This window comes from Gastrolobium bilobum, unplaced genomic scaffold (assembly GCF_033153095.1).
Source record: "Gastrolobium bilobum isolate Gb01-03AN ecotype WA unplaced genomic scaffold, APGP_CSIRO_Gbil_v1 utg10441, whole genome shotgun sequence".
NCBI classification, from domain to species: Eukaryota; Viridiplantae; Streptophyta; class Magnoliopsida; order Fabales; family Fabaceae; genus Gastrolobium; species Gastrolobium bilobum.
Window position 1 is genome coordinate 1 of NW_026897207.1, and position 144179 is coordinate 144179.

Genomic DNA, 144179 nt, shown 5'->3' on the forward strand with positions numbered 1-144179 from the left:
AAAGCGACAAGTCGATGAAATATTAAAAAAATAAAAATTATGTAAGGATTTTGGAAACTTAGGAAGGGGGAGGGGGCGTGAAACAGTGCGCCACCGTTACTTATTGTTTTCGCGAAATCTTTTTATTATGTTGTTGGAGATGAGTTATCTTATGTTAGTAAAATAAAATTATAAGATGGATCCACAAATGATTGGATAGAAAAAAAATAGAGGTGAGACCCACCTTTGTTATGTGCGTATAGAAAAATGGATTATCTTATATTGAATGAGATAAATATAACTCATTGTTTTTATTGGATTAATTTAGTATTGTAAGAGTAGATAAGAATTTTTCAATGTACGCGGAATGCATAATCACCTAAACGGCTAAACCTATAGTCGTGTTAAGGAAATAGTTTAGAGCTTAAGTCTAAGCTAACAGAACAACAAAAATTTAAGTTTAGCATAAAGTAAACATGCTTGACATAGAAAAGGCCATGAGTATTGAACCTGGTAGAAGGGTACACAAGCCAGCTAAAATTTATTACTTGAATTAACGGTGAATCTCCCAGAAGCAATTCTTCCATATCTTTCCTTCGATTGATTCATGTTGTTTTATAGAACCAAAGTTTAGTCGGCTACATAAAAACAGAATTGCTTTTTGACCCGTTCGCCCCCTTCCTTACATGATCACTGCGGATACATTATTAAAATTTTTACTCTGATTCACTTTTTCTTCATCTTATAAAGATACAGTTGGCAGCTGTCCTACTCGACCTCCATCAAGTGGGAATGCTTTTTGACTTCAAAATCTTCAACCAATGGGAATTTTGTAACGTGGTCCAAGATCATGGTCCTTCCACTAAAATATTGACAGTTAAATTAATTTTTTTTCTCTTTCATCTCTCCTCAACCTTTTCTTCCTTTCCTCACCGTAGTCCCACCAAATAATTTTTGGTCCGGGACCTTAGAAACTTTGCTCCAACCAATGTTAGTATTCGGATACAAGACATCACACTTCTACACATTAATTTTAAAAAATATTATATTTTGATATGTTAGGACACATTTTGATATTAAATAATATTTTTTATTTATATAGTGTATATTATATTTAATATTCAATAATTTAAAATAAAATAAAACTAACATTATAATACCCCTCAATTTTGCAAAAATAATAAAATATCTCAAATATTTGGAATAGGTTATTCTGCCTACTCTTATTTTGCCTACCTTTGCCTACCCCTTTCAATACCGTTGGACTATAATATTATCCAATGATGGGGATTTACTATATAAAATAAAATCTTTTACCCCTTTCTCTTTCTCAATGCCTCTCATTCTTTCTCTCTCTTTAATGGCGCTTCAGCATCAAAAGAAGGTGCAAGCTTTTTTCTCAATTCATCCAACTCAGCTATTGTTATGAGCATTTACATAAAAAATTGAAAAGGGGTGTCAAGAAGAAACAAATCCAGATGTCATATAGGTATGCATGTTGTTGGGCGTAACATAGAAAGAACAGAGATCCTTTCCCCACTTCAAGGTGAAAAAAAAAGATAAGAAAAAGAAGGAGATAAGTTGATTCGATTTCAAATTTCAATAGCAAAATAGAAACGTTAGGGTAATCGTGGATTAATTCAAAGGAAGGGATTCTTCGTGGTTTTCATTTTTTTGTATTTTTGTGGTTTCTGTCGTGTTCAATTATATCAGATTCAAGGAATTTTGAAAATTATATCCATCCAGCAGAATTATCATGTCATTAATCATTGATTGGATTTAGATTCAAATATAAATTCAGATTGTAAATTACGCAAATCGAAAGAGAGAAAGGGGAGGAGAGAGAAAGAGTGTGGGAGGTAGTAAGAAGAAAAATTATTTTATTCTGCAAATCTCCACCATTAGATGATATTATAATCTAATGGTGTTAAGAGAGATAGGCAAAATAAGAGTAGGCAGAATAACCTATACCCAAATATTTATACTAAACTCATTAAAAGAATAATTATAATCCAACGAATTTAATAGTTGAAACTAAAAACATAATGTAACGCAACCTTCAAACCGTTTTTTGAATCTTTACAACTCGAGTTGGAATGTCGAAAAATATCGGAGTATCCAAATTTGTTAAAGTGTCGGTGTATTATATATAGCCTTCAACAATAGTTTTTTTTTTATTTTTTTTATTTTTTTTATTTTTATTTTTAAGCCCTCTCTGACCAAAACCAGGAACGAAAGTCTTGATGCAATGTAGTGAGGGAATAGGTATGGTTGGTAACCTACTTTTTTTTCCAGGATAATAGTCTAATCTTCTTCAACTAGAGTTGTCATCTTTTGGTTTAGCATTATATGCTTAGCTTTACTTATATTTTAATTTTGCGTGATAGAGCATATGCTATGACCATTGAAAATAATAGCAACCTTGGATTATACTAAGAGTTGTTTTAGAATGCTCCAGCTATGTCTGTCCGATCTTATTCTAACTTGTATCATATAGCTCGAGCTACAAAGAAATGAGTGTTTTAAATGAAAAAGTGGGATATGAACTAGAGTTAATATGCCATCTTCTATGATGTACTCTAGCGTGCGTGCAATACACTTGGTAAATGCATTACGTCAGAAATAACATGTGGATTTGGAAGATCATAAATACATATCAAAACCTATCAGAAGGCTTGCTTGGTGTAAGAACCTAAACCTCTACCCCTTAAAAGTCACTCTTCCAAAGTTTTATAATGAGAATGACAATTATTTTTTCCTTTTGTAAATCTACAAAGTGCTTTTTTCTTAAGCTAAAATTTATTAAAGAATAAATATCTTTTTTGGTCCTCAGCAAATTTGATGCCCGCTTTAGTCCCTAGCAAATAAAAAGGTTATTCATGGTCCCTAAGAAATTCAAAATGGACCCATTTAGTTAAAATCGTGGTCCCTCACATTCAAAAAAGACCTATATTAGTCCCTCAAAAAGACTAAAATTGATCCACTTTAAATTTCCTAAAGACTACGAATAGCCTTTTTATTTGTTAGGGACTAAAGCGGACATCGTAAAATTTGTTGAGGATCGAAAAAAGTATTTAATATTTATTAAACTTATGCTAGGCAAAACAAGTAAAATAAGGTCTTCCACTCATACCGCCGATTTCATCGGCAATCAATTTGTTTCCATCATTATCATAATTGCTACTAATTTGAAGCAACTCATATTTCTATTAGTTCGACCAATAAGATTAACTCATCACAACAAAAACATCAACCACAATTAAGCTCATGCATTATCCCACAAAATGGTAAAAAAAAAAAAAAAAAAAAAATGGACTAACTTACATCGATCAAACAACACAACTGAACTATATCAAAAGTCAAAATTTCAATAAGATCCGTTGAATGCAATTCAGCAGCTAGATTCATGCTATAACTACCTCTTCTTTACTTCTAGCTGTGAATTTTGTTAACAAAGAAATACATGATGACTGAGGCTTCAAAATCCCATAATATGAATTGATCCAAATGACATTCTTGGCAGAAGAAATTCCAAAGAATTAGATAAAATGTTAACGTACTGTCAGTAAATAAAGCAAAAAGAAAAAAGTGAGTGCACATTCAAATGGCGCCATATTGTCTTTCTCTTGGTTTCCATGCACCTTGAGAAGGACCAGGAGGGCGCTCCCAAGTGGTTTCGCTGGCAAAGGCACTTTTAACATCTTCTGGCCGTGAGTAGCCTTGCCCAACTCCATTAACCTATTTTCATGAGGCATTCAACAAATGTTAGATAAACATGACTTGAAAAGGGAAAATATGGAAATATTATTCATACTCAGAGAAATATTTACAAGGTTACAATATTTACAAAAAAACTAATGGGCCTAAAATGGTAACCCCAAATCCTAAACATAATCTGTCTAAATCCTAAACAAATCTGGCTAATAAAGGAAACAAATAATTACATATATTTTTTCAATATTTACAACACTACTTCTCAATCTGAGGAATGAGTGTTTATCATTCACAGCTTGTCAGTAAGTTCTTGAAATCTGTCTGTGGGAAATCCCTTGTTCAAGACACCTGGTAGTTAACGACCAGAGGGAATATAAGGTGTATTAATTAGTTCGCTGTCAAATTTTTCTTTGATAAAGTGACGATCAATCTCAATATGCTTGGTTATGTCGTATTGAACGAGATTGTGAGCTATACAGATGGCTGATTTATTATCACAGAAATACTTCATAGGTCCTTCACATCTTATTTTGAGATCATCTAGGATAATTTTTAGCCATAATAATTCACAAATGCTTTGGGCCATGACTCGAAACTTTGCCTCAGCACTTGATCTAGCAACCACATTGTGCTTTTTACTTCTCTAGGTTTTTAAATTTCCTTATAGAAACATTCAGTAGCCCGAGGTTGACCGTCGATCCATTACGGACCCAGCATAATCAGCGTTAGTATATACTTCCAAGGATAGATTTTTCCCTCCTGAAGTAGTAGTCCTTTGTCTGGAGTGACCTTTAGATACAGGAGAATTCTGTCTACTGCATGCATGTGTTTCTCCCTTAGGTCATGCATGAAATGACTGACAATGCTAACTCCATAAGCCAAATCAGGTCTAGTATAAGCAAGATAGATCACTCTTCCCACTAGTCGTTGATATAATAACCCTCACTAGTAGTTGTGGATTTAATATTGAAGAAAAATTATAAGGAAAGTAGAAAAAAGAAAAGAAATAAAGTCACATTTGGTTAGAAAGGAGTTAAAATGACAGTTAAGAGGTAAAAATGTAGGTAGACAAAATTACCCAAAAATTGAAAGTGATGTTAGAAACATGAGTAGAAAAATATTGTAGTCTACTAGGTAATGTTTGGTAATGAATGGAGGTGTGTAGATAGATAAGCTTATACCCACTGGTAAAGTAAACTCACTTAAGCTTATACCCACTGGTAGATAGATAAGCTTCTTGTGTTTATCACTCTGCATTTTCATACGGTTTCTAGCTTGCAGTAGCTGAGATTTTAGCCGTGAGAGGATTTCATCTCTTTGCACCACCAAGGCCTCAATTGCCTCCACCTTTATTAATCCTCTAGGACAAGGAGGAATATGCATAGGTTGTTTACCAAAGACAGCAGTGTATGGAGCCATACCAATGCTTGAATGCACACTTGAATTGTAATGGAATTGTGCCCATCCTAGAAATTCTGACCAGCAATTCGGTTTTTCGTGACAGAAAGAACGCAAATACTGTTCAAGATAACGATTAGTTACCTCAGTTTGCCCGTCCGATTGCGGATGATATATGCGGAACTAGTGTGCAATGAAGTTCCACTTAACTTGAATAGCTGTGACCAAAACTGACTCACGAATATAGGATCTCAGTCAGTCACTATTGATCTAGGAAAGCCATGATTGTAAACTACTAACTCGCAAAAGAGTTTGGCCACTGTTGTTGCAGTAAAGGATTGAGGCAATCTGCCAAAATAGGCAAATTTTGAGAGCCTATCAACTATAACTAGAATAGTTGACTATCCTCGAGACATAGGTAATCCCACAATAAAATCCATAGACAAGTCTTCAAACACCCCTTCTGGTACAGTTAAAGGTTGCAGTAGTCCACTCGGTTTGCTCGTTTCATATTTAACTTGCTGACAAACCAGACATTGAGCCACAAAATTTCTCACATCTTCTCTCATGGAACTCCAATAAAAAATGGCAGAGAGCCGAAGAAACGTGCGCAAAACCCTTGCATGCCCTCCCACTAGTGTAGCATGATATTCATGAATCAGAATTGGAATCAAAGAATTGGAGCTTAATAAAAAACGGTTACTATGGAATAGGATACCATCCTTAATTGACAATGAACTATCCGCTCCAGGATCAGTTTTAAATTTTTCATGACATTGTAACAGATAAGGATCCTGTGAGTTTTGCTTCCTTACTTCCTCAAGAACATTAAAGACCGGTTCTGAAATCAAGGTGTGCAGCCCCCATCATCATGCACTCTTGATAACGCATCTGCTACCACATTACTACTGCCCCTTTTGTACTCAATTGTGAATGAGTACCCAAGCAATTTACAGAGGTATTTTTGTTGCTCTGTTGTCTGGATGGTCTGATTCAGTAGCTCCTTTATACTCTTATGGTCAGTCCTAATCACGAAATTGGAGCCCAGCAAGAATTGTCTCCACCGTTTAACAGCAGCCGTAATAGCATACAATTCCCGTACGTAAGTGGAAGAGTTAGCCATCCTCATTCCCAACTTTTTACTGAAGAAAGCTAGAGGTCTTTCCTGCTGCAAGAGTACTGCTCCTACTCCACTGCTTGAAGCATCTGTTTCAATGACAAAAGGAAGAGAAAAATTTGGTAAAATTAATATTGGAGTCTTACTCATGGTTTCCTTCAAATGATGGAATGCTGAAGTTGCTGCCTCGGTCCACACAAATTCTTCTGAAACCTTGAGCAGATTTGTTAGTGGGGCCGCGAGCATGGCATAATTCCTTACGAAACGACGGTAAATAACCCGTAAGGCCCAAGAATCCTCTCAATTGTTTCAGATTACAAGGCAAGGGCCACTCCATCATGGCTTGAATTTTCTTCGGGTCGGCATGAACTCCTTGGCTGGATACAACATGACCCAAATATTCTATGGACACAGCCCCAAATGAGCATTTAGACACCTTCACGAAAAATTTATGTACCTGCAAACAACTCAAAGCAGTAGCCAAATGCTCAACATGTTCTTCCATAGATTTACTAAAGACCAATATATCATCGAAGAATACAATTATAAATCTGCGTAAATGAGGCTTGAACAGCTGATTCATCACGGCTTGGAATGTAGCTGGAGCATTAGTCAAACCGAATGGCATCACTAGGAACTCATAGTGGCCCTCATGGGTTCTAAAAGCTGTTTTTTCCACATCTTGAGGCAGTACCCTAATTTGATGGTACCCTGCTCTCAAGTCAAATTTGCTAAAAATTCTAGCTCCCCCTAACTCATCTAGGAGCTCATCAATGGTTGGAATGGGAAACCTGTCCTGCACTGTGATGGCATTCAATGCCCTATAATCTATACACATTCTCCAAGTGTCATCCTTCTTACGCACTAAGAGAATAGGAGATGAAAAAGGGCTCTGGGAGTGCTGTATTAAACCAGCTGCCAGCAATTCAGTCACTTGTCGCTCTATCTCTGCCTTCTGATGGTGGCCATATCGATATGGTTTAACATTCACAGCCCTTGATCCTTCTACTAGATGTATAGTGTGATCCCTGCCCCTAAAAGGAGGAAGCTCATGTGGAATCTGGAATACTTCTTGATACTGCCACAAAACATCCCACAATTTATCAGGAATCACCTCCTTAATAGCCTTCAGTTCACTTCCCGAACCACTAGGACTGTTTTCTGTATGCTGCAACAATGCCAAGCAACTCAGCTTCCTGCCATTCATGTAATTCACCATGTCGTCGGATTCATTACTTCCCTTATTTCCCTCCAACAAAACATGTCGTCCTTGCCACTGAAATTCCATTGAAGAGCTAACATAGTCATGGGTGACCTTGCCAAGGGCCGCCAACCAAGGCATTCCTAAGACAATGCTAAGGTCACAAAGCTCCAACACCCAGAAATCAATGGTGAACTCATGACCTTGTAAGTTGATTAGTACCTTAAGGCATTTCTTATCAGTGGACAAAAATTCCCCATTACCTAAGAATACTCTTATTCTTTTGGAACGAGTCATAGGTAAGCACAAGTCAAGGGCTACCTGTCGGTCAAGGAAATTATGTGTACTTCCAGAATCTATCAACACATGAAACACACGGTCCTCAATAATTGTTGTGAACACCAAAGAACGTGTGCCTGAATGATCAGCCAGGGCATGAAGAGCACCATCCTGTGAGTTTTTATTGCTGCTGGTCGAATGCCATACAATCTCTTCTTCCTCCTCTAAACCTTCGTGTACTTCATCAACATCTCCCACCATTAAAAACAACTTGATTTTACACTTGTGCTTAGCATGCCACTTTTCCTCACAGTAATAACAAAGTCCCAACTCACGCCTCTTATGCAATTCTGCATGACAAAACTTCTTCATATTGGTAGGAGCAGGTAATGCCAATAACGGATTAGGTGCAGGTAATTGAGGCACAGTGGGCTTTGGAAGGTTTATTGGAGGTACTGAAGTCGATCCAATAGAAGAACCCCCAGCGTCATGAGAAGAAAAATTCTTAAAGCCAAATTTCTTACCACCCGCAGAAAAGGAAGCACGAAGTTCGGTATGATGATCATCATAAGCCAATGCTTGTTGCATTGCTTGATGCAAATTCATCGGTGATCTGAGTTGCACTGTGCTTCGGAGTTCAGGTTGAAGACCGGAGACAAAAAACTCAAGATATAAATCATCACCCAACCCTGGTACCTGGTTAAGCAACATCTCAAATTGCTGTATATACTCACGAAGGGTACCCAATTGAGTCAATTTGGACAATACACCCTTAAGATTCGTATAAGCAGAGGCTCCAAACCGCTCACGCAGCAACCTTGTCAAATCTGGCCACAAACCAATCAAGCCACTATTATACATCCACTGGTACCACCCTGATGCCATACCTTCCATGCGCAACCCAGCCATAGGAACCTTGAACTCTTTCGGAATTTGTTGAAGAACAAAGAACAATTCAGTTCGAAAAATCCAATTATTAGGGTCCACACCACTAAACACAGGAATCTCCAAGCGAATTGCCTTGGATACGTTGCGGCCATCCACTTGTGGATGAATTGGTGGAGTGCGAAAAGGAGGATCTCGATGACGTGCATCCATGGCCATCACCGTTGTATTGAGTTGCTGTAATTGAGAAACTATCAACGCTATTTGATTCTAATAATCATCCAAGCGAGTTTCCACACGGGAAAGGTGCGATTGATTGTCAGTCAACCGAGTATCTACACGTTGTTGGAACGTGTTGAATTCCTCCGCAAGATCCTGAACGCGCATTTCGTTGAACAGGTGGAGTTCAAGTGAAAGCACCAGTTGTTAGGAATTGACCTAACAAGAGAAGAACAGAGAAAACAAGAGAAAGAAAAATAACTGATTGTATATTCTGAGTAGTAATTCCAATGCTACAATGTGTTTCTTATATGAATCCATCTGTACTTATCCTATGACCACGTATTACGGTTAACACAGCCAATACATAAAGTGTTATTACTAAAGGCATATGTGTGCCACACACACAATACATCATCTATTTCTATGACACGTTTCACATGCACCCACTTAAGCTAAGCCACGTAATCTTTCAATCTCACCGAAGGCTGCTTTTCTCTCCTAGAGCTTCTTCTTGTAACAATCCTCCTTTTCTAACAAACTTGGTAAACCTTTCAAACCAAGCCCTTGAAGAAAACTTTAGTCTCTAAAGTGATTTCTTCAACTTAGAAACCTTCCCTCCAAACTTCTCTTCAAAACTAAGGGGCGCATTCTATAGAATTCCTCTTCCAACTCTCAATTGAGAACAAAAAAAAAAACCGAATGAAAATAGAGAAGAAAAAGAACAAAATTAGATACCGGCTAGGCTTGATTACGCCATAGCTCTAAAGCCACGAGCACAGTCACGAAAAATAAAGGAAATAAGAAACCCCTTTTTTATATATATATTTCTGATTAATAATTAATTGTTACAAAGGGTTAGGTTGTATAGGCTCACACAACAAATATATCTCACTCAGTCTTAGGAGCTATACAATTTTACAGTAGCTATCCCTAGAAATTTGTTAAGTCAACTATCTAAATAAATCTTTTTATTTTCTATACCATCACTGAAAAGGATAAGGAAAATGAGCAATTTTCCAATGATATTATCAAATAAGAGAGGAAATTAAGCCCCAAAAACAGAAAGAACGAAAGAATCATCAAGGAAAAAGGAAAATACTTAGTCATTCCTTCGAGCCACTTTAAGAAATTTTAGAACATTTTCATAAACAATAAAAGTTATTGAAGAAGCAGGAGCATTTTTCAAAAGGTTTGGGGTAATTCCCTTGTAAAAACCTCGGACACCTTCAAATCTGCAAGAACAAAACAAAATCTATAATACACAAAATAATTAACTGAATTCAAAACGACCAAGAGCATATTAATTTGGATAGATGCAAAATTAACAAAATAGAGTATTCATAATTTGTTGGCAGTGTTGCACCAAGAGTCAACCTATTGTGTTGCCAAGGCCTAAGGAATGCAATGATCTTTAATCACCAATAATATTTATGAGTCCTAATCCAGTTTCACCTTCGTCCTTTGTCAATGAAAAGATGCAAACTAAATCTGGATGGGTTTTAATGCGTACCGTGCAGTTTCTTTCACAACATGCCAACTGTCCATATATCTCGGAACCCCATCACCACTAGGTCGTTGCTGCATTGAGAAAGAAATTTCAGTCCAGCTCTGAAAACGATGCACAGTTAAAAGAAAAGCAGTATGTAATATCCCTATCTTCGTAATTACACTCTTGTACCTGCAATCGAGCCCGTATAACCTGAAAAAAAAAAAAAAAAAAGGAGGAAAAAAAAACAGTGTCTCATCAGAAAGCAACTTCTTCAAAGATTGATTTATCATAGTCAAGGACTCTAGAGTCTAAAATCCATCTCGTCCAAAAGAGAGGGGAACAGACAGTGGTACCTGAAATGGATAAGTTAGAAGTATTGCAGCAATTTTTGATGTTGCTCCAAGAACGGCATAATCAACCGAATTCTGGGGAAAAGAATAAGTCATGAAAACACTCCAACCGTAAGTCTTGGAAAAAAAGCCTTGATATAACACAGATTAAATTGGAATCATTTGTAAGCATCACATAGCAGGAAGCTGAGAGTACTAGACTCAAACCCGTCTTAAAAAGACATAAGCTTGTAAAAATGAAATGTAGGATACGCATAACTACATTTCCTCTCATTTAACATGTCCCTGAATTCAACACAGTCATTTGAACAACTTAATAAAGCCTTAAAATCTGAAGGAAGGGTGGTATAATATTGCAATGCATTAATTTGAACTAATTAAGCAATTTTGACAAATGGTTCCATGCATGAATGGAAGAGCCAATATGTTATGCACTAGTTTATGTTATATTCTACTTAAAAAAAATTAACATAACTCCACAGTTTGGACTGCGTTAACCCATGTCAAACAATCATTTAGGCACCAAGACAGTGGTTGATATCAGCTTATATACCATGACCAAGACAGTTTACGATCTAGTCAAAACTATAGTCATCCTATCCACATATATGCATCAACCTTAGAGTTATTCATGAAATGCATCACTTTGCTTTACCAACCTGGAGCAATGATTTATAGGAGCAAGATCTCAAAGAGCCTTAACAGTGGCCAAAAAGGTCAATTATCAAACAATCATTTAAGAAGTGTAAATGGTCCAGTACATGTATATTTTCAGAGTTAAATGGATCCAAGGTCCATTGACTTACCAACAATTTATCAGGGTTTTGATGGTGTATTTTACATCCCTTACTCTTCAAATCGACAATAAATTTACGAAGCTCCTCATATGCTGTGAACTGAATAGCACCATGAGATACCTGCTGAAGCACAAAAATAAAGTAAGATCTCAATAAACCATAGAAAGACAATAATATGTATGATTTTGTGAATACTTAATAGTTAATATAGCCAATCCGAATTTTAAAATTGCCCTTCCACATCCTAGAAAAAGCAGCAACCTAATAATGGCTTTAGTAAATACAAAATAAACTAAAAAAGCTTGATAAATAACTAAAACACTTGAAGAAAAATTATCATATTAAGGTATAGGTTTAAATACAATTAAATTTTCAGCCATAAATTCAGGGAACCTTATTAATATCCTGGCAACGAAAGAATTACCAAATTTAAATAAATATGCAATCCACCCAATGAATCAGATTAAATGACAAGCAGATTCTTCCTTTATTTTCCAGCCATGTTTTCTGGAAGTTATTTCTACTGCCACTTCATCCCATGTAATGAATTGAAATTTGTTTATATTTAAAATTTAGAAATTTTATGGAAAAATATTTCCAATTTGAAAAAAATATATAACTTAAGTGGTTAATTAAGCTAACATGTTTCTTATGTTCCAAATGGCTCTTTTTAGTCCTTTTTCCCTACATTTATTTATTTTTCTTTTCCTCCGTCTTTTCTTGCTTTCATTTGGGTTCATTGACCACCAACCCCAACTAATTTGGGATAAAGTTGTTATTGATGATGAAGGTAGTTAACACAAGATTTCTCTTAGGATATTGTTAAACACTCCAATAGTTAAATGTTCCTAAATTATCAATATTTTGGACAATGATTCCTAAACTGTAATTTTCCCAAATCTTTTTTATGATGATAATAGAGGGTGAGCCTTGACCAAGGTTACAGGTTCAAGTTTGGGAGACAGTCTCTTTACGAAAATACAAGGGTACGGCTACGTACCATTGACCCTCATCCCAACCCTCGCAAGTCGAGGAGAGCCTCGTGCATCAGAGTTTTCCCTTTACAAGCATGTTTCTGTGCTTTACTAAATATCACTAATGATCATAGTGACATAATATAAAGTTTGAGAAAAATGTATACGCACTACTTGAAAATCCGGGCAGTTGCAACTAACCCATCTTAAACTTTTTTTTTTGGTAGAACCATCTCAAACTTTTAAGCTATCAGAAAAATCAGGACAGAGACAGATCCCTCCATCGAATTGTCATTTACATAACATGATCACTATATTTAAACATATCAAGCATATACTCCACTGTCATTCAAAACAAAATCTGCAAATCATTTTAATACCCTTTTTTTTATATCATACTTTTGGTCTCAGATGAAAAGTTTGAAAATTTATTAATCGCATTTGTTATAACAGTCCCACACCAATTACATTTGTAAAAATAGTAAATTATTTTGTTACTAGGATAGTTCATTAGTTAATTGAGCCTTATTTTAGGGAAGTAATTATTTAGTTTAGCCTATATATTGTAATGCATTGTACAGTTCATTTATCAATTCAAAATTAATATTCAGTCCCTAATCATTGAAGTTGATATCAAATCAAAGCTCTTGATTTGGGAAACTCTACTTCTGCAAAATTAACCCTAGCCTGCTTGTAAAAAACCAATTAACCCCAAAAGTTAGATGAAGACACTTATATTATTTTATTATATTATTCCTTAATATACCCCCTCACACCAAGAGCCTTGTAAGATTGAAGCGTGGACAATTTATAGCCCTACCACACCAAGAGCCATTTTTTAGGGTTTGAAACATGGAAATTAAACATTATCAGAAAAATGGGGACAACAAGAATTGAACTCTAGACCCTTAAATTGTAAAACTTTGATACCATATAAAGAACCAATAGTTAAGTTGGGTGGTTGACATGGTATCATTGCAAGCACCTTGGTGCCTTCATTGAACCCATTCCTTTCCCAATTACAAAGCCTGCCATAGCTATCGCCAGCTACCACCTCTTCTCTAATTGGACCCCACCAGAAGAACTGCCAACTACCATCTGGCCAACCATCAAAGACCCAGCTTTGACGACAAACCCAATGATGGATCAGCTTTGATAATAAGTCTACGACGCCAGGTTCTTCTTCTTCTTCCAAACCCAACAAAGAACGATTTGAGTTGATAAGGAACAAAGTTCTATTATCTCCTTTCCATGCATGAAGAAGTTAGTCCCAGTCAAGTCTACGACGCCAGGTTCTTCTTCTTCTTCCAAACCCAACAAAGAACGATTTGAGTTGATAAGGAACAAAGTTCTATTATCTCCTTTCCATGCATGAAGAAGTTAGTCCCAGTCAGAAGCTGCTACTTTATTGTCCTCAATCCAACTTCGAAATTCCTACTTCTCAAATTTGGCTTCAACATAAGCATCTTGGACACCCTCCTTTCTCTTTGTTATAGTCTGTCTATATTTTTGTCTTCATTTTCAAAAGAGTGTAATCTTTTCACCCGTTCCCTCAAGAAAAGGAAAAATGTCTTATACCAATTATCCTATTTCCTAATTTGTCTCTTCTAAAAACCTTTCTATGCAGCACAAGAGTTTCATTTTAGTCTTTGGTTCTATCATAATCCCAGCAATGGTGCAAGAAGGGATGAAGGATAAGAACTGGGTTCAAGCCACAAATGAGGAGGTCAGGGAATTGGATAAGAATGGAACATGGGAGATTGTTGAATGACTAGGGGAAAAAGACTAGTCAATTGCATATGAATATATACCTTGAAATATCAGTCTAATGATACAATGGATCGATATAAGGTAAGGTTAGTTGCAAAAGGATACACTCCCACTTATGGAATCGACTATCGGAAGACATTTTCTCCAGTAGCAAAGATGAATACTATAAAAGTTTTACTCTTTATCTATGTTGCGCCGACACTGACACGGGACATGGGATACGACACGACACGGCACTCCGACACGTTAATTCTAAAAATGTTAAATTTCGACACGTTAGGACACGTTTTGATATTATAAATATTTTTAATTTATGTAATGTATATTATATTTAGTATTCAATAATTTAACAAAAAAATAAAGCTAAACTTATAATACCCATTTATTTTGCAAAGAAACATAAGATACCCAAATGTTTATATTAAACTTAATAAAATCGTAATCGTAATCTAACGAATCTAATAGTTGAAACTCAAAATGCAACGCAACGTAACCTTTGAACCTTTTTTGAGTCTTTGCAACGAGTATTGGAGTGTCGGGAAGTGTCGAACACGACACGTCATGATTTTTGAAGTGTCGGTGCTTCATAGCTCTTTATTGCTGCTCATCGTGGGTAGGAATAGATGTTAAAAATGCCTTCATCATGAGATTTGGTGAAGGAAATCTACATGGAAATTTCACCCGGATATGATAATCCTTGAAGAGAAAATAAGGTATGCAAGTTAAAAAAAATCTGTCTATGGACTAAAGCAATCTTCCCGTGCATGGTTTGGAAGATTCACAAAGGCATTGGTGTCTTTGGAATACAGATAGAGTCAGGTTGATCACACTCTTATCTTAAAGCATTCAAAGAAGTTAAAGAAGATTCCACTTTCAGGCTATCATGGGCAGAAGAAAAAAAAAAAAGAGGTTATGCTTTTTGAAGAATCGATCTCAGCCAATGGATGGGGAGACACGGCTTCTCTACCTCAAACCTAGCATAAAAGGAAAAAGAAAGGACAACAAGAGAAGCAGGTACAATCTTTTGATCGTTCAAGAGAAGGAGAATGGACAAGGGCTTGCTACATCATGGGGAATTTTAAGCATAAGAGGACAAAAAGCTTGCTGATGCTGGATGATTGTCTCCATTGGACATTGAGCTGACTTCACCTTTCTTTTTCTTCTTATTTTGATTTGTATTAGTTGTATTTCAATTATGACATAATGTAGTCATTTCTAGTACTTTGTTTTGTAACCATGAGCTAAACTCACTTGATTGGGTGGATAAAGCACTTAACTTGAACCTTTTGTTAGCAATTTAAATCAGTTTTCTTAATATTGTTTTTCTTATAAAACTTTGTTATTTACTAGCAATTTATAAGCAAAGATATGTGGTTTTGATTTGCCGGAAAGTAATTAAAATTAGACTTACATTAAGCAATGTGAGTTGGTTGAGTTGTGTTAAAACTTAATCAATTTAGTAAATTTCAGGAATGCATAATCATATGGGCTTGACTTGATTTCTGGTTTCATGTCTTGCATAGGAATGTGTAAAAAATGAAATCAGGGATATTAATTGAGTCTGTTGCAAAACACTTGCAAATATTCGAGTTCTGGTTAACTGATTGAATTGGCGTATCAATTTTTATAGCAATTCTGGTGACAGTAGCAGTAATGAGAAAATTGATACCCAGTCCCTTCCATATCTGATCTTTTGATCAAATCTTGCCTTGCTTACTAATTTACATCTTCATCCTTTCACCAATTGACTTATATGACTTGTTTTTATTTTAACTCCTCAAGCAACCACTGGTTAGTCACTTGCATTCATCACACTTTGTTAGTTTCTATGTGGGACGATACTCTTACTCATTCTATATTACTTGCATGAGTATATTGTTGTAAATTTCTAGCTGCCACACGCACAATATTCATTATAGATTGGAAAAGAAAGACCTTTATCTTCTTCTTTTTCCCCTCTTTTTTCTTTTTTCTTTTGGGTGAATAAGGCTTTTATCTTTATTTAAGCACAATTTCACACATTATATTTGATGTTTAATTAATTTTTTTAAGTGCCAAGATCGACAGGCAAAATAACAAGAGCCAGCAACATACCAGAAATAGACCAGGAACTATCCCTCTGTAAAGTGCACTAAATCCTTCTTCCCTCATTATGGTCCTAAATGCATCTGATATTTGATTTTTGCAGATAAAAAAGTTTCATGACTGGTTAGCAATTCACATACTGATGAATATAACCACAATAAACCAAATATACAGCGACTATCATTTTTTAGGTAGTTGAAAGAAACATATCCATCTGACCCCCATTAAAATAGAAAAAATAAAGTCAACTTATGTACCTGACTCTTATATCTTAATTGATCATTCCTTTCTCAAAACAAGTGAAATCATCTATATAAAAAGTAAAGTTTAAACTATGTTTTTTTTCCTAATATTTAAACTACGGTCTGAAAATCAACATCATCCAAAATAATGCCATGGAATAAATGGGATGAATAAGTATGCTTAATACCGGTTAGTATTAAATGACTGAATATTTATATTTTTACACATATAGTGGTGATATAGAAACTGCCATGACCATTTTTATGTCAAAAGGATAAATGCTCCACAAAATACTCTGACTCAAATAAAATCAATGGGTGAAAATGATCTATCTTTCAACTTCTGGATACTAATTTCAAAACCAACTTGGGGTAAGGTAACTAAGATTAAGAAAGATTGTGTAAAAGTAAAAGATAATAAGTAAGCTATAAATTTATAGCTAAAGTCTGGAGCTGAAGTAGAAATGACATGAATACTATGAAAGTAAAACCCCAAAGTGAACAGTTCAGAATAAAGTTAATGTAAGATGGGGAGCAGACCGTAAAGCCCAGCGTATGGCCGTGTCTGATGAAGAGGAGTCTGAAGCTGCAATCTTGTTTTTACTAGCCAAACAGGATTGGTGCACAAGCAAACCTGACAATCGGCAATGAAACCAAAATAACTAAAGGTTCAGTTTTGACCCCATTCAGGAATGTGCGAAAATATGTTTGGCAGACTTTGGAATCCCAAGCATCCAAAAGTGAAAGATAAGCATTATCTCGAAGATATGCACACAGATAAGGAAGTAGTAAACTTAAGTATATAAGCTTTCTCACACACTCTACATACAATAATTTTCATTGGCAAATCCATCTATACAGTTTAGCAAAAGTATTTCATTATATCACTTCTTGGGCCCAACAGAAACAAGATTTAACTTATAAATACAAAACCTCAGGAGATGCAGGAACTCAACTCTATCAACAAATGAAAACAAAATCCAGCAGGGTTGAACAACATATTAGCTATCCAAATATCTTACAAACAATTATATATGTGGCCATCCATTCATAATATTGGAATTTTGCACACTCACCAAAGCACCTGCTTCAGCAGCCGAGGCAAGATGAAGACCTGCGTTCAACTTCTCCTCCCTGTTCCTAGCATATCTTTGTTTGGCTTTGTCATAGCTATAATTGAAAAAAAAAAAAAAAAAGGAGTTTGGTGTCACCTAGGAAAGCAATCAGATGGACCAGGGACCACTCAAACAAAAATAACAAATCATTCAAGTCTGGGAGATAAAAAAATAAAGAACTCCAGTGTGGTGAATAGAGAGGGGAGGGATGGGGGGGAAGAATCCTTTGACATGTTAAAGAACAAGCAATGCGATTTCTCAAAAGTTGTTTGATGTTAAATACAACTACCAGGTCCTATACAACAGTCCTATCATACAAGTACATAGATGCTGAAACCACTCCTTAATTACTAAGGAATAGTGACGGTAATACATGTTTTACATAGAGAACAAAATAATTCTTCCATAAACATGTAGTGTAGACTAGGAGATATTGGCATATTGATTTGGCCCTGACTATGAATAAAGAGTTAGATGTGTGTGCGTGTGTTTGTGTTTGAGTATGAGTGTGTGTGTGTTTGTGTTTGAGTATGAGTGTGTGTGTGTGTGTGAGAAAGAGAGAGAGAGAGAGAGAAAAGATTTTCAAACTCACTGAAACAAGTTACAATTAAACTGGAGAGGATACATACTACATGCACAAACATCAAAGAGTGTGCCACAAAATAAAATATCATTCTCTCCTAGTGAGCGTCAGATATAAAAATGATAGTTTAAAGATGACCTAATACAATCAAATTCTCACTGATGGAAGTTGGTACTTACAAAAAGAAATATAAACCCCATGAAATAGTTGACCCAAGAACCCCAGGAAGAAAGCCTGCATATAACCCTCTTAACCCCTGCAAAATAAAGCTTGGCACATAAGTAGAACATTCATAGTATGACATACACGAAGTTCCTAAAGCAAAAGTTTCTCTCCTATAATTGCAATTGCAACAGATGACAAGTTGTCAACACCAAACCCATCAATTATAAGTGGAAAGAAAGGATATTGAGCCTTATTTCTATGATCCTAGCTGCAGAGATCCTAACATTTGTGGAAGAAGGACCATGCACATGTAGAAAAATGAAGTCTAATGACTTAAGCCTTGACACTTGTGAAATACTGACACTCAAAAATGGTTGCAGTACCGGTGTTGGAAACGTATGATATTGGATACTTCTGGCCTACGTATTTTAATTATTTTTTGAATATGAGTACCAACATAAGTGGGATACCACAATGATCAGATAAAAGATAGTATTTTATTGTGTCTGCAATGACTAATGCTAACTTATGACATCTTCAATTTAAGGCTTGTTGTATCTAAGCCATTTCATGTTTAATAATTTTTAGAATGTGTCATATCCCCATATGGACGTGGTACAGATCCATGTCCACGTATGTATCCGTGCTTCCTAGCTTGACACAATTAGTCACCAAAGATCTGTTCGCGTTGATCTCATTGTGAATAACACACCACAATATCTCTATTCCTGGTATTAATCTTATTCAGTTTCTCTACAATCTTCACAAAAACCAGAAACAATAGTGCTAACTTTATCAAACTCGTCAAGATATGTGACATTAATCCTGAACATCAGCTATACTATCAAGGGAGTAAAGGTGTCAAGCAATTCTATATATTCTAACAAGCTCTATGGCCACTAGGTTCACCAATCGAGGTAATTTCCTTTCTTAACATTAAAATCCTAATATGTAGTAAACCATAGCCAAAAGCCGAGAACCTAAACAAAACGACAAACCTCCAAGCGAGCAATGGTGAAAACGGCGTGAGCAGTGTTCTTATAACTGGGAAGATGAGAGACTCGACCATCGTTAACTGCAAAGTCAAAGAGTTCTTTAAAAAAAAAATTGAACGCACGACGAATCTGAAATCTTCATTTAATATGAGAAAAGAGAGAAACCTTGGAACCTAGTTCTGACAACGTCGAGGGGATGCACAACGGCGACGGTGGCGAATCCTGCGGCGGCGCCGGCGGTGGCGTTCTCCCACTGCCATTGGTCGTGCTTGGTCGCTCCCATTGAAGGAAGAAGAGCGGGATATTATTGAATTGAAAAATGGAGAGTGGGACAAGCGAAGTGTGATTCTGTTTTATTGGGAGCCTTTCTCTCAAGTAATTGTCTCAAAACCTTGCCTTCATGAGACAGAGAAGTTTGGATACTTTCTAAACGTTCCTCTGGAAGTTTGGAAGAGTGTTTGTCAAGGACAACTTTTGTGTCAATTTTAAGTGAAACACCACCTTTTGTCAAGGACACAGAATCAACGACACTATGTGTTTGATACTGTTCAATATTATTAGTGTTATTTTTAGAAGGAGTTTAATGTCTTAATTCTGTATTTGTTTCAAATCGAATTAGTCACGAAACAAAATTGATTCGAAAATTAAAAAAAAAAAAAACAATACGTTAGATTTTTGTTGGCTTTTAACATTTATAAAAGAGAAAGAATTATGAAGGACGGGAGATATAAATTATTTATAAATCTGGATTAAAATATAATTATTTTACTTAAAACAACATAACGGGTCATGTTTAAACTGAATTAGTTAAATAGTCAATGAAATCGTGAATATATCAAATATATATATATATATATATATATATGGGTTAGGATCATTTTACACCAGTGTAAGTTATACTCTTAATCTTGTCCACTGATCCCATTTATATCTAAGGGCTCAAATTTTTTAATAATGTGAGCCATTTTTTATGTAAAATAACAAATGCTTCTCCCCGTACATGTATATATTGACACCTCATCTATTAAAATATTTGAGATTTTTTTAATGCTTGCTTCATAGTCGACATATGCCAATTATTTTCCTTGATGCTATTGTGATTTTGTTTAGCTCTTTGAATTTCGGCCTTAACGTAATTTTCGTATTCTGTTTTAAAGTTTGTTTTGGGGCTAGGGAACAGGCGAGTGTGCCTTGAGTTCCTTTGTAAACTTGCCCATGATCTGTTTGGTTAAATGCTTGAAGCATTTACTTGTTTGTTCATTAATTTGCAATTTCTGCTTGGTCTTTTTCATCTTGTTTATGGTTTGTTGACCTTTCAACTCTCTATTGTTTTTTAATCTATGATGCTATAACCAAGGAATAGAGATTAAATCAAGTGTTCCGAGGTTTTGGTAGCTGGCAGCTACTTTTGTTACCTGATTCATTCCTTGTGATTATGATTTAAATATGTGATGGTAAGGCTACATACATATAGCAACGCATAAACACTTTGGTGGTGCGGCATAATTCGCGATACAGATATGTCATCACGGCATATCCCCAGTTATATTCTTCATATTCATCTAAATCCCCTAAAATAAGTACCAAAAAACTTAGAGTTTTATATATATAATGTTACAGAAAAGTAAAACGCGGTCCTGCAAGTGATAACGACATCGTTTTATGTACTTGCTTCTTTTTATTTACTTGCTTCCCTTTTTATTTGTTTCTGAAAAGAGTTAAAAGGCGAATGCAGAGTGGAATTTGGTGGGAATGGAAGGAAGTGAGAGTGAATCATTTTTTGATTCGCATAATCTGATACCGCAACTCTTCCTTAATGAAGTTCCCAACACCTTCGACGATGTCGTCACTTTTACCTGTAACACTAATCACCCCCTTTCGCCTCTTCTTTTTCTTCTTTTTAAATTCCATTACTTAGTGTTCGTATTTTTCAGGGATCGTTTTCACTCTCCTTTCTTCTTCTTTTTATTTACTTGCTTGCCTTTATTTTTTTTTCCTTTCTTATTTACGCAGGAAGACAAGCCACAGTTTCTCGCGCTCCACCGTGTAGCACCACCACTCCCCCACAACTAGAAAATCTTATAATCTTGCAAAGTCTCAATGTAAGTTCATCACTGAATCTCATTTTTTTCTTTGGTGTCCTGCATTTAGTGAGTTGATGCTGAAATAAATTTTGTAATCACCACATAAGGGTCATGGAAGCGAAACCAGATTAAGAGCTTGCTGATGAAGAGGTGGAGAGCTTAAACAAACTGTAAGATTTATTGTGCCCTCTTCATGTGAAACCAATCAACTTCTTGATATATTTTTTAAACCATGGTAGTTATTCATTGCTGATTAGCCTGGTTACAATGAAGTTGTTATACCATTTTATTTTATTTTACCTTGAAATTATTTTTCGTTTTTTTTCTTTCTTTTTGAAACCTATAATTTTCAAAGTCCTTAACTTATGGTGATTCTTGATATTTCATTTTGTTCTCTCATTTTCGTTTTTTTTTTTCACAATTCAATCAAAATCTGTGTGTGTAATGTTTTTAATGTTTTATCTTTGGGCTAACGAAAAAAAATTCAGTTCCTTTTTTCTATGATATGCTCTCTAGTGGTCCTTGCTTATCTATACCATAGTGAATAATAGGTCAAATGGACAGCTGAGTTGTTGAACTTGGATGAATTACTCTAACATTATACCATCCTTCCTTGCTTGTTCTCTTACTTGTTCTTATTGTTTTTTGTCTTTTGGAAACATAGCTGATTTCAAATTTTAGATAATTTAGTAGTCAAATTAGATACTTTAGTGTCTGTCAATTACATGTTATGCATACCTACAACAAAAGTATAGAATTTACAATTTTTCATGCATCAAATTCAAGGTAACTCTTGATCTATAATTCTTTGCATATTTAAAATTTTTCTTCATGATGGATCACTCTCAAATTGTAACTATTGAAGATATTGACATGAGTGAAAGTTTAGTATGTGTAGATGATATTGTTGATTTGGAAAAAGACGCGGATGAATTTGGAGAAGATGATCTTAGTGAAATCATGGCAAACAAAGATGGTGAATGTGGGGAAGACAATGCACATGCAATTACGGGAGATGTTGATACCGAATTAAGCAAGGCCCCTATTTTAACTAGAGTTTTTGAGACATCAGAAGAAGCTTATGCATTTTATAATGCTTACGCAAAAGGCAAGGGGTTTGAAATACGCAAGCAATACCATAATAAGAGGTTAATTACAAAACAAATATATAGGTGGAATTATGTGTGCTCGAAGCAAGGTGTCAAGAGACAACATGATAAAAGAGCTGATGTTGACAATGTCAAAAGGCAAAGGGATACAAGGATTAATTGTATGGCAATGTTACAAGTAAAGTTGGTGGATGGCCTATGGAAAGTGGAGAAGTTCAATGATATACACAATCATCCATTGATTAACACTCCAACAAAGGTGAAGAAGTTTCTTTCTCAGAATGAATTGAGACGCTCAGACTTGACAAAATCTGTTGTTTCTAAGCTTTATCAAGAGGGTTTAACATCTTCGAAAATCTCAAAGGTTGTGAGCGCTATGAACAAAGAGGTTAATCTTACTTCCGTTCAAATCAATAGTATTATATATAGCCAGCGAAAGAATAATGTGGGGCGAGAATGTCAGGGCATCATCAAACACTTTCAAAAGAAGTCCATGGTTGATGGAGCTTTTTATTTTGATATGGATTTGGAAGAAGATGGAACTTTAAGAAGCGTATTATGGGCAAATGGTAGGTCAAGAGCTGCATATGCTCATTTGAAGTCCTTGTCTTTGATGTGACTTACAGAACAAACAAGTTCAAGTTTCCTTTTGCTCCTTTTGTGGGGGTTAATCACCATGGGCAGACTATTTTATTTGTTGCCGCTTTGTTAGAAGATGAAACGGAGGAAACATTTATGTGGTTATTTGAACAATTTTAGACGTGTATGTTTGACAAGTCTCCTGTTGCTATTATCGCTGATCAAGATAAAGCTATGGGAAAAGCAATTGCCAAGATATTTCCAGGAGCACGACATCGTTTTTGTGCTTGGCATATAAAGAAACATGTTATGGAGCATAGTCAAGCACTACGTGCACAATTTAAGGATAGTTTTGATGTTGACTTCTGTGCGTGGTATAAAAGTCGAAACATTGATGAGTTTGAAGGCAAATGGGAAGTATTGAATTCTAAATATGATATTAAAACAAATAGTTGGTTGGCTAACATGTATGTTTCACGTCATCATTGGGCAAAGCCATACTTGAAAGATACATTTTTTGCGAGAATGACCACAAGTGGCCAAAGTGAGAGCATCAATGCATTTTTTAATGGATATGTTAACTCTAACACAATGTTAAATGATTCTGTTATTCAATATGACAAAGAAATCAAATCTAGGAGGGATGCGGAGGAAGATGAGGATTTCCAAAACTAGAAATACAAAAGCAGTTTTGGAGATCAATCATCCTATTGAAGCAATAGCTGGAGAACGGTACACAAGAAAATTGTTTGAAATTTTCAAAAAAGAGTGGAAGGCTGCCATACTTGATTATTTTCATGAAAAAATTGCAACATAGGAAAACCTTATCATATATCGGGTGGGGTCTCCTGAAGTTGATAAAGAATGGTGGGAAATTGTCAAGTTCCATTTGACAGAAAGCTTCACAGCTCAATGTTCGTGTGCAAAGTTTGAGACTATGGGGATTTTGTGTAAACATATTCTATACATTATGAAGAAGAAACAAGTAATGACCCTTCCCGAAAAATATATCTTGTCTAGATGGACCATGAATGCAAGCTATAAGGCTGGAAACCTTGTATTCATTCATGAGGAAACAAATCCTAATGAAATTAGTGCATTGTCTTTTTGGTCGATTCATTCAAAGTGCACTATGGCTATTTCTGAGGCAAGAGATTCTATTTTTGAGATTAAAAGGTTTGATGCTATAGTTGCTGAATTTCTGCAACAACAGTTGGAAAGAAAATGAAAAAGAGGTGAAGATGAACTAATTACCCAAATGATTCCACAAGCTTCACTGATTAATGATGTTCATGATCCCACTCAACCAGTCAAAACCAAAGGGCGTCCAAAGCTTGCTTCACGAATAAAATCAAGCATGGAGTTGTTGACAAAACAACAAAAAAACCTGCAGTTATTGTCAAGGGAAGGGTCATAATAAAACAGGTTGTCAGATGCTAAAGGTACTCATTTTTTAAATCGCTATTTATGTTTAAGATTTTCTCTTTAAACTTGATGAAAAATTTGTGAAGTTTCATTTGTAGATGGAAGTTGCAAGAGAGAAGCAAAAAGAATAGTAACGATTGCACATATTTTCATGGTTTTATTTTGGTAAGAAGTTGTTTTTAGTGAAGGGTTTTCATGATTATATTTTTAACTTTAACATTTCAATCTATTTTTCAGGAAATTTTTTGGGGCATTACTGGTTTCATTTGTATGTGGACAAGTTAATACCAGAATTTCGCAATCTTTTTGTAGAGCACTGTTGGTTGGCGAAGTAAATACTAGAAGCACTGTGGGTTTCATATGTATATGGAAAAAAAATTTGTGATCATCAATCACTGTGATCAAGTGTAAAGGATTATGCTTTTTTTGGGACTTTGATCAAATGTAAAGTAACCTGCTGATTTTTGATTTGTACAAAAAACTTCAATGCATTCAGCAAGTGTAATATATCAAAGTTAGAAATGAATGGAGTTGCTCAAATTGTAATTACTCAAACTGAAATTGCTATCAATTATGCTCAAAATGAGTAACAGCGTAATACAATTACAAAAGTCATTATACATATCAAGTAACAATTGGCTTCATCTATTTGTTTACCCCAAAAAAGGCATCAAATAATTACAAGTTTTTAAATCATCTATGAAAACTTTGGTTGATGATCCAAAATTGACAATCATCATCCACTACTCTATAATCAAGTAAAACCATGTTGTCTTCATAACTGGTTCCTCAGTATGTGTGTTTTGTCAATTGTACCGCAATAATTAGAAACTCCCTCGCATCTCATCATCAGAGTATTTCTGGTCCTTCATCTTCTTTGCTTTCTTCAAAACTGGTTGCTCAGTGGACTTAATAGTGTCTGATCTCCATCAATCTGTAAATCAAGGTCAAAAGCAACTTTGTTATTTAAAAGGCACTAAGATTTAGCATACAGATGCTATATAAAAACTCATTCATATGCTTAATGCATGGATTTTCTCCATCAGTCCAAAAACCAAGGTCAAACAAGCAACTTTAAAACTTAAAATGAACAAAGATTAATCACATAGATGCTAGGTAAAACAACCCATACTCTTAATGCAGTACGCACATAGATTTCTTGCAGTACATTTTTTTGTGTGGTGAAATACCCTCACAATTTGTATTCGAGAAGTACATCTCAAGTTTCTCAAATTATGATGTCCACAATTTTTTTGTTTCTTTATCTTAGAATCTTCTCTTTCCAGTGACTTATTCCTGCAAGCGCTTGCTACGAATTTTAAACAATAAAAAATCATAATACAAGTTAGGAGAGACCCATTGAAAAACACAAATCAATACAACCTGTAAAGATCCATGTTTATAACAATTCCAGACCATAGACCATAGATATCCACCTAGTACATGCATAGCCATGTTGAATTTGGGGGGAGTTTTGACACCGTCAACTTCTGTAGTGCCATTTTCTCCATTAGCAGCAAAGATTCCACTCCCAATGATCTCCTTCATTTTATGCTCTTAACAAGGCTTTCTGGAAATTTCATAGCTAGACAATTTCAGATGTCACATATAAAATCACAAAGTAAATTGATCTAATTATATAAGATAAACAGGTAGGATAAAGCTTTAGTTCATAACAAAACTCAAAGTTTAATTTTGAATTCATATCCTATTTGTTTGGAATCACACGTAAGGCAAATAGTTATAGGATATTGCACATGACACCAAAAACCACAAGGTAACATATAATTGAGGAAAACAGCTTTACAAATATTCTACCCCTTTACTTAGAGTGATACTTTATTTTATATTTTTTTCATGCTCACAAATAGAAATCCTTCCTTCCCTAGAGAACAGGTGTTTCTGTATTGACAGATATAACATAACAGATGGCAGTGATATGCCATTTATACAAAAGCTAAAAGATTGTTTAAAAAAAAAAAAAGCTAAAAGATATACTGATAGCAAAAAATGAGAGAATACACATGCATAAGCAGAAACCTACATGCTAAGAAGGTGTTGTAGGTATGCATAACATGTAATTGACATACACTAAAGTATCTAAATTTAGTCCTTAACATGTAATTTAGACAAATTCGAATTTTTTTCCTATATAAAATTTAGTCCTTAATTAATTAATGAAGGAGAGAGAAAGTATTATTTTTTTCCCCAAATTTGAAGCAGAAGTAGTTTCTAAGGAGGCATTTGTTTCACGGTGCGTCACCAAAAACCATAATCAAGAGATTACCAAAAAAAAAAAACCATAATCAAGAACCAATTCGAATTTGGCATATGAAAAACTTGTGGAACAGCAAAAAAGGGATGAAGTGAGTACTTTTCCCAAACAATTATGCAGAGCAGTTAACGCAAATTATCAACTTCAATTATTATAATTACTCCCCCTAACCCTAATTATTTAGTAGAGAAAACGTGTTGAATACAAAAAAAAAATAGATTAACCTTTCTCAGATCTTCGAACCTTTGTGTGCCTTCGGAGTTCACCTCGGTCGATGTACGAACACTAAGTAATGGAATTTAAAAAGAAGAAAAAGAAGAGGCGAAAGGGGGTGATTAGTTTTACAGGTAGAAGAAATCGAGCTTCGTTGACGACATCGTCGAAGGTGTTAGGAACTTCGTTAAGGAAGAGTTGCGGTCTTAGATTATGCGAATCGAAAAATGCTTCACTCTCACTTTCTTCCATTCCCACCAAATTCCACTCTGCATTCGTCTTTTAACTCTTTTCAGAAACAAATAAAAAGGGAAGCAAGTAAATAAAAAGAAGCAAGTAAATAAAACGATGTCGTTATCACTTCCAGGACCGCGTTTTACTTTTTTGTAACATTATATATATAAAGCCCCAAAACTTATATATATGGAAAAGATATTGTAACAACCAATTAGTGTTACTACCAATCAATTTTACCGTTAGATCGATTATGTTGATCTAACGGTTATATTCATTTTTATCTATGTATGATTATGATTCCTCACATTTAATATTTAATATTTATTTTTAACTTGGTTATGATTTCTCATATTTAATGTTTTCACATTAAATATGGAAAATCATAATCATACAAAGATGAAAATAAATATTATGTTGATCTAACGGTTAAATTGATTAGTAGTAACATTGGTAGTAACACTAATTGGTTGTTACAATATATTTTCCCTATATATATAAGTTTTTTGGTACTTACGTCTTTTACATTTTTGCAGCTATTGCACATACAACAATCAAATATTTGCCATATATATACTTGAAAGCATTAAATGCGGGGAATCATAATCATACAAAGTATGAAAGCATTAAATATGAGGAATCATAACCAATACACCTGTCGTTGTTGTACGTAAAGCGACCGCAGAAATGATATATATATATATATATATATATATATATATATATATATATATATATATATATATGACATAATTATATATTTTTATGTTTATTTAATGTGATGTAAAAAGTATATCCTCTACAGTACCCGAAATCCAGAGAGATGAGCAAAAAATCATAATGCATCGTGGCCGCAGCTATGATTTTTTGCAATAAACAGCTAAGCCAAGAAATCAAAATGCAATGCTCCTATACTTTTAATTATTTTTTTTCAAATATATAAAAACTGATTTTAAGAATAAAAGAACAAAAATAAAATCTGTTTGATAAACTTATTTTAAAAAGATTTTTGAAAGTTAAAAAATAAAAATAAAAATTACTTGATAATTTTGTGCTATGAGTATGTTTTTAAAATAAAATAAAAAACTCGTTTGGTTGTTAATTTTTTTCTTGTTAACTTTCTTTAATCATATGTAAAAAATTTATAAAGTTTTTTGAAGACCAAAATAAATTATATTATGTTTACCAATAGATTGAGAGTGTAACTTACTACAATATCCTAATATGTAGAGGATATACTTTTCACCACATTAAATAAACATAAAAATATATAATTATTGTCTAAATAATTAAATAATAACTTACTTTGATTTTGGAATTTTTTAAATGTCATTTACGTGATTTAGATGCATCTCACTTGGCATTGCATGATCAAGTGAGTGTACAGAATAATCCAATGGCTCCTACTTAATCAAAATCTCATATGCTTGGACTGGAAACAAATTACGTTGATATGAGAACATGATTTGTTTCAACGAGGTGAAGAATATGATTAAGTTCCTCAACAAAGCCGTGTATTTGATATTTTCCATTAATATGCTTGACTTCAATTCTTGTTTTACAGTCAGTTCTAGTCTACACGAAGTCATCGTTTGGTTAAGACTTCACTCAATGTCAATGAGCAATTTCGCACCTAACGGCCATGGGACATAAGGACGTGTTTCTGACAATTAGTGTTCATATTATGGTTTGAAATTTTTTCAAATAAACAAAGACTACTATAAAAACATTGGTTATTTTATCGAGACCATATTTTATTTAACCTTATTTCTTCCTTCCCTTCCCACAGTGCTTTACTTCCATCTAAATGCAAAATCCGGAATTTAAAATATTTAAATGGATGCTTAAAATTAAGATTAGTAAAGGCCAAATGCAAAAAATCATATTGGTAAACCAAGATCTGCAACCGCACTTGATCACGCTTTATCAGGAAATGATTTGCAACATGAAGAAAGAAAAACTCCCAATATTTCTGGAGGAAGTTTCCTTCAAGAGTATATCTCGTGAATCGTGATCCACGGCACATGAATACATTTGCACCAGAGGAAACCGCTGGAAGGGATATATCAAGACCATAAACAATGATAAGAAAGTAAAGGCAAATACAACAAACTGTACACAGCCAAAAGAAGGTAGAGAGGAGTCAGCAATCGAGGGTGTAACTACAATTCTAGTTGTCCATGACACATGATTGCTTGGTCATGGTAGTTCGATTGACAACTAGTTGGGTCTAAAACTTTACCAGCAAATATAGCATGTGAACGTCAGTTCAAAATTTATTACACCGTCATCATCCAATTCTACAACATTGGTTAAGAAATGATCAAGAAAATTCAAAGTCAAAAAGAGCCTGATACAAGGGAGAAATAACTATGAAAAAGGCAGGGAGGTAAAAGCATAATGTACTCAGCAAAGTTTTCAAATACAATAACGTATAAAACCTTTGCCTTATGACAAGACCTTCATTGACTTCCATCACCTGGCGATGAGAACTTGAGTGTGAGGCACTAGCTGTTACACTTGATCCCAATGAAAAAACTTTACACCATGTCTTGCTCTTCATCCTCTCCTTTCCCTGGACAAGTTCAAATATTAAAATACTAATTACTAATAAGAAATTTAGATTGCCAAAAACCTTTATAGTGGCTTTACATTACATGTACATAGTATAGCTCTATTCCCCATTATCAGGACATGCATATGCACACATAAAGCATGAGATGCTTTTGTCTGTCATGTGGTAACTTGACATCTAACTTTATGGTGTCACAGTTTTCCACATAGAACTCATTGCTAGCAAATAATAACTGTCAATTAACAATTTTAATGAAGAACTCCAACTATCCAACACTTCAACCTTATCTCTAGTCTAAAGTAAAATCCCCACCATTTGTTCAACATTAAAAAAAAATATACAGAAATAAAAAAAATAGACAATGGTTAGGATTTGCTCACCCACAGTAATTTGTCTAAAGGAAGGATAATTTAATCCAACCGAACCTAAGAGCTTCAAACTTGGGTTGTCGTTAGGAAAGTGCTGCACCCAAAACTTCTTTTCCTTTCCTCCCCTACAAATGGCCATGTGTATAACTCACTACATTAAAAAGCAGCCACAATCCTCATCCAAGGAATAACGAGCACAATTCTTCATGTTACTTTCAAATTATTTATTCCTATACAGATAGAAATTGAGTATCCTAAACCTCGGTCAATGGATGTATGTAACTGACAAAACTTGAGTAAGATCTCCCTTCTGAGACTCCTATTGTTCAATTAAACACGTCTACTTGGGGCTAACAAGGGTAAGTGACAAATACCTAAGAAGACAACTCAGTTAACACAAGCAACAATTTCACCAACTAACTGTTGATTTAATTTAAAATAATAGTTTGCAGCCAGCTTATATGATATCGTTGCTATGGTATTAATACCAAAAATTCTTCCTTAATTTTACAAGCTAAATACTTCCTAATTCCTTATTACATATTGCTCTTGCAATGCAACCCCTTTTTCCTTTAGATCAAATGTTGAAGCACGGTAGAAAGAATTGAGTGACGCGGACTCTTTTATGCCATGAAAAACAGATAAAACACACTCTTAAGCACATTCTATACAAAGCATAGCATCTCACATTACCAAAGTGAATAACTCAGTAACCAGCAACGTTCTGTACCTTATTCCATTGAGGCTTTCCCGCCAACCTCCTTCATCTTGGCAATAATAGTCTCTGCCTCCTCCTTGGTCACACCTTTCTTCAAAAGGGTGGGCACTTTCTCAACCAAATCCTTGGCCTCCTTCAACCCCAAGCTGGTAAACGTTCTCACTTCCTTGATGACCTTGATCTTCGATGCAGCATCAAAAGCATCAAGCTTCACATCAAACGCCGTCTTCTCAGCCTTCTTCTCTTCTTCTCCGCCACCGACTCCGCCCTTCGGAACACCCTTCGGCAAACCCCTCAACCCTGCAACCCCCATTCCTGGCACCATCAGCATCATGATCGGAAGCTCATTGATGCCCTTCTTCTCGCGCATCACTTCGACGAGATCCATCACTTCCAGCAGCGTCAAGCCCATGAGCTCGTCGACAATCGCAGCAACCTTCGAATCTTGCTGCGAATCACTGCTGTAATCATGCGCGAAAACATAACGAGATATGGTTTTTGAGTTTGACCAATGATTGGGTAAGACGTAGGGTCTTGAAATCGGTGGAGAAGTGAAGTTAGGGTTTTGGGTTAGGGTTTTACGGAGATGTGACAGGTGAATCAACCGCAAATACCTCATTGCTGACGGTGATGGTGGTGGAAGAAACGAAGCTACTCGTGATTTCTGTTTTTCATCATTGCATTGAATTGAATCAAAAATGCAGAAATTAGTTAGAGTGTAAAATTTTCAGAGACTGAGTGTCGGAATCTGGTGTTTCGGCCATAAACCCTACACGAAGATGACGCTGATTAATTTTACGCTTTTGCCCCTCCGTTCATGCTGAAATGAAACTAATGGAAGAAGTTCCCAGTGGTGTGGGCCGATTTGGTTCCATTGGGCCAGCCTTTCAGGCCTGCTTGTGTATACAATTACAATGTGTAGTACCTATCCTAATTAAACATTAACCATCTACCCTGTTAAAATATATTTATTAAAAACAAAATTACACAATTATTATTATTGAATAAGGAATTTTATTGAGATGCATAAAATAATTTTCAGTGTTACCAAACTTTTTCATTCATTATTACATGATTTGAAATCTAAAACATATTCCTTTCTTTATTCTATTTATGTTGCATTTTTTTTAATCAATGTAAACTAATTTTGAAATCATTTTGTAAAACTTCAAGAAGCAGCATTATTAGTCGATGCAACTCAATGTACTATTTGGTATTATGTGAAACAAAATACTCTTAAGCCTTTAGTGAGGCAACATGCCCATAAAAGGTGGTCTGATTATGATTAGTATAAGAAAAATACATATTATTATGCATTCTGAAATATAACATAATTCTTACTGAATAGAAAGGTGTTGTGTGGTAGAACTCTGTCTCTATTTATTGTGCTAAACAATGAGACAATGGCTATGGTTAAACTGTATAATGATAAGTAAATTTAAAAAGATATCTTATGCAAATGTATATAAGTTAGGGTTTAATGTTTGTGCTGCAGAAAAAAAAATTCCGCCACACTTACATAAAAGTGAGTGATCTCGTTGCAAAAAGAAAAGAGAGAAAAGATTAGTGAGACCCACTTATTTTTATGTGAGTGTGACAGAGAAATTTTTTCTGCAATAAAAGCAGTAATATTTTTCCTTTTTGAGAATTTTGGGTCATATAACATAAAATCAATAAAAAAGTTGACAATATAATTATGGGATATAGATTTCTCCTGTTACAAGAGGAAAAAAAATTCTCCCGCAGACACACTACAAAGGTGGGGTCCACTGAAAAGAGAAGAGAAAAAAAAATAAAAATGGAACCCACACTTTTATTTTGTGTCTGGAAGAGAAAAAAAGTAGAGAATGTAACTAAAAATAATGGGGAAGATTATTCTTACATTCATTATTGGTCATTGATGCATTTGTATCCAATGATTTATATAACTAAAAAAATTAGAGAATGTAACTTACACTTATTATATAAAATAGAGGAGGGATATTCTCACTACCAAAATTTTACACCACCAACTTACTACCTATCTAATCACTATTAGATTAATATTTTCTCTCTCTTCAAAAACTTTTTAACATTCTCTCTCTTTGATCCAATGGTAATGTGATGGGTAGTAAGTTAGTAGTAAGAATTTTTGGTAGTTAGAATATCCTTACTCTACAAAATAATCCTCACCTTGTAATAATATATATTTTTTAAAATATTATTTTTAATAAAAAGATTATATGCCTGGTTGGGTTAGTTTGATTATAATGTGGTAGTTTCATTTTGTTTCTCAAAATGTGGAGTGACGACAAATAATCATTTTTTTATAAGTATATGGGAACTTACATAAATTTCATGAAAAACACACAATAATGTTATCTAAAGCCTAAACGCCACCAGTGGACACACTGTTACACTGGCAATGGCTTCATTATCAACTCATCATAGAAAAGAACAGATTTTTTATTTTGGGGATAAACAAAAGAAACATAAATAAAATGCAGGTGCAACTTTTACAGATGGCTTTATATATATGGCAATGATATTGCTTCATCAAGTGTTAATCTTGCGGCAGTTCTTTCTGATCTCTCCCATTGAACCAGTCAAAGGAGATATGTTTCCCATCTTGATCATGGACTTGGCGAATTGTTCAAAGAAAATATCGTTTCTTTCAGCATACAACTTCACTAATTCTGCTGATTCTGGATTCTTTGTGAAGAGAACTTCATCAGAGTTTAACAGACCCTTATAAGCCAAAAGGTTCTTGAAGTAGCTATTGTCAAATATTGTTGGGGTGGCAAAGTCTAGAAAAAACAGATTCTGATCTCCTCCAGATCTTGGACACCGAGTGCGCAATTCAGTAGCATAGTATTGATCAAGAGTGTAGTCTCCAATGCCATTCCCAGATTGGTTGTAGAGTCTTTGCCTGAAGCTGGTGCACCTTGAATCTCCTACAGTGTGGCTCCCTATAGTAAAAACAAAAATTGTTTAGGATTCAGCTATGAAATACTAAAATGCAAATGGTACTCAAAAATTTATAAAAAGAAAGAAATTGGGATAACTTTGACTCAAGTTGGTGCATTACAAAAAGGGGTAAAGGATAAACCTCGATGCACGAGGCTTCTCGACTAACAAAGGTAAAGGTGAAGGTTCATTATATGCATCATTAACCTTATATTTTTGAAAAGAGGCCGTAAAGAATCAATTCAATCCAAAAGTTTAAATTGTTGGATGATGGTTTTTTTAATGGTTTATACTATTCTCTAACACGCCCCCTCACACGAGAGCTCACTGGACTTGAATGGTGAACAATGCACAGATCCACCTATCTATGCTAAGAAACACCCACAAGACTTAATTAATTATGAATTAAATGAGGGTGATGAGAATCGAATTCGTGACATCGAGGCTCTGATAACATATAAAGAACCAATTCAATCCAAAAGTTTAAGCTGTTGGGTGAGGGCCTTTTTAATGATTTATATTATTCTTTAACAAAGACTATCTCCTAGACTCAAATATGTGACCTTCCGATAAAAAGGAGCAACCTTATTGGTGTTTCAAGACTCGCTTCGGTGACAATATGAGTTTGATATATAATGGATGAACAAGCCAATAAAATTCTGCCCATAAATCAATTATGTTTCTGAATACAAAAGACTAGAAACAGATAAGTTTATGAAGTCTACCAGATAGAGCAACTAGATCAACAATGTCAAGCCCTTGAAGATTGAATTTAGTTAGGATTGTCTGGAATGTGTTGTTTGGGGCAGGAATGTTGTTGTTGGAGCCACTTAAGCTTGCACCTAGAGAGTCCCTTCTGCCTAAAGGTACTTCCCAGTTTGGTCCCCCAGTCTGTGCATAAAAGGGATAGTAAATTAGGCTTGGTAAATGACAATGTAAATCTTGGTAGTGACTAGTGAAAGATTAAGGGTATAGGAGTTCAAAGAAAAAGGAAATACTTACAAGAACAGTTGAATCTCTGGCAGCTAGAGCCAAAATGTCAGCACAAGACACAGTATAAGGGCATTCTTTCTCTAATGCAGATTTAATTTCATCAATGACTTCAAATCCTCGAGCTGAATTTCGGTTGGGATTTGACCCCTTCTCACTGATAATGTTTCCACTACTATCTAAGAACAATGAAGCATCACAACCCTGCAACATCAATTTGGAATTATGCATTTAAAAAAGAAATAAGGTATAATAATACTTTGTTTAGTTATTTACCAATAAGACTAATATCATATAGTCATGAAAATACTAATAACTAGTTTGTTTTTGTTTACTTAGATCACTAAGTTAATGAGCTTGTTATCATGACATAGAAAGATAGATACCTTGACAAAACAATCATGGAAATGAAGTCTCAGAATTGAAGCAGCCATGCGGGGTTCCTTTTCAACAGCCTTGGCAAGGATGGACTTGACAATCTCCTGAGCTTGTGGGCATGAATAGTCATAAAATTGTGGATAAAGGTAACCCCCAAATTTCTTGCTACAAAGACAGAAGGGAGCAAAGGCTAGTAAAGAAAGAAGCAAGAGAAAGCTAATAGAATTGGCCATTGTTTTTTCTTTCAATATCACTTCAAAGAACAAGAAATATTGAAGAGTAGATGAAGATGAGTATTCAAACTCGATTGCATGAGTGGTGATATGGGGAATTGTATTTATAGTGAAGAATTTGGCGGAAAAAAGTTATTGCATGAGAGAGAAGGAGCATGGAGAAGGAATAAAAAAAGTTGGAGTTGGTAGCTATCTAATTTTCAAATCCATATAAAAGAGGAAGAGAAGAATGGAGTTAGTAGCTTTCTTATAAAAATATTTACCTAGTTTGAATGGTTCAGATATTATCTAAATTTATATAATATAAATTTAGGAGAAGGTTATATTTACAAATTTTTTGTTTAAAAAATATTTAGTGTAATTTATAAAAAAAAACTTGTAAACGGATGCTTAACCATAAATTTAAGGGATAAATGAATATAATGTTACAGCAAAACAAAAACTTGTCCAGCTGAAAGATCGATTTCCGTGTTTTCTATTTTAATTCTAATTTTTTTATAAAAATGTAGGTCCCGTGATTGTTTTGTTTCAGCAGGAAAATTTTGTTTTTTTCATGTTACACAACGTTAGCTTAACCCTAAATTTAATATGATGCTATGCATTTATGTTTAATGACATGATAAAGAACAAATTATGATCAACAAGACTTCCCAATTTGCGAGGTAGTAACGTGGGTTAATTGTTTACGACTTTAAACTTATATTTTTTACAAAGAGATTGTTTTTCAAATTTGAATTTGTGACCTCCTAATCACATTGTCCTCTTTTGTGGCATGTTATAATGAAAAATATCTTTAAATACTATCATATTATAGAAGATTTGGTACATTATTTTATGAACGGTGATAAAAAAAAAAGTAGCAAGATTAAATAGGTAGGCAATATAACCATACCCTCTCTAAGTAACTAAAAAATAAAATAAATAAATCATATGTTCAATCCTCCCCAATATCACTTTTGGAAGAGATTTAAAGCCTTAATCCTGAACCCGTCCCGAATTGAATTAGTCGTAAAGCGACAAGTCGATGAAATATTAAAAAAATAAAAATTATGTAAGGATTTTGGAAACTTAGGAAGGGGGAGGGGGCGTGAAACAGTGCGCCACCGTTACTTATTGTTTTCGCGAAATCTTTTTATTATGTTGTTGGAGATGAGTTATCTTATGTTAGTAAAATAAAATTATAAGATGGATCCACAAATGATTGGATAGAAAAAAAATAGAGGTGAGACCCACCTTTGTTATGTGCGTATAGAAAAATGGATTATCTTATATTGAATGAGATAAATATAACTCATTGTTTTTATTGGATTAATTTAGTATTGTAAGAGTAGATAAGAATTTTTCAATGTACGCGGAATGCATAATCACCTAAACGGCTAAACCTATAGTCGTGTTAAGGAAATAGTTTAGAGCTTAAGTCTAAGCTAACAGAACAACAAAAATTTAAGTTTAGCATAAAGTAAACATGCTTGACATAGAAAAGGCCATGAGTATTGAACCTGGTTGCTTCAGCATTGTTACCGTATTCTTGCAGTAAGAGTTTTATACGAGTATATCTTACCCTTGGTATCTTATTATTTCAAGACCTGTATGAATTTCCTTTCTTTGTCATTTCTTATTCACAATCATTTGCTTTTCGTTAGACAAGTACTTGGCTTGTACATTTTATTTAGTACAACTTAAGGCCAAAGACTAATTGCTTTTCAATCAGCCAACCCAATTACAGTTTTGATGTTTCACTTGTCCTAAGCTTGAGGCTTGAGAGTCCATAATGCTTCCAGATAATTATTACAATATGAAACGCCAGCTCGGTCAATCTGCAGGTATTGTTCTGTGTCTTATTAGACAGTGTCCCAAAAAGTTAAGGTGGACTCACCTGCTTAGTTGACTTCAACATTCAGCTTATCAAATTATTGACTTAATTTCTTAGCAAAATGGTTATGTGAGAAGGGTACACAAGCCAGCTAAAATTTATTACTTGAATTAACGGTGAATCTCCCAGAAGCAATTCTTCCATATCTTTCCTTCGATTGATTCATGTTGTTTTATAGAACCAAAGTTTAGTCGGCTACATAAAAACAGAATTGCTTTTTGACCCGTTCGCCCCCTTCCTTACATGATCACTGCGGATACATTATTAAAATTTTTACTCTGATTCACTTTTTCTTCATCTTATAAAGATACAGTTGGCAGCTGTCCTACTCGACCTCCATCAAGTGGGAATGCTTTTTGACTTCAAAATCTTCAACCAATGGGAATTTTGTAACGTGGTCCAAGATCATGGTCCTTCCACTAAAATATTGACAGTTAAATTAATTTTTTTTCTCTTTCATCTCTCCTCAACCTTTTCTTCCTTTCCTCACCGTAGTCCCACCAAATAATTTTTGGTCCGGGACCTTAGAAACTTTGCTCCAACCAATGTTAGTATTCGGATACAAGACATCACACTTCTACACATTAATTTTAAAAAATATTATATTTTGATATGTTAGGACACATTTTGATATTAAATAATATTTTTTATTTATATAGTGTATATTATATTTAATATTCAATAATTTAAAATAAAATAAAACTAACATTATAATACCCCTCAATTTTGCAAAAATAATAAAATATCTCAAATATTTGGAATAGGTTATTCTGCCTACTCTTATTTTGCCTACCTTTGCCTACCCCTTTCAATACCGTTGGACTATAATATTATCCAATGATGGGGATTTACTATATAAAATAAAATCTTTTACCCCTTTCTCTTTCTCAATGCCTCTCATTCTTTCTCTCTCTCTTTAATGGCGCTTCAGCATCAAAAGAAGGTGCAAGCTTTTTTCTCAATTCATCCAACTCAGCTATTGTTATGAGCATTTACATAAAAAATTGAAAAGGGGTGTCAAGAAGAAACAAATCCAGATGTCATATAGGTATGCATGTTGTTGGGCGTAACATAGAAAGAACAGAGATCCTTTCCCCACTTCAAGGTGAAAAAAAAAAGATAAGAAAAAGAAGGAGATAAGTTGATTCGATTTCAAATTTCAATAGCAAAATAGAAACGTTAGGGTAATCGTGGATTAATTCAAAGGAAGGGATTCTTCGTGGTTTTCATTTTTTTGTATTTTTGTGGTTTCTGTCGTGTTCAATTATATCAGATTCAAGGAATTTTGAAAATTATATCCATCCAGCAGAATTATCATGTCATTAATCATTGATTGGATTTAGATTCAAATATAAATTCAGATTGTAAATTACGCAAATCGAAAGAGAGAAAGGGGAGGAGAGAGAAAGAGTGTGGGAGGTAGTAAGAAGAAAAATTATTTTATTCTGCAAATCTCCACCATTAGATGATATTATAATCTAATGGTGTTAAGAGAGATAGGCAAAATAAGAGTAGGCAGAATAACCTATACCCAAATATTTATACTAAACTCATTAAAAGAATAATTATAATCCAACGAATTTAATAGTTGAAACTAAAAACATAATGTAACGCAACCTTCAAACCGTTTTTTGAATCTTTACAACTCGAGTTGGAATGTCGAAAAATATCGGAGTATCCAAATTTGTTAAAGTGTCGGTGTATTATATATAGCCTTCAACAATAGTTTTTTTTTTATTTTTTTTATTTTTTTTATTTTTATTTTTAAGCCCTCTCTGACCAAAACCAGGAACGAAAGTCTTGATGCAATGTAGTGAGGGAATAGGTATGGTTGGTAACCTACTTTTTTTTCCAGGATAATAGTCTAATCTTCTTCAACTAGAGTTGTCATCTTTTGGTTTAGCATTATGCTTAGCTTTACTTATATTTTAATTTTGCGTGATAGAGCATATGCTATGACCATTGAAAATAATAGCAACCTTGGATTATACTAAGAGTTGTTTTAGAATGCTCCAGCTATGTCTGTCCGATCTTATTCTAACTTGTATCATATAGCTCGAGCTACAAAGAAATGAGTGTTTTAAATGAAAAAGTGGGATATGAACTAGAGTTAATATGCCATCTTCTATGATGTACTCTAGCGTGCGTGCAATACACTTGGTAAATGCATTACGTCAGAAATAACATGTGGATTTGGAAGATCATAAATACATATCAAAACCTATCAGAAGGCTTGCTTGGTGTAAGAACCTAAACCTCTACCCCTTAAAAGTCACTCTTCCAAAGTTTTATAATGAGAATGACAATTATTTTTTCCTTTTGTAAATCTACAAAGTGCTTTTTTCTTAAGCTAAAATTTATTAAAGAATAAATATCTTTTTTGGTCCTCAGCAAATTTGATGCCCGCTTTAGTCCCTAGCAAATAAAAAGGTTATTCATGGTCCCTAAGAAATTCAAAATGGACCCATTTAGTTAAAATCGTGGTCCCTCACATTCAAAAAAGACCTATATTAGTCCCTCAAAAAGACTAAAATTGATCCACTTTAAATTTCCTAAAGACTACGAATAGCCTTTTTATTTGTTAGGGACTAAAGCGGACATCGTAAAATTTGTTGAGGATCGAAAAAAGTATTTAATATTTATTAAACTTATGCTAGGCAAAACAAGTAAAATAAGGTCTTCCACTCATACCGCCGATTTCATCGGCAATCAATTTGTTTCCATCATTATCATAATTGCTACTAATTTGAAGCAACTCATATTTCTATTAGTTCGACCAATAAGATTAACTCATCACAACAAAAACATCAACCACAATTAAGCTCATGCATTATCCCACAAAATGGTAAAAAAAAAAAAAAAAAAAAAAAATGGACTAACTTACATCGATCAAACAACACAACTGAACTATATCAAAAGTCAAAATTTCAATAAGATCCGTTGAATGCAATTCAGCAGCTAGATTCATGCTATAACTACCTCTTCTTTACTTCTAGCTGTGAATTTTGTTAACAAAGAAATACATGATGACTGAGGCTTCAAAATCCCATAATATGAATTGATCCAAATGACATTCTTGGCAGAAGAAATTCCAAAGAATTAGATAAAATGTTAACGTACTGTCAGTAAATAAAGCAAAAAGAAAAAAGTGAGTGCACATTCAAATGGCGCCATATTGTCTTTCTCTTGGTTTCCATGCACCTTGAGAAGGACCAGGAGGGCGCTCCCAAGTGGTTTCGCTGGCAAAGGCACTTTTAACATCTTCTGGCCGTGAGTAGCCTTGCCCAACTCCATTAACCTATTTTCATGAGGCATTCAACAAATGTTAGATAAACATGACTTGAAAAGGGAAAATATGGAAATATTATTCATACTCAGAGAAATATTTACAAGGTTACAATATTTACAAAAAAACTAATGGGCCTAAAATGGTAACCCCAAATCCTAAACATAATCTGTCTAAATCCTAAACAAATCTGGCTAATAAAGGAAACAAATAATTACATATATTTTTTCAATATTTACAACACTACTTCTCAATCTGAGGAATGAGTGTTTATCATTCACAGCTTGTCAGTAAGTTCTTGAAATCTGTCTGTGGGAAATCCCTTGTTCAAGACACCTGGTAGTTAACGACCAGAGGGAATATAAGGTGTATTAATTAGTTCGCTGTCAAATTTTTCTTTGATAAAGTGACGATCAATCTCAATATGCTTGGTTATGTCGTATTGAACGAGATTGTGAGCTATACAGATGGCTGATTTATTATCACAGAAATACTTCATAGGTCCTTCACATCTTATTTTGAGATCATCTAGGATAATTTTTAGCCATAATAATTCACAAATGCTTTGGGCCATGACTCGAAACTTTGCCTCAGCACTTGATCTAGCAACCACATTGTGCTTTTTACTTCTCTAGGTTTTTAAATTTCCTTATAGAAACATTCAGTAGCCCGAGGTTGACCGTCGATCCATTACGGACCCAGCATAATCAGCGTTAGTATATACTTCCAAGGATAGATTTTTCCCTCCTGAAGTAGTAGTCCTTTGTCTGGAGTGACCTTTAGATACAGGAGAATTCTGTCTACTGCATGCATGTGTTTCTCCCTTAGGTCATGCATGAAATGACTGACAATGCTAACTCCATAAGCCAAATCAGGTCTAGTATAAGCAAGATAGATCACTCTTCCCACTAGTCGTTGATATAATAACCCTCACTAGTAGTTGTGGATTTAATATTGAAGAAAAATTATAAGGAAAGTAGAAAAAAGAAAAGAAATAAAGTCACATTTGGTTAGAAAGGAGTTAAAATGACAGTTAAGAGGTAAAAATGTAGGTAGACAAAATTACCCAAAAATTGAAAGTGATGTTAGAAACATGAGTAGAAAAATATTGTAGTCTACTAGGTAATGTTTGGTAATGAATGGAGGTGTGTAGATAGATAAGCTTATACCCACTGGTAAAGTAAACTCACTTAAGTGACTAAGTGAGTCATTATTCCCTATTCTTCTTCGCGTCTTCGTCCCACGATCGACAGATGGAAAAATGGAAAGTAAAATAGAGATTTTGATTTCAAATCTTCCAAAATTCATAACTTAAGCTAGAGACCTCCAAATCACTCCGTTCCAAAGTTAAACTTGTGAGAGATTTCGAGAGGAATCCGTTGGTACCAGTATTTTTGGGTGGGGTTCACTGTAGAGAGAGTTCTTCCTCCCTAAGATTTCGAATTTCATGAAAAAGATGGGTTTTGATGGAGTTTGAAGCCATGGGAGCTTAGAAATTCATCTCTCCTTTGTTCTAGAGTGTATTGTGATAAGAAATTCTCCTCCTATTCATGTTGTTATGGAGATTGAACTTAGGTTTTCATTTTGAAAGTTTGGCTTGTTTGAGCATGTTAGAGCTTGATTGAGGCTTAGCTCATGTTGAGAAAAATGTTTAGATGAGGATTTTAACGGTGAAAATGTATTTGGAAAATTTAAGATACCGTATTTTTGAATAGTGTCGTATACGTGAATAGTGACGTATACATGAATAGTACTGTAGAGATGAACAGTACCGTATGTATGCATTGATGATGGATAATAATGGAAATATGTTCCTTGGTTATAGTGCGAGACCAAATGGACTTATGGAGCAAGAGCATGGACTAGAGCAAGATATGGACTTTGAGCAAAGCTCTTGATTATTTGAGATTGAGGTAAGTATCAAACAATGGTTTGATGTGAAACTTATATGAAATGAATATATGTTTAATTGTGATAAATTCACCATGGATAGGTGTGTTGGTCATTTGTTGAGCATTTTATTGGCTTGTGGACCCTTTGACTTGGAAGAGGCTAGAAAAAGAGCTATTCCAGGTAAGCTTTCGATCCTTGGGGTTAATCCCCCGTTTGTTCCACCAAACTCTGAGGGAGTGTGATAGTTTGATATGGTATGTTGAAAATAATTTATTATATGTTGCATGTATATGTATGTATGTTTGTGTGCCACACAAGATGGTGTTTCCTCGTGTGAGGCATAAGACAGTGTTTCCTTATGCGTAGTATGAGACGGTGTTTCCTCACACGGTATGTTGCAAGACAGTGTTTCCTTGCGTAATGCATACTTGTTATATTCTCTGGCCAGTAGGATTACATTATTCCACACTGCATTGTCATACATATTCTGATGCATGCATGGATATTTTATGTACTGTGATTATACCAGAAGTAAGCTTAGGGGTGGAGGAGCCCTCCAAGGGTCCCTAGCTTACTGAGGTAACTATATTATCTCACCCCGCGTTATGGGAATTACCATTTCAGGTACATGAGCTGATGGTGTTGAGGCATCGCGTGGCGAGAGGCCAGATGAGAGATACTATCTGACATGATAGTATGATTTGATTGATATGCTGATGAGTATTTGGCATGAATTTATTTTGGATATGTATCTATATGCCATGTCATTATTTTGAGAGCATAGGAGATATCTATGCCATGTTGATAGTTTATCTATTTTGTTAGTTATGTCTGTATATATATAGGTTACTTATTTGATTACATCTTTTTTGGTTGGTTGATGTAATCATGTAAGTAACTCTATAGATATTATTTTGAGACCTGATATGATTATGAGATAGCCTACGCCATGGATGGCTGGATAATATGGTTTATGCTTGGATTGTATTAAACTGCCAATCAGGTTGAAATTGTCTAGGTGGGAATTATCCCCAGTGGTCCAAAATACAGAGGAAATGCCGTCCGTTTTATTTTGGCCATTAAAGTGAAAAGGTTTGCAATACATAAAGAAAAAGAGAAAATTTATTCAGTTAGCTTCCGCATTAATTAAGTTGAACATGTTGTGCTTACTATCATATGAATGTTAATTAACCGGCTACAGACGGAGCGTCACAGTTGGTATTGCCATTTGCCAACTGGAGGACTCTCCTCTTCATTCCGCAGCTTGTGATTTTGCTCAACTGGGTACTGGAAGGTTAACATCCAAGCTTTTCCGCTTCTTTATAAAAGGTCAAGGATGTACTTTCTTTGTCGGATAAAGATACCTTCTCGTGAATGGGCAATCTCAATTCCAAGGAAATATCTCAGTTTTCCAAGATCTTTAACTTCAAATTCACAAGTCAATTTCTCTTGCAGGACAGGTTTCTCAACTATATCATCTCTTGTGATAATATCTGTAAAGAACCAATTCAACCCAAAAACTTAAGCTGTTAGGTGAGGCTACATTAATGGTTTTATATATCTCTAATGCGCCCCCTCACAAGATAGCTCATTGGGCTTGAAAGGTGGATGATGTATCAGGCTCAGCCTACCTAAGCTAAGAAATTCCACAATACTTAATTATTTATTAATAGAATGAGGGGCAGTGAGGATCGAACCCTTGACACCGAGGCTCTGATACCATGTAAAGAACCAATTCAATCCAAAAGCTTAAGCTGTTAGGTGAGACTACATTAATGGTTTTATATATCTCTAACGATATCATCAACATAAACTAGGAGAATAGTGATCTTACTTCCTTGGGAGTATTTAAAGAAGAGTGTGTGATCTCCTTGACTCTGCTTGTATCTCAATGATACCATAACCTTGGTAAATCTCCCAAACCAAGCACATGGTGATTGCTTTAAGCCATACAGAGCTTTCTTCAATCTACAAACTTTATTTTCTCCATTTGTGGAGTCAAATCCCTGTGGGATCTCCATTTTATCTTCCTCTTCTAGCTTGCCATTGAGGAAGACATTTTTCACATCAAATTGATTTAAGTCCCAATTATAGTGAGCAAGGGACAATAAAGCTCTCACAACGTTCATTTTAGCCACCGGAGCAAATGTTACCTCATAATCAAATGTCATATGTCTGTGGGTAACCTTTAGCTACTAATAGTGCGTTATACCTCTCAAGAGTATCTCAAGAGTACCGTCAAAGTTATATTTCAAAGTATAGACCCATCTGCATCACACTGTTCTCTTCCTATTTGGCTTGTCAACAATTTCCCATGTTCTACTCTTCTCCAAGGCATTCATCTCATCATGCATGGCTTGAACCCAATTTTCATTTTTTAATGCTTCATGCACTGATGTTGGGGTTGAAATAGAAGACTAAATTACAAGAAACCAACTTCTACTTTTAATTGATACAATTAACTCTCATGTACTATAAAATTAAAACAATTAAACATATTTAAAAATTTTAAGACACAAATACGCTCAGTATCAATTCACCACCTGTTTGCCACTTCAGCCATGGTCTGGATTTAATTTACCAAATGAAATCCCCATTTGATGTCATCCTTCGCTTTCTTGAGGTATCTTCTCCATCGGGGAGTGCCGGCAACGAAGTAGGAATCATAAGTGTGATGTCAACATACATGATGGTAACTGGTAGTGTTGTGGTGCATGTGGCTTCTATCACTGCTTGTTCAGTGTGCTCAAGCAAGTGAGAAACCCTCGAATTGTCTCTCCGTTGAATTTGTGGCCCACCTTTCGGGTCAGCGGGAAGATCCTAGCGATGCATATCACGCACATCGCTATTCTCCACAGGCATCCCTTCACCTTATGGTGGGGCTCCTTCAAATTCTTTGCCGCCATTGATGTCGTCAATAACATCAGAATAACGAAGGTACTCGTACTGGTTTTGTTGTGTCCATAAGGAAACTTATTTCAGTTGAATCACCATCAGCTCTGGCTGGATCACCATTGGCGTCGTCATCTTGGAGATATCAAAAATGTGTCGTCTTCTTCGTTGAAATCACTGTCGTATATAGAGTTCACATATATTATTGTAAATATTAGAATTATTTTATTATTATTTTGTAATAGATAGAATACTCTAGAAGCTTATTTGGGCTTAGCCCATTAGGACTTTTTAATCTCTTTAAATAGAGATTCTTCTATAGATATACTTACAATTCAATTATATACAAATCTTTCTTTACATTTCAATTTGATATCAAAGCTCTCGATTCTGAGGACTCTGCTTCTGCAAACCGCCGCCTGAAAAGATGGAACCCTATTTGCCTCTTGCCGCCACCGGAAAAAATTTTCGGGAACCTTTTGGACCAAGAGGACTACTATTTCATTCCATTTTCTCAGATCTATCATTCTACGAAAGTTTTTCTTTCACCAGACGACCAAAACAACTTTAAAAGACGCCAAACAACACTATTCCGACAACTTTTTGACTCCGACCAGCCACAGACACGTTCGCGCTCGCCAGAGGACCTCGCCGTGAAATGTCAAGCTCGGGCGGACCTCGCACGCGCTCTCACGCGCCACCAGTCCTTCTTTGTTGGATCTAAAAAAGGAAAAGAAGCTCTGGTGAGGTGGCTTCGCTGAGATCATAACAGACCCATCAGATGGCTCTGAATTAGAATTAGACGAGTGAGAAGAAGTGTGTTTAGATGAGACCATAATAGATTCATCTGGCAACTTAACATCCAACATGACCACTATGCAACTCTCTTCTCCCCTGAAAGTTTGAAACACTTCACAAAGAGAGGGTAACTTTTCTTCACCGAGAATCTAAACTTGGATATGGTCTTATTTAGAGTTGAGGCCTGCAAGAAAATCAAAGATCTGATCCCTTTCAACCGATGTTTCCAAGGCAATGGCATCCTCAATGCATTTCATCTTCAAGCTTCGATATTGATCAAGCTCAGTCCAAAGCTATCTGTTACAGAGAGGGAGCCTTGTCTAGTAGAAAATATCTTATTCCTCAATTCATAGCATGTGGAAACATCTTGTTTCATAAAGTACGTTGATTGAAGAACCTCCCAAATCTCAAGGGCGATAGGTAGAACATGCAATGCTGACTCACTTTAACGGTCATAGAGTTTCACAGCCATGTCATAATAAGGGAGTCTTCAACATCCCTTTTAGCAAACTTAGGGTCTCTTTTGGCAGGAACAGGCCTTTAAGATGAGAAACCTTACGTCATCCTCTGAGAATAGTACAAACAAGATGAGACCACTATGATATGAACCTTGGAAGAACTCCACCCCAAAAGCTAGTTCGTAAGGTAGGAGAGCCTAAAGTCCATATAAACCCCACACCATAACCTTATGTTTCTGATATGGGACTCCAAATCTCATACCTTGCAATTGGATCGTAACATTCCACCATGATTCACAGCCTTGGCACCCACGCGGCCTGGCTTTGCACTAGTCTTTTACTGGCCTGGGACGAACACTGCAATGCAGCATCACCAGCCGCACAACTCGATTGCAACTAGAAGACATAGTGGAAGGCTCTAATACCAACTGATACGAACCTTGGGAGAGCCTCACCCCAAAAGCTAGCTCATAAGGTAGGAGAGCCCAAAGTCCATATAAATCCCACACCAGAACCTTATGTTTTCGATGTGGGGCTTTAAGTCTCATATCTTGCAATTGGATCGTAACACACTGTAAATAATTCTTACCATTGAGTCGATAATTCTGATGTAAAGCGGGGAGATAATTTGGATTAAGAGAAACAGTTGGCTGAATAGCAGACAATGTGGAGTGTTTGTAGCGCTCTCAACATCCGACAAAATGCTAAATGGGCCAAGAAAAAGCTTTTAGTCACACAAAATAGTGTGGGAAATACCAATGAAATCTCCGTCGACTCCAAACAGTGATAAGAAGATCAGATCTAAGCAATGGAGGTTCAAGCAACTCAAATATGAAAGAAAAAAATCAGATCTTTGCCACAAAATTGGATCTTGATGCCTGAGATCACAAACCAACAACCCAAATGATGTCCGATGACCAAAGTGAGGGCATATCAGAAGAGGAGGTGAGTGGGGGACCATGTTTGCCCGTGGTAGACGGCGAGAGGCCACCGAAAAATGTCTCACGCTCCAGCAGAAGGTGGCGCATGACTACCATGCGCAGAGGAAATTTGAGCGAGTGAGCGTGTGATGGCTCTTCATTCGAGGTAGGTCTTGGGGCGTTGGATAGATCAACTCCTAATTCTGTTGAGGTAGGTTTTTGCTGGAACGATTGCCATAAAAATTTTCTGGTGGGGCCTGACAATGGCTAATGGCGGCTGTCAAAGGTTGGTTGCTATGGCGAAGACTGGAAAAGGTTTTAGGGAAGATGTATTTGAAGAATGGTTACTAAAAAACCGCACTAACGGCGAAGAACGAACCAGCACATGAGGCAGGACTTGCGACTAAAGGCAGACAGCTACACTAGAGGCAGGCTTAGGGTTTAGCAGAAGCAAAGGCTCCAAGATCTGAGCTTTGATGCCACTTCAAAGGGGAAAATATGGATATATTATTCAAACTCATAGAAATATGTATAAGGTTACAATATTTATAGAAAAACTAATGAGCCTAAAAGTATAAACCCAAATCCTAAACATAATCTGTTTGAATCCTAAACAAATCTGGCTAAACAAATAATTACATATATTTTTTCAATATTTACAACAATATGCAAATGAGGTAGCAGGCCATCCACAAAACAAACTTATAAACTTCAATTCAATTGTTTTTTCTGTGCAAGGTCCCATTGACATTTTCATTTCTTTTTACTATTTTGAAAAAAATAAAGTACAAAATTTCAGAACTTACACATGGTGCATTTAAAATTATATCAGTAAAGAGCAAGCCATTTACATCAAATGCCATTGGTGATGTTTATAATACTGCACTTCTGCATATTTAAATATTTTCAATATAAACAATTTCACATTTGTACTTTCAATTTAACCACAACACTTCCATTAATGAAGACAACTGGGGAGTATTTTTCATATTCACATTTTGTCTATAAATCTGCAAAAAAAGCTCCTCACGTGTTTTCCCAGGTAGCACAATAAAATATATAGGGTGATGAATGAATATGCAAATATTAAAACTAATTAAAAAATAAAAAAACAATATTCGCTCTCCACCAATCTTATTTCTCTACACAAGTTTTTTCTCTCATCCAATTTTCTTTTTGCCTATTTGGATAAATATAAAAATGAAAAATATTATTATAATAAATAGTATCTCATGCTTAGCATGTGTTTAAGATTTCTCAAATCCATGGCATAATGTTTTAGTAGTGTCATGTCCAATATTAAGTTTAATCAAACTCAGACTGAATAAGACTAATTTGTTGATGATTAGCATAGACCTAATACATCATAAATTTCAGAATTAACCCATTATTAATTAATTTCATGTCAACAGTTCCAATAAAACAATAAACATTAGTAGGAGCTCTAAACTCACTGTCTCTAAGCAGGCAGATAGGATTGTCATGCCAGGCAATGCATCAATTCCACGCTGCAAAAGGATAACATAACAGATATTTAAGATGTATGTGTTTTAGCCTATGACTAAGCGGAAATTTAGCAACTATCTTATGCTAGCAATTTGCAAGTGAAAGAGAAAAATCCTGACCTGGCGTTCCACTTTTGTCTTGTATATGAACCCTCCACAACAAAAAAGTGTAGAAGAGACAAAGAATCTGCCCAATAACAAGTTCCCATATATTGAAAATATGTGAGGAAAAAGAATAAGGCAACACTGACGCGTGACAAGACAATGAGAAGTCTGTTTTATGAGCTACATATAGTATTGAACCCCTAAATCTAGGTTTTATTTTTTATTTTTTTAACTTGGCATAACCACAACACAAATATAAAATATAAGAGAGAGTTTTTATTACATGCAGGATAGCACTCCAAATATTGCCCATCCTCTTGTGGTACCTCCACCTCGATCCTGCTTATAGTCTGCAACAATGAATAAATAGGGCTAGCCATTCATTTAACTCAAATGTAAGAAAGTTAAAAAATAAAATAAAATGTAATACCATTGGCATAAGGCCCATAACTGTCCTGTCTTCCAATCCCAGAAATTAAATACATATAAAGCACAAGAGGAATACTCGAATAGTAGTTGAGTCTATAATTTTCTGGGTAAGTTAGTATCACTCACCACACATTTTTGTAAGCACAAATTGAATTGGCTCATAACCCTCAACTGGAATTGTGATATTAACTTCATATGGGGTATCACGGGCCACCTCACCTGGAAAAGAGTTGAAACATAAAAGTTTAACACGGACAACTCTACACGAAATTGATGCTCCTAAAATACGTGGTACCATACATCTCCAATCAACAATCAACATTGTAGGTGACAAAGTAGTAGGAGGCCTTCCATAGGCGGCAGATCCAGACAATTTAACTTCCAAGCCCTTATTTGGAATGACCTGATATGCAGCAATCAACAATGGTCATATTCCCAGTACCTTGAGGAAAGACGATAACGGTTTCCCAGAGACTAAACCACTAAAAAAAGTACCTGTAAACTAGGTTTTTGAACCAAGGAGGAGAGTGAAGAAATTGCGGTCATAAACAGGACTACCTGAGCTTGCCCTGTCTGAATGCTGTAAAAAGATAGCAAAACACATTATTTGTAACAATTGAAGGAAAGTTTGGGTAAGTGAAGCACACATACATACTACAGCTGATAACAGATGAATAAAATGTCAATGATCAACAAGAAGAAGTGGCAGCGGCAGGAGCAGCAATCCTGACCTAAAATCACGATTGAGTTTCTCAAAACCAAATTGAGTCATGCCATTATAAACCTACAATTTCACGAAAAGTGAATTCATTAAGTATTATAATTTAATTGACTAAACCCCCATTCCAGTCCTGAAAAACTCCGGGAACAAAATTTTGGTCCTGAAATTACATCAAAATAATCTAAAAGTTTTTCACAAAAAAAAAAGTAGTCTAAAAGTTACTGTTTTCTGGGACCAAACTGAAGTTATTCAAGGACCAATTTGATGTCATTGATTTTTCGAGGTCCAAATTGATATTTTGATAATCTTTTGAGGACCAAATTGGGGGTTTACTCTAATTTACTTACTAGAATTATGCGTACTCTTTTCAAGTAAACAAATATATACACATAAATTAGAAAGGTAGAGCTGCTCACAAGTTCCCATGATCGTGGATGAAAACCAACAGTAAAGCCTTGAAATACTTGTGGGCCCGGTTTATCACATGGAATTGCAAGTTCAACTAAAACTCTGAGAGACAACAAGATCGAAATAATTTTTACATATACAAAGTTCATGAAAGTACTTTAAGAAACAAGCACCAGAAAATCATCATGATATCGATTTTAATCTGTTCTGAACAATCAAAGGCTACCCAAAGTATATCTCTATTCACATTATACATTCTTCCCCTTTTAAATATTGGAAGAACTGAAGGAAATTGTTGGTCAATTACACACAAGTAATCTGGTATTTATAAACAGTAACAGTATAAATCATGAGCACCTAAACAGTATAATTATAGATACTAATTGCTTATAATAAGCTCTATATTGTAAATATGTGACAAGCTCAGCGCATTATGATATACATGCACCAACTTGAAGGCGGGTTTTAGAATATCTGATAAGAGGGTTGTTAGAATATCTTAACAAATATGTAAATAATAGGAAATCATGTATATTATTAGAGAATCATGTAAAAAAGGAAGGAAATCACGTAATTATACTCTTATATATAGAACTACGTGTGGTCTGATTGATACACACAATTCACTCAATATTCAAGTAAAACTATAAGAGCTAAATACTTATTTAAATTTGAAAGTTAAATTCAAAAGGGAAAGGGGAAAGGGGGAGAAGGGGAGCCTTCAAATCTAGAGTATAATTGCCTCCAAATCCAACTTAAAGTAAAGCAGCAGACTCTTTGGTTTGACTCACAAATTAACATTGAAAAATGATAAATTGATAATGAACAAATAAAGGTTTTTGACATTTGCATTTTACAATAAAAAATGACAGCTGAGAACGGGATAAAGTATCAAAGACCTGCAGTTTGATTCATACGTGACATTACATATGCATCCAGGATGACCTGCAAGTAGAAAAAACTAAAAAGCATATGTGATATGCTACTTTGAAACAGGATTTAGAATAAAAAAGTCCATTAAAATGTGGCACTAAGAAGATTTATGAGCAAAACCATGGAGATATTCTGCTGTACATACACACCATTCAATGATTTATTATCAGCCCCCTCAAAGAAAAAAAAAATTCCTCGATTTTCAGAATTTTTATAATCCTGCAGATTCCAATAAATTATGCCTCTAAACGACCCATATTGCTGGTCCACAAAAGAAAAAGACAATCAAGAATGGGAAGGAATCAGGGTTGGGGCATTGTGCACATTTCAAGTAGCCAAGATAGATAGTCATACCTTTACATTGTCCATTCAAACAACTCCCACATATGATATTTACCTGAAAGACATGAATGTAACATGAGAAAGGTGCATCTATCACATAATGATAAAGCATTGTACTAAAGAAGCCTGAACTTTTTACAGCCAAAAAATTAAGCATTGGACCAAAAACGTTTAGCCTAGTGGGCACCTATTGTGTATCTATGCATGGCAGTTAACAAAGTCTGGGTTCTATTACAGTCACACAGTTCCTTCCCAGGAACTTGAGCCTGGTCATACCTCCTTTCTTCATGAGATAACCCCCATTCCCATTTCCCCTATCCATTTTCTGGAGTCTTGGATCTAGTACATAAAGAAATAAATAAATAGAAGTTTCAGAGTAGCACCAACCTTGGCTGTTCGTCCCATTTTGTCATAACTTTGTTCACAACCCATCAGGTCACCATTATAAAACTCCTACACATTGAGAAAATGGCTTAGAAAGCAGGAGAAAAGGTATTAAGAAAGAGAAAGGAAGAGAATTGGAATTGAAATATAAAATCAAGTTTGAAACACATAATATTTTTTAGTCTAAGTGTCACTAGACTCTACTTGTGCACATGTAATGCCTGCTACTCTCTCCAAGAGGCCCATGCAGTCTTACATTGGCCACAAAGGAGATTGCAACATCTTTGAAAGTTCCTTCTTTAATATTAATTATTTTTGCAACTTGGAATTTTTTTCTTAGAATTACAATACTGCTTCTGTGACTCGGAAAAGATGAATGTGCTCCTTGCACCATTTATGCTTTAAATCTTTGATTATTATTTCCACAAATTTAACATCTTGCTGATGTGTTTGACACTGCTAGGTATTCTTACTAGCAAAAGATCAAATAGAAACCAGTGGAAAAAAAACAATATAAATTATAATAATATCCTTCCAAAAGGAATTTATGTCTAAGCAGTACCATTACTCACGATTTTTATTTTGTTTTCACAAAATATAGAAAACACAGAAGGAACTTACTTGTACAAAGTCAGATTGGCCAGAACCAGCAACAAAGTAGTTGAACCTATCAAATCGGCCAAAATCAACATATCCCTAAATAGTTTGGGGCATCAGCTAATGAAGTAAAAAACATGTTACATCAAAGAAAATTAACATGCCTTAATAGATAAAGTTTGTAACAAAAGATAAGAAACAAGAAAACCCAAGTACCCAGCAATAATTATTCATCACACACACATGACATCTATGACCTGATTGGAATTCAAATTTAAGTAAATCTAGGACAGATGTAAGATCCTCAATTACTGTAGCCTGTAGCTTAACCTAATTTAAGTGTTTGAAAGTCATTATATATTCAGATAGTTATTAGAGGAACACTTCTGTGTATCAACCTTTTAATAACTAATGAAAGACACGAATAAATAACCAATAGTCTTCCTAAAACCCTTTTTTTAAAAAAAAAAAAATAGGGGATGGAGAAAAAGGAACTAGAAACAAAAATACATCAGTTCAAATGCGTTACTATCCCTCTGCAAATCTCCTTCAATATAACGATGAGCAGAAATCCAAGCAGAACTAAAACTAATCTATTCAGTCCCCAGTGACATAAGAGAAGGAATGATAAATAAGCAGAACTCAGATGCCTATTCAGCATTACATATTTGCAATTGGTGTAAGTTAACCATTAAGCAAATGAATGAATCAAACAACCGATTGCTATAGCAATCTTTTTAAGATTTATAATAATTCAGGCCAAGTTGAATATGGTTTACATTTTACAGAGATGGTGCCTTAGGTTCTTGAGGCAGAATATACCAAGAGGATTAAAAAAAATGCAAACCTAAGTATATTCTTCATCAGATAACATAATCACTACTCTACCCACAAGCCCAAAAGAGGAGAAAGTTTAAGAATTAAAGCACATAATGAACGAAGTACTTGAAAGCATGGTGACATGGACTACCGTTTGTGATCTAATCTCCACATCTTTGCAGAATCGTACCACCAAGTCAGAACCTTGCTGCATCAATGCAAAGTGAATAACTTAGCAGCATGCCTAGAACCAAAACTGAAAACTTATATTAAAAAAATATAAAATAAAAATTCATATATTATAACAACACCCGCAGATATCAATAAACATGATAAGTGTCTAAGAGCATTACCTTCACATCATACTCAAAAAGGTAACCAATCCAGCTACTCTAATTAACCGGTTAAGTAAAAACAAGCATAGAAATAAAAAATAAAAAAAACATAATTAACAATATCATCAATTAATAACTATGAACAATCCATATTATATTAAAATCCAAATCCATGGCAATGCCCAATAAAGATGCATAACTTAAAGCGTGTGTTGGAATGAAGGATACGAAATCAACAACGCGACTTGAATTATCGAAAGCATAGCAATTGGAAGTCGGCATCGAAATTGAAGCCACCCATGATATCTGCAAAAGAACACCTGAAAAAAAAAATCACAAATCAATGTGTTTTAACTAATCAAATGTTTAAGCAACTGAAACCAAAGACCAGACAAAGAGAATAACACGACGAAATCACGAAACGACAGACACACCTAGGCATAAAACGGTTAACGTTGTCGAATGGCGCATTTTGGGAGCGACCGTTGCTTGAGATTTTGAGGGACACGACACGATACGATGTCAGTGAAACACTACGTCTAGCAGTGGGCACTAGCAGGAAGAGTCGGAAACTATGTGAAGCGACGAACAAAACGGCATGAAGAGTCTGTTCCAGCTTGTTTGTAAAAACGTCGTTTATTTGGCGTCCCGAAACGCAGTCAGCTTAATAAAATGTTGTCGTCGAACCAGGAACTTGGCTTGATAATGCTAATCAAACAAAACTAAATCCAGGAAAGAGGGTTGGCTTGGCAAAGATTCCGTTTTCTGTGGGTAGACTTAGCAATTTCACTCAGTTTGGCCAATATCTAAACCATTCTACTTTGCACATTACTCAGCTTGGCTTGATAAGGGCTTTAAAACTTGATTTGCTTAGATTTATTAACAATTACTCAATTATAGTGAAAAAATAAAAAGGATTCCGGAAGGAGAGAGAAATAGAATTATTAACAAATTATAACCGATCTAGCTAAATCACTCAAATGTTATAAAATAATCATATCCCAATAAATTAATTTTAGTTTTGTAATTGATTGCTATATAATTTTAATTTAAAGACTAAAGTTAGTTTTGATATTTTTAAATAATCATAAGTTCCTTTGAGTTGTTTTTGGGCCACTCTATACTATTTGATCAATCAAATAAGGTGCAATTTTTTTGTGATGGTCTTCCCTTTTTAGCAAATTTGATAAGTTCGAGAATAATTGAATCTTATCACACGTGGTTGAGTCTGATTCAAGTGATATTTAAAGTGACATTGCAATGGATCTGATGGGTTATGGTGTGGGATGATTTCGGTGGATGATTGTGCTAAAGCTAGAGATCTTTACTTGATTGGGACATACGAGAAATACTTACAAAACATTCTGACGCTCAAATTAGCGTTTGATTAATGAGGTTAAGTAATAATGGAGAATATGATCATAATTGAGCTTTTGAGCCGTTCATATATAGCAATGGCATGACCTACTCGACTGCCTTAGTATGGTAGCATTCATTCTCGCGGGTTGAGGAGGCCTCAACATTCTACTCCATTTGCGGGAAGCTCTTTAGGAGGCTATACTATGTAGGCTTAGTTGGAATTAAGTGTGTGTCCTTCAATCATTGGCTCTTGAGAAGGCCTATGAACTTTATGTTGATGTGAATCCGGTTATATATTTGCGAGATTGTGTGTATGCAGGATGAAGTCTCTTTCTTACTCCTTAACTCTTTATTATAGGACTTCTTGGATTGTTATTTTATTAAACCCTTCATCCCGCTCAATATAAGTCAAGATCAATATTTAATGTGTTGTGTAGGCCCAAATTTTTAACAAATTTAACAAACCCTTGTAGACAACACCAAAAAAAATAAAAAATAAAAAATAATAACTTCTTCCCTTTCTTTATTTCAATATACTACACCCAAAGTAATGCACAAAATTATTATAATAAATATTGTGTTAGTCTATTTATGAATATCCTAAATTTTTAAATCTTATACATTATCATTAAACCGCTAATAACACAAAAAAGTTAGTATGTAACTCAACAACTCTATTGTTCATAGTAACATTTAATAAATGATCCAAAGTCTAAAGAAGCTAAATATACTATTTTTCTTGATAAAGGAGCAGGACACTTATTGTTGTTGAAATTCATTTATTCATTAATTAATTACCACACCACATCTCAAAATAAATTCATGATGAACCTCAAGCAATTTCTAGCAAATCCTAAATAAAAAATTACAAAATCTTTGATATAATTTATTTATATTTTAGTATAAGTGAAGGGCTTAAGTTCGATATAATTTTTTGGAAAAAAAAATTTCATGTTGCAGGAGATTTATTTCGCTTACTATAAACACAAGATGTTGTGACTCCCACCATCCATTAAGAAAAAAAAAAAAAAACAAGTGGCACACAATTTCATGTCTCATTAGTATAAAAAAAATTCTCTACGATATGAGAAAAAAAAAGACCTAATTTTTTTGGATGAAAAGATTAGATAACTAGTTCGTTCAGCTGCAAAACTATGATTGATAAAAATATATATTCTCTCATGTTTCAAACAAATCAGTTATTAATAGATAGTGACAAAAGAGAGAACACGTTAAAATAGAGAGTGAAAAGACAAAAATTGTTAATTTATTTATAGACAGCTTCTCATCGCTGATTATATTAAATAAGAAATGAGAATATCTTCCTCTTTGGTAACTAACTTTTTTTATTCTGGACGAAAAGTTGGATGTCAACCAATAAAAGGGCGGTGGATAGCGCTATTATTACATGAGAGCCCAGTAGCCCAAAAATTTTAGCAGCCCTATGGCAAGCTGAAAATATGATACGATCAAAATTAGAGAGCAAAATCCAGCATTGAAAAGTGAGTAATTAAACTAGGGTAAAATAATTCTTATATTGCAGGACAAGAAAATCAATTTCCTATACACCTTTGAATTTTTGCACCCCTCTTTTTTTTAATAAAAGTTGTGAACCTCATTAAAACATGAGTATGCAGGAAAATTTGATTTTCTCCAACAACGTGAAAAAAAGTAACACCTATTAAACTATGAGTAGGGCCGGCAAAATGGGCTGAGCCCGCCGGGCTGGCCCGCCCCGCCTGCCAAATGGGGCGGGCTGGGTTGAGTCTTTCAACCCACCAGCCCGCCAAACCCGCCCCGCCAAACCCGCCAGCCCATATGGGTCAGCCCGCCACGGGGCGGGTTAGCCCGCCAAGTCATTTTTTTTTTTTTTTTTAGGTTACCCAATTGTTATGTAGCTCCGTATCTTAGATTTCTCTGCTTGCAAGTGGCTTTTTTGAATTGTTGTGGACTGCTCATACAACACTTTGTTACTTGTTTTGTTATTCTATTTTATCCTGATATGATTTTATTTTTTTATTATTATTTTTGGATTGAAAGATGCATATTTATATGCAGATTATTAAACACTGATCTTCTTGGTTTCATAAGCACATTAGGATTTTATACAGATTTTTGTATGCTTTTATGCAGATTTTTTTATGTGATTTTATGCAGAATTTAATTTTTTGTATTTTATTTTTTTTATTTTAGGCGGGCTGGCCCGTAGCCCGCCAGCCCACTCATAAAACGGGCCGGGTTACTCAATTCAACCCATTTTGTCAAAACGGGCCGGGGCGGGCCAGCCCATTTTTGGCGGGCCGGGGCGGGCTGGCCCATATTGCCAGCCCTAACTATGAGTAATGTATCTGTCTTGTTATAGGACAAGAAATTGATGTTCTACTCACACTTTGAGTTTCGAGCTTTTCTTTTTTTCTTTTTTAAAAAAAAAATTGTGAGCCCCACAAAACAAGTTTTTGCACGTAAAATGAATAGTGGTCGTGTAACAGGATTAGAGGTGACAAAGTGAGCGGCCCGCTCCACCCTGCCATCAATTCGTCAAAAAATGAGTCAACCCGCTACGCTTTTAAAAGTGGGCTGAAAAACTCGGCTCGCCCCGCCCCGTTTGGCGGGCTGGCCTGCTAGCACGAACTTATTTTACACTGACTCGCATTGCCTATACCCGCCATCAACCCATCAAAAACTAAGTCCACCCCACTTTTGATATGGATTGTAAAACTCAGCCCTCTCCACCTCATTTAACGGGTGGGGAGGGTTGGCCCACCGAGTCTGGCCGATTTTGTTGGCCTTAAACACGATAAACTAAAAACCTTTAAACTATAGGAAAAATATTTGTCATTTTAAATGACACACCTTACATCATTTCCCTCTCACAAAGAGGTGGAACCCATACATTTAAAAAAATTTCCTCTCATTCTCTCTCACGTGATTTATCTCTTATCTCATCTAAAATGACACAACTTTATATCCTTTGAAATCATACACACTTTTCCCTTAAACTATAGGACTATGTTTTTCGGCAGTAGGAGATATACATAGTTTCTTACTAACCCATAAAAAGATGTGCTGTATTTATTTTGATTTTTTTAGATGTTGATGGGGCCCACAATTTTTGCATCTATATCATAAGATAATAGATTTGCTGTTGCATGAGACTGATTTATCCCTTAAACCAATATTATTAGCTTCCAAGTTTAAATTTGATCTCCCAAAATCATAGTCTTTGGTCTGGGTTAATTTAATCTCATTAGTTTTCGGCAAACATAGAGCAATACGAGAATGATTGATTGACATGGATATAGTAACAGAATCAGATCCACTTCTCTCGTGTTCTATTAAAAATTAAAAATTAAAAAAAAAAAAAAAATCGAACATTATACATTCCTCGGGCTGAGAATAATTTACTACAAATTTTGAAGAGAATACAAAGTCTTGGTTTTAATTTTCTTGAGTTGTTGAACAGCTCCTACGCTATCCAAAATTGGTTTGGCCACATTAGTAGTAGTGATACACAGCCCGAAAATTTTGACAAAAGTTAACCAGAATTTACGCTAATTTATGGGCGATGGTTGGATAAGACAAACTGATATCCAAAAGTCAATTTCAATATCATTCTTGGTTCCTATTCTGTCAAGTTAATTCTAGCTATGTAACGCTTTCCTTTCATACAATACAGAAAATTGATCATTCATCCATTGCTCAGCACTAAAAATCAACTTTCATTACCAAATGAGTTGTTTAGTATATTACTACAGTTGCACAGACGACAAGATTAAACCTTGAATGCAAGCACATGAAGGTGGATATATGTCTTTTGCTGACATCAACGACCCCACCAATTCTTGTATTTGACGAGTCAACATAAAAATGTTTTCAGCGGAATTCTTTGTAGCCCATTCCTCTATCATCCTGCACAAATTGTTTAAAATCGTAGGAAGCAAGTAGTACAATAGATATATTATACATGAACTTATATATGAATCCATTGATTATCCAAAGTTAATGATTCCTATCCCTTCATATTAAATAGAAAAAAAAATTTGTTATTTACTTATTGTCTCCTTTTTGAGCTTATTTGATAAATCTCTAGGTAGAACTGTAGCAGACAAAATGCATTCAAGTTCCAAGAGTAATAAAGGAAAAGGCGTCCGAACATCTAGTAAACAAAAGCCAGCCACAGAAAACATAAAGAGAAACAAAAACAGAGTATAGATGCTCCTAATTCTAAAGCTCAAACCAAAACAGAAAAAGGTAAGAATTTTTTTTACATATTATATGGATTTTTCCAATTAATACATTAATCATGATAACAGAGACAACTTGATAACTGACCTTAATTGAGAATCTGTTGCAGTGTTGCAATCAGAAAAAAGCACCTTGATGACGGGCCCTAACTGTAATTTAGGAACTGGGTCTTTGTCCTCTGTACTAGAACAATTGCGAGAACATGACCAAGTATCTGGATTTAAAAGAATGATTTGCAGGACAGGGGATTTTGTTGTCAGATCTCTGATAACAAACCGAAACAATGATTCATCATTTGCACACTCCATCAACTGATTTGCAAACATTTTGTCCATGGTGTATTTGCTGGTGACAAATATAATGCATTAGAATTTATTCAGAATATCTGTATTTAACAATCTAACTTCAAAATAAATTAATCTTTATCTCACTTAATTTTAAACTAAAAAATGAAAATTCTGTAAGGCCTATTTCACCAAATCTGCGAAAAGAAAGTAATAGCCTGAATATGAAGGTGGATGCAGTCATGCGTGCACACAGATAATTTTCTTTTTCGCCTTCAGCCTATAAATATATTCAATGATTTACCAACCATGAATTTTCAACAATTCTAAGACCATGTATTCAACTGTTAACTCTTTCCAAATTTCCAATGCATGAAACTGGTTGGTAAAATCTTAACATACACCATTATGGAAGAACCAAAAATATTGTTCCTAGGAATAGAGATAAAACAGAGGGAATTAATTTTTTGAGCCATACTTAATTTCACTTCCCTAAAATCATTCACAGCACACACACACAAAATACCTAGAGTTGGCAATTTACGGTCACTGCCACTTCTTTCCCACCAAGTTTTGTATGAAAGAAAGAATTAATAGATTTTTTTCCCTATGTTACGTTTCTATTACCCAATTATTATTTATCAACCAACTAACCTGCAATTGAATTGTCAAACAATTATTATTTCCCAATTACATTCCTAACAGTCAGCTGCAATTGAATTATAAGGGTACACAACTAAGTCACCTTTTTTCTTTTTGATAAAGAATTATTAAGAGAAAGAGAGTGAATTTAGTTATTCTTTGCTAACCTGAATGTGTCCCCTGATCCTCCAACTGGCACACAGGTTGAAATATAACATTTGAACAATCGTACTCCTCCATCTACTGGTGTAAAGCCCTCACAACATGGGTAGGCTCCAAGGAGAGACGAGCATTGAGGGCATGTAAATTCATGCCAACTAATATCCTTTGAAAGGTTTGATGATCTAGCCATGAATACATCTTCAAGAAAACCATTGAGGAAAGATTTCTGATTTCCCAGAATTTCCATGGTTTCTGTTGGCAACCGTTCCTTTCCAGCAATTTCAGATAAATGATGTCCATTGTCTTCATCCCCAAGAATGCTTGTCATATGACCACAACAACTAGGAGGTTTGACCACATCTTCATTAACATCTGAATCTGGATGTGAACAAGAGAATTCACCATGATCAGGTTTATTCTTACTGACTTCATATCTGACATTCACCAAAGGCTTTTTTTCATGCTCAACATGAGCAAACCTTGAATTCTCATCAAAAGCATAGGTTACTTCACCAGCATCACTGCCGGTTGAAGTTCTTTCCTTGTTCAATCCAGAATTTCTTGTGGTTTTGCTAACACCATCATCTCCTGGGTTACCTGCTACAGAATTACACTCTTGTTCTCCACACCCTTCAGGAAAATTACATTCCACAAGATCATCCTTGCAAAGAGTGATAGATGTAGAGCTCAATAGACACAAACCCTGCACGCAAGCATAAGAACTTACATACCTCATCACCATTTTCTCACTTATACCTCCAAATGAACAACAACAAGCTCCAAACCAGTTGTCAGCCACCTCTCTCCAATTCGCTGATGGCATTTCAACAAAATTCCTAAATAAGTAACGTGAAACAAAATGAGAAAACAAAAATCTCAAAAACTAAATGTTCAATAAAACACTAGCCCCTGCTACTATTAGTCTGTTATTTTCTATTCTATTTGAACCTCAGACCAGAGAATTGTTGGTTAGTTAGAATAGTTACGTTTGTGTGGTTAAAGTTGTTAGAGGTAAAAAATTAGCTTAAATAAGAAAAGAGGGGCCATTCTGATTTATTATCATTTGAGAACTGAGCATTAGCAAAAAGGGGACTTCCTTTATAAAGAAAAAATCTTGGGAAAGGTCTCTGTTAGTAATTCAATGAACACTTGAGAAGCATTTTTTTCCCTGTTTTCTGTTTTTCTCATCTCTCTCTGAAGAATAATACTCTCTTTATGGGTTCCTAACACTAGTCTAGATAACTAAAAACTCTCAAATGATACTAAATAAATAATAAGCAAACACTGACATCTAACCTGAGAGGATTTTTGGTCAACTTGAATGAGCAACTTCTGCAGTAAAAGTCAACTTCTCCTTCAGAAGACAAAACTTTCACGTCTGAACCAAACAAAGAACCAGAAAAATAAATACAATAAAAAACTGAAGTTGCAAGAGTTTAAAAAATGGGTATTTGGAGATTACCAGATTCCAATAGGAGAGTGTTGGAAACGTCGTCGTCTGGGGAACTGTGGGGTTGATTGAGGGATTTGACGATGGGGTGATCGACGGGGAGGAGGAGGAGGAGCTTGACCTCAATGTGGTCGTGGTGTGCTCGGAATGTCACCGGAGACTCGGCGTCGATCAAAACCGTGGGAAGCGGAACCCTAAGGGAGACGGCGGAGCAAGTGAGAGTGAGAAAAGAGTGTGAGGAATGAAGGTGAACGCTGATATTGTGACATTGAAGAGAGGGATTGAGGTTGTTTTTGGGTAATAAGAATAATCGAAGCGTTGGGATGTGAGACTGTGCTTCCCACGTAAACCGCCATCCATATTCAGAGTCCTCAACCATTCTAATCGCTCTTTGCTCCTCCAACTTGGCCTATGGATTGAGACGAAAATGTTTATTGTTCAAAAAAATCTGAGTTTGATTTGAATACCGCGGCACTGAAATATATATATACACAAAGGTAAAAAGACAGAAAATGTGGCTGCTGGGATTCGAGCCCAGGTCTCCACGGCCACAACGTGGAATTCTTACCACTAAACTACAGCCACGAGTTTCGAGCTTGTTGCGTAGTTATAAATTAATTCTTACATTTAATCATGTTTACTTTCAAACAAGAATGTATAATCCTCTAGGAGGTGAAAACATTTTTTATTTTTAATTTTTTTTGCTTGCGTAACAAATAAGATTCCAACTGTCTTCTTCTAATTCATGATCCATGTCATGATATTACGGTTATTACATATATTCTTATTAAATGTCATTTTCTTGTGCTTTGATTAAGTGATTGTCAATGTTATTGGCTTGTTATCTACCGTTGGTATTAGGTAAATTCACATATATTCAACCCAAAAGTTTAAGTTGATGTGTGAGATTATATTAATAATTTTATATTTTTCTAATATTCTCTCTTATTCGAGAGCTCATTGAACTTTAAGGGTGAATGATATATCAAGCTCAACCTACTTGTGTTAAAAAAATTCACAATACATAATTATTTGTTAACTGAATGGAGGCGATAAAGATCAAACTCGTGACGAGGGCTCTAAGGATGACAATAAAGATCTCTATATGGTTGCATGAAATGCAATAATTTATCATTCAACATTTGATTATATCATATAAAAGTTCTATGTGGTGCAATTGATAAACATTTTCAATGATCGTTGGACTTTAAAATGTTGTTTTCCCTAACCTAAAAATTTTCATATCACTCTTCACAAGAAAGAAAAGTTAGAAAAAATTAAAGAGTTCTTAGAGGATGAGAATCAAGATCTCTATACGGTTCCATAAAATATAACAATTTGTCATTCATCATTCGATTATATCATATAAAAGTCCTACGTGGTGCAACTGATAAAAAAATTTCAAAGATCGTTGACCTTTTAAATTATGTTTTCCCCAAGCTAAATATTTTCATATAACTATTCACAAGTAAAGAAAAATTAGAAAAATTAAAGAGTTGTTAAAGGATGACAAGAAAGATCTCAACATCGTTGCATGAAATACAACAATTTGCCATTCATCATTTTATTGTATCATATAAAAGTGGTATGTGGTGCAACTGATAAATATTTTCAACGATCGTTGACCTTTTAAAAGATATTTTCCCCAACCTCAATGAGGTCGTGTACTTGTTCTCGATTTTTGAAATATATGTAATAAGTATATGAAATTTAATAAATAGATGAAAAGACAAATAGTTTTTTAGGGAATTAATTTTTAAAAAAAAGGTTTATCAAGTATTTGATGGGACAATTATGTTTTTGTTTTGAATTATTGTATAAATGAATGTTTTTTCTTTCTGTCTACCAAACTTTAGATTTCATGTTGTTTCTTTAAAATAAGAACGTAAGAGACAAAAGACGAGATCAGAATTTCTATTATTGAAATAATATTTATGCATTCTGTCATGAACTCTCAATATCTTTACTTGTGTACTGTCGTTGTATGAATATCCAAGTTCTAATAAGGCGTCACACAATACTAAGTAAGGAAAACTTGTTTTGTTGTGACTCTTAGATTTTGGGGGTGACTAGTTATATGAAAAATTTTAGGTTGACGAAAATATCATTTAAAAGGTCAACGATCATTGAAAATATTTTATCAATTGCTCAACATAAGACTTTTATGTGATACAATCGAATGATGAATGATATATTGTTGTATTTCATGCAACCATATAGAGATCTTGATTCTTATCCCTTAATAACTCTTTAATTTTTTCTAACATTTTTTTTTTACTTGTGAAGGGTTATATGAAAATGTTAAGGTGACACATAACCAAGTGCAATTTTTTGTCTCAAACTTTTTAAGCACAAGGAAGCTAAGGTTCAACTCTTGTGAGTTACTAGTCAAGTTTCTGGTAAATTTAATTTCAGACTGCATGAATATTAGGTATGGAATGGAAACAAACGAGGGAACTCTAACAACACAATTGCTCATTTTCAACTAATTCTTTAAAGGACTTGCAATTGAAAAGGGAATCAAAGGAGAGGGAGGGTTTTTTAGTTGAAAAATAGAAATCCTTTTGACTCCCTAGTCTAAGATAGCAAAGATTTATGAATGGATGAGTCATACTCTCTACGAATTCTGAGAGAGAAACTTTGGATGGTTTAAACATTCAAATGAAGAAGTACACTTGATATGAAATCTACAAAGTCTTTTCTAAATGCTTTCTCTTCGAAAAATAAAGAAGGACGATCATTAAAGTGTAGGTCAGTGACGAATGTCCAAATGTATATCCATCTTTTGGACAAAACACTCGTATGAACTACTTCTTAAGTTGGGAGAAAAGAGAGTATGCGACTAATAATGTCTTTAGGTAGATTGTTGATTTTGTCATCATATTCACTTCTCTGTTGCCTTTACAGAATGATATCTTTGTCTCTACGAAAGAGAGAAACAACACCTGGATCCATATGTTCCTACAAACCCATGTCAAGTCGTCATTATCTCGTTACATAGAGACTCAAAGAATATGAAAATATAAAGATATCGAGAGTTCATTATTCGCACACTAACATGATTATATCAAAATACACAAATATTATTTCACTAATAGAAATTCTTATCTTGTCTGTTGTTTCTTATGTTCTTATTTAAATGGAAAAATATGAAATCTAAAGTTTGATAGGAAGAAAGAAAAAACATTCATTTGAATACAATATTCTGAAAAACTATCCCATCAAATACTTGATAAACATTTCTTTTTCTTCAAAATTAATGCCCTAAAACATTATTTATCTCTTCATCTACTTATTAAATCACATATACTTATCACATACATTTCAAAAATTGAGAGCAAGTTAAGGAAAAAAATTCATATGACGAAAGCCCTGATCAAACTAAAACAATGACACACAGCCTCATTGAGGTTAGGGAAAACATCATTTAAAATATCAACGTTCAATGAAAATATTTATCAGTCGCACCGCATAGGACTTTTTATAAGGATACAATCGAATGATGAATGACAAATTGTTGTATTTCATGTAACCGTATGGAAATCTAGATTGTCATCCTTTAACAACTCTTTAATTTTTCTAACTTTTATTATTTCTAACTTTTCTTAAATGTGCAAAGTTATATGAAAATGTTTAGGTTAGGGGAAACATAAATTAAAAGGTCAACGATCAATGAAAAGGTCTTATCAATTGCACCACATATGACTTTTATATGATATAATTGAATGATGAATGAAAAATTATTGTATTTCATGCAGCCATATAGAGATCTTGATTCTCATCATTTAACAACTCTTTAATTTTTTATAAATCTTTTTTACTTATGAAGATTTATATGAAACTATTTACGTTGGGGAAAACATATATAAAAGGTCAATGGTTACTGAAAATGTTTTGTCATTTGCCCTACATAGGACTTTTATGTAATATAAATGAATTATCAATGACATATTGTTGTATTTCATGCAACTATATAGAGATCTTTATTCTGATCCCTTAACAACTTTTTAATTTTTTTCTAGTCTTTTTTTTTACTTACGAAGAGTTATATGAAAATGAGAAGATAACACATAACCAAGTGCAACTTTTTGTCGCAAATTTTTAAGGACGACGAAGCTAAGACTTAACTCTTGTGAGTTACTAATAAAGTCACTAGTAAATCTAATTTCAGACAACTGCAGGAATCTTAGGTATGGAAGGGAAACAAATGAGGGAATTATAACAACACAATCACTCATTTTCAACTTAAATTCTTCTAAGGACTTGCATAGGAAAAGAGAATGAAAGGAAAATGAGAGTTCTTTAGTTGAAAAAATAGAAATCTTTTTGACTCCCTTGCCTAAGATAGCAAAGATCCATGCATTAACAATGGACGAGTCATAGTCTCTACGAATTAGGTATTTATGTCATTTAAATAATTTCTTAAATGAATTGAAGATCTTAACTGAATTGCTAATGTTACCAAACAGACACTTGACAAGATCTTCAATTGATTTTAAGGATCTCCATACTTGTATATACATAATATATGTTTCTGACAATATTGTTATTTGATGTGAATTGCAGGATGAAAAACAAGAAACAGAAACTCAAGACCCCAGATTGGTCGAAGATGCCAATAGACATCATAGAGATGATTTGCAATGAGCCCAAGTTTGATATTTTCTTGTGCCTCCCAATTCTTTTTATAGTAAATACCATTTTTGGGCCTCAACAAATTTTACGATGCCCGCTTTAGTCCCTAGGAAATAAAAAGGCTATTTGTGGTCCCTAAGAAATTCAAAATGGACCCATTTAGTTGAAATCGTGGTCCCTCACAAATTCAAAAAAGACCCACATTAGTCCCTCAAAAGGACTAAATTGGGTCCATTTTGAATTTCTTAAGGACCACGAATAGCCTTTTTATTCGCTAGGGACTAAAACGGGCATCGTAAAATTTGTTGAGGACCGAGAAAGGTATTTACTCTTCTTTTTATTTGTGTATTGTTATTATTATGTTCTTGGGGTCAGTACTCTTTTCTTGATCATTTTCTTTCAAGAAGGTGGGATTAGTACTGTAATTCTGTTTCGTAGAATCAAATTTAAATATAACTTGTCCTTATTTATTTTATACAATAGGTATTATCGTTGATTGAATTCGATGTATACTTAAATCTTGAAGTTTTAGTTTCCTTCTCAACTTGTTCATAATATGTAGGACTGTGATTTCAAGTTTCAAGTTAAAATATTGAGAACTGGTGCCAGAACTGATACTGGCTATAGAAAAGCGCGTACCGGAAAGGTGGTGCGAAAAATAAAATACAAATATGATAAATCTTGTAAAATTGAGTAGGTTCTGAATCATAAGTTTGGGATTAAAATGCTAAGCGTAGCATTTAGCGCTAATACAGTGCGATTAAAACTTAAGTGGCTATTTATAGCCTTGGCACATGATCATAGGTTTATTTTGTGAGCCTCCAGAGTGAGAATTTCTGAGTGTAGAAGACCAGCCACCTTGCTACTCCTTTTCTTCTTCATTTTCTCACCAAAGACATCACCTTTGATCATGGTTTCTTCTCTTGATCAACCTATCTTGGTGTGAGCTACCTTGGGAGTGAGAGGACCTTGTTTCTGAGTTCTTGCTACTGCCTTGTGAGGTGTGAGGGGCTGAGTTTCTGGTTTTGGAGTTGTGGTGTCTTATTCTTGGTGCTTGGTGCTCCAAGAAGCTACCTTTGTGAAGAAAGGAACCACCTTGTGTGCCATTTTCGTTCTCTTCGAAGTCAGTACCTTAGAGCTGACTTGTGAGCTCCAAGAACACCTTTGGGTGGCTGTTTTAAGCTTGGGTAAGTTTTACCACCTTTGATCATGAGTTCTAATGGTTAAAAGAGATGTCTTGGCATGTTTAATGAGTTAAACAAGTATGTAATATGAGTATGAACCTATATGTGCCTAAAAATGGAGTCTTGAACGTTTTTAATTGGTAAAAGTTGGGCCTTTGATGGATATCTTCGCGAAATGCAGAAACTGCATTCTGTCGCGAAATATCCGGATATTGATATCCGGATATAGGGATCTGGATATCCAGATATTGATATCTAGATATGCTCCCGACATATATCTGGATATTCTGGGTTTTCGAAGAACAGTAGCTGCACTGTTTATACATAAGGCTATTGGGGGTTTGTGGACCTTAGTTTGAGGAAGTTGAACTACTGTAATAATTAACTAAGTCAGAATCTAAGTGATTAAGGGCTTGTGGCTTTGTGAGAAGCCTAAAGACATGAAACGTAAAAGAGAAGCGTTGTCTTTATGTTTATGCTTATGAGCTATGTTTATTGATATGATTGCTGGTTCAAATCAGATTGTGATTCTGCTGTGTTTGGACTTTGAGCATTGGTTGGACTCTTGGCTTGAATTTTTAGCTCGCAAGGTAAGCTTTCGTGTCCTCGGTTTAGCCATTGTTGGTTCCACATGTCCCATGGGGGTATGGTTATATGTATGCTGTGTTACATGCTTTGATATATGAAATGCTTTTGAGCTGTTAAGTGCAAATGCTTATGATATGTATGTGGTGTTCGCCCGATGGGATGTGATCCTAAGGGTAGGTACGGCAAGGCGCGTACTGTGTGGGTAATAGACGTATTCCTGTATTTCTCTGGCCAGTAGATTATAGCATTGACACACATGACATGATTATCTGCCATTTTGCACTGTTTTGGAAATAATGTTGATAAACTGCTTTTGAACTTATATTGCACATGTAAGTGAGCTTGGGGTGGAAGATCTGTGAGGACCCCTTGTCTTACTGAGATTTCTTGTTTAGAGATCTCACCCCACGTTTGGGGACGCTTATTTCAGGTTCAGGTAACTTGGGGGCTGATGCCTCTGGCGGCAGGAGGCCGAAGCTTAGTTGATGATATTACTGTTTATATGCTGACATGATTGGATGCTGGATATATCTGCTGATGTTATGTTTTTAGCTTGCTTTTATTATGTTGCTGCTGTTGAGACTGCTGTTGGGCTTGTGCCTTATTTGGGTGAGCATGAGGTTTGTCCATGCCACTTTGATTTCTGTTATGTTTAAGTTTAACTGAGTTGTATAAACTATCAGGGTTGTCTGGTCTACATGTTGTAGTTTCGTGACTAGAGACATATTTATGTTGTTAATTTAATGAGGTATTTCAGTTAGATGTCCTTTGCAATTTACATACGGGCAATGTTTTATTAAATGATTAAGTAAGCAAGTTGGTAATGATTTATGACATCATAATTGAAAAGAAAAAGATATTCCGCATTTTTAATTAAGCGCAGCTTAATACGATGACATGATAACATACCGGATATATACGAGGCGTTACACCAGCTGTCCCTTTTTTTGAATTTTTGTTATTCCACGGGTATCAATGTGTGTTCTTTCAATTCAGTTTGATTTCCTAACTCCATATCTATTTGCAATTCTAATACACACCCAACACCATTAGGTATTTGTGTCATTTAAACAATTTCTTAACTGAATTAAAGATCTTAACTGAATTGCTAATGTTACCAAACAGACAATTGACAAGATCTTCAATTGATTTTGAGGATCTCCATACTTGTATATATATAATATATGTTTCTGACAATATTGTTATTTGATGTGAATTGCAAACAAGAAACATAAACTCATGACCCCAGATTGGTCGAAGATGCCAACAGACATCATAAAGATGATTTACATTGAGCCCAGGTTTGATATTTTCTTGTGCCTCCCAATTCTTTTTATTTGTGTATTGTTATTATTATGTTCTTGAGATCAATACTCTTTTCTTGATAATTTTCTTTCAAGAAGGTGGAATTTAGTACTGTAATTCCATGTTTCATGGAATCATATTTAAATATAACTTCTCTTTATTTATTTTATACAATAGGTATTATCGTTGATTGAATTCGATGTATACTTAAATCTAGAAATTTTAGTTTCCTTCTCAACTTGTTCATATTGGCGCCAGTTGTCCCTTTTTTTGAATTTTTGTTATTCCACGGGTATCAATGTGTGTTTTTTCAATTCCAGTTCGATTTCCTAACTCCATATCTATTTGCAATTCTAATACACACCCAACACCATTAGGTATTTGTGTCATTTAAACAATTTCTTAACTGAATTGAAGATCTTAACTGAATTGCTAATGTTACCAAACGGACAATTGACAAGATCTTCAATTGATTTTGAGGATCTCCATACTTGTATATATATAGTATATGTTTCTGACAATATTGTTATTTGATATGAATTGCAGGATGGAAAACAAGAAATAGAAACTCTGACCCCAGATTGGTCGAAGATGCCAACAGACATCATAGAGATGATTTACAATGAGCCCAGGTTTGATATTTTCTTGTGCCTCCCAATTCTTTTTATTTGTGTATTGTTATTATTATATTCTTGGGATCAGTACTCTTTTCTTAATCATTTTCTTTCAAGAAGGTGGAATTTAGTACTGTAATTCCATGTTTCATAGAATCAAATTTAAAAATAACTTGTCCTTATTTATTTTATACAATAGGTATTATCGTTGATTGAATTCGATGTATACTTAAATCTTGAAGTTTTAGTTTCCTTCTAAACTTGTTCATATTGGCGCCAGCTGTTCCCTTTTTTGAATTTTTGTTCTTCCATGGGTATCGATGTTTGTTCTTTTAATTCCACATTGATTTCCTAACTCCATATCTATTTGCAATTCTAATACACACCCAACACCATTAGGTATTTGTGTCATTTAAACAATTTCTTAACTAAATTGAAGATCTTAACTGAATTGCTAATGGTACCAAACAGACAATTGACAAGATCTTCAATTGATTTTGAGGATCTCCATACTTGTATATATATAATATATATTTCTGACAATATTGTTATTTGATGTGAATTGCAGGACAGAAAACAAGAAATAGAATCTCATGACCCCAGATTGGTCGAAGATGCCAACCGACATCATAGAGATTATTTACAATTAGCCTATAACACCTCGTATTTCTAAAACATATAATTATATATGAAAAATAAGGATTAAAGGGTTGGATTAGTGAAAATCCTAAAATTAAGGTCAAAATACAAAGGAAGGGTAAAACGGTAATTAGCCAAACACGTAACCCTAGGAAAGTAAAATTGAGTAGGAGGCCTCAAATGAGAAAACAAACCCTGAAAATGGATTTAGAACAAAAAATTGAGTGGTTAGGCAAGTTTCTGAAAATTTGGTGAATAGTGTTTTTACAAGGTAAAAATACCGCGGTACAGATGCACTGTAAAGCGTGCCGGATGAATTTTTAGCTCTAGGTTTGGATATAAGTTATAAATGGTATATAGGACTAGGAAATATGATTTCTGGTGAAAACTGATGGAAATTAGTGTGTTTGAGGAAGCGTGCCCGCAGCGCGCATAACAGCTTAAAACTGCGATTTCTCCGAACGATCGGAAAACTCCGAATTCATCTGATCAAGGGAAATTAAAGGACAATGGTTAATGCTAAAAATTAGAGTTTCTAAATAGTTTATGAAATTATGGACGTTTAGCGTAATAGGCGAGAAATTCGAATTAGTTTGAAATCGCGCGAGGTGGCGGTGGGGCTCACCTCACTTAAGTAGACTTGCCACCTTGCACCACATCACAAAATCAGCTCCTTCTCTCTCCTTCTCCCTCACCAAAACCGAGCTTGCATCCATGGAAGGGCAACTTTGCTTCCAAATTTTCTTTCCCTCGTAACTCCTTCCATACTCACTCAAATCCAACAAAGTTTGTCACCAAAGTTGTTGGAAATCATCATCCAAACACAACCATGGTATTATTGAGCCTTGAAACTCGCTAGATTGGGAGAAATGAGGCAATTTAAACCGCGACTTTGAGGTGGTTTTCAAGGTTTTTGGAGTGGTGTGTTCAAGTTATTGCTTGAGGATCACTTGGAGGAGTCCTAGACCATGCTTGTGAGTATATTTCAACACATTTCATGGAGTGAATCATGAATTTTAATTTTGAAAACCTAGAGCATGTGTTGTGTGATTGATGTAGTTAGAGAGCTCAAATTGAAATTGTGTATTAGACAAATGTGGCTTAGAATGATGTTTTAGAGTGATTGAGGTCATAAAAATTATTGATGAAATTTGGATTATAACTTAGTAAATTTTGAGTTGTTTCATGACGTTGTGAAATGGATTGGTTGTAAGATTGTGTAATTGAGTTGTTGAGTGTTGTGTGAGTTAATGGTAGGATTGTATGATGTGTGGAGCTGTTAAATTGAATTGGATACCCTTAGTATGAGGATTTGATGATTTCGGCCAAATGAGGGCATTTGGGGTTGGATGATGCAAAATTATGTAATTGATATGTGTGGTGTTTAAATGGTATTTGGATGAGTTGTGTGTTGAGTTGATGCATTGAAAATTAAAGGAAAAAAGTTTGGAGTGTGTGTGATGTGTATTTGAACCTAGAATGGAATAATTGGTAGAATGGTGTTGTGATGGTGTAGGATGGAAAGTGGGACTTAAAATGGTGTTGTGATGACCTTAGAATGCCAAAGGAAAATTAAAATAAAATTTAGAAATATATTTTGGAATTTTGTCCTAATATGGCTGAACCTATGTGTAGGGAGGGTGTGAATTTTGGTGCTTTGAAATCTTGTTGATTGCACCGTGTGTTGATGATTCTTGTGTGATCCTTGTAGGTTGCCTCCCGTGGAAATGAACTCGGAACCGTGAGCTTGGTGGGTTGCCTTTGGTCCCAGACCAAAGGAATTTTGGTAAGTTGTCTTGAACCTATGCATGTATAATTGATAAACTTACATATAAAAAGATGAGTGGTTCGCGGCATGCGAATTTTCTGCAGTAATTAAAAGACCGAACCATGTTCGGATAGGTAGAAAACGTAAAAGTGAGATTTAGTCTAAGTGGGTTTATGGGAACCCCTTAGTGACTTGAGAGGAGTATTATATGATGTGAATTGCAGGATGGAAAACAAGAAACAGAAACTCATGACCCCAGATTGGTCGAAGATGCCAACAGACATCATAGAGATGATTTACAATGAGCCCAGGTTTGATATTTTCTTGTGCCTCCCAATTCTTTTTATTTGTGTATTGTTATTATTATGTTCTCGGGATTAGTACTCTTTTCATGATCATTTTCTTTCAAGAAGGTGAGATTAGTACTGTAATTCCATGTTTCATAGAATCAAATTTAAATATAACTTGTCATTATTTATTTTATACAATAGGTATTATCGTTGATTAAATTCGATGTATACTTAAATCTTGAAGTTTTAGTTTCCTTCTCAACTTGTTCATATTGGCGCCAGTTGTCCATTTTTTTGAATTTTTGTTGTTCCACGGGTATCAATGTGTGTTCTTTTTATTCCAGTTCGATTTCCTAACTCCATGTCTATTTGCAAATCTAATACATCCTGAACATACCCAACATCATTAGGTATTTGTGTCATTTAAACAATTTCTTAACTGAATTGAAGATCTTAACTGAATTGCTAATGTTACCAAACAGACAATTGACAAGATCGTCAATTGATTTTGAGGATCTCCATACTTGTATAAATATAATATATGTTTCTGACAATATTGTTATTTGATGTGAATTGCAGGATGGAAAACAAGAAACAGAAACTCATGACCCCAGATTGGTCGAAGATGCCAACAAACATCATAGAGATGATTTACAATGAGCCCAGGTTTGATATTTTCTTGTGCCTCCCAATTCTATTTATTTGTGTATTGTTATTATTATGTTCTTGGGATCAATACTCTTTTCTTGATCATTTTCTTTCAAGAAGGTGGGATTAGTATTGTAATTCAATGTTTCATAGAATTAAATTTAAATATAACTTGTCCTTATTTATTTTATACAATAGGTATTATCGTTGATTGAATTCGATGTATACTTAAATCTTGAAGTTTTAGTTTCCTTCTCAACTTGTTCATAATTGCGCCAGCTGTCCCCTTTTTTGAATTTTTGTTGTTCCACGGGTATCAATGTGTGTTCTTTTTATTCCGGTTCGATTTCCTAACTCCATATCTATTTGCAGTTCTAACACACACCCAACACCATTAGGTATTGGTATCATTTAAACAATTTCTTAACTGAATTGAAGATCTTAACTGAATTGTTAATGTTACCAAACAGACAATTGACAAGATCGTCAATTGATTTTGAGGATCTCCATACTTGTATATATATATATATAATATATGTTTCTGACACTATTGTTATTTGATGTGAATTGCAGGATGGAAAACAAGAAACAGAAACTCATGACCCCAGATTGGTCGACGATGCCAACAGACATCATAGAGATGATTTACAATGAGCCCAGGTTTGCTATTTTCTTGAGCCTCCCAATTCTTTTTATTTTTTTATTGTTATTATTATGTTCTTGGGATCAGTACTGTTTTCTTGATCATTTTCTTTCAAGAAGGTGAGATTAGTACTGTAATTCCATGTTTCATAGACTCAAATTTAAATATATCTTGTCCTTATTTATTTTATGCAATAGGTATTATCGTTGATTGAATTCGCTGTATACTTAAATCTTGAAGTTTTAGTTTCCTTCTCAACTTGTTCATATTGTCGCCAGCTGTCCCCGTTTTTGAATTTTTGTTGTTCCACGGGTTTCAATTGAGTTCTTTTTATTCCAGTTCGATTTCCTAACTCCATATCCATTTGCAAATCTAATACACACTGAACACACCAAACATCATTAGGTATTTATGTCATTTAAATAATTTCTTAACTGAATTGAAGCTCTTAACTGAATTGCTAATGTTACCAAACGGATACTTGACAAGATCTTTAACTGATTTTGAGGATCTCCTTACTTGTATATATATAATATATTTTTCTGACAATATAGTTATTTGATGTGAATTGCAGGATGGAAAACAATAAATAGAAACTCATGACCCCAGATTGGTCGAAGATGCCAATAGACATCATAAAGATGATTTACAATGAGCCCAGGTTTGATATTTTCTCGTGCCTCTTGTAACACCCCGTGTGCACCCGGTGTATTAAACATACATATGGTAGTAGCGCAGCTAAATAATTGCGGAAGCTAACATTTTCTTTCCAATTATGAATCATTCATTATTAACCAAGTGGATTTACTTTTTCCTTTTCAAAATATAGCCTGTATGTAAATTGAAATAATAACTACACTGAATATCCTCATATCATAAATAATATCTAGTCACGGAACTATTACACGTAGACCAGACCATATCCTGATAAATAAGTACTACTCAAGTCTGAAATAACATAACTAATACCAATGTGGCATGGACAACCCCATGCTTACCAAATAGAACATCCCGGCAAGTCTCAGATACAATAGCCATATAAGAAATAACAAGGCAGATATAAATCCAATGCGATAACAGGTCGACATGCATAAGTCAGCTCAACTTCGGCCTCTTGCCACCTGAGGCCTCAACCTCAGAGGTACCTGTACCTGAAAATGTGCCCCACACGAGGTGAGATCTCTAAAAAGAAATCTCAGTAAGACAAGGGGTCCTCAAGGATCTCTCCACCCTAAGCTCACTTACATGTGCAATATAAGTTCAAAAGCATAGCAATGAGGTAACATCAAATATCCATGCAATGCAGTGTATGTCTATGCCATGTGTATATGTGCATCATACTGGCCAGAGAATAAAAAGTAGGGATTACGTACGTCTACAACCCACAGTACTCTTGTACCTCATCCACGGAGTTACCATCTTGTATGTCTCCATATACTCAGGGACTATCGTCTAGGAGGAATACCCCACATACAATATCATATGGCAGTTGCACTCAAATTTAGCTCAATAGCATATCAAATATTCATCACATATTTTCAGAAAACACATCATACATATAAACCATACCTCCATGAGGTATGGTGAAACCAACAATGGTCAAAACTGAGGACATGAAAGCTTACCTCGCAAGCTAACAATACCAACAAAGAGTCCTCACAAGTCCACGGTTACCAAACAGTGCAATCACAATCTGTTTAGACTAGAAACATTATCAACATACATAATCTAGAAGTTCATTACATTACGACAAAGTTTCCTTTTTCATTTCATGCCCTTAGGCTTCTCCCAAAGCCATAAGCCTTTAATTTCTTAGGTTCTGACTTTGTTAACTTATTACAGAGGTTTATTGTAACACCCCGTATATATCCGGTTTGTTATCATATCATCGTATTAAGCCACGCTTAATTTAAAAATACGAAATATCTTTTTCTTTTCAATTATGATGTCATTATCATTAACCAAGTTGAATTACTTAATTCATTTCATAAAACATCGCCTGTATGTAAATTATAAAAGACAGCTAACTGAAATACCTCATAACATAGATGTGAGTATCTAAGTCACGGATCTACAACACGTAGTCCGGACAATATCCTGATACATTATTAATTACAACTAGAAACAACTAAGCATAAAGTCAAGTCAAAGTGGCATGGACAATCCCCATGCTCACCAAATAAGGCAACAAAGCCCCACAACAGTCTCAACAATAACATCATGAAGCTAAAAGCATAAAAAACAACATTCAATATCCAGCATCCAAAATAAGCAGTATAACAGCATATAATCAGCTAAGCTCCGGCCTCCTGCCGCTAGAGGTCTCAACCCCCGCATTACCTGAACCTGAAATATGTGCCCCAAATGTGGGGTGAGATCTCTAAAAAGAAATCTCAGTAAGACAAGGGGTCCTCAAGGATCTTCCACCCCAAGCTCACTTACACGAGCAATACAAGTTCAAAAACAGTTAACAATATAAGTTCCAAAACTAAGCAGTGCAACAGATATTCATGCCATGTGTGTTTTAACTATTCTACTGGCTAGAGAAGTGCAGGAACACGTCTATTACCCACACAGCACGCGCCCATGCCGTACCTGCCCACATGATCTCACCCCGTCTAGGTGAACACCACATGCATATCATAAAGGCACTCGCATACAACAGCTCAAAAGCATTTATTAAACAATATATGAAAACAACATCATGCATATAAACATCCCCCATGGGACATGGTGGAACCAACAATGGCAAAACCGAGGACACGAAAACTTACCTTGCAAGCTAACTATCCAATGCCAAGAGTCCACACTAGCTCAAATCCCAAACACAGCAGAATCACAATCTGTTTTAGATGAACAATATATCAATATTCATGCTTAACAAGCATAAGACACAAAGACAACGCCTTTCTTTTATGTTTTACGCCTTTAGGCTTCTCATAAAGCCACAAGCCCTTAATCACTTAGATTCTGACTTATATTAATCATAACAGAAGTCCACAGTAGCCAATCATAGGTCCACAAACCCAAAATAGCATTTTGTATGAACAATACCTTTACTGTTCACGAAAACCCAGAATATCTGGATATTTGTCGGGGGCATATCCGGATATCAATATCCGGATATCTCTCTTCCAATATCCGGATATCAATATCCGGATATTCAGATCCCCATATCCGGATATTTCGCGACAGAATGCAGTTCTGCATTTTGCGAGATATCCTTCCCAAAGGTCCAACTTTTACCGATTACAGAAGCTTAAACATGCATTTCTAGGTGTGTTTAGCATTACCCAACCTTAAGTTATCAACTTTAGCTAATTACATGCATCAAGGTTTCATTTTTAAGCCTTAAAACTCATGATCAAGGTTGCCAACACTTACCCAAGCTTCAAACAGAAACACAAGGTGCTCTTGGAGCTCACTTGAAGCTCCCAAAGTCCAGCACACCCAAGGACACGAAAATGGTGCACACACAAGGTCCTTCCTCTCCAAAGGTTTCTTCTTGGATCACCAATCACCAAGACTATGACACCACAACCCCAAAACCAGAAACTCAGTCCCTCACACCTCACAAGGCAGTGCCAAAACTCAGAATGATGCACCCTCCCCACTCACAATACACTACACTAAGTGTTTGATGAAGAAACAAAGAAGAAAGATGTCTTCTTGGCTCACAAGGTGATGGAGAAGGAGAGAACCACAATGGAATAGTGAAAGAGAGCTGGTCAGCCACCACAAGCACGTAGGAAATCTGTTATGGCCTAGGGTTTTGGGCTAACTAATGTATTTATAGTGTTTTAAGCCTTAAGCACACAATATTAGCGCTAATTTCTACGCTTAGCATTTCAATCCCAAACTTTGGAATCTGAACCTACTCATTTTTCTAAGATTTATCATATTTTTATTTTATTTTTCGCATCACCTTTCCGGTACGCGCTTTTCCATAGTCAGTATCAGTTCCAGCACCAGTTCTCATTATTTTGACTTGAAACTCGTTTTACAAGTCCTATATATTATTCTAGTAACATCCCCACACTTTTTATAATTTTCCGGGATACTTCATCAGTACGCAATTATACCGAGTAGCAGAACCGGTATTTGCACTTTTCGTCTGAAAAGCGACTTTCAGCATTCTTAATCACTTTCTATGTTTATTTAAGCCTTCTTATAATTATTAAGGTCAATTATGGAATTATTTTCTAATTTCACATAATTTATTAATTAACTTCCTTAATTAACGGTGCGAGTTCTTACATTCACCCCACCTTTTTAAGGATTTTGTCCTCAAAATTAGAAACATACCTGTCTCGGAAGTCAGGATACTGCCGGAGAAGCTCGTCCTCTCGCTCCCAAGTACACTCCTCAGGAGTTCTTCCGGTCCACTGCACTTTGACCATCGGAATGATCTTGCTCCTCAGTTGCTTCTCGCCACGGTCGAGAATCTTGAGTGGTCTGACAGGAGTACTCTTTAGGTTTTCCCGAACCTCCACATCATCCGGTTGCACCACGTGCGAAGGATCCGCTACATATTTTTGAAGCTGAGACACGTGAAACACGTCGTGGATGTTGGCCAAGTTCGGAGGCAAGGCAAGCCGGTAGGCAACAGGTCCTACTCTACCAAGGATCTGGTAGGGCCCAATAAATCACGGGCTCAGCTTCCTTACTCCGAGTGCCCGACCAACACCGGTGACAGGTGAAAGTCTCACAAACACGTGCTCACCCTCACTGAACTCCAGTGGACGATGCCGCACATCGTAGTAACTCTTTTGGCGATTCTGCGCTTGCTTCAGCTTTTCCCTAATCAATTGGATCTGCAGGATAGTATCTTGGACAAAGTCCAAGCCAAACAGCTCCTTATCTCCAACCTCAGACCATCAGGTAGGAGTCCGACACCTCCTACCATACAATGCCTCGTAGGGTGCCATGCCCAGGCTAGCATGCAAACTGTTGCTGTACGAAAATTCAACCAATGGCAGGTACCAATCCCTTGCTGAACCCTGCTCCAAAGTGCAAGCCCTCAACATTTCCTCCAATGTTTGGATGGTCCGCTCAGTCTGTCCGTCAGTCTGAGGGTGATAGGCTGTACTCAGTCTCAACTGCGTACCAAAAGCCTCCTGCAGCGTCTCCCAGAACCGAGATGTGAACTTCGGGTCCCTATCACTAATGATACTCTAGGGCACCCCGTGAAGTCTCACAATCTCGCAAACATATAGTCTGGCCGACTGTTAGTAGTGAAGCTCACCTTCACCGGAAGAAAGTGGGCAGACTTGGTCAATCTGTCCACAATGGCCCAGACAGAGTCATAACTAGCCTGAGTCTTCGGCAATCCCACCACGAAGTCCATGGAAATGCTATCCCATTTCCATTCCAGAATCTCAAGAGGTTGAAACTTACCAAACGGCTTTTGGTGTTCTATCTTCCCCTTCTGGCAAACTAAGCACTTGGACATAAAAACAACAATGTCCTTCTTCATACCCGACCACCAATAGTTCATTTTCAAGTTCTGATACATCTTTGTAGCACCAGGATGGACAGTAAACTGGCCCTTATGAGCCTCTGTCATCACCTCCACAGTCAACGGACCTCGAGGAACAACAATCCTCTTCTGAAAGGTCAACAGTTTATCCTCATTCCAAGACACATTGTCCTAGTTCTTCACATAATCTAGGCACTCTCTTTGCACTTGCGCCTCTTTGATCTTTTCAATGAGCTCGTTCTCAACTTGCACAGTTTCCATTTCTAGAAGTGCACCCCCAAACAAGGAAGTCACCGTCCGATCTCGAAACTACTCAATGATGTCATAGTCACCCATGGTCAAACTGGATAGACTCATGGATTTCCGACTCAAAGCATCAGCTACCACATTGGCCTTGCCAGGATGGTACTTCAACTCAAAGTCGTAGTCCTTCAGATACTCCATCCATCTTCTCTGTCTCATGTTCAGCTCTTTCTGATAAAACAAATACTTTAAGCTTTTGTGATCACTGAACACAGCAAACTTTATGCTATAAAGATGATGCCTCCAAATCTTGAAAGCAAACACAATAACAGCCAACTCCAAATCATGAGTCAGGTAGTTCTCCTCATGAGGCTTCAACTGCCTCGAAGCATAGGCAATCACTTTGCCCAACTGCATTAACACACATCCGAGCCCTTTTCCGGAAGCATCGATATACAACTCAACTTCCTCAGCAGGATCAGGAAGAACCAACACAGGTACGGTAGCCAGTCTCTCCTTTAACTCTTGAAAACATTCCTCACACTCGTGAGTCCACACAAATGGAGTCTCCTTCTGGGTAAGGCGAGTCATTGGCAGAACCAACATGGAAAATCTCTTGATGAACCTCCGGTAATAACCTGCCAAACCCAAAAAACTCCTCACTCCAGTTACCGTCTTGGGCCTCTCCCAATCAAGAACGACCTCAATCTTGTTCGGATCCACTGCAACTCCTTCTGCAGAAATGACATGCCCAAGAAACTTCACAGACTTGAGCCAGAACTCACACTTCGAAGGCTTAGCATAAAGCTTTTTCTCCTTCAGCACTTGCAACACAATCTTCAAGTGCTCAACATGCTCCTCCTCTATCTTAGAGTAAATCAATATGTCGTCAATGAAGATGATCACAAACTGATTCAGGTACGGCTGGAAAATCCTGTTCATGTAATCTATGAATACTGCGGGTGCATTTGTGAGTCCAAAAGGAATCACCAAATACTTAAAGTGACCATATCTCGAAAGAAACGCGGTCTTCGGGACGTCCTCCGGCTTCACCCGAATCTGATGGTATTCGGACCGGAGATCTATCTTCGGGACGTCCTCTGGCTTCCTTCGGCTTCACCCTTCAGTTGATCTAACGGATCATCAATACGCAGAAGGGGATACTTGTTCTTGATTGTCACCTTGTTTAGCTGCCTGTAATCGGTGCACAATCGCATAGTCCCATCTTTCTTCTTCACGAAGATGACTGGTGCTCCTCAGGGAGACACACTCGGTCGAATGAAGCCTTTCCCCGAAAGGTCCTCAATGTGTTTCTTCAGCTCTGCCAACTCTGGTGGCGACATCCGATATGAAGCCAATGAAACAGGCCCCACACCAGGTAATAAGTCAATGGAGAACTCTATTTCCCTCTGCGGCGGAAACTCAGGAATGTCCTCAGGAAATACCTCGAGGAATTCCCTCTCCATAGGAATGCCGGTGATATCCTCCTGTGACCCACTCACCAAACCTCCCAACATGACATAACCGAAAACCCTTGCTCTCAAGGCTCTCCTAGCCTGCAGTAATGAAATAAAAGGCGAAGAACTGGTTGTGGCATCACCCGGAGACATCACCACTCGCTTGGCACAACAATCAATCAATGCACAATTTCTGGACAACCAATCCATGCCCAGAATAATCTCCAAATTGGCCATCGGCAACCCTATCAGGTCTACCGAGAACTCACGACCATCCTACTGAAACGCTATATCGCGATGAACAGTGGTAGAATCACACATTACTCCGGTGGCGGTGGTCACCCGCAACGGAGGAGAAAGCACAGACATGGGCAACTCAAGCCCCACAGCAATCAAGGTAGCAATAAAGGAATGCGTAGCCCCGGAGTCAAACAAGACATCAACCAACGATCCACCAATGGTAACAGTACCTCTGACAAGGATCAGAGCTTGGTCCGACTGCTGCCGATCCAAAGTGTAAACTCGCCCAGTGGCAGGTGGCACAACAGGTGCCGCTGTAGGTGGAAGTGGAACCACCTGTAATGGAACTGCTCGAACTGCTGCAGCTCTCGCCGTCGACGACGAACAATCTCTGGAGTGGTGGCCCTCCTTGCCACAATGAAAGCATATCAACTGGCCTGACGAGCACGACCCAAAGTGAGTCTTCCCACACCCCGAGCATCTGAGAGTGGGAGGTCTCGCTGTACTCCCCTGAGCAGAAGTCCTCTTAAACTGATTTGGCGCTTGCCGAGCCGCCATATGATTTCCCCTGCCTTTGCTCCCAAACTTCCTGTCCCTCCAGGAAGTGGAACTACTAGTCCCCTTCGTCTCAGCAATCTTGGCCCTCTTGGCCTTACTCGAGTTGCAAAAGTCCTCGATGTCTCGACACTACTGCATCAGTGTCCCGAAGTCTCTCGAAGCAGAACCAGCGAGGTAACCAGCAACATCCTCATTAGGTCCCCTGCGGAACTTAGCAGCCAAAAAGATCAGAGTAGGCCTCTCCATCCGAAAGTGAGCAAACTTAACCAACTCATTGAACTTGGCCAGGTACTCGTCAACTGACAACGAGCCCTGTACCAACCTGTCGAATTCTCCTTGCTTCCTCTCCTGAGCATTATAAGGGAAGTACCGACCCAAAAAGAAGTCCTCAAAGAATGGCCATGTCATAACATGACCCTGCATCTCAAAAGCATGAGAGGTGTTCATCCATCACTCGTGGGCATCGCCCTCCAGCAAATATGTAGCAAACATCAATTTCTGCGGATCTGTACACTGCATGACCCAGAAGATCTTATCCAGCGCCTGTAGCCATCTAGCTGCGGCAATAGGATTGTAAGATCCATCAAAAGTAGGTGGCTTATGCTTGCGAAAAGCATTAAGCCGGCGATCAATCACATCTCTATCTTTAGCAGGCTCCACAAAGGGTTCCATCACCCCAGTCAAGTGACCAGTGCCCTCAATCTGACTCTGGCTCTCGTCCTGTAGACTAGGTGGAGGCGGCGACAGCGGTGGCGGTGGAGGTGGTGGCGGAGGGAACTGACCAACAGCAAGACCAGCCCTCATCTCCTCCAACATGACCCTCATCATGGTCATGTTCTCCAGCCGGTTTGCCTCAAGAGCATCCTCCGTGGCCTTCTGGTTCACCTCACGAGTCGCGTCCATCATTGCCATGTTGGCCAATCTAGCGGCCTCCTGCATCTCAGCTAATGCAGTCAGGATCGGGTCGGGTTGACCCTCAGCAGTCTCGCGAGTTCTTCTGGGTATTACCATGACTCTGCACAAGTTACACAAATTATGAGTTGATCAGGCCCACGCAATGTGATCACATATGCATTTTCATAATAACACTCAACGGAGCAAACACACAAGACAACACAACCAAGCATCCTAGTTATTGCAATACATACAGGCTTTTCCCAAGAAAGTGCTCTGATACCATAAAATGTAACACCCCGTATATATCCGGTTTATTATCATATCATCGTATTAAGTCACGCTTAATTTAAAAATGCAGAATATCTTTTTCTTTTCAATTATGACGTCATTATCATTAACCAAGTTGAATTACTTAATTCATTTCATAAAACATCGCCTATATGTAAATTGCAAAAGACAGCTAACTGAAATACCTCATAACATAGATGTGAGTATCTAAGTCACGGATCTACAACACGTAGTCCGGACAATATCCTGATACATTATTAATTACAACTAGAAACAACTAAGCATAAAGTCAAGTCAAAGTGGCAAGGACAATCCCCATGCTCACCAAATAAGGCAACAAAGCCCCACAACAGTCTCAACAATAACATCATGAAGCTAAAAGAATAAAAAGCAACAGTCAATATCCAGCATCCAACATAAGCAACATAACAACATATAATCAGCTAAGCTGCGGCCTCCTGCCGCTAGAAGTCTCAACCCCCGCATTACCTGAACCTGAAATATGTGCCCCAAACGTGGGGTGAGATCTCTAAAAAGAAATCTCAGTAAGACAAGGGGTCCTCAAGGATCTTCCACCCCAAGCTCACTTACACGAGCAATATAAGTTCAAAAGCATTTAACAGTATAAGTTCCAAAACTAAGCAGTGCAACAGATATTCATGCCATGTGTGTTTTAACTATTCTATTGGCCAGAGAAGTGCAGGAATACGTCTATTACCCACACAGTACGCGTCCATGCCGTACCTGCCCACAGGATCTTACCCTGTCTAGGCGAACACCACATGCATATCATAAAGGCACTCGCATACAACAGCTCAAAAGAATTTATCAAACAATACATGAAAACAATATTATGCATATAAACCATCCCCCAATGGGACATGGTGGAACCAACAATGGAAAAACCGAGGACACGAAAGCTTACCTTGCAAGCTAACTATCCAATGCCAAGAGTCCACACTAACTCAAAGCCCAAACACAGTAGAATCACAATCTGTTTCGGACCAACAATATATCAATATTCATGCTTAACAAGCATAAGACACAAAGACAACGCCTTTCTTTCATGTTTTACGCCTTTAGGCTTCTCACAAAGCCACAAGCCCTTAATCACTTAGATTCTGACTTATATTAATCATAGCAGAAGTCCACAGTAGCCAATCATGGGTCCACAAACCTAAAATAGCATTCTGTATGAACAGTACCTTTACTGTTCACAAAAACCCAGAATATCCGGATATTTGTCGGGGTCATATACTAATAAGTGTTATATATATATATATATATATATATATATATATATATATGGGGAGGGATCATTTGACTCCAGAGTAAGATTTAAAAGTCTTACTCTTCATCCCAGCCCTTGATTTCCGTTCATCCAACGGTTATCATTTAGTAATTTAATGCATTAATTAATTATTAATTTCAAATAAATGATAACCGTTGGATGAACGGAAATCAATGGCTGGGATGAGGAGTAAGACTTTTAAATCTTACTCTGGAGTCAAATGATCCCTCCCCTATATATATATATATATATATATATATATATATATATCCCAAACAAAATGATCAAATGAGTTTTATGTTGCATCCTTATATAGACCGTGACTTAACCCGTTTTTATTAAAATAAGAAAATATTTTACAATTGATTGCAGCTCATAATAATCATAAAAATTGTAACACACGAGTGAAGAAGTATTATTTGAATAATTCATTTTTATGATTAATTAATTAAGAAATAAAAAATTGTAATTACTATTTGTTTTTGGTAAGCGTTATTACTAAATAATTTAAAACCCTACTTTATAAAAAAATAGTTAACTTAACACAAGTAAGGATATTCTAACTACCAAAAATTCTTACTACTAAGTTACTACCTATCACATCACCATTGGATCAAAGAGAGAGAATGTTAAAAAGTTTTGAAGAGAGAGAAAATGTTAATCTAATGGTGATTAGATGGGTAGTAAGTTGGTAGTGAAAATTTTTGGTAGTGAGAACATCCCTCCTCATTAACATATGAAAACAATTTAATCTTTGAACAAAATACATGGCATACATATGATTTAATTTTTTTTTCTTATTGATAAATACAATCACAAAATTATTATGTTAAATTTGAAGTCATAAATTAATTACCACACTAAAATTGAGGTCTTTAATTGTCAGGAAGGAAAGGGGTGGTAGGATCATGTGACACCGGTATCAAATTAAAAATACTGACACTAAATTCTAACTGTTGATTTCTATCAGTCTGACGATTATAATTTATTGAATTACACTTATTAATTAATTATTAATTTTCAATATTTTACGGTCATACGGTTTATATATATATATATATATATATATATATATATATATATATATATATATATATATATATATATAAGGTCAGGATCATTTTACATCAGTGTAAGTTACACTCTCAATCTTTTCCATTGATCCCACTTATATCTAAGGGTTCTAATTTTTTTGTAATGTGTGTCATTGGATACAAGTGGGTCAATAGTCAAGATTGGGTGTAAGAATATTTCTCCCCATATATATATATATATATATATATATATATATATATATATGAGGAGGGATATTCTCACTATCAAAATTTTTCACTACCAACTTACTACCTTTTTAATCACCATTAGATAAACATTTTCTCTCTCTTCAAATTTTTTTTAACATTCTCTCTCTTTGATCCAACGGTGATGTGATGGGTAGTAAGTTTGTAGTAAAATTTTTTGGTAGTTAGAATATCCTCACTATATATATATATATATATATATATATATATATATATATATATATATATATATATATAGGGTAAAGTGTGTGTCGTTTTAAAGGATGTAAAGTTGTGTCATTTTAAGAGAAAGAAAGATGTTATGGACCCGTATAAGGGGCCCATTGAATGACAGGCCCAATAAGGGGCAATCCAAGATGTAAATCAAGTATAATTATGGATAGTATCCATCAAGGATATTAATCCTAATACGACAGCGTAGCAGACAGGCCTGAGCCCTTATCAGAGGTACTAAAGGTCCACATCATATTACCCGTAAGTAACCTCTATAAATAAAAGGTAAACCCTAAAGGTACGTTACGCTCTCTCTCTTACTGTTATACTGTCACTGTGCGCACACATACACCCCATTGGCAAAAGTCATTATTAGTCCATTTTGCACAGTGATCTGCTTGACTCAAGGATATTTCCTTCATAGATACCTTGGAGAGGGCACTAGATCCAAGATCAACATACCAGTATACTGGGTTGGACATCTCTGTCTCCAAGACAGAACAAAAGAGATAGATAAAGGAGGAGAGAGAGTTGACAAAAAAATAAATAAAGGTGTGAGTCCCACTTCTCTGTGAGAGTGAAATGATATAAGTTGTGTCATTTAAAAGGATAAATATTTTTCTCATATATATATATATATATATATATATTTATTTATATATATTTATATATATACATATACATACTGTGTGCATGCGTATTTTAGGGAAGGAACCTGGAATGTAACCTATGTTGCACCGACTCTGATACAGGACACGGGATACGACACGACACTCCGACACGTTAATTCTAAAAAATGTTAAATTTCGATACGTTAGGACACGTTTTGATATTATATAATATTTCTAATTTATGTAGTGTATATTATATTTAGTATTCAATAATTTAACAAAAAAATAAAGCTAAACTCATAATAGCCATCAATTTTGCAAAGAAACATAATATATCCCAAATGTTTATATTAAACTCATAAAATCGTAATCGTAATCTAACGAATCTAATAGTTGAAACTCAAAATGTAACGCAACATAACCTTTGAACCTTTTTTGAGTATTTGCAACAAGTATTGGAGTGTCGGGAAGTGTCAGACACGACACGTCAGAATTTTTGAAATGTGGATGCTTCATAGTATGTAACAACCATCACTAACTAGGGGAACTCATTTTTACAGTTGATTGGCAATAATTGAATATTAAAAATCATTAGGCATTCGGCAACGATAATTGTTACATGCATCATTCGCATTTCAATGATATGAGCAATATAGGACTAGTTTGATGACATAATATGCAAAATTATAATGTACAAATTGAATAAAATTTTATGTATATCATTTTAAGATTTTAATTAAAATTAGATTTAAGTATAATTTGATCACTTAATATGAGTAGTCAATATAAAAAATTGATTAAGTTAATAGTTATAATTAATCTTCATGTACTTATTCTTAGAAATACTTTAAACATATTAAAGTATAATAATATTTAATTAATTGAAACACAATTATAAATTTACGAGTGATATTGAAACCATATATCTATTTTATTTTATTTATTTATTTATTTATTTATTTTTAAGGTAAAGAATCCACATATCTATTAATTCACCCTTTATTAATTCATAATTTTATTATCAATGCATTGAGCATCCAACGTGGATTCCAGTTGGTGCCGACGAAAGAAAGGACGACATAGATAGAGATTGAGGACTCTTTTTACTTATAATATATATTTGTGACCGTACAACATGTTAATGGTATTTTCAAATCCAACCTCCAATATTGTTCTCTGGAATTCATTTGCACCACAGAAAATGATATTTTTAAATCTACCTCTGTAGTCCTTAAATTTGAAAATGGGAAGAGCCTACAGCATATAGGCACCTTTTTTCCATACTGCTGTGGTTTAAATATTGTCCCTATGGTTAATTAAAAATCAGCACTATCATATAATAATTTTGAGCCAATCACTCACCACATTCTTTATTTTATCGAGCAAAAATATTCGGCACTTAGTGCAAATTCATAGAATGTGACAAAAATAGATAGAATTAGTGACTGTAAAAGAGAAAGATAACAGCCTTTTCTGAACTATAAAATTTCTGGACAGGGAGAGTAATCATATTTATTCTCAATAGGAACTTTTAATATGAGAGAAAAAAAATTGTAACATCAGAAAAGCAAAAGAGAAACGACGAAGAAGAAAAGAAACCCATGCTTTTAATGAGCAGCCTTGAAGTAAACTGTAGCAATGTAGCAAATACATTGAAACTACTTGCCCGCCTTTCGCTAAATGGCCATTCATAAACCGAAGTCAAAAGACGCGATAGGCACATGCTACATTATAAGAATTTTTTATACTTTAATTAATGGAAAATATTAGTCTCCTTTTACATGAGGTAACTTATCTCATTTTCTCTCACTTCGATTTCTGCACCTCACTTTTTTTTCTTTTTCTTTTTTCTTGTAATGGTGGGATCCACCTAGTTTCTCTCTACAACATAATATACCTATCTTATGTAAAAGGAGATTAATAAAACCCTTAATTAATACATTATATATAATACAATAATTTCTTTTGTATTGATATAACTTATTTCAAAATATATATTATAAAATATTTCTTACTTTTAGCTTTTTATTTTTAAAATCTAATGATTTAATTATATATAATGATCAAATTTATACATTTTACTTAAGGGATTAATGTTTCTTATATTATAAGAGATAAAATTATATTCTACATATACATAAAAATAAGTGGGTTCCATGTGAATAGAATAGAGAAACAAAATATGAGCTCTACATATTTTAACTATGTGTAGGAGCTAATTTTACCTCATATAATATGAGAAACACAAATTCATTTGTTTAGGGTTTAAAGTTTTTAAAGTTATTTGAGATAACTTTATCTAATGTTTTCAAAATATACATATAAAAGTGCGTGAAGTTCATATTTTATTTTTCTTTCTTTTCTCTTCGTATGGGTCCACATGAATTTCACACATGTTTATGTATGTATTTTGATAACATTAAAGAAAGTTATCTAAAAAAAGTTTAAACCGTTGTTTAAATGTTAAAATAACCATCGTCACATTCGACTTATGCATGACTGATCAATAATTTCAATTTCCGAGAATTGAACCCTCAGAACAAAAAAAAAAAAGGCACTAATCCAAAACTGGAATAGTCGACTCTGTTAGAGTCAGACACCGATTGCTTTCTTAAAAACTCAATAAGAATATTTTTTTTAATACTGTGCTAAACCCATGCTGACCAGTATTATGAAAACCTTATTGTAATCAATACATGCAATGCCACCATAAAAATGCATTGTATTCCATATCAATAATGATGGTGGTTCAAGAAACTAGCTAGTTTGACATATTACAATTTCCCTAAGAAAGATGGCTCAAGCAATTAACCTGACGACACTTTTCCGTATGAGTCGCCTTCAATCTTAACCAATATTAAATAGTATTATTTTTGAAACATATTATATGCATACAAAAAGGTCCACTAACCTAGCTTTATGAAGAATTTAAATATATTCATGTTTTTCCCCTGAAGGTGTCTTAACTATATGTATATCCTAAAAGCATAAACACAGTCAACTTGTTGAATAGAGGACGAGTATAATAACTTTGATGTCTCAAGTTTTTGTTTGAGGATCTAGCTTCAAGCTTTAAAACAATTATGGAGTTTGCTGGTTTCCATCTTCAGCATCAGCTCCAAGAAGAGTTTGATCAGTGTGTAACTTCAGCCACCCCACATGACTATAAACCTTCCACTACTCAATCATGGATTCCAAGCAACATATAGTAAGTACCTAACATTTTATTTATGATCACCCTACTGCTTTTCTTTGATTGCTTTTTAGTTCTTTCATATTTGAAATTGTGATGGTGAGTTTGTATGCAGTAATGGTTGTACCAATGGGTTTATGACTGAGAACTTCACAAATTCAAGAGAACAAGGACACAAGTATGACATGACTGATTCACTCAGAACTTCAACAGGGCAAGACTTTGGTTTCCACAATGGAAAAAGCTTCACTCAACAGCAAGCCTATGATCTCTTAGTTTCTTCTCCTAGTCGTCATGTAAATGAAAAAGAATTTTCGCCTTCAGAGAATCTCTATCATCTTCAGAAGCCTATAAATGAAGGGATGGCCCTAACCAAGAGCTATAACTTTGGCCATGTTTCTTCAATTTCTAATTTACCAACCCAAGACTTGGCCTCTTCGTTAGTTTCATGTTCTTTGGGCTTAAATTCTCAAATGTTAGATTTTCATACAAGTTATAGTGGGAGTTATGACATGCAGATTTGCTATGATACTTTCGGTCTTATTGAGGAGAGCATATCTTTAAGCCACGGCAACATGCATGGCCTCGAAAATAGTCTATCAAACAGCTCAAATAAAGTGGTTATTATTTTTTCTTTTCTCTGCTTCTCTTCTCTGATAGCATAGACATAATAGACATTTTATTTAGTATACGTACGTTCATTGATTTCATCTATCCAAACTCTTTTTTTCACTAATGGGCTAAGCAACAACCCATGATAATGATTTATGCATCAAATCTCAACCCAAAATTTTTAGGATATGGGTTAATGAAAACTAAGCAATAATAGACCACGATAATAATTTGACACTACATTTCAATCCAAAATCTTAAAATAATAGATTAATAGAGTATTTTGTACTTATATGATCTTCATTTGGTTCTTTTTCAACCATGGGAAACTTTACCTTTTTTCACACGGTGTACCTCCTGATATTGGTGTCAGCAACAAAGGCTAAAATTAACTAGCTAGTAATTTCGAATGATATTCTTTAGTACTTTGGAGCAGCATTTTCTTTTTTACATTCTAATAAAAAAAAAATTATGTCTCTTCAGTGATCATATTCAACTGGATTAATCTTTTCAAGTAAATTACAGATTTCATCATTCACAAGGGAAGTTGCAATGACGAAAAGGCCTAGCAAATGCTCTCGATCACAAGAATCTGAAGCGAAAGCTAAGAAGTCAAGGCCTTCATGCCCTCCTTTGAAGGTGATGTTTTTTTTTTTTTTTTGAAGGTGATGTTTAATTATTGTATAAACTTGCATTTAAATTGATGTTTTAAATCTCTTCCATGTTTAAATGAAGTGGGCTGACGTGGAATTGAATTAAACCAGGTCAGAAAGGAAAATTTGGGAGACAGAATCCAAACTCTTCAGAGGTTAGTGGCACCTTTCGGGAAGGTACGTAATCTCTGATATTGTATGGTAAGCCCACTTACAATTATTTATATAAAAATATTGAATAGACAAGAAATAATGCTAATAATTTTAGGCCATATATGGCAACAGTGGCCAAAGTGCACTGTTGAACAAAAAAAATAAAAAATACTAAAATGTCACACCAACAGTAAATTTTGCCAAAATGTCACGTGGCATATTTCGCTACACTGTGTAGCGAAATATGTATGCACATAATTCGCTACACAGTGTAGCGAAATATGCCACGTCAGAATGCACAGAACCAAAAATGCCACGTGTCAGGAGAATTTCGCTACACTGTGTAGCGAAATTCTCCCTATCTGACACGTGGCATTTTTGATTCTGATGTGGCATATTTCATTACACAGTGTAGCGAAATATGCCACGTGGCATTTTGGCAAAATTTACTGTTGGCGTGACATTTTGATATTTTTTTTGTTCAATAGTGGCACTTTGGCCACTGTCCCCCGTATATGATTTCCAGAAATATTTTCTCTGTTTTATTTCATTTTTCTTTTAGCATGAGGTTTTGAATGGTGTTCTTCTAATTTGCAGACCAGTACAGTCTCTGTATTAACTGAAGCCATTGGTTACACCCACGTCCTTCATGAACAAATCCAGGTCGACAATATATTTTCGTCCTTTTCCTTTCAGTGAAAATATTAGGGAGTACTATGTAATTTAAGAATTTTACAAAAATATTTAATTAAGAAAAAATGGATAAAAAATACTTAATAATGTTTAAATATTAGCTGATGAGTTAGTTATATATTAACCTAATTAGAGATTAATTGATTGTTATAAAAAAAAAACCCACTCCACAAGACTTCTGAGATCTAAAAAGATAGCAATGAAGGGGATTGTACGCAGTTTTAATTTTATATTTTCACAATTAACTTTACTTGCCCTCGTTTACCGAAAAAAAAAAGAGAGTTTACTTTCCCTCAAAATATTTTTATTTTGTAGTTAGTTGCCCAAAATTAAATTTTTTTCTGGTATTGCATCTATAAAAGTAAATGACATGAAATCTGAATCATACATAAATGATATAGTTCAAAAAAGAATAAAATATAAACAGCCAAATAAAAGTTGCATGGTATAGCTGCACACCTTTTAGTATAGCAACCTAGGGTTAGTAAAGTAGAGATTGATCAATATAGTATAGTTTTAAAAATGAATTATTTAAATAATATAATTTGGAATTATTTATCAAAAGTGCTATAATTTGATTATTTTTATTATATTTGACCATATGAATACAAACGTGAGATTAGCCTCGCTTCTTGAAACTGTAGAGAATGGGTAAACGCACAAATGAAAGAAACGAATTGCACATATATTTATTCAGAACTTATATGCTCATTATTCACTGCAGACTTTGAGTATTCCTTACATGAAGTTCGCACAAAGCAAGTCCTCTAGAATAGTGCAGCTGGTAAGACATTCTACTCTCTCTCTCTCTTCTTTTGGATTCGTGTTTAGTAGCTGTGTTTTGTCCTATTACATTCAGTTGTGTAGTGGCTGCCCAGAATTTTTTATGATGTTGGCAAAAATAAAATATTAAATTTAAAAATATTATTATTAGGAGGAGTTAAGTGTTAGTATTAATAATGGGTTATATTACTCTTATGTAATAGGAGATATATTATCTCATGTTATAGATACAATCATGTAGTGGACTCCATTATTTATTAAAAAAAAAAAGTACAGAAATCGATGGATCTGTAGGAAGTTATATTATCTCATGTAACATGAGAGTAATATAAACATTAATAATATATTTATTACAAAAATATCATTTTATTTATATAATAATTAAAAAAATCAAAGTTACATTCGCCCCTCTCTTTGAATAAAACCTCCGATGCAGCGGCGGGAGTACCTACATCCATATTAAAAGCGAATTTTTTTTGAAAATTAAAGAAAAAAAAATATGGGTTAAAATGGTAACAAATTTTCTCTATTTAATAAAAGGGAGTACCGAGTTTGGTATTCTCACTATATTAAAGAAATTTTCCTCCCTTTGAATCTGTCCCTTGTTGTGTGACATTTTTGATTTAACGGTTATTAGATGGGGTGTCAAATTTAAAATTTGACATTGATATCATAGGATCCTCTATATATATATATATATATATATATATATATATATATATATATATATATATATATTGAAAGTTCCTTATATTTCATATTTGGATAGAATATTGATGATGAAAGATTAATGTTTAAAAAACTAATTTGTATTTGGGAATGATATTTATAAGGTTATTTATATATAATGCATTTAAAAAAAAATGATAAAGTAGAAGTATAAATATAGGTATATTTTTAAAAATTTGATGAGTCCCCATTCCCAAAACTAAAATCAATTTTTTTAGATGCAATGGTAAAAATTGAACACATAATCTAATACAAACTAGTCAAATCCCTTACCAGTGACTACTTGTACAGTTTTCTCTGTACAAGCAGTGGTCAAGTAATGGGTTTCAATAAATGGGGCTGAGTCAAACTTGACTATGATCCTCTTTAAAGATTGATTGAATGCATAGCAGATCTTTTTTTATATATAAGTATTTCTCCAAATATTTTCTAATGATGAAAATTGGACAAATTAATAAAAATAGGAACCGATTGAAGCATCAAAATCATGTTTATAGTATAATATTGTGTGATTTATTATTTTTCATAATACGATATTTGGAACTAATATCATTTTTCTCATCCAAATTAAATTTTTCTCATCCAAATTAAATTTTTCATTTCTCTCAAAATCAATTCTATTATTTGTAAACAGTACACATTACTGTACAAACATTTTTTTTAAAATGCAAACGTCCGTTTGCATGTATGGAGCCGTAACTAATTAAGAATGCATGATGTTCATTATTATTTGTTTTTTGGCTACAGGATTCAAAAAAGGTAGATAGCAGAGAATTCAAGCCAGACCTTAGAAGCAGAGGCTTGTGTCTTGTGCCGCTTTCTTTCGCATCATCTATTAATCGTTGGGCTTAGAGAGCCATTTTCATATTTTGTTATTGGTGATATATAACATATACCTCAGATAACCAAAAATTTGAATCAGAAAAGTTTTAGGGTATGCTTGTTTTAGTTTGTGAACAATGACGAGGTGTAATGTAAAATATATATAGGAGTGAAAATTGGGAAAAATACAAAATAAATAAATAAATGAAATAGATTTTCACCATTGTTATACTTCCTATATATATGTTGAAAAATAATCAGTAATTTCAGCGTGTTTTCATGTTATAAGCAAATAGTAAAAAAATAGTGGGATCAGGGATGAGTTGTAAACTAGCTAGTTGCACTCATTTTCGATCGAGTCATGTCACATTTTTGTTGTACGAGATAAAAGTGAAATGTCTTTCTATAATTTCAAAATTTTCATATCCGTATTTTTTCATACACTACAATAGCATTAAATAAACATCGATTTCCCCTATTTATGTAGATTAGTTACATTTTAAATTTATAAAATCTGGATTGACCATTCAGTTAATATTTTTTAGTTACTAGGATTAATGAGATACAAATTTTATAAATTTAAAGACTAACTCATACACACAAATAAATTTAAAGACTCGACTACGAGAAAAAAATAGTTTTAAAAAATGAGTTATTTATATATTTATATATTCTTCCTCGGCGCATGTAATTTTACCTGATTAGTATATTTAAGGACGTTTGAGATTATATGGTCTCTATATGTCAATATATTGCTGATGTTTGAAATTACTAGAAAAACTTGATTAGAAAATAGGATTGCTGTATCCAAAATAAAAAAATAAAAAAAATAGGATTGCAATTTCTCATATTGCAAGAATAGTTGGAGATCTCTGGCCGAAAGAAAAAGAGGCGGGTTTACCTTTTTGTGACAAAAGAAGAGAATTCTCCTCCTAAAGGAGAAGCCTTTTTCCCTTAGAAAATGCATAGCATTAATAAAGACAAGACCACAATTAATTAAAGAAAATATTAGTTTAGAAAGATATTAGATATACACAAGAGCTTGTCCTCCTTAATTAAAGATCTTGAGTAAATAAAAAATACTAATAATGCAGTAGATGGAGGAATTTTGTGCGAACTTAGCTTGGTTTATAGATTCTAGACTTTTTGTAAACTGAATCGTTTCATTTTTGAACTAGAAATGTTATAAAAGGGGTCTTTTAACTCATACAATGCAAAGACACACAGTTCATTGGTTTAATTATTTTGACGAACTTTTTTAATCTAATGCGAGTAAAATTTACATATCGTGTTTAAATCATGTATCAGCTCGTATGTGAATTGTACAAAAATCAGTGCATTGTAAGATGTGCATCTTGACAATGCATAATTTGGCAATGCACATTCAAGTGCACATCTTGCACAGCGTGACACATGACAGATGTATTTTGACTTTTGTATAACTCTGTTGTGAGATAATCTTTGACTTAAACGTGTGTACTCTTCCTGTATGTTTTACTCACATTAAATTAATAAATAATTTATCAAAAAAATTAAATGAATAATATGTCTTTCTGTTCTGCCTGAGGCAGAGATGTCTGATCGTACGTCGGATGATTGATCTTGGGTCTAGTGATTTCTCTCTAGATACCTATGAATTAGGTATCTTGGGGACAACGAATCACTACACACTATATGCTGGCCTTGGCCAAAGGGATGTGTGCACTGTCGTGATTGCATAAAAATAGAGTAAGAGAGATCAATCATACTTGTTGTCTTTAGCTCTTATTTATAGTGCTTACCTTTGGACTTGCATCATTTGTGCTACCTGTGACTATGGGCCTTCCTCATGTCCATAACACTTTCATTTTGAATCAGAAGCAGAAAAAAAGCCAATAAAAGGTGACAGAACTATGAACTATAGCTAGAAATTTTTCTATCTATCATATTAGAAGGAAATTTCAATAAATTTAAAGATAAACTCCTCATATTTATCTAAATGAAAATAAATCTAAAAGACTTGAATAAAAAAATTAGGGGGCGTTTGGTTTGTTGGGCATGGATCATACTTCGCATGCTGATGAGAGCCCTAATTATCGGGGTCAGCAGAAAGGCAACTGGGGTTCCGCTCTCAGGTGAGCGGGCGGGGGTCCGGGGGCAGCACCCCCAAGCCCGTAGAGGCTAGGTACTATTGTGGGCCTCTGTTTTATTGTAATTTTCTTAGCAGTTTGGGCTTGGGCCCATGAATAGCTGCTGTTAGGGTTTTGTAATTCTATTTATATTTTCCATGTAAACCAGAGACTTGTAACAAGTGGCGGTGAGGTGAATATAGTACAGACAAGCTGGACGTAGCATAAATTGGGTGAACCAGGGTAAATCGTTGTGTCTATTTTCTCTCTCTCTCTCTCTCTCTCTCTCTCTCTCTCTTCCTTTTCCGTTTTAGATTTGGGTGTTGTCGATTTCCAACATTTGGTATCAGAGCTTTGGTTCTGCGACCAGGGTTCCTGTGACATATTGGGGTTTTGCGATTTGGGTTTTTTCTGTGCATAGAGAAAACTGCGAAATTGATCTGGACAGGATGTCGACTGGCCAATCACGGGTCGAGGTTGAAAAGTTCGGAGGAAAAGGGTTCGAGTTATGAAATCTGAAGATGGAGGCTCTGCTCGTTGACAGGGACGTGTGGCACGTGATAGAAGAAAATAAACCATCGATACCAACGAAACCTGTCGGTGATGAAACGTCAGGTGAAGTCGAGTCGAAGGAGTTGAAGGCGTGAACCAGAGACGACCGAAAGGCGCAAAGCCTGATCTGGTTATTCCTGGAAGATAACGTTCTGGTGAACGTAACTTCTGAGAAGACCGCGAGGGATCTCTGGACGAAGCTGGGAGGTCTCTATCAGAGCAAGTCACTCGTTAACAAGTTGTCCTGCGAAGGAGGCTGTACAATCTGCGGATGAGCGAAGGTGATTCTTTCTCTGCTCATTTAAATGAGTTTAATACTGTTTGTACACAACTTTCGTCCATAGACATTAACCTGGATGAGGAAGACAAAGCTTGCACCTTGTTGTGTTCACTGCCCAACTCTTGGGAGAACATCATTGTGTCAATTGGTACTAGTGTTAATAAACTATCGTTTGAGACGGTTGTTGCTGCCTTATTGTCTGAGGATATGAGAAGGGTAGGTTCTGAAGGTACCAGCAATGAGGCTCTGGTTGTTAGAGGGAGGAGTGGTGACAGATCAAAACCTGGTCACAGAGGAAGATCGAGGGGACGGTCAAAGTCTCGTGATAAATCTGATAAATCGGAAATGAGGTGCTGGAGGTGCAAACAGGTTGAACATCTGAGAAGGAATTGTAGAAGTAAAAGCGTAGGTCCTGAGAAGCGGGATGATTCACAACCTTCTGCTTCGGGTACAAAGAAGGATGATGATGATAGTACAGGGGACCTGTACATGGCGTTTGACAGTCATAGTGACTGTAATGACTGAATTATTGACACTGGAGCATCGTTTCATATGACACCTCATGGGAATGGTTCTGCACCTATGAATCATATTCTGGCGGCACAGTTAGAATGGGAGATGACACGATTCATGCAATTGTGGGGCGTGGGAAGGTAAAGCTGAAGATGAGTGACGAGACAGTCAAGAATCTGCCGGGTGTGATGCATATTCCGGGGCTTACCAGAAATCTGATCTCCGTTGGTAGTATGGCAGATCCTGGTATTAATTTTAGCAATGATAAGTATTCTTGCAAGCTGACTCGAGGAGCTTTGGTTATTGCAAGAGGAGAGCGTCATGGTAGCACAGTATTCAGTGGTGAAAGCTATGTTTCAGAACAGGCGGAGGAGGACACTGCTATGTTATGGCATAGGAGGTTGGGGCATATTGGAGGAAAAGGTCTGGAGACTCTAACATCAAAGAAGTTGGTGGATGGAATTCCGAGCTGCTCTATGGGGTTTGGATTTTGCGAGCATTGCCTGCAAAGGAAGCAAAATCGGGTATCTTTTGATTCCATAGGAGGAAGAGCTGAGGGGATTCTGGACCTGATACACAGCGACGTGTTTGGCCCCACACCTGTAGCATCACATGGAAAATCAAGGTATTATGTTTCTTTTACTGATGATTTTTCAAGATATGTGTGGATATATTTCTTGCGCAACAAGGATGATGAAGTGTTCGATAAACTCCGCGAGTTCAAGGCTTTGGTGGAAAATCAGTTTGATCGAAAAATCAAGGTGCTGAGAACTGACAATGGAGGGGAATTCTGTTCAACAAAATTTGACCAGTTTTGTGCGAGCAATGAGATTGTAAGACAGAAGACTACGCCCTACTCACCTCAACAGAATGGGGTGGCAGAGAGGTTGAATCGATCTCTCATGGAGAAAGCACAGAGTATGCTGAGCGGTGCAGGCTTGGCAGTTGAGTTTTGGGCGGAGGCAGTGGCTACTGCCTGTTATCTGAAGAACAGATCTCCTACATCGGCCTTGAAGGAGAAGACTCAGTATGAAGCACTGTTTGGAAAAAGGCCAGACGTATCTCATGTCAGAGTGTTTGGCTGTGAAACATATATGCACGTACCCAAGGAGAAAAGAAGCAAGCTTGACAGTAAATCTGAAAAGTGTATCTTTATTGGGTACAAGGATGGCGTCAAAGGTTATAAGTTGTGGAATCCGGATACTAGAAGTGTAACTTACAGCAGAGACGTTGTATTCAGGGAATGTAAGTTGAATCAAATTTTTCCTGAAGCTCCTGAAAAGTCATAGACAGTGGAGTTGGATGTGTGTTTGAAAGAGGATACAGTAAACTCACAGGTTCAATTGGAAAATTTGAATTCTGAAGCTGCTGAATATAACGAGGTAGAGGATGAATTTTCTGAAACCGAGGCTGAGGTTGAAGCACCAGTGCTGAGGAGATCCACAAGGGAAAAAAGACCATCTGAGAGGTATACACCTGAAAATTATATCTTGTGTGCTAGTGATGATGTTTGTGCATTTAGTATTACATGTGATGATCCGAGCACTGTAAAACATGCGAGGATCTCGGAGGATGCCAAACAGTGGGAGGAAGCTATGAAAGAAGAGATGAAATCTCTGATGAAAAATCAAACTTGGAGTTTGGTGAATCTACCTGCAGACCGAAAAGCAATTGGTTACAAGTGGGTGTTCAAGAAGAAGGTTGGTGCCAATGGGGAGATTGAGCGCTACAAGGCTCGATTGGTTGCAAAGGGATATTCACAGACAGAAGGGGTTGATTATGGTGAGGTATTTTCACCTGTTGCAAAGTTAAATTCCATAAGACTGGTTTTGTCTGAAGCAGCTGCATATGACCTAGAGGTGGAACAGCTGGATGTGAAGACGACTTTCCTTCATGGTGATTTGGAGGGGGTTATTTTCATGAAGCAACCAGAGGGGTTCATTGGAAGAGGCAAAGAGGAGCTAGTTTGCAAGCTGAATAAATCTCTGTATGGCCTGAAGCAGTCCCCGAGGATGTGGTACATGAAGTTCGACACTTATGTGCTGAAGCTTGGCTTTGACCGTTGTGATGCTGATCACTGTGTTTATGTGAAATGGTTAGAAGGTGACTTTGTTATTCTAACTTTGTATGTTGACGATATGTTACTTGTTGGAAACAGTTTGAAGATGATCAGCACTATTAAAGAACTGCTAGCAAAGCAGTTTGAAATGAAAGATCTAGGCGCTGCAAATGTGATCTTGGGTATGCATATTAAGAGGGAGCGTGACAAAGGAAGATTATGGTTAAGTCAGCAGAAGTACATAGAAGATGTTCTGAAGAAATTCAAGATGACTGACTGCAAGCCTGTGTTGACTCACATGTCTACTGGTTCTAAGTTATCGGCTGACCAGTGTCCCAAGACTGAAGAAGAAAAAGAAGAGATGGTGTCAGTTCCTTATGCTAGTGCAGTTAGGAGTCTGATGTATGCCATGATTTGTACTCGACCTGATATTGCTCAAGCAGTGGCAGTATTGAGCAGGTATATGTCCAAGCCAGGAAATGAGCATTGGACGACTGTGAAGCGTGTGTTCCGTTGTCTTCGTGGTACGTCTGACCTTGGGTTATGCTATGAAGGCGTGAAGGGCTCAAGGGAACATACATTGTTAGAACTGAGATGCTTTGTGGATGCTGATTGGGGAGGTGACATTGATAGTAGAAGGTCTACAAGTGGATATGTTGTTTCATCATTCGACGGAGCTATCAGTTGGATGAGTAAGAGGCAGAACACTGTTGCTTTATCTACTACAGAGGCTGAGTACATGGCCTTGACACATGCTGTTAAGGAAGCTATTTGGTTACGGAGGTTTTGCAAAGAGCTTGGCTTTGCACAAGGAGAGATGATTGTTGGGTGAGACAGTCAGAGCGCCATATTTGCATACAGTACCACTTCATCAGAGAGAAGATTGAAGACAAGGTTGTATTGCTGGAGAAGGTTGACACAAAGGTCAACAATGCTGATTTTCTGACCAAGACAGTGACTTCAGAGAAGTTTGAATGGTGTACAACTGCATTGGGATTGAAGAAACATGTGAAGCATTCACCAAGTGGGAGAATGTTGGGTATGGCTCATACTTCGCATGCTGATGAGGGCCCTAATTATCGGGGTCAACAGAAAGGCAACTGGGCCTCTGTTTTATTGTAATTTTCTTAGCAGTTTGGGCTTGGGCCCATGAATAGCTGTTGTTAGGGTTTTGTAATCCTATTTATATTTGCCATGTAAATCGAGAGACTTGTAACGAGTGGCGGTGAGGTGAATATAGTACAGACAAGCTGGACGTAGCCTAAATTGGGTGAACTAGGGTAAATCGTTGTATCTATTCTCCCTCTCTCTCTTTTCCTTTTCCGTTTTAGATTTGTGTGTTGTCGATTTCCAACATGGTTAACGGATTCGGTGGAGAAAGATAGAGAAATGAAAGCAAGGCATCTAAACTAACCACGTTTGGTTGGAGCATTTTTCACACTATCCCACCTAAATCACTTGCCTACATATCCAAGTTGCATAGGTATCCCCGTCTATTTAGTCGGCGAAAGTTGTCCGATGGCAGTGTAGTATTGTTAAAAAGCTACCTAAATTGGTCACTGTGCATTCTAACAAAAGACCAGCGTATCCTCACTGTGCATTCTAACATATGGTCGTTGGCCTTCTTTACAAAAGGGTACGATGCCTAGATTGTTCTTTTTTGGAAAGAAGGTTAATTTTTGTAATTCGGCATTTTTTTTCCATCTATATTTTACCATCAGCCAAACGTAGACTTTATAAAAGTTACCTAATTTTCTCGGTAAAATATTTTCCAACCAAACAACTATTTTTACATTTTCTTACCAAACTCACTTTTCAACCATTTCCCTACTAATCACATTTGCCTATGATTCATAAAAATTTCTTCCCAACCAAACGCTCCCTTAGAAAAAAATAATAAAGAAGACTAACGACCAACATCGAAAAAGGAAATCGAATCATCATTATAAACGGGAGGTCAAAAAATCTACTTAGGTCAAAAAATCTACTTGGATAAAAATAGAAACTAAGGCCAGCTGTAACCCAACCTGGATTTGAGTTATTCGTGATTTATTTTTTGTAAAAAATATTACTGTAAAATAGTATTAATAAAATATAAACTAGTAATATCAATATCAAATTTTGATTGGTTATTGACTCACTTAAGCTATTTGGTCAATAGATCACTCTGGTTCAACTAGTGAATTATTGATTCAATCTCAAAAATTAAATATATATAATAAAATATAAAATTAAAAGTATTATAACTAATAATTAGAGTTAATTTAGTAATAAGTTCTAAAAATTATAATTCACACAATCTAGGTTTGAATTTCGTTAGTAGTATTTTTCAATTATTTTATTCAAAATTCCACAAACCCAAATTTTTTTTAAAAAAATTGGGTGCCGGTTAATACTGATTAAACCCATTTCAGGATCGCGGTTCAATATCTAAATCGCACATATTAGGGGTCCCGGGTCAGTTTGTATAATTTGATGTTGGCTATATAAGCAGGACTATACTGGCACCTCAACCGCATGATGGGAATGACTGAAGTTTAACAATGTTATAGAAAGAGAGAATTGGGATTATATATTACCTTCTTCATGAGACGAAAGTGGAAATAATTTCAATTTTATTCTTCGTCCTTACTACCCACAAACCACATATAAAATGTCGTGATAGGAGAAATTTTTTTCATATTGTAAACACATCTTATGTGAGATCCAAATCTATTAAAAAAAAAAAATTGCACAAAAATCAAATAATCACTAATAGGAGAAAACAACTCTCCTACTACATGAGAAAATATTTTCCCATAAAATATTTGCGAAGTTGACTTTTCTTAGCAAATATCATTTTTTTATTTGTGCAGATAAAAAAAAAGAAGTTATGTGAGATTTCAATTTTCATATATACTCAAACTCTCTAATTTTATACTATAACATATTCATTCCAGTACTGTACGTCCAAAATAGGACTGGCTTTTTTTGTGAAGTGCTTTTTATATACATCGAGAGCAAGTCCTATCCTAGAGTAAGTACTATACGATAATATTAATATTTCTGGTACATCTAGTATTTCGCATTTTGAACATTAAATGTAATAAGAGGGCATTATGAAATCTTCGGAAAGCCGATAGTACAATTAATCCCAGTTATATTGAGCGCTCACCAGGCGAACTGCATCATAAAACAAAATATTAAACAAAATAAATTCCATAAAACAAATAAACTGTATTCTGTGCAGCTAAGTCACGGTTATAAGTATACAACCTGTTTTTTCTTACGACCTTCTATAATATCTTGTTATTATTAAATCAAAATCAAATTAACTGTTCTCGGTAAATGCTATTTTATTGTTGTTGATTTGATTTTGATCTAACAATAATAAAAGTAGTTGTAAGAAAAAAAGGGATAATAAGCATATCCTCACTTGTATTAGATATGGGTGTATGTCCAATGTAGTGTACTTACCAACTTCTTCTTCTTCTTCTTTTTCTCAACATAAGCTGAAAGCTCCTGTTGCATGGCAAGTGAATCCTCCAAGGCCTAATAAAGGAGAACCATTAAACAAAAACTTTGATAAGGAGAGGGAAAGTAACTAAGATTTGCACAATAATAACACTAACAAATGGGAACTTTATATTTGAACACTACTTTTATATATGTTGTAAAAAATTTATAAAAATTCTTGTGCAACAATAAAAGATACTATACATATGTAGCTTAATAGTTGGTTCAATTCAGGTTATTAACCAGCAAGATTTAGTTATTTACCTTCTTTGTTGCCAAAAGTTCTTGCTCCAAAGCATCTGCACGGCTTATAGCAGCATTCAGCATTTCCTCCTTCTCAGGTGGCAGGCAAATAACAGTCTGATTCATGTTGAGCATTTTCTCTTCCAAATCAGTCATGCGTTTCATCACAGTCATGAACTCTCGAGGAGAAATAGAAGAATTAGTCATTTGGTCAGAAGGGACCTGCCCTTTATAGTCACCAGAGTAAACGGTATTTGAGTAGAAGTTTGCATCAGTAAGCTTCTTTGGCATGTTTCGTGTTATCCTCACCATGGTGACAATTCCCATGACAAAGGCCATCACTCCAGTGAAAATTTGGTAGTTCACTTTTTCGTGAATCTTGCACGAATCAGCCATGGCGAAAGATTCTACTTCTGCTGCCATGAGTTGCAGAAATGCATATGTAATTCAGTTCACAAAATAGCAAGACAATACAATGTTGTGAGGACAGGACACACAAATATTTTGATTTAAGCTTGTACACTTTTAAAAGGGCAAGCATGAAGCAGTAGTAAATTGATTGTTTGTGACCGAGAGGTCACAGATTAAATAGTGGTTTTAGTAACTATAGGGAGAGTAACATTTCTATATTTTGATTTGCTATAGGTAACAGTAACACACAAGTAAACTTCAAACGTTTTAGGAATATGTACGATGAAATAGAGTTAACAAAGAAATACATTTCTATCAACTCTGTACCTTTCGAAACTGCAAATGTCTGATTTTCTTCGACCTTTTTCCAAGCAGTTTTATCAGCCGCTGGGACAAAGTCCTCGTAATTGCAAGCTTTAGCAGCAGGGGCCTGTTATGTTTTAACAAAATTTAGTACCTGGAGCTAAGGAAACAAGGGGCACATGAAATTTCCAAACTACGCTTTCCATCTGTATTAACCAATGGTCGCATGAAACTATCAAAATATACTACACAATACCATACTTGATGGTACACAAAATACCAAAGGAAGAAGAGCATATCTAAACTCCATTAAAACAAAATATATTGAAAAAAGAGAGAGAGGAAAGACATGCATACACATGATAAGTTGGAATCATATTTCTTAATTTTAGTATTTGTAATTTTTTTGGCTACTTAGTATTCATTTTCATGTGTTAGGACGAAAATATCCCTATTGATGTATAAATCAAAAGCTTTTATTTGATTATTCTCTCTCTCTCTCTATATAGGGTTAAGTGGATATCATGTGACTGGATATAAGGTTTTGTCCAAACATATTTTTTAACTATGTACTGCAGCTAGTACGTAGTAATAATTTTAAAGAATATATTGCAAAGAAAAAAAAAAAACCACTCCCCGTTTAACCGGAGTAGCGAGTGTGGGGTGGAGGTAATCCTTGTATACAGCCGTACCCTTGCATAATTGCAAAAAGGCTGTTTCCTGGATTCGAAGTTAAATCTAAAGAATAGATTGCAAAACGACATTAATATTATAACTATGTACTACCCGTAATACATAGTTAAAAAATATGTGACTCGACAAAACCTTATATCCAGTCATGACAAACCATTTTCCCATATATATATATATATATGGTGAAGTATCTGTTTATAAACTTTTTTTACAAATTACACTAAGTTTGACCGGCATACATTCTTGATTGAAGTATGACCGGTCATACTTAGTGTAGTTTGTAAGAGTTTATAAACAAAAAGTTTGTAAATATAACCTTCTATATATATATATATATATATATATATATATATATATATATATATATTAACCTGCTAATTAAATTTTGAGATCTGCGACTATATGATGTGATAAAGAAGTAACACTGACAGATTTCCATTGCTAACCAGATTAAGCATATGGATTATTAATAAGAATGATACTAACATACCTCGGCAAAGACAGAAGACAGTTGTGAGGTGAGATTTGCCTCCCAGTTGGAAGTCTCGTGTCCCTAAACATGTTTATTTTGATTAGTTTGGAAGCTAAACCATGACTGAAGGAACTAATTAAGGGTTGATAAAAACATCAACAAATTATTTTGAACAGAGAAAATTAAATAGAATTTACAGAGGAAATGCCAAATGATGCAAGCTCAATGAGTTATGTAAGTTCAACAAAGACCTTCCGATAAGCTATCTCACCTGAGAAGTTACCGTCTCTTCCACGACAGGAGGCTCACATTTTCTTGAGCATTTGTGCTCACCATTCTGAACCATCTGCAGTAGTCCATATAGTAAAATACATAAGGTTGCAAATCCACAAATGGAACACAAATTATCAGCTAAAAAAAATAAGAAGAAGCAACAGCAAAAGAAGAAAATAGGGGGAAAAGAAAAGATTGCAAGCCCACCTTGAATATTTCTGGATCCTTCCAAGGGCCCTTATCAGAACGCATGCAGCCTCCTTGATCAGCACAGGTACAAGTACCTCCCAAAAACTCTGGCAACTCACTGGCAAAGCAAAACCAATGGATATGACGATTGTTAAAAACCTTAAGTCAGTTTAAAAGAAGTGTTTGAAGACACAGAATGACATCAGTTATCATGAACTCACCTTGCATCAATTATTTCAAGCAATTTGCTTTGATACTTGTTGCCAAGAACCTGACAAATTATAAGTCCAATTTAATAAAATCCCATTTTCTTTGACAAAAAAAAAAGCAGAGTTTTTTTATATGGTATATGTTCTTACATGGATTTTAGCTGTAGTCTTTGGATCAAGGAAGGACTTCACGGTGTTCCACAACATTCTGAATCCAGAACCTGCATTGATGATGAACATGCGATTCAAGGTCTGCAGTGAAGCAACCAATTTTATGATATTACAACTCAGTAATCCACAATTTTTATTAGCAACAGATTTTTTTCTGTAAATTTTAACCAAAATAAAAGAAAAACATACCTCTGGATAATTGTCACCATCAATCTTCTGAAGGCGAGTGATGAGCTCCCTGGCATGTTTGTTAAAGCTCTTAAGGCCCTGTGATGTGACATTAAACCAATATAAGCTTTCAACATCTTTTCATATTATCTTCATTTATTTTTCTTTTTCTCATAGATATCAAGGTTCATTTTATTTTCTAATGTTTGTACGCTTACTTTGTCAAGTTGTTTGCAAATTACTACTACAATTTTGGATTGGCTTATAAAATTAACAATTTTTAAAGCATACCACTCCTTGCACATCCAGGATGGTTGTACTTTGATCAATGTGCTTCTTTGCAGCAATGGAACAAGCTGCAAATTTGAGATCAAATGTCCTCTCAAACTCCTTGACATGGTATTTGATATAGCGATCCAAGGTTGTGACTTGCATCAACTTGGTGGCATCTACTTGGCCAATTCTTTCAATGTACACAGGTCTTCCATCTTTGTCTACTCCATGATTTCCGTGGGGATAATATTGCAAGACTTCCTCCAGTTCCTTGAATTCAAAATCCTAGCATAAAAAGGCACAGAATAAGTAAAGAAACGGAGTTAAACCAGTTAAACAAGTATGAATAAGGGATACCCTAAAGTCTTAACAAACTAATGAAACCACTAAGATTGTTCTAGAGTTCTAGTGACCAGGGATTTGGATCGTTTGCACGAGGTTATACGTTCGAATCTCAGTATTCTTATTGTATTAAAAAAAACAAAGTCTTAACAAAAAATAGTTTAAAAATAAATACCTCCGTGATGGTGTCAGCACCAAACTCCTTCCTCCATTGAAGCATGTCAGACCACATTTGTTTTGCTTTCTCAATGTCAAATTTTCTGGCTTTCAGGAATCTGTACAACAAAATGCACGAATAGTGTGGGAAAAGTTAGTTCTTTCTAATATTAAACATTAGAGGGAATAGAGCCATGAATGCAAATTTGAAAGGAAAAATTAATAGATAACAAGAATTTTGTTTTTCTAAAATGGCTTAATATTAACTCTGGTTATGTATGTTTCTATAGCCCGTCCCAAACTAGGATCAAGGAAGAGGTTGCGTTAGGCGAACTTGTTATAAAAAAAAGCTATTTATATGAGATGAATCTTTCTTGAACTAGTTTGAGATAAAATTGATGTTGACGTAAAATAGGTTAACATTATTATTGTTACTCACTCAATTCTTCCAAAAGTTTAAGCTATTGGATGATTTTATTATATATTTGGGGGAAGACACACTCAGACAAGAGTCCTTTAGAAATGAGGGCACTAAAGGTCAAACTCCAAACCACTTGTTAATATCATATCTCACAACCAAAAGATTTAAAGACACACAAATAGTTTTATTATGTATTTCTAATAGTTGTGTAAAGAACCATTTTACCCCAAAGATGTTTGGTGAAAGTCATCTTAATACTTTTATATTTCTCTAACAATTCCATTGACACAAAAATTTATTGAGTTTGAAGGGTGAACAGTACATATACTTTATAATTTATACTAAATTTTTTTATAATATTTAATTATTTATTAACAAAATAGAGGTGATGAGAATCATTCTATGACCATTTGGTCACGAATTAAGATACATAAAAAATTATTTTAACCCAAAAACTTACGTTGTTAGTTGAATATTATATTAATGATTTTATATTTCTTTTTCACACTATTGCATAGATAAGTAGTGATCACCATGATGCACTCACTTACCCACCACCCCCTTTTAAATATTGACAAATTAGCTGAATTCTATAAAAACTTTGTGGTTAATTCTTATGATAAATATGAGGCGGAGCAAGAAAAGTGACGTGACCTAAGCAGCATATGATAATCATCGTGCTTCTCAGGAAGTAGCTCGTCCAACACAAGAGCTTGACGGAACTCATCAACAGCTTTCAACTCTTCAGCATCACGGACATCCTCGATTTCAACGGACATAACCTTGCTGCTGCTTCGCCTACGACTCCTTGTTAGGGAATTCCTTAGCTTGCTTGAGGCACTCATTGCTTTCTTCTTCAAAGAACCAACACGGTCAGTCTTTTCAAGAGCTGCAATTAATTACGGCAATCATAACAAGTATTAATACATATATATATATATATATAGGTAAAAAAATAAAAAATAAAAAAATCAAGTGCATTCGCTTAAATTTGTATGCAAATACAGTTGCCCGAAAGCTTTTTAATGGTTAATATTATTCTCTCTAACACATTCCCTCACATAAGAACTAACTGGGCTTGAAGGGTGGACAATGCATAAATCCAAAAATTCCGTAAGAGAAAATGAGGAACGCGAGAATCAAATTCATGACCGCATTCTGACAATGTAAAAATCAATTCAACCCAAAAATTTAAAACGCTACAATAATAATTTTATATATCTCTCGCAGTGACATGCGATTTAAGAACGCTGCAATAATAATAATAATAATGGAGATGAAACCTGTCCTAGGAGATAACGGTCCAGACATGATGTCGTGTCTGTTGATTGCTTCTGCTGGGTATTCAGGAGAATTATCCACTCATCATCCAATTGCAGAAAAGTAAAGCACTCCCGAATGCCCTGCCTGCAACCCCACCAACAAATAATCCATTAAACATGATGCAACAACATCAACATGCATGCAAACACAAGAGACTCATGAATATAATGTATAAGTGCATGATCGCATAAACTTATTTTATAATAAAAAAAATTGTTCTTCTCATGGTTTTTTATATTATTATTATTATTATTATTATTAAAACGAAAGCTGTTGAAACTTGAAAGAGGTGTACGAATGTCCAATGGAAGGAAAAAAAGAAGGACCTCTTGAAAACAACGAAGGGGACTGAGGGAAGGGAAAGAGAGAAAAGTTATAAGAAGAGAGGATAATACTGAAAATAGGGTCTTTGTTTCAAAGACAATGAGGTTACCACGAGGCACCGTTGACCAAGTCATGGATACCATAGCGAGACCGTTAATTGATTCTAATTGAAGGAAAAAAAAAACTGAGATAATGAGAAAGAGAAAGACAGACAGAAGCAGGGGTGGTTTGGGCGAAACGTACGGTGATTCCATTCATATTATTACACCCTCTCTTCCCAGTTTCCCCGCCCTTTACCAAATATTTATTCATTGTTAGTATTAACAACAAGGGTTCAAGTTTTCTCATGTTGTAGGATAGTAGGAGAGAAAAAAAGTAGAGAGAAGTTAAATGTGGGTCCCATCTTTTATATTAAAAAAGAAAAGAAAAGTTAATTGGCACGGAAAACGAATTTGTGTAGGAAAAAATGTTACTCTCATATAGCATGAGAGTATTATTTCCCTAACAACAAATGGTTAGACTTGATACAAAAAAACATTAATACAACATTTAATATTAAATACAAAAAACTATTACAATAAATTAAATTAAATTCCTCCTTGATTGCAATTTGCAAATCCCTCAACGGATACCTGCGTACTATCCAAGTTTTTACTTTAAATAGCTTTGTTTTATGCTATTTTTATTTTAATTTTTATGCATACATTAATCTAATCGCATTCGGACCTAATCAATTATGAATGTGTCAAAATAAAAAAATTGGTAAGAATCATTAATATTTTATATTTGCATTTATAAATAAGGTATACTAGGGCACCGTTTTAAGTGTTATTAAAATTAGGGGTATGTTTTTATTCTGTTGAAGGAGAAAAACATACCCTCATGCACAAACATAAAAATTCCACGAGCTATTTTTTCTTTTTTTAATTGATAATTGCCACAAATTTTTGTTTTAGCAAGAAAATTTTCTCATATAACAAGAGAAACTTATACCCTCAAAATTATGCTTAAATGTAAAACATATAAGCCAGTTATAGGGAAAAATTTTATGTGCTTTAAAGCTTAACAAATTGCATATTGATTCACCCCAGAAAATTTTATGCAATCTATACTACTTTGCGTAGTTGGTAAATGCAGAAAATTGAGTTTCTATATTTTGAATTATGGGAGATTTTCTACGATTTGATTACATTGGGAAGGGACTATGTGCATTATAGCTGAAAAATATAATACTTTTATTTATTTCTATAAATGAGCAGATTTTGACCAAACAGTTAAAAGTTTGTATAATATCATCTAATATTCACATATCATTTAAAAAATTATAATAATTTATTTTGATGTAACAATAAATGATATAATGATAATGCACTCACAGTGGACAACAATTAAATCCATTTTAGAAAAGCTATATCAATTTCTTTAGAAAAACTATGACTGCAACGGGTTCAAACCCTTCCATAAGCAAACAAACAGAAAATATGCATCAACGATTATACAAGCCAGAAATCCAAAAAGATATGAACAAGATAAACTGTAGATTCTTTTTTCATAATGCTATGAGTTGATTAATTTTAATCTGAATCAGAATCAGAATCGGCAAGCACGGAGGCTCTAACAGTTCTATGTGTACTTTCATGATATCCATCATCTTCATCGTCCTCATCTTTCTTCCCATCAATAATGCCTGTGTCAAATGACAGTTAAATTTTTTTCTAGTCACTAAGAAATGAGAAGGACATATAGAAGCATTACCTTTCTTGATCAGCAGAGCCTCCAGCGATTTTGTGGTAAAATCATCTTTCCCTCCTAGATCTTGAAATCCTACCAATCTATCTACTGCAACTCCTTGTCTAAAAAAAGAAACACCTTAGCCAACATACTGATATAACAAATCAAATTTATCCTCAATTAGTATATATATACTCTATCAGTTTGTTCAGTGACAACAGCATTTTATTTCATCCAGGCCAACTTCAGCCTCCAACCAACAATTAGCTCCTAGGGACAGCATGATAATATATCCTTTTGGGGGGGTTATTGAGGATAAAGACTGTTTTAGGATTCTAAACTTTATTCTCATCTTTTTTGAGACCTTAACAGAAAAAAATTAATAAGCTCTTCAAAAAAGCACTCAACTAACCAAAACCCCAAAGGTAACAGATTTAGGCCTTACCTGAACAGTATGACACAAGGCAAAGTCTTGACTGCCAGTTTTGCAACAAAGAATGGCGCATTCTGCATTTCATTTTCAATAGTGAACTCTTTTACTCAAGTTTATTTATCAAGACAAACAGTTGCATTAAAATAATAAGTCCAATGTTACAGTTACTCTGACTCAACCCTAAGCAAACACTAAATCATATCTATTGCAAAATAATAGAACTGTTCAAGCTGACCTCTGCATCAAGCTTGATGAACTTTGTATCAATATGTTTTGCTGAAAGGGACTTTAAATGCTTATCCATTATCCTGGAAACATTTGTTGATACAACAAGAAGCACATTTAATTATGCATGTCAAATATTAAGAGATAGAGAGAGATGTTTGAAGGAACAATATTTAAGTCAAAAACATACTTGCATCGATAGAACTCCTTATGGTAGTAATGACAAATCGCTTTTTCACTTCCAGTAACTTCACCTAAGAAATCGCCCTCAGTTATCTCCCTATATTCCCCATGACCTTTTTTCTTCCATGCCTCCCGTTTCTCTGCTTCTTTCTATTGAAGACATGAATAGCAAGGTGCTTTATAAAAAAACAGAAATGAAAAAAAAAAAATCTGATTATCATTATGTATTCTGGACGTATGAAGATTGTCACCTTAAGAGATGCAATCCTATCCGCATGCAATTTTTCCAACTCAGGATCCTGACATCAGTGTTGTGTAGACCACTATAATTAGAATCAGGGGATATACACATATACATATATGATGAGGTTGAGAAGTTTACGAAGCATACATCCATTAACTCATCAAGGTCAACCTCCTCATTTACAGAACTGGATGCCTGTCCCTTCTCTTGAGCAAGCAATTCCTGCAGGTATCATAGCAGGTGTCACATTACACCAATACATAGTTGCTGGCACAAGAATTATACATAACAATAATCTTCAGAGAAAATCATAATATAATCTTAGAATTTGAGTAAACAGTTACAAAATTCAGGAATCAGTTAAACATATAGCACAAATGACTTCAAAGTATTTACAAAAAAAAAAAAAAAAAAACTTCAAAGTAGTACTACAAAAATTTATCTCCAAAACATACAATACTCAACTATCCACCATCTATGGTTAGAGCTTCTTAAATTAAGTGCTATGCTAAGAACAGTTGATAAGAAATGAAGAAAACTGAAAAAGATAATTAAAAGAAAAATGAGGAAATGTTATAGGTTAAAAGTTTTGAATCATGCAGCTCCACTCCGTGCTAGCAGTAGTAGTTCAATTTTGTTTGCACCAAATGAAAACGCATACAAATGTAACAAGTAGTAAAAACTAATAAGGAACATTACAATATCATAATAGCCACCATTAATTTTGTAAACAAGTGACCATCAAATAATGCAAATTAACAAATAACTAATCACAAAAACTAACACAATTGTTTATCACTTCAATGAGTATTCAAAAAGCAAACATTGAATCACTGAATCAGATGAAAATCAATTGTGTCCAACATAGTTTAAAACAGCGTTAGCGAGAACTAATTGTGTTAAGGCCTTAAAAAGGCACGTGAGGGCAATGAGGAGGATCTACGATAATTGCATTGTGAAGTGAAGAATTAAATTACCTTCTGATAATCACGCGCAGCTGCCGCTATTACGTTTCCGAACGCAAGATTTGACAGAGTGGACTTCACTGCGTTTGGATCCATCTCTATCTACCAAAAAACAAAAAAAAAACAAAAATTCAAAATCAGAAGCAGAATCAGAATCCGAACTTTATAATAATTAAGACGCAAATTAAATGTTGCTCACGCACCGTTAAGATCTGGACGGAGGCGTAGGCTTGTTTTCGATGCGGGTGCTACACTTGGGAGGTGAGAAACTTGTTCATGAATTGAAGCTTTGCTGCTATGTGTTTTGTTTGTTGATGGAAGCTGTAGCTACTTGCGTCGTCCATGAAGGTGGGAAGAAAGGGTGAAAGGAAGAAGGCCTGGCCCATTAGAAGCTGTTATTAGCCGTGGCCCAAATCCTTTACGCTTTGGGCCCATTTTTTAAATGGACTCTTATCAATGAAAAAATAAACTCTCATTTGAAATAAAATATTTTATTTATGAGTAAATATCATTTTGAATCCTTACCAAAAAACATGGAACTCATCTAAATCCTTTTAAAAAAAGTCAATTTATGATCTCTCTGAAATTACAGTTCTTTGAAATTGTGGTCCCTAAGAAATTTAAAGAAAACCCATATTAATCCCTAAAAAAAGACTAATATAGATACTCTTTTTTTTTTCTAAAGATTAAAATGGGTTTCTTGTTTATTTTATTTTTTTTGTTAAGGATCCAAAAGGATATTTACTCTTTATTTATTTAATGCTTAAGTGAATCTTGTTTATAATTCATTCCTTTGAGTCAAATTAATTTTAATTATGCTCTTTTCTTTCTTAAAACTTTTGTTTAACATTTTTAAATTACTAATCACTTTTAATTTAAAAAATTATCTTTTTTTCCAAAATTTAGGTTCTTGTAAAAATTTCCCGATGTCATTTTTCTCATTTGCTCTTGCTTTTGATTTATATATTGATTGTTGCACTCTTGAGTTAAATTAGTCTATATTGTTATCTTGAATTAAGTACGAGAGAACATTAATCTTGGAAATAAAAAAAGTTATTTGTGTTTGTAAAATTTTGAAAATTCAATTCACCCCACTCAAATTTCTTCATACATTTAAACAAAGCCACTTGATTAAAAACTTGGAAACAAGATTGGTCCATGTGGTGATACTCTCATGGGGTAAAGTTTGTAGCCATATAAGTGTTTTTCCCTTCAACAAGAATGGAAACAACCAAAGCTTAGTAACATCATCCTTCACTTCATTAATCTTCACGGTATCGCAATTTTCCCTTCAACCGATATTTTTGCACAAGGTTCTGCTGTGCAAGCTTTAGCTTGAAAATAGTAAAGTTGATGACAAGGTTTAGAATGCTAGAACTGCATTCAAAAATATTAAAGTTTCAATTATTACTTCATTTTGATCTTTTTCCATCATTGCTTCCTCCTCTTGATGTTCTTTCTTTTTGTACTCACGATTTACTTTTTTGTTTTCCTTTGCGCTCTTCTCTACTTTAGAATTGTATGTGCAAGGTTTGTTACTAGATCTCTGGGACCCTAGATACAAAGAATGAAATTAATCGGATTCAATCGAGGGTGGAAAATATAGTGATTGTATCAATTAAATATCATAACTAAAGCTAGTATTGAATATAAACAAGAAAAGAAAGGATTAGTAAAGAAAGAGATATGCAAAAAATATAGTGTTATGTCCTAGAGACAGATATGTCTAGTCTTTTAACTAGTATGTTAATATTGGATATGTGTGCTATAATAATGGCATAGCCAAAGGATGGGGTGTGTGCACAGTGACAGCTAAAAGAGAGGGTTTATAGTGTGTGTATCTTATTTGCTTAACCTTTTATTTATAAATGAGTTACATGATAGGAGTGTATTTATGTGTTTCTTAGTAATATCGAGGGGCCCAAGTCCAACTGCTTAGCTGTCTGGATATGATCGTCATTAATAGAGGATTTATCTTCCTTATTTGGATGACTTTCCTTTTGTGCTATCTTTTATTGGATCTTCAAGAATGTGGACTTTTGTCAGGTCCATAACAGTTGCCCCATGCTCGGTAGTCTGGGTGTCCGTGCTGCAATAGTTGCCCTGGGTTGAAATCTTTCTTAATCAACTTAGTTAGGTCAGCGATTGCAGTTATTGTCTCTGATTGTGTTCAAGATCAACCGAGTTTTTTGAACCGGATACTAAGTATGTTGTTTAATTATTTCTCCCTTAACCTTTTTGGTCGAGGTACAAGCTCGGGCTGACTAATCTTGTTTTTTGATCGCCTTGTCGAGATCTCTATAACACCTCGTATTTCGTAAATGCATAATTATATATGAAAATATGGATTAAATGGTAGGATTAGTGAAAATCTAGAAATTAGAGTCAAATTGCATAAGAAAGGTAAAATGGTAATTTACCAAACACGTAACCCTAGGAAAGGAAATTTGAGTAGGAGGTCTCAAATGAGAAAAATAACACTGGAAATGGATTCAGAACGAAAAATTGAGTGGATAAGCAAGTTTCTGCAAATTTGATGAATAGTAATTTTACCAGTGTAAAATACTGCGGTATAATTGTATCGATAAGCGCAAAAATATGATCAGTATTCTAGGAAGTAAAAATATGACATGAACGAGAAAAATACGTAAGTTATGAATTTGTGGGTAAAAATGAATGATTTAAGAAAGTTAATTGACAGGTGAGATCCACTTAAGTGATTTAACTGAGTGGATGGCCATTTAGACACAAAAAAAATCAGATTATCTGTCCTCTTTTCTTTGAAAACCGTTGAGCTCTTTGGCCATGGAAAGAGCTTTGGACTTTTGAAATTTCATCTCTTTTTCTAGACATTTTTGAGAGAAACTCCCAACCACAAAGTTGTTCCCCTTGATCTTGTGAGTGACTTTCATGTAGAGTGCATCTTGTGGGGATCATTATGTGAGGAGAAATCCTCCAAAATCAGCCACGAAAATTGGGGATTTTTGGGAGATTTTGCTGCTTTCTTGTGTTGATTGGTTGGTTGGAGATCATCCCCTTGGACCCTAGGAAGCTATTGGTGGTAAGTTTTAACACTCTCATTGAGTTTATATTGAAAACATAAAATGGGTGAGAGTTTTGATTATGTGTGATGAGTTGTGATAGTTAGGAGCATTAAATGGTATGTCTCCTTTGGAATTAAATGCTTAGAATGATAAATAATGATGATTTATGGAATAAAAATTATTGGTGAAATGAATTAACAACTTGGGAAAATTTTGAGTGGAAATTCAATACTTCGTGAATTGGTATGATGGGAGGATTGAATAATTGAGTTGTGGAGTATTTGGATGAGTTAATTATAGGATTTTATGATGTGTGTGAGGGTTGAGTTGAATTGAAAGCATTAGAGTATAATGGCATGAAGAATTCGACCATATGGAAAGAAATAAGGAAAATGATGTGAAAATGTGGTACAACCAATGAGTGATGCCTTGGTGCATAAATGGTGAGTTAGTTTAATGACTAAAATGGTTAAGGTAATTGAATTAAAGGTAGGTTGGCCATTAGGCCTAAGTTGTTGTGTTGAGAACTATTGTTTTGACTTGAATTGATTGTATGCAAGTGTTGATGATATTGGTTAATTGATGATTATAGGTTACCTCGCACGGAATCAATAGAAGTGGATTAAGCTTGGAGCTTACATGGAAGAGCAAAATTTGTGGAGTTGAGGTAAACTCTCGGTACTTGAATTTTATCCCCTTGTGTGTTCCTCCACACCTAGTGGAAGGTAGTGATTGGATTTTGTGCTCTTTGACTTTGTATGAAATGATATGTTCATGCATTATTGCTTGATTGTGTGACATGCTTGGAGCATGTTGTGTGACATATCTGTGATCTCTGGCCAGAAGATGTGTGTGGTTTGGACTTCCGCTGGAGATATCCCTTTGGGGGATTCCAGTCAGGCTTTGCAGTGGGGCCAATTCTGGGAGCGGTACCAGGATGATCCAAACATGGGGCTTCCGCTGGATAGGTCTCTTGAGGAGTTCCAGTTGGGTTTTGCCATGAGGTCGTCTCATCCATGGGAGAGGCACCAGGAAGCTTCCCGGGAGTTATATGATGGGGTCCTTGAACGGAATCCTTGTGTGGATGTTCTTGGATGTGAGCCCAGTGTGATGTGATTTTGTATGTTATGCATTTTATATGATGATCATTGTATGCACATTGAGTGAGCCATGGGGCGGAGTGATCCTCTAGTACCCTTGGTTTACTGAGATATATTTGTATATCTCACCCCACGTTTGGGGACATCATTTCAGGTTATAGTGAGCATGGATGATCTTCGGGCAAGAGGCCTGCTTAGAGGAGGATTGGATCATGGTGTGCATATGGAGAGCATAGCATTTTGGAGGATTTATCATATTTTTATTATAATTTTCGTAGCACTTTGCCGGTACACGCTTTTACGTAGCTGATATCAGTTCTGACGCCAGTTCTCATTATTTTGACTCCAAACTTGTTATACTAGTCCTAGATATTATTTTAATGATATATACATATTTTTCATAATTTTTCGGGATACTTCATCGGTACGCACTTATACCGTGAGGCAGAACCGGTATCTGCACTTCTCGTCAGAAAAGCGACTTTCAACATTATTAATCACTTACAATAATTATTTAAGTTATCTTATGATTATTCAAGGTCAATTAGGAAATTTATCTCTTAATTCATAATTAAATCAATTAAATTAATTAAATTCCTAATTTAATGGTGCGGGTTCTTACATTAACATTGCATATGCTATTAAGCGCAGTTACAATCACAGTAATTGAGTTAATTGAATTACGGGTAAACTTTTTCCTTTATTACTTCCTTGTTGTTAACCATTAATCATTTCTGTAATCAATTAAAACCAACACCGTAATTGTAATTGCAAAACTCGCAGAAGCATAATATTTATTCTTTATAACCCCTCCGAGCAATACCATTAACTTCAGGTTATAAAACAACATCTTTTTCAAATCTGCAGTGAGGTAATCGATTACCATCAGGTTACTGTAGAAGTCAGAAGCTCAATTTTGGCTCCCTTGTTTTGGGTAATCGATTACCATACTCAAGGTAATCGATTACTGAACTAGGTAACTGATTACCATCCTCAAGGTAATCGATTACCAGACCTCACAGTGGCTGAAATCTGTGTCCCCTACTGTAACATCCCAAGAGCTGGCAAGGGCAGGGAGTGATCGCCGGTGCGAAAAGGCACGGACAATGAGCGGCTCATGCCAAATCTTGCAGCTTGGGGGTTCATGAATGAATCGAATCAACACCCGAAAGAGAGGGATTCCAGAGACTGTGCTGGTATGGGACGATACAGTTAGGAATGACTTATAAGAATTAATTGGTATCAGAGCAGTTTTGATCCAAGGTGTTAGTGTGTGGGGACAATCATTAATTCTTGCAAGTTGCCGGGCGTTACAAGTGGTATCAGAGCAGGGCCTCTCTTCCAATACGGTGTGGTTCGAGGACGAACCAGGCGGAAGCTGGTGGGCATGTAACATCCCAAGAGCTGGCAAAGGCAGGGAGTGATCGCCGGTGCGAAAGGGCACGGAAAATGAGCGGCTCATGCCAAATCTTGCAGCTTGGGGGTTCATGAATGAATCGAATCAACACTCGAAAGAGAGGGATTCCAGCGACTGTGCTGGTATGGGACGATATAGTTAGGAATGACTTATAAGAATTAATTGGTATCAGAGCAGTTTTGATCCAAGGTGTTAGTGTGTGGGGACAGTCATTGATTCTTGCAAGTTGTCGGGCGTTACACCTACTTTAGGTAATCGATTACCACACTGAAGGTAATCGATTACCCTACTGGGAAATCATATTTTGACAGCTTTTTGAATTCAAAAGAGACCAAGCATTTCACTCCTAACACTTTAATACCCAATATAAAACCTTTACAATTACTAATGTAGGCCACAGGCCCTTCCATCATGCATAACCTTGTACAATGTATCAATTACAAGATTCGCCATTTCATTGCCATTTAAACATCATATGGCCAATTTACATCAATAAGTCCCAAATGCCTCAAAACATAATATGTGGCCATGGACAAGTCTCATGTTCACCAAAGTACTAATATACACAAGAGACATGAAATATACATCAATTACAAAAGACTTAGAATCTAGTCATGAATACCAAAAGCATGGCAATATCAACATGCAATATGTTCATAACCTAAGTCTAAAATACTAGATACAATGCTATGTGCATCAAATATAACTCTCCAAAATGATATGCTCTCCATATGCACACCCTAATCAACTCCTCCTCTATGCAGGTCTCTTGCCCGAAGATCCTCCATGCTCACTAGAACCTGAAATGATGCCCCTAAATGCGGGATAAGATATACCAATATATCTCAGTAACCCAGAGATTCTGGAGATTACTCCGCCTAATGGCTCACTGAGATGTAAATCAATAACATATTATAACAACCAAAAAGGGATAAAGCAAGGGATTTAGTGAAGTAGGGATGTATAGGGAGTAAAAATACGATGAAGCTGGAATGGTCAATGCCAAAGCCACGCAACATCTGGCCTATTGGCCTCGGCATATAGCCTACGGGTTCTCACCCAAGGAAGTGTTCCCAGAATATCAACTAAGGTACCCACCATCCATATACACTCGAGACTTTCCTAGAGTGCTCCTCAACGGATGACACCCCATGATTCCAGGTCAACTGGAACTCCCTTATGGAGTCCTATCCAGTGAAAGTCTGTACTGCCCGTAGGCAACGGTCAACTGGCCAGAGACACGGTACATCCTATGTACCACTATACATACATAAATGCATGATCATGTTATAATATAGAATAAATACCATTTTTGGTCCCTAACAAAAAACACGGTCCTCACTTTAGTCCCTTACAAAAATAAATTAGTCAGTTAGTCCCTAACAAATTTAAAGTGGACCCATTTAGTTGAAATCGTGGTCCCTCACAAATTCAAAAAGATCCATATTAGTCCCTCAAAAGGACTAAAATGGGTCCACTTTGAATTTGTTAGGGACTAACTGACTAATTTATTTTTGTAAGGGACTAAAGTGGGGACCGTGTTTTTTGTTAGGGACCCAAAAGGGTATTTACTCTATAATATACTATTAACATACACCTCCAACCACTACCCTCAAGGGGCATGGTAGAGCACACACGGGGACTAACCCCAGTACCAAGGGATTACCTCAAGTAACTCCTTCACAAGCTCTGCTTCCTTGCTCCTCAAGAAAGCTCTCCAACGTAAGCTCCAAGCTCAATCCTCCACTATGGAATCCATGAGAGGAAATCTACAAGACCATATACAATATGATCAATTAATAACTCGCATAGCAAGCAATTCAATTTCACAACAATAATACCCAAACCTATCCACTTAGGCCTAAGGGCTATCTTACATTTATTTCAACTATTCCACTCATTTTAGTCATTAAACTAACTCGCCATTCCAACATTTATGCACCAACGCATCAACCATTGATTACACAATATTTCTTCACATCAATTTCCCCAAAATTTCCTATAGGTTGATGGGTTCCTCCTCAATCACCTAAGGGGATTTTCAACTATTTTAATATGATTTCACCATCCTTAATGATCCTCATAATATCCCAATAACCAACTATAACACCTCACAATTTTAAATCAAGTAATTAAAATATTAAGTGAGCAATCAAGTGATGAATTAGTGAAAATCCTAAAGATTAGGCCAAAATACAAAGAAAGGGCAAAACGGTAATTAGCCAACACGCAACCCTAGGAAGATAAAAATTGAGTAGAAGGTCTCAGATGGTAAAAATAACCCTGGAAATGGGTTCAGAACGAAAAATTGAGTGGATAGGCAAGTTTCAGAAAAATCAGTGAATAGTGTTTTTCGCGGGTAAAAATACCGCGTTACGATTGCACCGTAAAATGTGCCAGTGGAATTTTGAGCTCTAGGTTTCAAATATGAGTTAAAAATGGTCTAATGAGTTAGGAAATATGATTTCTTATGATATTCGATGAAATTAAGACAGTTTGGGGAAGCGTGCCAATGGCGCGCGTAATAGCTTAAAACAGTGTTTTCTCCGAACGAATGGAGGACTCTTAATTCATCTGGTCAAGCCTAATTAAAGGGGAATAGTTAATGTTAAAAATTTGAGTTTCTAAATAGGTTGTGAATTTACGGACGTTTAGTGGAATCGGAGGAAAATTCGGATTAGTTTTAAATCGCGTAAGGTGGCGGTGGGACCCACCCCACTTAAGTGACTTAAGCCACATGTGCTTGGCACTATTCATGCATCACTTTCCTCCCTTCTTCTTCATGAAACCCGCAGCCCCCTCCCCCAAAAACCCCATTTGCATTCAAATTTTCTCTTCACCATAACTTGATCATTTCTTAACCAAATCAAGTGATTTTTGTGTTGAAATTTGTTGGAAACAACCTTCTAAACACATTGGTACCACTCTTGAGCCTTGAAACCGTGTATTTGGGGAGATATTGGCCATTTACAGTCACGAAATTTTGGAGAAAAAATGGTTGTCCATGGAGCTTTTTGATCTTCCATTGCTTGGAGGAGTCTTGGGTTAGCTTCTAGCCTTTGTTGTGAGTATGTTTCCATCCCATTTACATGGTTTAATTGTGATTGAATTTTTGGAAACCTAAAGCTTGATTTGATGATGTGTTGTGTTAGAGAGCTCAATTTGAAAATGTGTATTAGATGATAATGTGTTAGAATGATGTATTAAAGCTAGAAATGCGATGAAATTTATTGGTGAAAATTGATGAATTTAACTTAGAAAAATTTGATGATCATGATTTTGGACTTGTGAATTTTGGTGTTGAGACTTGTTTGATGAATTGTGGCATGATGGTATGATGATATAATAGGTTGTGTGAAGGTTGGAGTGATTAAAATTGAATGGAAATTCTTTGGAATGTCATAGGGCAAGATTCGAACCTTTGAGAAAAATGAGTGAATTGATGATGAAAAATGATTTGGATGATGATTTGTGTAGTTATATAGTGCTTAGATGGGTTGTGTTGTGATTGGCAAGTGTTAGAATCAATGGAAAAATAATAAGTGGTTTAGTTGGCATAAATGAACCTAGAGCGAAATATTTAGCGAAACGATGCTTAAAAGACGTAAAACGCCGAAACGACAGTTGAAATGGCCTTATGGCAACCCAAGGATGGGTACTAAAATGAGAAAGAAAGTTTAGAAAAATAAATCCCCAATTAACACCTATATGGCCGAACCTCCAAGGGAAAAAGGGGGGATTTTGCGATTTTCGCGTTTTGATGGAATTCGACGCGAAAATGACGAACCGGCACTTGAACTGGCCTATTGACAACCTAATGAGACGTAACAAAATGAGAAAGAAAATTTAGAAAAATAAATCTCAAATTTACACTACAATGGCCGAACCATCAAGGGAGGATGGGGAGGATTTTTGTGATTTTGCATTTTGATGCTATTTGACGCGTACTGATGGATGTACGTAATTGTATAGGTTGTCGTACGTTGACTTGAATCCTGAATCTTGATTCAGTGAGTTGCCATCGGTCTTGGACCAAGTGGATTGAGGTAAGTAATTGGTTCAATGCATGTGTAATTGTAAAGTAGCATGTATTGTTTGAATTGTGAGTGATTAGGAATGTCCTCTGTGTAGGCATTCTGCTGTGTACCAAGTTGAGGGATAAGCTGCTGCGGAGCTTGTGGAAACAATATTCCAGGTAACCTCTTGGTACTGGGGCTTGTTCCCCTTTTCTGTTCCACCTTGCCAGTTGATGGCAACGGTAGGAAGTGTGTATGAATAGTATAGAACACATGAGCATGCATGCATTATTGCTATGGGTACTGCGGTACCGAGTCTCTGGCCAGTAGACAGTTTTATTAGCCTTCGCGCATTTTCGGACTTCCGCTGGATAGGTCTCCAGGAGGGAGTTCCAGTTGACTGCGGTCATGGTGTGTGATCCGGGTAGGAGCACACTAGGAATGTCTTTGGCGTTTTGGTTGGTTTGGGCATCATGGTTGTGGTTTCTGTGAACACACCTTGGATGATACCCATAGGCTTATATATGCCGAGGGCGTACGTGGAATTGGGGTTACCATCCCGTATCGTCGTATTTTGTTATCTTTATATTCCCCATTCTCTAAATCCCTTGCTATATCCCGTTTTCAAAGTGGTTGTTGTATTCTATTGATATGCATCGAAGTGAACCATTGGGTGGAGTTTTCTCCAGAACCTCTTGGTTACTGAGATATATTCGTATATCTCACCCCGTCTCGGGGCATTTATTTCAGGAGGTAGCAGTGGAGCAGGAGCCTCGGGCAAGAGGCCCGCAGAGTGAGCGATGGAGCGTTTCTTATTTTGCATTTTGTTGGCCGTGTGGCCTAGGCTAGACTTAGGGCATGAACATGTCATTTGTATTTATTGTAGCTTCATTAGCATCTTGTTCATGCCATTTTGCCTAAGTCTAGTAGTGATGTATTTGGTTATGTTGTCTTTTAAATTTAAGATGTAATTTTAGAAGAATGTAATTTGAAGTTTTAGTTTCAAGTTGTGATTTGTAAAGGCATATTGTAATAGTATTGATGCATGTCTATTTATGATGGAAGGGCCTTAGGCCTATTTTAGGTTATGATAATATGTATGATGGAAATATGCATGAAAAAGGTGTTAGTGATTGCAACTACTTAAGAATGATTAATATGGACTCTATGTTTAATAACTATAAACTGGATTGGGTTGTAAGTGCCCCAAGGCGTTGTTGGTCCTTGTGTGTGCCACCCATTGGATTATTACTGTATTATCATGTGTTTATTAGGTACATTTGAGGTTTAAATGATCTTTTACAAATTTGGGATTATTGGAAAAACAAAGGAAACTCTGGCGAATTTTCTGTAGAATTGGCAGATTTTAGGCAAACTTCGGGAGAGCATATCTCCCTCCATAGAGGTTCCCTAGGGACGTGCCATACGCCATTTTGAAGGTTGAGATGTCCTCTACCTTGTGTCAAAACTTGAGGAAATTCTGGGTTGATTTTCGGCCTGAAAAAAATAGAGAAACACGGACTGCCCATGTGCCCCTGCACCTGAGGCAGATTCTGGACCGGATTTGGGAAATTAATTCCCGCTTCGTTTCTCCGTCAAATTAAGCGTGTGATATATCAAAATGAAGTTTGAGATGTCTAGTTTGTAGGATAAAAATTTGGGAGCAAATGGTTGAGGTTATTGAGTGCAGTAATTCGAGCAATGTGAGTGGTTTGGAGCTGTTTTTGGGGTTGTTTGGGCTAATTGCTTATCCAACTTCAAACGGCGATAACCGGAGCAAATGAGCTCCGAATTGAGCGTATGATAGCTTGTTAAAAAGGGAATTAAGTAATACAAAAATATAATCTGAGAAGAAAGGTTGGTTGCGATCGGTTTGGTCGCAGAAAAATTTAGAGTGAAACATGTTCGAATTGGTAAAAATGTAAAGTTGGAAATAGGCTAAGTGAGTTTATGGGAACTCCTTAGTAACTCATAATGAATGATGTAAGTTATAAAAATAGTTAAAATAAGTCTTCCGCAAGAGTTTACGGTTACGGTCACAGCTTTTAATTATTACGCTTTTTATGATTTAAATGCTCGCGTAATAGTCGGAAAAAATTTATTCTCGTTTTTTTAAATGAACTGCTGTGATTGTAACTGCGCTTAATATCATAATTAATGTTAACAATACCGGTACGTAACGGGCTGTTACACCAACCATTAATTCTCAACCATCACATTTATTATTTCCAAGACAATTCCTATCATAAATTTGCCTAAGTTACTAAACATATCACCTTAAATTTTTAATTCTTCAATCATCATTATTTATCATTCTAAGCATTAAATTCCAAAGGAGCAACATAATTAAAAGCCCTCAACCACATCAACCTACCAACACATACACTTAGGTTTTACCAAATTGTGATCTCTTCATAAACAAATTAAAAGTTGGAAAAATTACCATCAATAGCTTCCTATGGTCCAAGGGGATGATTTTCAACCAATGGATCAAACAAACAAAACACTAAAATTCCCCAAAATGCCCAAATTTTCGTGGCTGAAAATGGGGATTATATCCTCACACAATACTCCTGACAATATGCACTCTACATGAAAGTCACTCACAAGATCAAGGGGAATAACTTTGTATTTGGAAGTTTCTCTCAAAAGTATCTAGAAAAAGAGATGAAAATCAAAAAGCCCAAAGCCTCTTCAATGATCAAGAAGCTCGACGGTGGAAAAGAGAATAGGAGAGAGAAACTTCAGATTTTGTGTCATTTTTGCCTATTTAATCACTTAAGTCACTTAAGTGGGTCCCACATGTCACTTAACTTTCTTAATTCATCCATTTTAACCCCCAAATTCATAATCTACATATTTTTTCATTCACATCATATTTTTACTTCCTAGAAATCCTGATCATATTTTCGCACTTATCGGTACAATTATACTGCAGTATTTCATACCGGTAAAATCATTATTCATCAAATTTCCAGAAATTTGCCTAACCACTCAATTTTTCGTTCTGGGTCCATTTCCAGGGTTAGTTTTTCTATTTGAAACCTTCTACTCAATTTTCCTTTCCTAGGGTTACATGTTTGGCAAATTATCATTTTACCCTTCTTATGTATTTTAACCCTAAATTCAGAATTTTCCTTAATCTTACCCTTTAATTCACATTTTCATATCTAAATGTGATTTAGAATTACGAGGTGTTATACTCAAACTTTGGTCTAATCATTTTTTCTAATGGGTATATTAATGTTATATGTTATGTTTGCTTTGATCAGGAGGAATAAGGAAAAACCTATGGATGTGTATGCATTTGCTGACATGATATATGAAACTATGCTCAATGTGTAATTTTCTTTTGTTTTCAAGTGATACCAAATTTTAGTTGCCTATGTCATTTCTATTTAGTTGGGGATGAGCAGTGAACATGCCTAATGTCTAGTCTAGTTATGATGAAATTTTGATCTTGGTCTGTCACCAAAGTGCAAATAAAAGATTGAGTAGGTTCTCATGAAAGAAATTTTTACTAGCTTCGCATCGCCATCTTAGTATTATGATTTCATTTTCAATAGGACGAGACTAATTAGTCAACTTAGTTTTGTTGTCAAATGCATAACATGCTTAATAGAAAATTGTTCCATTCACCATCTCAAACTAAAACAACGTAATGCACATTAATAATATAATTAAGGGAGAACTAAGAATGTGATACTGTTAGCAATTGAAAATACAATAACCAAAAAATTTATAATATGATTTATTTTGGTCTTCAAAAAGACTTTTATAAATTTTGTAAATATGATTAAAGAAAGTCACCAAGAAAAAAATTACTAATCAAACAATTTTTTTTTATTTTGAAAACATATTTTTAGAACAAAATTATCTAGTAAAATTTTTATTTTTTAACTTTTAGAACTTTATTAAAATAAGTTTACCAAGCAGATTTTTTTCTTCTTTTATTCTGAAAATCAGTTTTTATAAACTATTCTACAAATTAATTTTCAAAAAAAAAAAAAAACAATAAACAAGCCCTTAATTATATTCTGCATTCACTTTACACGAGTTACGTCTTATATAAACAATTTACTTAAGGTAAAAACGGAGAAGTGACCAATTTGCCACTGTTCATCATAAAATTTACCAGAATGCCACGCGCACAGTAAAAACTCCCAAACTGCCACGCAGACTAATTCCCTACACAGTGTAGCGAATTAGACCTGTTGATGTGTCACCTCCTCACTGGTCCACGTATTTCGCTACACAGTGTAGCGAAATACGTGGTCAAAAGGGCAGCCTGGTCAGTCCCTTTTGGACACGTGTCACATCCCTGTTGGACACATAATTCACTACCTTGTGTAGCGAATTATGTATCAGAAGAGAGAGATCATAACAACTCAAAGTCAGGCCACGTGTCACTTCCCCACATAATTCGCTGTACTACATAGCGAATTATGTGGCTATTTTTGGTATGACTCATAGCGAAATATGTAATATCTGCCAAGTGTCATCTCCCCACTAATTCGCTAGGGGGCATAGCGAATTATGATCATTAATTTGCTAACCCCCCATAGCGAATTACGAGCTATAAATTAGTCCATTTTGGGTGTGAACCACCACTACGAAAATTTTCCTTTTATGTTAAGGTTTACTACTTTTGTGTTGTTGTTGAATCTTAGTTTTTTTTCTATTTTTGTAGGATGAGTGAGGGTAGGAATGATTTAATAGCAACTGTTTATCATAATGGAAGAAAATACTTTGGTCCAAACGGAAAAGTGTTTGAAGGTGATGCAAAAATGTTTCGCATGAGCCCAAGATGCAATCTTCACGAGCTGAAGAAGTTAATATACAAGAAGTTGAGATTACAATGTGGTCAAACTCTTGCTCGGTTGACCGCTAGATGTGCCTCGGGTTACCCCGTGCAATGGGTTGGTGTGGAAATTGTCGACGATGAAGATGTAACGTTAGTAGTAGATGCAAGCACTTCTGAACATGGCGAGTCAAGATTTATTGAATTGTATGCAGAAGTCAACTACGATGGATAATCCAGCAGTCAGCCGAGCAATCCATGCACTGACATCATCGACATAAACATGGTGCCAGTGGTTAATCTGGAAGTTGAGGTCGCGTCCCCAACGCTTGCACCACCAACTCAAGAAATTTTTTATGAAGCGGTTCCAGCCAACGACATATACGATCCATCTTGGCGTATGGATAGTTCCGAGGAAGAGCGTGATAAAGGTCTTGTTCCAGATAGCGAGTCATCGGATACGGATGTCAATGGTGACTTTGATTATTGTCCGCCTACTGCAGTTGAACAACCAATTCCATCGCCAGGCATTGTCGGAATGCAAGATCCTCCTGTTGCAGGTACGTAAGGATTAATGCTTTATTGTCTGCGTGATCAGCCTGTAGTACAAACATGAATTAACTTGTTAGTGACTGTGAAACAAGATTATAAAACCATAGCAGTCAATAGTATTACAACATACCACGTGCGTCGCAATCGCAGCCCTGCGGGTCATCCATCGACGGGTCACTCTATGAAACCACCCCATATACTCACTGTTAACAGATAGGTGGCCTTGATCATTATGCGCAAGAGGCAAAAGCTCCTGTAGTACCAGAGAAAGAATCTATGTCTCTCCCTCGAATCTACGTCTGTCTTACCAGTAATGCTAATCGTCAACAGGTCAAGTGTAACACCCCAAATGTAAATACATATAGGGTGCACCTTCATCATGCATTCAACGCGCGGAAGTCTAAATTTAAACTTTACGAATGCAAATATCAGAGTGCGAAATGGAAACACATAACCATACTTATTCCATATAAAATTAAAAGCGTTAAAACGTCAATACAAAATAAATAACACTAAACATTATTCAATGTAATCCCAAAAAGATTAACTAATCATAAATAAAAACATAATTTATGCCGCATCATAAGCCCAGTCATAATGTGGTTGTGGTTCCTCTAGCCATTGTGTACTTAGTGCTTCATCGAAATCATAATGTGGAAAAGCTTCTATTAATAATTTCATAGCCTCGGTCCATAGGCCTCTATCTGTTAGATCCTTTAGTTTCTCTTCCCAGGTAGGTGGAGTTTCTTCTTCTTTACGTACCAGTCTCTTACCCTTTCTTTCCCACATAACTTTCTTATTACTTTCTTTCATCTTTTCCTGAAATGGGTGGTCAAGGGGGGTGAGATTTTGGGGAAAATCTCAGTAAGGTTCACAGCTGGAGCATTCTCCAACTATGACGCTTACTCCTGCAACAGTTTATAATAACAATACAAAATGGAACATTTAACATCATCATATAAAAATATCATGCCATCATCATCATCATCATATTCCTGCCGGCTTTTACGGACTTACGGAGATACCCAGAGTCCTCGTCAGGTTGCAACTGGAGTATCAGTGCACAGGCCAACATTTAATAGCATGGTTTTAAGTTTCAAAAATATCATAATCACATAATGTAAAGCACTATAAACATATTGCAGTCAGACCATAACTTATCATAGTTTCATAATGGTGGCATACATAGAGAGATTACTTCAACAACTGTAAACACTTACAGTGCTTGTCGTTCTTTACTTGTATACTTTCAACTTTTGATCTCTTTACTTGCCTGTTTGCTCCCTTGACTCCCTAACATCATCATATCATCTTTTAGTAACTTATATAACATTCAACATTTGTGTTTTATCCATGTATAGGTCTCGGCTTTGCAGGTTTAATTACCTAGAGGAGTTGTTTTGCTTACTTACCCACTTGTGTAGGTTTTAGGACATTATTAGGTCATCATAACACTTAATAGAATTATTAAAGATTTCATTCTAGGCATGTATAGGTTCGGCCACCATAGATAAACATCTAGGAATATAATTTTTAAAACATGCTTTCAATTATATTATTAACTTAACATGGTTAGATCCTTTCAACATTAATCAAATAAAACCTCTTTTAGCTACATACCATTCGACCTTATTGCCCTAAAATACCTAAGGGATTACTTCTAAAACATGCTTCTAACATTATTGATAATTTATCATATTTAAATCCTAGAGCATCATTCAAAACATCATCTTATATTCGGCCAACTAAGGTTATGATCATGCAAAATTGATTTAGAACCTAGGCTACTAAACATGCTAATCTAACATCATCATTTCATCATCTTTCATATCATTTAAACATCTCCTCATGCTTATAATTATCATACATGGTTCGGCCTTCTAGGGATCATATACTTAGGATATCACTTTCATGCTTTTACATGTCATTCCTAACCAAGAAGGTTCATAGGCTTACCTTTGATGATGATCAACGACTTAAGGAAACACTTCTTGACCTTTGACTACTTTGAATCTTCTTGAATGAACTTCCTTCCTCCTTGAACATACAAGGCCGCAAGCTTAAAGAGAGGAGAAGAGGGATTTTCTTGCTTAGAGATGAAGGGTTCTTTGGTGGAATTATTAGGAAGAAGGACTAAGATCCAGGCTTGTATTTGATCTTGGAACAATTAGGTATTTCTCACTAACACACTCACCATTTCGAAGCATTCATGGACTTCACAAAATGAACTAAACTCTTTGTTCTTTCCTTTGGTAGTGCCGCGGCTATAGAGGGAAAAAGGAGAGACTAAAGCTTGTTCAAATAGGCAACCTAGAAGCCTTGCCATTACTTGATTGCTGGTAGGTTTCGATCACATTAAATGAGAGTAAGGTGGTGATTTGTTGTCATAGGTTAGATTTCTTAATTTAGGGACAAGAACATGATGTCAATTTTCTTGATTAAGGAAATTTAGTGATTGCTTGATTTAAGGAATTGATGATGTGTGACTAATCGTCATTAAAAGTTGCTCCCTTGATTTAAGGGATTGATGAGGTGTGACTAATCGTCATAAAGGTTGCTTCCTTGATTTAAGAAACAAAATTATTTGATTGATTGACATATTGTCATCAATTTGCTTGATTTAGGGAAAGTGATTGACTACTAATCATCATAATCCTAACTTCCTTGTTTAAAGGAATTTGACTGGCTTGACTTAAGGAAATTCGATTTGCATTTAATGGCTTGAAAATCAAATAAAATCAAATTCATTTCCTACACCTAGGCCGCGGATTTTAAATGCTTGGAAGGAAAAGATTTCCTTTAATTTTGGACCATGATTTATTCCTTAAGATTATGGACCTTTAACCTATTAACCTGACCTAATTTGTGCCTATTTTTCCATGATTTTATGACACTTTAAATTGACTTCTTAGAGCTTGTTTTCTCTAGTAAAACCGTGGGCTTCTTGCTTGTAGGGAAAGAATTCTAATTTAATTCCTAGTCATATAGTACTTCTTTAGGTTTATTATGTCATGGCCTTACTTTGGGCCTTAACTTGATTTGGGTTTCATTTACCTTATTGGACTTTACTTTATCATATAGAGCTTTCTTTGTATCACTTGGACTTGTCCACATTAAATGGAATTAAAACTTCCTTTGTTGGGTTATACTTTGATCCATGAATTCATTGGATCCCTAATGCTTATGTCTTTGGTCCATTGGACCCATACTTCTAATTTACTTAATCATAAACTATTTCATCTGAAATGTCTCATTTATTAATTATCATAATTCTTCATTAATCATGATACAATATTTAGGGTTGTTATATCAAGACAACTTATCGGAGCATGTGGAACAGGCTGCTGAAATCCAAACTGCCGTAGAACTCGATCGGGCTGCTGATAGACAACGACCTGGTAACAAATAAGTGGACAGACAGATATCCATCTGCGGGCGGTGTCAGAAGGTGGTGGATTACCGTCGAAACCCAGGTACGGTCTCCAATAAAACTCACGTCGGTGCATAACATCCAGACAATGCCGGTACCTGATACAATCCGGCAAGTGTACCGATTGTTCAAGTAATAAAGTGATAAGTAAGTTATCGTCTCCACAGGGATTGTGAGCGAATATCTTATAAACGTCCTTTCAAGATATAAAACCCAAGTGATTTGAAGAACAATAGAAATTAAAGACAAAGACGTATTTTTGTATTTTAAAAATAAGATAATGATGCAAAATGATTTGGATAAAAATATGAGAAATATTGTAGCTAGAGCGCACTCACCTTATGATCCCCACTTCTTACTTTGGATTGATTCACAGTATTTATTCATATAATTACTCGGATAAATTATTATCCAAAAATATTTATTAGTTAACCCTCAATTCCTTGCAAGGTTAACCCTTTAATCCCCAATTGGAACCCCAATTCTTTGCAATGTTCCTCATGGTATTAAGCAATGAACGCAATAATTTAAGCATCCGCAATTAAATACACATCTATTCCTAGCATGCATACCAATTGTTGTCCTACCCCCTTTCAAGATGAAAACCCCAATATTCCTATCTAGGGTTCTAACCCTCAAACTATTCCCAACTATCAGATTGATCAGTTCTAATAAAGAGAATAGGAAATACGCACAAGGTAGAGACAAAGATAATTATACAAATGAATAAAATTAAATCAATCCATCGTAACAAGGGTTCACATAGTGCTCGTGACCCTAACTACAATAAAAGAGAACTAGCCAAGCATACTCATGGCTAAAAATAATTCAATATTCGAAAGCATAAAATTACAGAGAAAAAGATGAAGAAGAAGAACTGTGGAAGAATCCTTCAGAGCTCTCCGTCGGCCTCCTCTGACTGAATGAAATTCTGAATTGTCTCCAATGTCTTGGAATGGTGGAGGACCACCCTTTAAATAGGCAAATGGTCAATCAGGTTATAATCTTTGAATTTAATTTCATTAATTTTTCATTTTGATCATAATTCCACAATTCAAGGATTGCATTCATGACGCCCGCACGATCAGCGCCAAATCCGTGACTCCACAAATCAAGGACTGCATTCATGGCACCCGCACGATCAGCGCCAAATCATTTCCTTGTTTTCTTTCAAATTTCGAATTTCTTCACCTTTTAACCTAATTTCTGTGCAAAGTCTCCTATTTATAAGACTCTTTTTCTTCTTCCAAAAATACCCTCGTGGAATCGTGTCAACAGGCTTTTTATAATTTTGTAATTTTCACTTCTTTTACCTGTAAAAACACAACCAATAGGTGAGAACTATAATTGAATAGAAAGAATCAATATAATTAGCAAATATGTATTTAAATTGCTCTCTTATGACCCAATTCTTATCAATTTTAACATGAAAAAACCACACTTGCCAGAGGCACATCAGTACCTGCGAATGTGTGTGCACACAGTCTGCCGCACATCATAACTGTTAAACCTGCAACAAATAATCCACATGTATAAGATACCCATATTTCGCTACACTATGTAGCGAAATACGTGGCAACGGTCACCTGCTGCACTGCGCATGTCAGACACGTGGCAGCTTGGCACAAATTCGCTACCCTGGGTAGCGAATTATGTGCAAGTTTTTTCCTATATATACCCCACGGTCCCCACCCCTCCCCCACCATTTTCTCTCATCCTCTCCCTCACTCCCTCTCTCTCTAAGTGCTTTCTCTCTCTACAAGGTTAGTAATTTTTTTTATTGCTTTTATAATATGTTTGTTTCATTAATTATGTTTTTATAAATGTGTTATATTATCTTATATTTATACTTGAAACAATAGATTAGTAAATATGTTATATTATTTAGTGTTTAGACTTGAACCTTTAGGTTAGTAAATATGTTATAGTATTTAGTGTTGATACGTGAAACTTTAGGTTAGTGAATGTGGTATATTATTTAATGTTGATATTTCCAACCTTAGTCTAGTAAATGTGATAATTTTAAATCATGCATAAATGATTAGGTATAATTTATTTAATTTATTATTTAAGCTTTAATACATGTGTAATGTTATTTAATTTTGGTTTTTGATACCTTAGGCTAGTAAAATGTGTTAATTAATTCCACGCTATAATGCTTAGGCTAATATAAATAATTTTTTATTTATGCTGTAATATTTTGTGAATATTATTTAATGTTGGTATTTGAAACGTTAGGTTAATAAATATGTGAATTTATTTTATGCATGAACGAATGATTAGGTCTACATAATTAAAATTTTTAATTAATATATAAACATTAATAATTTATAAATTTAGATTTAGGGTTTAGGGTTTTAAAACCTTAGGCTAGTAAAATGTGTTAATATTATTTAATGTTGATATTTGAGCCCTTAGGTTAATAAATGTGTTAATTTATTTTACGCATAAATGAATGGTTAGGTCTACATAATTAAATTTTTTAATTAATTTATAAACGTTAATAATTTAGAAATATTGTTTAATTCTTACAATTTTGAAACCTTAGGTTGGAAATTATGGTGAATCTATTAATTTAATTTATTATTTATGCTTTTAAAACTTATTTCATTGTTAGTTACTGTTGATCTTAGACACGATAGGTTAGCATTTAATTTTAATTTAGTTAAAGCAGAAACTTAAATGGAGAAAAACCTATTGAATTGTGCTTTTATTAATTTAATTTATTTAGCTAAATATTTATGAATTCTTTGTTGATGAATATTAATTTAATTTTTTTGTATTAATTTATATAGATATGGAGCATGATGAGGCACCTCGTCCTAGGTCTCCACGCAGTGTGATTGACCCCTGGGCCTTCAGACAAGACTCTCCTAACCTTACAGGAGAAACATATATCCACACATGTGTGGAACACCTGTGAGGATCCGAATGTCCCGGATCGTGTGATTAATGTGCGACATGCTGCGACACATGATCACCGTGCCATTCCTGAAGAGATTGAGCCATGGCTGAGGCAGGCTGGCTTCTACCATATTGCGCGCCTGCGCAACCATGAGCTTAGTAATTTTTTATTGTATCACTATATCCTGAATTTGGAATATGGCATTGTGATAATAATATATTTATTACTGATTGACCACATAGATTTTTATGATTTCAGATAGACCATGCGCTTGTGTCTGCGCTTGTCGAGCGATGGCGCCCAGAGACACGGACTTTTCATATGAGGATGGGCGAGGTCACCATTACCCTGGAGGATGTGCATCATCTACTAGGATTGCCCACTGATGGTGAGGTTGTGTCCGGGCGCCACAGACGACATCCATTTACGCAGTTGGTCAATGACTACTTAGGCGTAAATCCACAGGCTGGTAGGGATTTGTTTGGAGGTTTGTTGGGTTTCCACTTCCTACGGCATAAGTTTCGGGATTATGCAGGCCACGCAAACACTGAGGTTGACCGTATGAGATATACTCGCGCACTAATTTTGCGCATACTCGGGGGGACACTGTTTGTGGACACTGCTTCCAGCTTCGTTCCTGCGATATATTTAACATATTCGGATAATTTTCAGCGGTGTGAAACCTATAGTTGGGGCTCTGCAGTTCTCGCCGTCTTATATAAGGAATTGTGCAAAGTGACTGATAGGAGACGTTCTGAAATGGGTGGTTGTGCACTCTTATTGCAATTATGGGCGTGGACCAGATTCCCGCCTATCTCTCCTGGAGTACCCGAAGTCACTGATGTACATGCTGCTTATGGACTTAGGTAATTGCACTGTTGTTTATGTAAATTATTCAAATTGCAAGGTGTTAATATTTTTGCGGTTATTGTATGGTAATACATGTGGACTATTTGTTGCAGGTTTAATAATTATGATGTGCGGCAGACTGTGTGCACACACATTCGCAGGTACCGACATCGTCTAGACATTATGCGCCGACGTGAGTTTTGTTGGAGATTGTACCTGGGTTTCGAAGGTAATCCACTACCTTCTGACACCGCCCGCAGATGGATATCTGTTTGTCCACTTATTTGTTACCAGGTCGTTGTCTATCAGCAGCCCGATTGAGTTCTACGGCAGTTTGGATTTCAGCAGCCTGCTCCACATGCTCTGATAAGTTGTCTTGACTTGTTGACGATTAGCATTACTGGTAAGACAGACGTAGATTAGAGGGAGCTACATGGTTTCTTTATCGCTCAGTGGGAGGATAGGGATTCTCTGGTACTATAGGAGCTTTTGCCTCTTGCGCATAATGATCAGGGCCACCTATCTGTTAACAGTGAGTATATGGGGTGGTTTCATAGAGTGACCCGTCGATGGATGACCCGCAGGGCTGCGATTGCGATGCACGTGGTATGTTGTAATACTATTGACTGCTGTTGTTTTATAATCTTGTTTCACAGTCACTAACAAGTTAATTCATGTTTGTACTACAAGCTGATCGCGCGGACAATAAAGCATTAATCCTTACGTACCTGCAACAGGAGGATATTGCATTCCGACAATGCCTGGCGATGGAATTGGTTGTTCAACTGCAGTAGGCGGACAATAATCAAAGTCACCATCGACATCCATATCCGATGACTCGCTATCTGGAACAAGACCTTTATCACGCTCTTCCTCGAAACTATCCGTACGCCAAGATGGATCGTACATATCGTTGGCTGGAACCGTTTCATAAAAAATTTCTTGAGTTGGTGGTGCAAGCGTTGGGGATGCGACCTCAACTTCCAGATTAACCACTGGCACCATGTTTATGTCGATGATGTCAGTGCATGGATTGCTCGGTTGACTGCTGGATTGTCCACCGTAGTTGACTTCTGCATACAATTCAATAAATCTTGACTCGCCGTGTTTAGAAGTGCTTGCATCTACTACTAACGTTACATCTTCATCGTCGACAATTTCCACACCAACCCATTGCACGGGGTTACCCGAGGCACATCTAGCGGTCAACCGAGCAAGAGTTTGACCACGTTGTAATCTCAACTTCTTGTATATTAACTTCTTCAGCTCGTGAAGATTGCATCTTGGGCTCATGCGAAACATTTTTGCATCACCTTCAAACACTTGCCCGTTTGGACCAAAGTATTTTCTTCTATTATGATAAACAGTTGCTATTAAATCATTTCTACCCTCACTCATCCTACAAAAATAGAAAAAAAACTAAGATTCAACAACAACACAAAAGTAGTAAACCTTAACATAAAAGGAAAATTTTCGTAGTGGTGGTTCACACCCGAAATTGACTAATTTATAGCTCGTAATTCGCTATGGGGGGTAGCAAATTAATGATCATAATTCGCTATGCCTCCTAGCGAATTAGTGGGGAGATGACACTTGGCAGATTTTGCATATTTCGCTATGAGTCATACCAAAAATAGCCACATAATTTGCTATGTAGTACAGCGAATTATGTGAGGAACTGACACGTGGCCTGACTTTGAGTTAACATGATCTGACCCTTCTGATACATAATTCTCTACACAGGGTAGCGAATTAGGTGTCCAACAGGGATGTGACACGTGTCCAAAAGGTGACTGACCAGGCTGACCTTTTGACCACGTATTTCGCTACACTGTGTAGCGAAATACGTGGACCAGTGAGGAGGTGACACTCAGCAACCCTAATTCGCTACACTGTGTAGCGAATTAGCCTGCGTGGCAGTTTAGGAATTTTTACTGTGCGCGTGACATTCTGATAAATTTTACGATGAACAGTGACAAGTCACTGTTCCAGTAAACACCCAACTTTCTCTATTGTTTGTTAAACTTCCTAATAATACTATTTGAGTCAGTAACAAAGACTCCAACTATTAACTATTAACCGTGACATAACATGTCATTATAAAAGAAATCATGTAATCATTTGAGATTGTATATGACGTTAATTTTTGGGAACATACTTTAACATATTAAATATAAACTGAATTTGTAAATTATAGTTTTAAAAAAAACTTCGACCGGTCTCTTGAGTGGTGGCCAGCCAAGGTTGACTGCCTTTTTTTTTTCTTAATTTCTTAAAAATTCTTAAGAATGAATTCGACCATAAATTTTTTTTTTAAAATCTCCAAAAAAAATATATTACGGGATGAGTTTTTATGCAACTATTTTGACCATGTACTGTTCATTAATTTCAGGAAGGAAAACAAGGTTGAGGTTGTAGAAACACTATTAGAGAACTTAAAAAAAGAATTTCTTTAAATTAAATACAAATCTAATTTTATATTTCCATTAATTTTGAAAAAATAAATAAAACTTTTTACAGTTGTGTTACTGAGTGGCTTTTTAAGATAGGGATAAAACATAAAAAGGGAAAGAAAAAAAAAACTTAATTTCTATAACATAAAAAGGTTAGAAGCACAAAAATAATACTTAAATTATATATCTACTCGTAAAATAGCTTTTTATATTTATTTTATTTTTTAAAAAAAATCGCTAATAACACCATCTTTTTGTAAATAGAAGTATACAACACCTGATATTTTTATTGTTTAGAAAATTATTGTTACTTCTTTTACACTCCAATCTATATTCCCGTACTCTCTAATTTCAGCTAGTGTTACTCAATTACAATTTTCTTTTCGTCATTATCATCTTTTTTATCACCATCCTCTTTCTGCTTCCTCTGTTGTTCCTCCTTATCTTTGGCCTCCTGTTCTGCCTTATTAGCCTCAAGTTCCTGACTTTCTTTCTTCTTTCTAAGAAAATCTAGAAGCCCTTTAAGCGTAGTTTCAATATTGTCGCTGCTCTTCAGAAGCTGCTCCGCCACTTCCGCTGGAGTCACCTGTGTTTCTTGAATCGCCTCCTCAATTTCTCCGAAGAGTAAGTGTTCTTTAATTCCGAGGTAAATGGCTGCTAGCTGCCTAAAACCACAGGGAGTGCAATATGACATGTGGATATGAACATCCATCCGACCAGGGCGAAGCAACGCTGGGTCAAGCTTGTCTTTATGGTTTGTTGTGAACACTATAATCCTCTCATCCCCACAACTTGACCATAACCCGTCAATGAAATTCAACAACCCTGACAAAGTGACCTGTAGGTGTAGCACAAATTATTAGGGTAAAAACAATGTATATGTTAAAAAAAAAAAATTCAAGTCAACAATGACTGCCGAAATATATTTGGTAAAGTTAGAGAGTGGATAAATTATTGGGTTTAAAATTTGTAAAGTTATTTTACATATAAAAAAATGTGTAGGGTTCATATGAACCCATGTGAAGAAAAGTGAAAGAAAAAAATATGAATCTCACACACTTTGTATATTTTGATGAACATTAGATAAAATTATTTAAAATAAGTTCTTTAGAAACTTTAAACCTAACTTATTATATGGATTTTTTTTTATGGTCAATGTAAATAATTTATTTACGTTGAACTCAAAACGACATCGTTTTAAGGCGGAAATCAAGGTATTTTTGTAATTATATTTCTTTCAAGGTTATAATAATCTTTTTCATTATAATTTTTTAATTTTTCAACTTACGTTTACTACATAAATATTAAAGCTTTATTATATTTCCTTTATGTTTTCACATGAAGTATTAAATATTTCTCCTTTCATTTTTTTAGTGCTGGATCCCACGCGGCTTGTGAGAATAAGCCGCCTAATGCTTACAAATAATAATATATGAATATATTATTCAATATGAAAATTAAAATATTAAAAATTTAACAAATCCCGTTAATCTCTAACTACACTAATAAGGTTTCGATTCATACGGAGTAGTTGATCTGCACGGGATCCAATTCCCTAAAAAAGTCAAGTTTTTCTCAATGATTTAACAATTATCGAAACAATTACTTCCTCAGAATTTTCTCAAAGATTGTTTTAAATTATTTATTATTTTTAAGATTAAAAAAGATATTAATTAGATCCTCACTCCACTGGTTAATTTCTAGTATTGAAATTTCTATTCTGTTATACTACATTGTAAAGAAAGAAAATAGTCATATTATCCATTTAGAATGAACTTTCCAATAATACACAATTGTCACAACACAAACACTGGAAAAAAAAAGAGGAAAGTAAAGTGTTACCTGTTGTCTTTCGTGATTTCCGGAAGTTTCTCCCGATTCCGCCAAGCGATCCTGTGACTGAATGGTGCAATCAATATCCTCCACCACAACAATGGACCTATTAGGCGTAGATATGAGCAAGCGCCTAAGCTCCGAGTTATAGTTTAACTCTGTGAGCTCCAAATCATAGATATCAAAATGCAAGTAATTAGCCATAGCAGCAATCAAGCTTGATTTTCCAGTACCAGGTGGGCCATACAACAAGTACCCTCTTTTCCACGCTTTACCAACCTTCCTATAATACTCTTTCCTCTTCACGAACCTCTTCAGGTCCTCCATTACAAACTCCTTGGTCTCACTATCAAGTGCCAGCGTGTCAAACGTGGAAGGGTGGTCAAGGTTGATTCCAAGCCACGCCTCGCTGTAGTTCCCATACATGTTTTGTTGGTCCAACGTGAAGATCCTCAGCGCCTTGGCCTCTTGCTTCAACGACTTTGCCTCTTTGAGGATGAAGGGAAGGTAAGTGTTGAGAACCATGTCCTTGTGCTTCTTGTGAAACGTGAGTTCCATAGAACGAACCTCTGATTTTAAGGTGGAGTTTAGGTCCCTTGGGTTGTGGAAGTTTGTGGTTTCGACGTGATGGCAGATTAGGACCCAGTTAAGTTTGACGCCGTTAAAGACGTCGGTTATGGTTTGGTCGCGTTCCACTGTGACGGAGAAGGCTTTCTCGGCGTCGGGTTTGCTTACTTTGAGTCTTTGTGTTGAGGGTGAGATTTTGGTGCCGAGGTATGTCTCTGCGGATTCGTAGATTTGGTTGTTGACTAGGCCTTCGAACTCGTCGATGACTATTGTTAGTTCTGAGGAGAAGCGTGAGAATATGCTTCGGATTCCGCCGAGGATGTAGTCGCGGAGTTCTCCTGGGAGGAACTCGTTGGCCACCGACCGGACAAGCATTGCGGTGGCGGCCACCGAGGCGGCCGTCGTGAGGACAGTCTTCGCGGTGGCCAGGTGGGAGTCTGCGGAGGAGGAGGAAAAAAAGGACATTTTGTGTTTTTGTTAATGGGTTGTTTGAGAAAGTTGTTGATGAATTTCGTGTGGTGTTTCTGGTTATTAAATATTACTAGATTGGTGTGATGGTGATTGTTATTTGGGAATGGAACTTTCAAATGGGAACAACTGAAAAGGACTTCTTCTTACCTACTGTATGTTGACCGGATAGACTTGCTCATCACGGCACCGAATCTGTAACTTTTTTTATTTAATTTTATTTTTTGTCGTTCAGTCTATATGTTTAAAAAAAAATAGTATAATATTTTTTTCTTTCTTTTTCTAAAAAAAGAGAGAGTTAGTCTAAAGGTAAGTTGCATCTCCTTAAATATTCGTTTTTCTATTAATTTCTCCGTAGACTTAATGGTCGACTCCTTAGCACCCAAGGCCAACGTCTGAGTGAAGGCCAAGGTTAACTGACTCGGCAAAAGTTGATTGACTATTTCTATTGATTGGACTCGTCACGTTGGACAAAAAAAAATAAAAGAGTAAATATTCTTTTTGGTCATCAAAAAATTTCACGAGACCTGTTTTGGTCCCTAGAAAATAAAAAGGTCCATCGTGGTTCCTCAAAAATTCAAAAGGACCTATTTAGTTGAAATCGTGGTCCTCACAAATTCAAAAAAGAGCCATATTAGTCCTCAAAAAGACTAAATTGGGTCCAATTTAAATTTTTTAGGGACCACGATTGGCCTTTTTATTTGCTAGGGACTAAAACGGGTCTCGTGAAATTTTCTGAGGACCAAAAAGGATATTTACTCAAAACAAAATTTGGAAATTTCTAGCCTACTCAGCCTTCTAGCCACGTGTATGTATTAAATAATACAGTTTATTTTTTCGAAAAACAAAAATATAGAAAATATTGTTTCTTATATTACATTAGATAAAATTATTTCATACACACATAAAAAATGAGTGAGATTTATTTTATTTTATTTTCTCTAGGGCCCATCTTAGAGGCTCATATTCTAGAAGGTCCAAGAAAAGCACCGAAAAAAGAAACTAAGGGAAATAAAGGAAAAAAAAATCCCTAAATGATACTAATTCTAGTATTATAGCAATAGACCAAGCATTGGGCCCAAAAAAGTCACCAAAGGTTCATAATTTCACTACCCACAGGTAAACTCTATAAATAATAGATAAAGCCTAGAGGTATAACACTTACCTCTCTCAATATATCATGTCATTGTACACACACAACACTCATTTGGTTACTTCGCTATTGTTTGTGCACAAAGATCTGTCACCCTTAAAGATAACTCGTTCGTAGATACATGAGAGCCCTAGATCCAAGATAAACTCATTAATCTTCGACTAGACATCTCTATTCGCTAGATAGAACATTGGCGCCATCTGTGGGGAAAGGTAAATTTCTACCTACATTACTAATATGGTGAACACAAGGAGCAATAGCAACCAACAACCCCCCCTTGCGTTGCCACCGCCTTTGCTGTCACTTGCCCATCTCGTCCTGATGGATCAACCACTTAACGGGCCCGAGCCTAAAAACAGACCTGACTTCAACTATGACGTTGTCCACGTCAGCACCGATGTCTCAGACATGTCATCTGTTGGGAACTCGGTTCCCTCAAGTCGGCTAAACAGCCTTTTTGCGAAAGTCAGTCAACAAGATCCTGGATCTCGGATCTCGACAATATTACCTCGGCCTGAACTTCACCAGGTCGGGCAGCGCAGCGAAAAAACGAAAAACACAAACATGAGAGGGAGAGAAGTAGAACACAAACAATTTTAACGTGAAAAAACCTTCTTCAATGAAGAAATAAAAAAACCCACGGGACCTAGTCCAGATCAAACGTCCACTATGAAAATAATGGATACAAAGAATCAAAATACACCAATGTGGTGGTTAACTCAACCTCTCCAACAATGGTGATAATCAAACTACCCTAGAGATGTTTCACTCAAACTTTCTCTAGAGATCTCTCAAATACAAAGCTTAAAGCTTTGCTCACAAATCTCTCAAATAATTTTCTCTCAAATCTCTTCTCTAACCTAACCTCCACCCACAACTAATGAATATATAGAGAAGGTGAGATCTAGGGTTTAGGATTTTTAGGAAACCCCTCAATGGGCTTGAGCTTAGCATTGAAGGAGGAAGCCCGACAAATCTCCCCCTCCGACTTCAATGCGTCGGCTTCAGCAACAACCGGGCTTCTTCACAGCAGTCTTCAAATTTTCTAGTTGGAATCAGCTTCGTCATCATGTCGGACCAATTTTGGTCAGTGTACACTTTGACGAGTTCGAGCTCTCCACCTTCCACCACATCCCGGATCCAGTGATACCTCACATCAATGTACTTAGTGCGGGAGTGATAGGTCGAATTTTTCGCAAGATAGATTGCGCTTTGATTGTGACAACCCAGCTCGTACTTGTCTTGATCATGGTCGAGTTCCATGAGGAACTTCTTCATCCACAACATCTCTTTGCTTGCCTCAGTCGCGGCAATGTACTCGGCCTCAGTCGTCGATAGTGCAACACACTTTTGAAGTCTTAATTGCCAAGAGACGGCTCCTCCGACAAATCTCATCACGTATCCCGTCGTCGACTTCCTCGAGTCAGAATTTCCCCCTAAATCAGAATCTGAGTAGCCAACTCGGCTTTGCCTTATCCAAATCGGAGACATAATTTGGTCTTACCTCGGAAGTACTTGAAGATTCACTTCACTGCTTCCCAGTGCTCTTTGCCGGGATTCGACAGATACCGGCTCACCATTCCAATAACATATGCCAAGCCCGGTCTAGTGCAAACCATTGCGTACATCAAGCTTCCGACAACAAATTTGTACAGGATCTTTAGCATCTCATCTTTGTCTTCATCAGATCTCAGACATTGCTTCTGGTCCAGCGTTATGTGTCCGGCTAGAGGGTTCTCACTTTTTTGGCTTTGTCCATGCTGAATCTCTTTAGAATCTTCTCAATATATTTCTCTTGACTCAACCACAGTAGCTTCTTTTGTCTATCTCGGATAATCTTGATTTCGAGTATCTACTTTGCAGGGCCGAGGTCCTTCATTGCGAAAGAAGAGCTCAACGCCTTCTTCAGGGCGGTTATCCTCGATCTGTCTTTCCCTACAATAAGCATGTCGTTAACATATAACAACAAAATCAA

General features: G+C 35.6%; 10 protein-coding genes and 1 non-coding gene across 25 annotated transcripts; 2 read left to right on the top strand and 9 right to left on the bottom strand.

The window, feature by feature from the left end:
- Positions 1-3360: 3360 nt before the first annotated feature.
- Positions 3361-19820, bottom strand: LOC133304908 (folate transporter 1, chloroplastic). Of its 5 annotated transcripts, XM_061504995.1 has the most exons (12): positions 19526-19820; positions 19364-19440; positions 18380-18456; positions 17579-17672; positions 17043-17136; positions 16270-16343; positions 11441-11554; positions 10638-10709; positions 10474-10494; positions 10306-10373; positions 9895-10027; positions 3579-3717 (listed from the first exon to the last, which is right to left on the bottom strand). In XM_061504995.1, the coding sequence occupies exons 1-11, from the start codon at positions 19641-19643 to the stop codon at positions 9895-9897; spliced, it is 942 nt and encodes a 313-aa protein (XP_061360979.1). In that variant the 5' UTR covers positions 19644-19820; the 3' UTR covers positions 3579-3717. The 5 variants fall into 5 exon arrangements, with proteins under 5 accessions (XP_061360977.1, XP_061360976.1, XP_061360979.1 ...); XM_061504993.1 differs by lacking the exon at positions 9895-10027 and having other exon boundaries at positions 3361-3717; positions 11441-11551; XM_061504992.1 differs by lacking the exon at positions 9895-10027 and having other exon boundaries at positions 3361-3717.
- Positions 19821-22278: 2458 nt separating this feature from the next.
- LOC133304916 (protein FAR1-RELATED SEQUENCE 5-like) lies at positions 22279-23172 on the top strand. Its single transcript, XM_061505005.1, has one exon. The coding sequence runs from the start codon at positions 22279-22281 to the stop codon at positions 23170-23172; it is 894 nt and encodes a 297-aa protein (XP_061360989.1).
- Positions 23173-29489: 6317 nt separating this feature from the next.
- On the bottom strand, positions 29490-31731 carry LOC133304910 (uncharacterized). Of its 2 annotated transcripts, XR_009750689.1 has the most exons (3): positions 30953-31731; positions 30235-30347; positions 29490-29854 (listed from the first exon to the last, which is right to left on the bottom strand). XR_009750689.1 is itself a non-coding variant. In XM_061504999.1 (2 exons), exon 1 carries the CDS (start codon positions 31557-31559, stop codon positions 30954-30956), a length of 606 nt encoding a protein of 201 aa, XP_061360983.1. In that variant the 5' UTR covers positions 31560-31731; the 3' UTR covers positions 29496-29854; position 30953. The 2 variants fall into 2 exon arrangements, 1 of the variants encoding a protein (XP_061360983.1); XM_061504999.1 differs by lacking the exon at positions 30235-30347 and having other exon boundaries at positions 29496-29854.
- A 1744-nt stretch (positions 31732-33475) lies between these two features.
- On the bottom strand, positions 33476-35487 carry LOC133304913 (peroxidase 72). Its single transcript, XM_061505002.1, has 4 exons — positions 35263-35487; positions 34889-35080; positions 34612-34777; positions 33476-33888 (listed from the first exon to the last, which is right to left on the bottom strand). The coding sequence occupies exons 1-4, from the start codon at positions 35485-35487 to the stop codon at positions 33476-33478; spliced, it is 996 nt and encodes a 331-aa protein (XP_061360986.1).
- A 4814-nt stretch (positions 35488-40301) lies between these two features.
- LOC133304906 (uncharacterized) lies at positions 40302-54986 on the bottom strand. Of its 8 annotated transcripts, none has more exons than XM_061504985.1 (17): positions 54620-54986; positions 54414-54491; positions 54204-54242; positions 54002-54058; positions 53056-53130; positions 52438-52503; positions 52063-52105; positions 51675-51720; positions 50784-50877; positions 50378-50430; positions 50142-50226; positions 49947-50049; positions 49773-49865; positions 49501-49567; positions 49233-49299; positions 49062-49115; positions 40302-40658 (listed from the first exon to the last, which is right to left on the bottom strand). In XM_061504985.1, the coding sequence occupies exons 2-17, from the start codon at positions 54465-54467 to the stop codon at positions 40521-40523; spliced, it is 1134 nt and encodes a 377-aa protein (XP_061360969.1). In that variant the 5' UTR covers positions 54468-54491; positions 54620-54986; the 3' UTR covers positions 40302-40520. The 8 variants fall into 8 exon arrangements, with proteins under 8 accessions (XP_061360969.1, XP_061360968.1, XP_061360967.1 ...); XM_061504984.1 differs by having other exon boundaries at positions 51693-51720; positions 54414-54505; XM_061504983.1 differs by having other exon boundaries at positions 54414-54505.
- Positions 54987-59248: 4262 nt separating this feature from the next.
- On the bottom strand, positions 59249-62749 carry LOC133304914 (uncharacterized). The gene is made up of 5 exons (XM_061505003.1): positions 62340-62749; positions 62174-62255; positions 60883-61713; positions 59877-60134; positions 59249-59453 (listed from the first exon to the last, which is right to left on the bottom strand). The coding sequence occupies exons 1-5, from the start codon at positions 62704-62706 to the stop codon at positions 59294-59296; spliced, it is 1698 nt and encodes a 565-aa protein (XP_061360987.1). The 5' UTR covers positions 62707-62749; the 3' UTR covers positions 59249-59293.
- Positions 62750-62840: 91 nt separating this feature from the next.
- TRNAH-GUG (transfer RNA histidin (anticodon GUG)) lies at positions 62841-62912 on the bottom strand. Its single transcript has one exon. It is a non-coding gene; the product is annotated as a tRNA-His (tRNA).
- Positions 62913-90302: 27390 nt separating this feature from the next.
- LOC133304900 (transcription factor bHLH112-like) lies at positions 90303-94887 on the top strand. The gene is made up of 7 exons (XM_061504977.1): positions 90303-90427; positions 90528-90807; positions 91550-91663; positions 91789-91854; positions 92428-92493; positions 93248-93307; positions 94783-94887. The coding sequence occupies exons 1-7, from the start codon at positions 90303-90305 to the stop codon at positions 94885-94887; spliced, it is 816 nt and encodes a 271-aa protein (XP_061360961.1).
- Positions 94888-103789: 8902 nt separating this feature from the next.
- LOC133304901 (phosphatidylinositol/phosphatidylcholine transfer protein SFH12) lies at positions 103790-109499 on the bottom strand. Its single transcript, XM_061504978.1, has 13 exons — positions 109472-109499; positions 108843-109077; positions 107787-107886; positions 107288-107554; positions 107018-107095; positions 106808-106909; positions 106670-106719; positions 106467-106566; positions 106258-106332; positions 106005-106067; positions 104846-104948; positions 104129-104523; positions 103790-103900 (listed from the first exon to the last, which is right to left on the bottom strand). Exons 1-13 carry the CDS (start codon positions 109497-109499, stop codon positions 103790-103792), a joined length of 1707 nt encoding a protein of 568 aa, XP_061360962.1.
- A 1749-nt stretch (positions 109500-111248) lies between these two features.
- On the bottom strand, positions 111249-113960 carry LOC133304912 (thioredoxin domain-containing protein PLP3B-like). 2 transcript variants are annotated; one of them, XM_061505001.1, is made up of 9 exons: positions 113820-113960; positions 113629-113718; positions 112799-112873; positions 112659-112706; positions 112415-112557; positions 112235-112307; positions 112012-112073; positions 111591-111688; positions 111249-111522 (listed from the first exon to the last, which is right to left on the bottom strand). In XM_061505001.1, the coding sequence occupies exons 2-9, from the start codon at positions 113710-113712 to the stop codon at positions 111410-111412; spliced, it is 696 nt and encodes a 231-aa protein (XP_061360985.1). In that variant the 5' UTR covers positions 113713-113718; positions 113820-113960; the 3' UTR covers positions 111249-111409. The 2 variants fall into 2 exon arrangements, with proteins under 2 accessions (XP_061360985.1, XP_061360984.1); XM_061505000.1 differs by having other exon boundaries at positions 113629-113714; positions 113820-113949.
- Positions 113961-138427: 24467 nt separating this feature from the next.
- LOC133304909 (AAA-ATPase At3g50940-like) lies at positions 138428-141136 on the bottom strand. Of its 2 annotated transcripts, XM_061504998.1 has the most exons (3): positions 140026-141136; positions 138670-139021; positions 138428-138627 (listed from the first exon to the last, which is right to left on the bottom strand). In XM_061504998.1, exons 1-3 carry the CDS (start codon positions 141046-141048, stop codon positions 138545-138547), a joined length of 1458 nt encoding a protein of 485 aa, XP_061360982.1. In that variant the 5' UTR covers positions 141049-141136; the 3' UTR covers positions 138428-138544. The 2 variants fall into 2 exon arrangements, with proteins under 2 accessions (XP_061360982.1, XP_061360981.1); XM_061504997.1 differs by having other exon boundaries at positions 138428-139021.
- Between the last annotated feature and the right edge of the window lie 3043 nt (positions 141137-144179).

What these genes read in the sequence shown, in the direction of transcription:
- LOC133304908 (XM_061504992.1), bottom strand. Translation starts at nt 19,643, where the DNA reads ATGGGAGCGACCAAGCACGACCAATGGCAGTGGGAGAACGCCACCGCC. An exon ending in CTGCTGAAGCAGGTGCTTTG is followed by an intron (nt 17,137 to 17,578) that starts GTGAGTGTGCAA and finishes GCCGATTGTCAG; the next exon opens with GTTTGCTTGTGCACCAATCC. An exon ending in GCCATACGCTGGGCTTTACG is followed by an intron (nt 16,344 to 17,042) that starts GTCTGCTCCCCA and finishes ATCAAATATCAG; the next exon opens with ATGCATTTAGGACCATAATG.
- LOC133304913 (XM_061505002.1), bottom strand. Translation starts at nt 35,487, where the DNA reads ATGGCCAATTCTATTAGCTTTCTCTTGCTTCTTTCTTTACTAGCCTTT. An exon ending in CCAGAGATTCAACTGTTCTT is followed by an intron (nt 34,778 to 34,888) that starts GTAAGTATTTCC and finishes TTTTATGCACAG; the next exon opens with ACTGGGGGACCAAACTGGGA. An exon ending in TGATCTAGTTGCTCTATCTG is followed by an intron (nt 33,889 to 34,611) that starts GTAGACTTCATA and finishes TTTTTACTATAG; the next exon opens with GGAGCCACACTGTAGGAGAT.
- LOC133304910 (XM_061504999.1), bottom strand. Translation starts at nt 31,559, where the DNA reads ATGAGGTATTTGCGGTTGATTCACCTGTCACATCTCCGTAAAACCCTA.
- LOC133304909 (XM_061504997.1), bottom strand. Translation starts at nt 141,048, where the DNA reads ATGTCCTTTTTTTCCTCCTCCTCCGCAGACTCCCACCTGGCCACCGCG. An exon ending in GAAATCACGAAAGACAACAG is followed by an intron (nt 139,022 to 140,025) that starts GTAACACTTTAC and finishes CTACACCTACAG; the next exon opens with GTCACTTTGTCAGGGTTGTT.
- LOC133304912 (XM_061505001.1), bottom strand. Translation starts at nt 113,712, where the DNA reads ATGGATCCAAACGCAGTGAAGTCCACTCTGTCAAATCTTGCGTTCGGA. An exon ending in ATAGGATTGCATCTCTTAAG is followed by an intron (nt 112,558 to 112,658) that starts GTGACAATCTTC and finishes TGTCTTCAATAG; the next exon opens with AAAGAAGCAGAGAAACGGGA. An exon ending in TCATCAAGCTTGATGCAGAG is followed by an intron (nt 112,074 to 112,234) that starts GTCAGCTTGAAC and finishes AATGAAATGCAG; the next exon opens with AATGCGCCATTCTTTGTTGC.
- LOC133304906 (XM_061504983.1), bottom strand. Translation starts at nt 54,656, where the DNA reads ATGCGCCATTCGACAACGTTAACCGTTTTATGCCTAG. An exon ending in ATCCACGATCATGGGAACTT is followed by an intron (nt 50,431 to 50,783) that starts GTGAGCAGCTCT and finishes GTGAAATTGTAG; the next exon opens with GTTTATAATGGCATGACTCA. An exon ending in TTCAAAAACCTAGTTTACAG is followed by an intron (nt 50,050 to 50,141) that starts GTACTTTTTTTA and finishes GCTGCATATCAG; the next exon opens with GTCATTCCAAATAAGGGCTT.
- LOC133304916 (XM_061505005.1), top strand. Translation starts at nt 22,279, where the DNA reads ATGGATCACTCTCAAATTGTAACTATTGAAGATATTGACATGAGTGAA.
- LOC133304900 (XM_061504977.1), top strand. Translation starts at nt 90,303, where the DNA reads ATGGAGTTTGCTGGTTTCCATCTTCAGCATCAGCTCCAAGAAGAGTTT. An exon ending in AGAGCTATAACTTTGGCCAT is followed by an intron (nt 90,808 to 91,549) that starts GTTTCTTCAATT and finishes AGTAAATTACAG; the next exon opens with ATTTCATCATTCACAAGGGA. An exon ending in CCTCTAGAATAGTGCAGCTG is followed by an intron (nt 93,308 to 94,782) that starts GTAAGACATTCT and finishes TTTTGGCTACAG; the next exon opens with GATTCAAAAAAGGTAGATAG.
- LOC133304914 (XM_061505003.1), bottom strand. Translation starts at nt 62,706, where the DNA reads ATGGTTGAGGACTCTGAATATGGATGGCGGTTTACGTGGGAAGCACAG. An exon ending in CACTCTCCTATTGGAATCTG is followed by an intron (nt 62,256 to 62,339) that starts GTAATCTCCAAA and finishes TGTTTGGTTCAG; the next exon opens with ACGTGAAAGTTTTGTCTTCT. An exon ending in TTGACCAAAAATCCTCTCAG is followed by an intron (nt 61,714 to 62,173) that starts GTTAGATGTCAG and finishes TTACTTATTTAG; the next exon opens with GAATTTTGTTGAAATGCCAT.
- LOC133304901 (XM_061504978.1), bottom strand. Translation starts at nt 109,499, where the DNA reads ATGTCTGGACCGTTATCTCCTAGGACAG. An exon ending in ACCGTTATCTCCTAGGACAG is followed by an intron (nt 109,078 to 109,471) that starts GTTTCATCTCCA and finishes AATTAATTGCAG; the next exon opens with CTCTTGAAAAGACTGACCGT. An exon ending in CTTGAAATAATTGATGCAAG is followed by an intron (nt 106,567 to 106,669) that starts GTGAGTTCATGA and finishes TTGCTTTGCCAG; the next exon opens with TGAGTTGCCAGAGTTTTTGG.